We start from the raw sequence: 102,012 nt of genomic DNA on the forward strand, positions 1-102,012 counted from the left end.
AACAATTTTTCATTTTGCCTGGCTTTTTCGCTTTTTCGCTCAACTTTTTGGGAGTAAAAGAGGAAGGGTTGTTGCTATGGCAACCAAAAATTTAATAATATTTCAACAGGAATTACAAGTTACGGTTATTATAAGTCTCGCTTGCTATGTAGCAACAGCTCGAGTACGATGCACGATACAGTACCTACCTAAAGTTCCGGAATGGAAAGTTGGAAAAAGGGAGAAATGGAATGTACGGGTCCCCCTTTTTTTCATACTTTCCTCTTCTCCCTTTTCTTCCCTCGGGCCTATTCTCTGAAGATTCGGTCGCGAAAAAAGTAAACAACAGGGGAAAACATTTTTTTTTTAATACAAGGAATCCCAGCTAGCAGAGTATATTTCTCAAATATTGCTAATATATATTATATTCCTACAATTGAGATGTTGGTAAAATACTTTCTTAAAATATTTTTCCAATATATTTTTGCACCCAAATTTGTTGGTTCACAATAGTTTTTCAAGTTATTTTACTTCTATTGGTAAAATAACAAATTTACTACTTTTAAAATTTTGGCGAATGTTAGTTTTGTTATATTTAGATGTAATCTGGTTGTTGTGTTTAGGGTTGTAGTCCAGTGTGGAATATTTATTCATTTCCAACTTTTAATTAGAAATGATTCTATTTTTTAGAAGTGATAATTTGTTTTTGGCTGAGAATGGGTTTGAACCATAGTACATTGTGTCACCAATCTAGTGCTACAACCACTTCACCAACATCGGTATTGTAAACCAAGTCCCGTAATGGAGAAATATTGTTTTCCGAGAATGTTCTTCGGTCGATAACCCACATTTTGGTATAATATTAGATTAGTACTTTGCTGCGTCAAGGTGATGGCTGTTAAATTGTTTTGTTGTTTTCCCAATAAATGACTATTATCAAAGATGAATAAATCAATATAATATTTTGTTATTTTCCCAATAACGGACCATTAAAAAAGTAATAAATCCTTTTTTTATGAAAAAGCTATAGTCTTTTACATTTAGCATGCGTTCAAAATCCTGAATGTTTTATATCGTATTCAATTCTTTAGTTCTGCATACAATTACCTAAATGAACAAACCAATTGTCTTAGAATCCAGATCGTGCACAAGTCTCGAACAACTAACTTTCATACTTCGAATTTAAAACTCTATCTCCACGCTATCGTGATATAATTTTTCTTAAACGTTAAGGAGATGAAATGTTAAAACTGCTATTATTATCTATCCATATAGGTAATTCTATGGAGGTTGGTTCAAACCCACTTTCACAATCATAAATTCCTACACTGATGTAATTAAATCCATTTTGCTCACGCTGGGCTATAACCATGACAATGTGTAAGTATGCACTATCCACCCGGTCACGTCGGGACTTTATTAACATCTCCGTTGTTGGTGTAGTGGTTATAGCATTGGATTGATGATTCAAAGGATGGTGATTTAAACCCACTCTCGGTTAAAAAGCAAGCATATAAACAATCATTTAGGATTTTGAACGTGTGGTAAATGTATAAGACTATAGCTTTTTCATAGAAAACGATGTATTCCTTATTTAATGATCCGTTATTGGGAAAATAAAAGAAAAATATATTGATTTATTCCTTTTTGATAATAGTCATTTAATGGGAAAACAACAAAAAAATTTAACAGCCACCTTGTCGGAACAAAGTAATAATATAATATTATACCAATATGTGGGTTATCGATCGAAGAATATTGTCGGAAAAAAATATTTTACCAATAAAGACATGCTAGCTAGGGATGTGATCTGGAGACACAAATTGCTACACATTCTAACCAAGATACGTAGCAATTAACTGACATAAAAAAATATGTAAAAAATAACACACTGATTCACAAAATCCACTTTATATTGGGAAAACACACTTTCAAGTTCAACCAATATACAGACAACCAAAACAACCAACAACAATGGCGAACATCGAAACAAACCACGAGGTGAATAGCCTCTATATCGGTTATATCTTCTTAACGAATGTTCTCTTTAGAAAAATACGACTAATTGTGATAGAATGATTATTTAGCTATCGAATGAACCCAAGGGGGGATTTCTTCGGAGGTCTACCTCTTCTTTTTGTGATGATGGCTTATCACAATAAAGCGATTCGACACGAGAGGTGTGGCTACAAGGTGTATTTAGAGTCAGCTGACACCAGGTGGTAATGTAAGACAGAGACAGTCAGGGACAACCAAGACGACAACTGTAACACTACTACAAGCGTCTCAAAAGTGACCGTACAAGCGACTCCCAAAATGGAATGCCGGTTTATATACGAGGCAGCGGAAGATGGCTTGTCTGATAGTAGCCATGCCTGCTAAAGTAATTAGGAATACATATATGGTGAACGCATCAATAAGTATTAGAACTTGGTAATGGCTTTGCCATATATTGTTAATAAACATTACACCATCTTATCAGTAAAGATTTGATAAGTGACTGGTAGGTTACAATTGCTGTTAGCAAAAAGTTTGGATCAATATAGCTTAAATTTCTACTCTGACGTACAGTAAATGACGAAGATGAATGGCAAACCATGGTTACCATTTTAAGAGAGCTCGAAGAACAAAATCCGCAAAATATCCAAATTTCTGGGGAATACAATATAAAGGAAATGAGCGGTCGAAAAATGTTTCGCAGATTGTTCACGAGCCAAATGGGGAAGTTGACGGAATCTATTTCCAGACAGAATCGCAAAGAAAATTATACTCCAAGATAGGAACTATTTTAGATATGGAAGGGACTTACGGCACCAACAATGTGGGTTTCTCACTTTACCATTTGATGTGTGAAGATAATAATGGCGAAAGCCAGCCTGTCGCGCAATATTTCACCAAGACCGAAACAAAAGGTGCTCTCTCCGATTTCCTACGAATATTTACGGAGGTATTTACATTATATTATTTGACATGAAAACGTAAACTAATTATGAACAATACTTACAGACTAACGACGTGAGCATCACTAAAGTCACCATTACTGATAAGGACTGCTCTGAGATCGCACCTATGGAACAGTATTTTCCAAAAGCGGAAAACATTCTTTGCCATTTTCATATCATCAAATCTGTTGGCGATCGCCTGAACAAAAAGGTTGATGGATAGGACCTTACTCAACAATACAAGGATGAAATACGGGAGCATTTTTGCAACGCTCTGTATGCTGAGACGGAGGAAGCCTAAAATGCTGAAAACAATTTCTGCTAAAGCAAGGTAAATTAAAATTTCTTTAATATAACTGTTACCTATAATAGTCTATCAAAATAAGGCGAGGGAGAGGGAAGTCTTTCTTCGTACTTCCAGCTAAATTGGTTCAACATCGAATCAAAATGGACGAGCTTTGGGCGTCGCCACTTGCCAACTTTAGGAAACAATACAACCAATCGTTTAGAAAGGTATAATTCTAATTTAAAAGGATTATGAAAATAATTTAAAAAATCGTTTCTTTCACAAAAAGGTTCCATCTTACCATCAAGGTGATATTTCTAAAAACAAAGAGACTTGATCTAGTCATACGCCACCTTCTGGGCAACATAAAATTAAGGCTGACTGAGAGAAAATTGAAGCAGTGAATAAGGGAAATGCATTTTACGCACAAGAAAACGAACCCGCTCTTTGACAAATATAGAAAATCAATAACCCCTTTCGCCAGAAGCCTTGACAATGAACAAATTGAGCTAGTTCAAAAGAAGAAAATCTACAGCTACATCAAGGAAGATGATGTGTATAATATCCAATCAAGGAACTACGCTTACCGGATATCAACTGATTTGACGAAATGCTCATGCCAGTTCTTCTCAAACTATGGGCTACCCTGCCGCAACCTCTTATTTTTCTTCATTCAAGAGAATTAAAAAATTCCCACGCGAAGTTTCTCTCAACACTGGCTGGATGGCTGCTTAGAGGTTAATGGAAATATTTTCCTTGTAAATTAAAAATACTTATTCGTTAAATGTACAGGATGCGTACTGGTCCCTAAATGTCTCGCTCCGTCTACCATCAGCAAGGAACCGAAGAAAGTAAGGAAAGGTCCTGTAACGGCAAGAGAGCAGTACAACATGGCCCTGTCGCTGTTTAAAAAGATGGCTGATACCCTGAGTGGCCTGGCTTATTCCGATTTCCAAGAAAAACTTCAACTGTTTTTAGACGTTCATGATCTAATTAATAATAATAATAATAATAATGTATTTCACTTAATATAGCGCCTTTTCCATTAACATGATCAAAGGCGCTTCCTTTCCCGACGAGCACGTCGATCAATTACATCTCTAAATGCAACAGTTATTAAATGGGTCTTCAGGCGAGAGCGGAACTGGACTAGGGAAGACGCAGTACGGACATTCTGAGGAAGAGAATTCCAAAGCTGGGGAGCATACGTCTTGAAGGACCGGCAGCCATAAGTATTGGTACGGGACTTCATTGAAATTAGTCTATCACAGGCCAAGCGAGAGGAGACAGGTAGACGGAGGAGGGACGACAAGTAACGAGGAGCCAGACAGTGTAGACAACGATACGTGAGCAGAGCAATTTTGAAATCAATTCGAAATGCAATAGGGAGCCAATGGAGATCGAGGAGAATAGGAGAAATCGGGTCGCACTTTTTCGCGCCTTTGATGAGACGAGCCGCTGCATTCTGGACACGCTGGAGACGATCAAGTGATGACTTCGGCAGTCCCACTAGGAGAGAGTTGCAGTAGTCTAGTTGAGTGATGACAAAGGCATGAATAAGTTGAGCAAGTGCGGACTCGGTGAGGAATTTTCTTATTTGAGAAATTTTCCTCAAATGGTAGAAAGCCTTCTTGCAAGCCGAACAAACTTGAGCATCCATGGTGAGGTGCGAGTCAAGTATCACACCAAGACTTCTCACTGTAGAGACCGGTCGAATATCAGCGTCACCAACAGTCAGGAAATAAGGAGCAGGTTCAACACCCACATGCTTGGAGTACACCAACATGACTTCAGTCTTCGAGTCGTTGTATTTGATCAGGTTTTGCGCACCCCATCTCCTCGTTTCAGCTATGCAGGCAGATAGAGAAGAAAAAGCTCGCCGTTGATCAGCACCATCTTTGGAGATCCGAAATGATACATATTTCTGGTCGTCATCGGCATACTGAAGATCAGAGATACCATAGCTGGTAGATATCTCATGGATCGGGGTGGTGTATAGGATATACAGGACAGGACCGAGAACAGACCCTTGAGGAACACCAGAGGGGAGAAGAACAGCAGATGAAAATTGGCCTGACACACTGACAGATTGACGCCGATCCGAAAGGTAAGATTGAAACCATGCTAGCGTGGGGCCACAAATACCAAATTTAGCAGAAAGCCGAGCAATAAGGATCTGATGGTCAACAAGGTCAAAAGCAGCACTCTGATCAAGGAAGGCAACAACAGTAGCTACATCTTTTTCGTCAGCAGAAACAAGTAAATCATTACAGACTTTCAAAAGAGCAGTTTCAGTAGAGTGAAACGGCCTGTAGGCCGACTGCACGGGGACGAAGAGAGACTCAGATTCAGTTTCCAGATAATCATGAAGTTGTCTAACGACAACACGCTCAATAATTTTGGACAAAAAAGAAAGATTAGATACAGGCCGATAGTTGTTTAGGACATCAGGGTTCAGATTAGCTTCTTCAACAATGGTGTCACGACAGCAAGTTTCATATCATCAGGGAAGACACCCAGCGAGAGGGACAGATTCACTAGTTTAGTTATGGCTGTGACAAGAATTTCAGCAACCTTCTTCAACAGAAATGTCGGAATGGGATCCAGGGGCGAAGACTTAGTTGGGCAGCGAGTAATCAAAGAAAGAACATCAGCACTCGTTACTGGGGCAAACTTTGTGAAAGAACGAGAAGTCATTGGTTGTTCGGTTACCGAAGTCGATCCAAAGACGTCTAGGTTCGTCCTGATGTCATAAATTTTCTTCAGAAAAAAGTCACCAAATTTCTCAAGAGGAGCAGGTAGATCAGTATGCGATGGAAGGCGAAGAGCAGGCTTCATCAAAAGAAACGAGTCAACAATCTTGAATAACGACTTCTTTCCGGTTTGCTCAGTAATCTTGGAATTGAGAAAATCCACTTTCGCAGAAGATATAAGGGATCTCAATTTGCTCAGAGCATGATGCAAGATCTCCTTGTCAATAGTCAGACTTGTAGCTTTCCAACGTCTCTCCAGCCTCCTAACTTCTTTACGAGTAGAGGCAATTTCTTGATTATTCCAGGGGTTGTCAGGCCGAATAGTGAATCAATTAAGAAAGATCAGCCAATCAGATTAGCTACCACAGGTACTTCCATTAACTTCATTTGGTAAAAGTGAATCGATTAAAATTGTTCATTGATCACCTTACAACAGATGTATGCCCAGCTGAAGATCTTGTCGTCCAGTCAGGAGAATTTGATATCGACACCACAGTTTCTGAACCTGTAAAGAGTGACGCGGATGCATTCTGCCCTAAGTTTTCACCGCTTCCATGGAAAGCCCTTAGAATTTCTCATGCTCTAAAAAAAAGGACGACCAAAGGGGCAAGACAAAAGTCTTTTTAGCGCATTCCATAACAGGAGAGTAGGAGGGGCGGTGAAGAAGCGTGTACATGAAACGAACGCAAACAACGGAAGGCCTGAAAAAAGATTAAGAAAACACAACGTAATCAAACGTCTTTAATTTTTCTTATACTTATACAAACGAGTTGTTTTGTTACTCAAATCGCTTTAGATCGAAGGAATTATCAGCAAAGAAATGGAAAAAATGTTGATTTTAGCTGAGGAAGATGAACATACAGTCACGCTTGTTAATTTCTTGAGCAGGCAAATTGCTCTATGTGTTTTTATTTCAAATTGACGGAAGGTATACTGAGAATCAAACAACTCCCCCATTTTTTAATCCCTTTTTCACCTTTAAAGGAAAAGAATGAGAGAAAGAAAAGGTGAAAAAGGGATTAAAAGATGGGGAGTAGTTTGATTCTCAGTATACCTTCCGTCAATTTGAAATAAAAACACATAGAGCAATTTATAAATAAATAATAAATCAGTGAATTAATTTTTAATTTATTAAAATGAATGCACGTTTCTCTATACCAGGTAATCGTCCCAGCAACGGTGACCAGCGGTAAACCACGACGTGATCGTACACTCACTTCCAATTTAACTGGGCCAGGGAAAGCGCAAAACAACGCACCTGTGTTGGCCACAATGGTGTACAGCCTTTGTTGTTTGTAATCGAGAGGGAAGGGTTACATTTTTCTCAATGTAAGAAAAGAGAATTTTGGTTAAAGCCAACTTAGGTGCGTTGTTTTGCGCTTTCCCTGGCCCAGTTATTTTTGGAAGTGAGTGTACAAATCAATGTTTGCTTTTTACGGAGAATCCAGAACCCATCGACAGTCGGAACCTTCTAACGTCGGGCAATATGAACAATATCCAGCGGATTTTGAAAGATCAATTCCCAGACATTGGTCGTCTCTTCTGCTGCACTATCGGGGGAAGTTTGGAATTTCCGAAAGCCATCGGTGATAAGTGGATGCAGGTGGTTCTTGATTCAAACCACTGGGTTCTTGTTGCAAAAGGGTTCTTCGCTGATCACGTCACGGTTTATGACTTATTGCTCAACCATTTTGGAATCGATCCCATACACTCAGTTGTATGTCGAGTGTGCTGCTAACACCAGAAAATCAAATTTCGTACGTGGTAAAGAGCTGCCAGCAGCAGAATAATGGGTACGACTGTGTTGTTTTTGTCGCGGCATACGCAACCAGCCTGGCTAACGGATTTGATCCCAATACTCTCTTGTACGATCAAAGAAGTATGAGAAAACATCTACGCGAGTGTTCAGTTAACGAGCGATTCACGGTATTTTCATCTTCGAAAGGCTACCCAACTCGTGACCGTTACTCATCTGAGGCCGATGAAGAAATGACTCATCATATCGATGTCCACTGCTACTGTCGAAGAACTGAGCACCGTATTCCATGAAAAGAGTGGGACATGATTCCATGTGATACATGCGGAGAATGGTACACGCGGAAACCAATTTCAGTAACTTTTAAATTAAATAAAAAATAGTAAATCTACACCAAAAACATTTAAATTTGCAACACACGTTTATTGACGTATAAAGTTTGATAACATGTACTAAAAATAATAAAAAATTCAAAATTAGTCCCCCATTTCATATTTTCTTATTTTTAATTGAAAATTTATATGGAATCACAAGGTACGATTTTTAAATTATTTCATACACTTCCTTAAAAAATAAGTAGAAATAGTGCTCATTAAAAAAATTCCTAATGACTAATTGTTTGAGGTACACCCTCCTTTTTCGGCTAAAATGACCAAACTATTATAGAAATAACTAATAGAAACTTATAGAAATACGCACCTTGTTTCCCTATTTTAACCTTTTCCTATCATATTAAGCATGGTAGGGGAGACCGGGGCTATATGGGACACTTTTTTTCTTTACGCTGCGAATTTTTTAAATAGCAGAATTAAGTTGAAATAAAAATTTAGGAGTGATTCCCATGCATTTCTCGACATTAGGTTATTTTTTCATATTTTTTCGTTAAACTATGTAATAGTTATTTAATCAAATGTAAAGAGGAAAAAATTAAGGAAAAAAAAATTTTAGGGTTAAACGGAACAGAGCCAGGGGCAAAACGGAACACCATTTTTCTCTGCAACGGATAAATTAAATATATTGAAAGACGCACTAATGAAAAGGAAATTCATTTTTATTTCAGAATTAGTGTAATTTTATTCATTCTATTGAGTATAAGTGGAGATACAATGAAAAAAGTAAAGATGTTTTTTTTCGATCTTATTTGGTCGTTTACCTGGCAACAGATGGCTGTACCATTTAACCCAGACCCCAACAACATCAAATAAACTAAATTATCAAATACTTAGAAACAAATTTTTTCTAAAAAAAAATTACTATCTTAAACTAGAAAGAAAACCCTATCAAATAGCTATCTGGGTTTTATGGAAATATTTATAGAAGTGTATAAAAAAAATTGAAAACTAAACGTCCAAAATTTTTGTCCGATTCCCATTTTTTTGTTTTTACCAAAATACTCGCAAAATTAATCAGAAATTCAGGAAAAAAAGTTTAGAGGATAAAAAAAACATCATTTACAATACGCTGTATTTATTTCGGCATTTTAAAACAAATCGTACATATAAAAACTTCCCTGTACATTTTAGCCCCGTGTTCCCTATAGCCCCGGTCTCCACTACTAGTGAGTAGTACGGCGGTTGCAGTTACATGTACCTGAAGCTTAAAATAAAAATTACAACCTACGTAGGGGAGACCGGACCCATCTTGGAAACTGTACCACGTTAGACAGAGTCGGTAAAAATAGTTAAAATGATTTTAAAAATCCAATTTTTCTACAGTTTATTCTTTGTAGTAATCATTAACTGTTATAAGTTTCATGAAAATCTCATGGTTATTGTCTGAGATATTCAAGAAATAAAAAAAACCCTAAAAAATTCATGATGAAAACGAACAATAGCCCTGTTGACACGCGATAATTCTGCCCAATTTTGCAGCCAATCACAAACCGGCAGGAACCACAAAAATTCGAATTTTGACCGAATAATAAATATATAAAAATGAAAAAAAACACCAACAGACTTCAAAATTTGCCCAGGCACGTAGTTTAATACGGCGAATCGAATAAAAAATAAACGAAAACGAAAAGTTCCCCAGGTTACACGCGATAATTCCCCCCAATTTCAGCCAATCACAGAACGGCTGGAACCCGTGGGGGAACAATAAACAGTTTGGGACCCATAACCACGGCATAGCCTTCCATCTTTACTAAAGTAAATCTCTCAGGGATAAAAGTTGTAATTTTTTCCCTATCAGAAAAATTTTTCAGTTTGTTTGGGGTTTAACTACATTACCATCTACATTTCCTGATTTTTCATAACTTTTTATTTATCCTATCCCTATTTTTATAACCTGCCTAACATGGTACAGACGTCTTTCCAATATTACCCCGGTCTGGTAAAAAAAAAACCTAAAAATTTAAATCTCTATAAATTTTACAATTTTAAAGGTTGGTAACTCTGGGTGTATGGAAACTATTTCCGCGTGTTTTTTCAAAAAAATTCTTTCTTTCGCGTAAGGGGATGGGATATATGGGGGTAAAACCGGAACTGTCCAATATGGGTAGATCCGGTCTCCCCTATGTTGTTACCCTACTAAGTTTTTATGGTATTAGTAGTAAAATGCGATGTTAATTTCTATTGATTTATTTCTCTGTTGACTCAGATGAAATGATTTACCTAGGTTACAAGCGGTTTTTTTAGTTTGAGTGGTCCGAGTTCTCTTCTCATGTACTGCTGACGACGAAGAATAAGCAAAGAAAATTTCCGCGTTTCGGGGCAAGAAAGGGAAATTTTGCATGTAGTTCTATATTTGGCCGCTAGATGGCGATGCGGCGAATTTATTTTTTTTTTTACATTCTTTTATGTCACCCTTTCGGCGTGCCATATGCCATAATAGGCGGTGCCGCAGCCCAAGGGAAAATCTCTTATCGAATTGACTGACCAGTGACCTCCCCCTTAAATGGCTCTGCCTTTAGATATGAAGTGTTGTTTTTTGTTTGGTTTGGTTTGGTTTTTTTTTTTTTTCGAATGCAGGTATTAATAATTAAAGTACATCCCGTTTATCAAACTTTCTAAAAAAAACATAAATTACAGAAGGAAGAGATATTGAATATAACAGTTTGATAACATTTATGAGGCAAATGAAAGAAATAAATATTTGTTGAATTTTTCCATCTTCGCCATACCAGATCAGAATTTTAGTATAACCCTGTCAATACAAAGAAGTATGAAAATAAAATAATTTTTCAGATTTCTTCCTGTATATTCTTTACGCTTTCTTGGATTCAAATTCTTTTCAATTGTTGTCACATTTTGGGTAAAAAAATGAGCAATCGCCGAATTTCCCATTATCGTTGGCTTCGTGATAAGCTCTCATACTGTCATATGAAGGTTTAAAATCCAATTTTTCAGTAACAAATTTGTTACTTTTATAAATACCACTAAATAAGTAATAACCAAAATAACGTTAGGGAAATATATTTATCGTAATTAAATCAAATAATTACCTGAGCTCATTCGTAAGCTTTGCCAGATTTCTTTGACTTTCGTTTTTAATGTCATAGTTTTTTTCAAACAGTCGGCATATCAAACGTTTACGGCAATCATCGTCGTTCTTTTCTGCCCCAAGACGTCGGAAATGCTCATCCATTTCATGAAGAATTTGTACAATACGAGTCCAATTAAAATCCAGGTCACCTTCGCCGTCCGGAATGGAACGCTTCCCATAGTAAGATTGAACGCTAGTACCTATTACGCCAAATTACATAAGAAAATTATTTTCCCTCTTAAAATACCCCATAATTAAATTTATTAAAGAAGAAGTATAATTCTTTGCAAGGTCAACGATTTCATTTTTTAATGTCGTTTCGATCAGTTCTGATTTGAATTTGACCGACCGATTACATTACTTTCATTTGTTTAGGTATCATTTGATATTCGTTTTTGTACAAGAAGTCCCGTATGAACCATGTGCAATCACCACCAACCACACCTTCCACTGAGTGATCATTCGAGGTACTTTACTACTTTGAGTCCAAAAGCAAAACCGGTGAATAGTTTTCCATAAAATAATTTCTTCATATATAAACCAATAGGCGACTCTCAATCTCCTGTAAATACGAGTATCTACATATATTCATCAGCGTAGGTCTCCAACACCAAAATTAATAAACTGTTGGCTGAAATCTAGTGGCCAGTTATAGTCACAACACTTTCACATTCAATATTTTCTTTTTCTCTTTTTGCAATGAAGCGCAAAAAAATATAGCAAGTTATTTGCATCAGCATGTGAAAATGTCACCAAATTCTTACTGACAATTGTACATTACCTGTAAAAATAGCTGATGCTGTCATGTAAGCAAGTCCTAGAAGTGCAAGCAAAGCCAGAGAAATGCCTAGGATGATGACGAGTGCATATGAAGCCGATATGGTGGTTGTTGAGTTTATGTACGAGAGAAACAGACGAGCTGCGTTATGGGCGGTTTCACTTGATAAAATTTCTCCCAGATCAAGATTTCCGTTTTCTTCATTCATACCTTAGGAATCCACCGTGGAACATTATTTTAATTGAAAGAACGTAAATATATACATCGATATAAAATAGGCTATTATAGCTACATCACTTTGTGAAGTTACATGCGTCGCAGGAATTTAGGTTATAACTAATCGAATTAAATCGGAATAAAATGCTGACTTCAGGTAAAATAGGCCATAATTATAGTCCCCTATTATATACACTATATTGGTCGTCTTGTCCAAACATGAAACAACTGTCTAGAGCATAGTAATTCTGTAATCGTAATCAAAGAATGTCCGTCCAAAGTTCTCCAAACCCATAAAATTCCGGCATTCATATTCACAGAAAAGCATTGGAAAAAAAAAAACATTCACCTTCCCAACTCTACAATCCTGATGAATCATACCTATCACTTGAGAGTGACTATATACAGTTATGGATGCGTCGATATGTTTGATAAGTAAAGTAATCGGTCAGTTTCTGCGTCAACGGTATTTGAAAATTGTTATGTCGTCTAGTAAAAAGCACATGAAGAAGGCAAAAACCAATATTTGAGTAACCTGGAAAAACTGAGGAAGCTGCCAAGTAGGTGAGAGAGAATATGGCGAAGATAACAGCGGAAAGAATGAAAATAACAAGGAGGGCATTTGCGTGAGTTATTGTTGTCGATGTTCCTATTGTTAGATTCAAGAGGTTCCGGGCTGCATCATCAACAACTCGGCCTAGCTCAGACAGTTGTTCTTCCAGATTCAGCTCTTCATTATTTCCTATAATGACCGGGACACGTTTACGTGCAAAGTATAGAAGTGTATGGTGTTTATTGGTATAATACGTCACTATAGTCTCATCAGTCACTTGCTTGTATAGGGATAATAATATGGGAGGGGCGGGGGAGATTATTCAACCGATTCAGATTTGGTCTTAGGCCTACTTATTGTCGGAAGGAAGGAAATACCGGAAAAATTCTTAATTGATTAAAAGGTAATAAAAAAGTTTAATTACTGGGTGCAACAAATTTGCGCTAGTTCTAAAAATTATAATAATGTAACATAATCTCCCTATATTAAGCTTAATGTATGTCGATATCGAATTTCTTATGTTACTTTCCAATTAAATTTTTGATACAAAAAATTTTGCAATATTATGAAAATCGTGAAGTTGGCATACTTAACAACGGATCGATGAAGTTGTCGAAAGAGAATGCGTCAACTGAAAATGACATTCCAATTACGAACAATAGCGTACCCAAAGCCAAATTATTACGCATCATTTTGAAATTAGTTGATTTTCAGGAAAGACTATTAGTCAATTACGTCCTATACAGAAGCAAAGAAAAATCAGGGAAATAATCACCAAAAGAAAATTTGAATCAAGAAAATCAATTTTTAAAAATAGATTTTAAAAAATAATGTAGCACATTGGTACAATGAACCAACACTCGATCTACTACGCAATGAACCAATAAAAATGATGAATAAAAAATTTTACTTTTATCTTAATCGAACAGAAATGTAAAATTTATAGATGATGTATTAAATCAGTGCTCACCTTAAAGAATTGAGATGAAATTTGAAAATCCTATCGGATACAACGAGCACGATTTCAATGTGAACAGTAAGATATCTTAACGACGAAGCGACTGAAAAGGAACTGAAGTTGCGTGTCTCGTCCAGCAGCCTATGTACCCTCGATCGCCGACTCGAAAATACCGTAAGCCAACAGGGATGAGTCCAGCTGATGACTACATTAGTTAGCAATAAGCTACTTTTCGTAGGGTTTGCTTTGCATACACTACCACTGCTCACCGCGCAACTGTGCATCCGGTCTACCAGGAATATTCAAATCAAGGAAAATTGTGATTCAACAGCAGCTGATTTTCTTATTGTTTGCCATAAATTCGGTATGAAGCCTATTCGTCCGTTCGTCCGTGTTTGAAATTCTGGTGCGGTGAACTTTATTATGCATGCATAGATTCCAATTGTAAACTTGCCAGACACTAAATAACTGTAATTAAATTGTGGCATTGTGAAATACAAAGAAACGCGAAATATATCGGCGAAGCGAGTCGTGATAGACCAAAAGACAAGTCCAATTAATGCTGCAAAAGTCTTAGAATTCGGAGGAAGGAACACAACGTGTGTGCATATCCGTGGGGCCCAGTTTAACGCGCTTTCAGAGAGTCAGATGACTTGTCCTTGAACATTTTTTTTTCATTTGATGTCAATTTGAAGGCTACTAGTGAGATAAGGATGTCCATATCTTAAGCACTGAAAAATGTTTGTTTGTTTTGTTTGTTTGTTTTTTCCGTTTGGTCTCAGTGATTTCAGCACGGGCGATTATTGCTTTAGAAGTTAGTGAATTTTCCTTCGCAATTTTCACTCGATCGTGTCTAAATGAATGTGAATTAATTCCTCTCGTTTTCCTCAAAATTTTAACTATAAAATTGAAACTAATTTTAATTATAGCAATTTTAAAAACCATACACTTGCAATTTTTAAGAAATTGCTACTCTCCTGCAAAGGCTGATTGAATAGAAATGGGAGGAATGGATGGAGGATAGGCTAACCGGGCTAACTTAGCCGCACCGTGGTATTATTTCATACGCTACCAGGCAATCTATGTATTAATTGCCAATTCTCAGCCATAAAAATCTCGGAGGCAGACGAAAAAATGACCCTTCTAGTTATCATTAAGTCAGACTCGGTCAGACAGTTCTAGTAATTTTTGTAAAAATATACTTGAGTGTGAAGCAATTTTGTAACTGTAGTCATGTAGTGTACACGAAAATATATTTGTATCTATGAAGAGTACCGCCAAAAAATGCGCAGTGCGTAAGTGTTAGGTCTATATTACAGTTTCATTCTTTTCCCTTCAAACTTGTTTAAACAGCTTGTTCCGTTGATGAAATTCAAACCTCTGAAACTTGAAAGTAAAAAGCTCAGAAGTTTGTGCATCCTGGGTGGAAGCGGAACCATAAAACCCGCTGGCCATCTGTGTCTCCTGTTTTTGCTGGCTGGTGTATGGTATGTCTTAAATAGTTCTGCTAGCAGTATGTAGCATAAAGTATTTGCTTAATGAACATATCTGTGGGTGAATAACTGTGTATGTCCAACAAGCAGCTGTTATGAAAAGGAAGAAGAAGAAGAAAAAAGAGCTCATACAATATGAATGGCAGGAATCCGGTTGTAAAGCCTACCGTAACCTTCGGAAGTTTCCGACGCATAAGACAAGGCAGAAGTTGGGTCCATCACCTGAGCTAGACTATATAGTGTGCGTGGAAAGTATTTTTGCCGCCGATGCGTCTCCATGTTGGGATTTGTAACGAAACGTGATTTTGTTATGCTGGCTATACTATACTTTCTATCTCAGTTTCTATTACATCATGCCCAAATGCTCTGAGATGAGATGAGCTCATGTATTTTGGGCATTTTGGAACTAATTGCAAGAATCTTTGGTGCTCAGTAAATGGTAGTTTTTTTTTTTATTTTTCGTGGAAATTATTTTTGGTTCATTATATGATATGAAATCTCCAACAACAAAGGCAATAAAGAAATTTCGTCCAGCCAAAGGACGGTATAATCACACCGCTAAAAAATGAAAACGATATTTTTTTTATTATCCTGTTGATCCTGTTTTAGGAGACTAAATAAAATTTATTTATAAAGGCACAATTATCCAGCGCGAATTCCTCTGAACCTGTCGTTGTGAGTGACCGTTGTTCAACGAAATTAATTCGAAATTAATGTTGAAGGATAATTTTTTTTTCTTTTATAAGATCCGATAAAATCCCTCGTCTACATAATTTCAGCTTATATACAGCAAAAATTCAAGTGGCATACGTACATTAACATTATTTCCACACACAAAAATTAACCACACATAGAAGTAGAACTCGTTCGTGTTCTTGTATGCAATATATATCTACACTAATTAGTAATTACCTTTATTAATCTATAAGGGTATTAGGGCTAGATTATTTTTAGTTCTTTATTACTGCAAACGGATAACTTACCCACAATATGTAAACCAGTCTTGGTTTCCCAAATTTTTTCAAGAAAAAGTTTCAACTGACGGAAAACACAATGGATAATAAAGACGAAGAAACCTCAATCTATTATTCGGTTACGTTATTTACTGTTTTGTACAGTAGGTATACAAGCTGAGCTTGTTTGTGGTTGACGAGGAAAAATGGTGTCCTGCCACTCATTTAGACATTTTGTTCGCCTAGATATGAATAATTTTGGAGCAACATGCGACATATGGCATAACGGTGCAAAGCAATTATCGTGCGTGATCGCATCACGCCCGGTGAACACTGCAACAACTCTCTGCTCTTATTTTGTATGAAATATGCATCGATATACATCTTACATAATTGCACTCATATACAACATGCACAAACATCGATTGAATAAAGACGGAAAATATTTATTACGAATGTTAAATTGGAAAAAAAATTTTAATATTGAATCTGTGATCTTTATTTTCAGACCAACCCGGACTAACTTAATCAAAAGTAACAGCTTTTCTCGTTACTTGATTTATTTATTTTTTAGCGTGTTGCGTGTGTCGATCTTCAAAATTACGTGCGGTTTTTTTTTCCCCAAAATTAGGTGTTCGCTAGCCCTCACATGAAATTGTGTTCGTATTTAAAAGAAAACAGTTCAGCATTATTATTTATTTTCTAGGAGCGTAGTATATTTTTTCTTATAATCAGAATCTAAACTGAACTCTGCTGGATTAGAATCAAAGATATACAAGTATTATTATTACTGTATATATTTTACCAAAAATGTTTTTTATTATTTATTTATTTATTTTTTGTCCGTAGGAAACCAATAAAACAGTACAAAAAATACGCGGAAAAATCTACGACGACACTTTTCCTCATGACAATGATGGACCGTGTGTAGTCTAACTGATTTTCAAGCCCCGTGTCTTATTGATTGCTCAAAAGGAGGGGGGGGGGGACTTTTATGAAGCCTAGCCAATTTCTTCAAGTACTTTCTTATGATTTTCCTCCTTGTCTATCACAAGTACACTTCTTGTTGCAATTACACCAAACGCGATTGAATTACACCTAAATATCTTTACCTCTTACAGGATAATAAGCATTAAGGAAAAACGCCAAATCAAGGGCGTTAGCATGTACACGGAACTGCATGGACGAACATATAAAACCGTTCTAATAAAAAAAATAACAGAAAAGTTCTTTTTCTTATTCATTCAATTTTTTTGTATTCCCATGAATTTTGCGATTTCACTTGCTTTTATACACAGTAATCTTGCCAAGATAGAAATGTTTTCTATTATTATTACAGGCTAATTGGCAGTCGGGTAATCGACAACCAAAAAAAAAAGAAGTAAAAGGCGAAATCAACTCAACAGTCTATCTAAAGTCTTCTAATCAGAGATAAATAAGTAGGAAATTACAAACGAGTTCTAAAAAAAGGAATAAAATGGCATTCGGTCATAAATAAGTAATCAATGGGGCGGAGTTTTGAGTATTTCTCACTGAAATTTCTGAACTGTAGTACATCCTATGTTCTACCATTCCGCTTTGTTGAATCCGTCTTATTTCCCTCCTCTGTGCAGTTATGCAGTGTGCATTTTCGAATGTGTGCATATAAAACAAGTAAGGATGTTGACAATAAATTAGTTCTTTGCCGACCGTCGTCCAACGTACTTGATTTCCTAAGTTCTCGTTAGCATCTCAGTAGAATTCTGACTTTAACTCGTAACTCCAGTAATTAAAAAACATGGACCAAATTATTGAAATCGTTGACGCTTTTGCTCGCGGGAACACAATCGAAGCGCTGAGCGAAACGGGTCGCTTTCTCTACATCTACAATTCAACGACGCTTATCGCATCGGTAGGGGCTATAGTAGGATTGATCCTGCTTGGATCGCTGTTGTGGATCGCGATCACATCAGCAGCCAAAACTGAAAAGAGTTACGGCTACGGAAGTAGCAACTACCGTAAAATGCGTTCGACTGGTAAGTTGCTTTCACATAATTTTTTTGTTTTGATTTGATGTTCACCTTTAAAAGTCCATACCTCAAATCTTAGTAGAATAAACAGTTAAGGTTAAATAGTGTGAAATCACACACTCTATCTATAATATATGTACAATTTACATGCCTTTAATATACCATTAGTATATGCAAACTGGAATGATTGATGAATGGGCGATTGACTCTAATTATGTTGCAAACAGATGAGGAGAAAGCTCACACCTTCATGGAGCTCCTTGCTATGCTGGACGAAACTTTTCGAAAAATGCAGATTCATAATTTCGACTGCCAGAAGCGCGCTGTGTGTGAAGCACACCAACCACATAGCGACAAAAAATCCAATGAACCATTTGTCCGGCGTATCACCTACATCTTCGAGTAATTATACAAATTAATCAATTAAAAAAATCTTTAATATACCGTACTGTTGTAATATCTGTCGACGAGAGAAAGAGATTTTCTATTTTTATCGATAGTAGTCGAAATTTTTGCAGTGATATTTTGAGCGAATGTTAAGTGTTAATAAATACAAAACAATGATAATAAATAAGCTTGATTTGAAGTGTTCTGTCGATTAACGTATTTCCAAATTGCAGAAAGCTAGATGACAAAGCACTCGATGCTCTCGAGCCGGAATCTGCGGATTTCTTGTTAAAATATTTCGAAGCAGCGGAAAAAGGGAAAAGCAACGAAAATTGTTCTCAGTTGTACGCGACCTGTCCAAAGGTATTTATTCGAATCAGAATACTCTGCTACACTGCTACGTACTACTTAATGTTTTATTTATCATTATTAATTTCAGTTCAAAAATTTCAACCAACCCACCCAGAATTTAGTTTGAAAAATTTTTTACGCAATACTTGCGCCATCTGACGACAATTAGTTCTACAATATTCTTCATTTGTCTAATCTTTTTAATTTTTATCTATTTATTTGGAAAATTTGAAAATATTAATTATAATTAATTGATTTAAAAAAATAATAATATTGATTTCGTATGAATGACAGCTTAAAAATAATTCCAAATGTTATCTTTAAACCAAATTCGGCACAAGAAATGGGGGGGAGGGAATAAATTATTACCGGGACAAATAGAATTATGATCGATGTGCTTACCTGTCTAAAGCATATTTTTCCTTCCTTATGAACAAAAAACTATTATTATAAAACTGCAATTGATGATTTTTTCGCTTGTGTACATAAAAATTCGAAGTTGCTCATAAAAGCGCTCGTAGCTTATTTACACAGCAAATTTTTCTAACGACATTATTCTTCACCATAGATCTAAAATGATGCATTGAACTTTAAATTATTCTTTTTATTCATTTCAAATACATAAATTATTGAGCAGCAAATGTCTTTTTTTTCCGTGTTTCAGTGTATCCCGCACGATACATTTTCACGATAATTTCTGTTCACAATTTCACATTGATTTGATTTGGGCTTTTGGGGGACATATACACTAAAATGCGTTCCTAGTTCCTACATGAATGAAAAATAAAAAATGTCGATTACGTGCGTGCGTCGTGTATGTATGTCTGTCGTTGTGTATGATTATCAATTTTATTTCAACCGTTTTTCCATATCGGGCTTAGACCTTGCAGCGCACAATCGTGGAATGTTGTCATTGTTGGGTGAACGTAGCTAATAATCTAGTAATGCACTTAAATCTATAAATACACACACTTATCCAATACTAAAATTATTTTACTGCGATAACAAAAAACTGTACTAAATGTAGCTGATCCATTATATAGGAGTGCCTACGTGAGGAGAGGACTGACTGAGAAGTGGGGACTGGGGATAACTTTTTTCTTCGTATTTGATGGTTCTGGTACGGCAACTAAGCAAAATTCCATGACGTATCCGGTATTGCGTTGTTTTGATTTGGTTCCTGAATTGAACTGCATGCACGTACAAAAAAACACGACGGGAAAAACTTGCACAGTTCCCTACGTGTAACGTGTCTTAGAACGCCATCTGTCGTTTTATTTACGCTAGAGACCTTTCACTACTTTCTTAGTGAACATATTTTTGTTAAAGAGATCTTTTGTAACTTAACGATAAGTAAATTCAGTTCTCTATAGCCACTACCTTCTTAAAACCTGAGATCGTGATCGGCTTGTCAAATAAAATGATAAAACTCAATCTAAATCAGTTACACGCAAACTTTGACTCTTCAATGATAGGTGGCGCCATGCGTGTGCTCCAAGACAAAATTTACCAACTAAATTTCTGATACTAGAATCTCATGTTAAGTCAAGTTCAATTCACAATGTCAGAATGACGAAATTTCGTTAATAACAGCTGATTTAGATCATACAATCTCGTTGATTTGCGAGTTTGCATAGTGCATTTTTTTTTTGTTCATGGAGAACATTTGTACCTTGTTCCGCCGGAAAAATGGTCACTCTGACTAAGTTTTTAGTTATCGTGACATTTACTGTTGTGTTTGTATTGGGTTCAGCATTTATCTCCGGAGAAAAACAAAAAGATGTCGAAGAATTAGGAGACCTTGACAACTCTTTCCCAAGTGAAAAAGGCAGCTCCAAGGAGGGATCAGTTCCTCAAGAAGAAACAACTTCACACGAGCCACTACATCATGAAAATTCTGATCACTATTGGGATGATGTAACCGACTCTGATGAGGATCCTGACATTTTACTTCCTCACTATATTGAAAAAAATACCCTTATTAAAAATTCAACTAAGAAAAGGTATTTCACACATATTTGGATGCCCAAATACTTGAAAATCTCATAAAATCTTGTATTGGAAATGTCTAGCCCCCTGCTTTTAGTGAGTACCTTGGATGGTACTCTATCTGCCCTTGATGCATCTGATCAAGGCAATATATTGTGGAAAATTGAAACTGGGCCTGGTGGTCTTTTATCATCTAGTATATCCAAAGTGGAACTAAATAGTCATGGGAAGCTTGTAAGACTTATACCATCTCTAGATGGAGGATTGTATAAGTTTGATGGGGAAGGTATTGAGCCTATTCCAATCTCAGCTGATTCCCTACTGCATTCATCATATCATGCTGCAGATGATCTTCTTATCACTGGTATAATTAAAGCCAATTTTTTCACACAAGTTAATGAAAATTGATCACAAATTTTGCATTTCAGGTGGCAAAGAAGTCAGGACTTATGGTGTGGATGTACGTACTGGGCATGTCCAATATGTTTGCTCTACTGAAGGGTGCCATGTAGAACCTGCTGAAGCTGGAACTAGCAGTGAATTCTTAATTGTGAGAAGACACAGTCAAATTGTTCGTGCGATAGAACCACGCACTGGAACTGAGAGATGGAATTTTAGTGTTGGCAGACATGAAGCGTCTCTTCTTCACACCCATTCTGATTGTAAGTTTAGAATCAAATCTTAAGGAGTGGAAAGTTCTTTGTTTCATATCCATTTTATTAAAGCATTCTCAGAATGTAAGTCCAGTAATATAGAAACCCCAGAAAAACAAATGGAATGCTTTGTTAATCAATCAACAGAAAATGAGTACATAGAAGCAGATTCATCAACTGAAATTTTGACTCCATATCCCATGGAATTTAAAGTATTATGCCTAACAATTCAAATTTATTATTCTTTCTAAAAAAGTGTTTTGGTGTACATAGGTAGTCGTCCCAGATGGAGTTGTTTGCGCTATTAATCCTGAACGACCAGGACAAGTTTTATGGAAGTACAAGTTTGAAAGTCCTGTCGTACATGTGTGGAAATTAATAGGTGCATTTAAATATTTCACTGTAATAGAATCCAATTTTAAACATACGAATTTTATAGAAGGGAATTTAATGCCCCTGGACCTGTTTAATCCAAATTTTGTCCCAGCCCTCGAAAGTCAACCGGATATGTATGAGGATCCTAAGGCGGTTTCATCTCCACTACTCTATGTGGGAATTCACAATCATCAACTTTATGTTCAAGAAAGTGCTAGGATTGCAGATTTTACCGTTTCTGGTCAATCGAAGCAGGAAATTGGTGGAAATCCAAGCACTTCTTCAAGGTTGCAAATTTTTAAGTTTTCTTATAGAATTGTTACAAAAATTGCCTAATTTTTCGTTACAATGCTTTAAGACCATTTCGAATTCAATGGCAACCTTTATCCGCAAAAACGTCGTTAGTCGCGTATCAAGGGCGACCAGGTCGGTTTACTACTTCTACTGCTGCATCTACTGAGGATAAGAATGAAGCCACTACTGAAGAACATGTAGAAGAAAGCAGTGATCCAAAAGTTACCGCTATGATCGTTCGCCATCAGACAGATTATCCTTATGGTATGTATACAATAGTTACTATCGATTTGAGCTATTAATAATATTTTTTTATACAAATAGAACGAGGATTTTATTTATTTAAAGAGAATAAGTCACAGAAGAAGCCCCCAAAACCGATTAGTGCCGATAAAAATCCTGCCGACATCGAAGAAGAAGAAGAGTTATGGGAGGGTGGTAGGAATACCCCAGTTCACATAGTGATTGTATCATTGTGGTTTTGGTGGCGCGAAGTGGTATTTATCAGCCTGTTGACTGCTTTCATCTTTCATATGGTTATAACTAGACAGGTGAGAAAACCCCCTCTCCTCCAAATTCGATCCATTCATTCATAACTTCGTCTTTCTATTGTGTAGGTTGTTAACTTCTTACAGCAACGATGGGCAATTGAGCTTCATCGACATATCAGTTCCATAGTCCCTCCTTTGGCTCGTTTAACGGCACCAGAAACCGATGTGGGGCAAGAGAACTCTGCGCCGCTAAATACTCCTTCTATTGCTGCTGGAGAAGATTGCGATCAACCTATGAAATCGGTGGTTGTCCAACCAATGGAAAATCAGATTGCTGTTGCGAGTGGTCCTCCTGCATTCGTTTCGCGCTACTTGACAGATTTTGAACCCATTCAATGTCTTGGAAGAGGTGGATTTGGCCTAGTCTTCGAAGTTCGAAATCGGTTAGATGACTGTCATTATGCGGTTAAACGCATTCAGCTTCCAAACAGTGAGGAAGCCAGGGAGAAAGTGATGCGTGAAGTTAAGGTAAGCACGTTTTAAAAGCTATTTTATAATTTCTGGCAGAAACATACATCATATTCCATTATTATTAGGCCTTGGCGAAGCTCGACAATCCACATATTGTGAGATATTTCCATGCTTGGATTGAATGCCCACCTCCTGGTTGGCAGGAATTTCAAGATGCAGCTTGGATCGACAGCGAATCAATTACTGGACCTACTCCGTTCAACACAGGAGAGGACAGTTGCCTATCGAAAATGGAACCGTCCAACTCCGATGGTTTCACTGGTTCAAATGAAAAATCGACTGTTGATCAGTTTCCATTTTGCAATCAGATGAGTTCGTTTGATAATTCATTTTCGGTGCGGCGGAAGTCATTGACAAACGATTCTTTCGATATCGTTTTCGAAGATTCTAGTCGGAAAACTAAAAATTCTTGTAACGAAATTCGATTTGAAGATGAAACATCAGATAAATGTTCCAAAAGTACCAGTGCATGCGAGACAGACGGCAGTTGTGCAATAATCAGAAGACCATCGAGTCGCCATGTTGTAAAAAGAGTTCAAAGAAACGTGCCGAAAACTCCCAACTACACAAGATCGGACGCTAAAATGTTTCTCTTCATACAAATGCAACTTTGTCGTAAAGAAAGTTTACGTGAGTGGTTGAGAGCTCACGTATCACACCGCGATACTTATCAGACTATCCAGATGTTTAACGAAATCGTCCGAGCTGTCGAATACGTTCACCTACAGGTATCGAAATGATATATCAAATAACTTTTTTCTTAAATTATATTTATGTTTCGATACCCAGGGTCTAATTCATCGAGATCTCAAGCCTTCAAATATATTCTTTGCTCCTGATGGAGCGATTAAGATCGGTGATTTTGGCTTGGTAACTGCCATGGCTGAAGAGGCTTCCTATTCACCCATGTCTCCCGAACGAAATGTCGTTTGTGGTGGTGGATTTTCGCCATTTCAGCGCACTCACACTGACCAAGTTGGGACACAGCTGTACATGAGTCCTGAGCAAATTGAAGGGCAACCATACAATCACAAAGTAGATATATATTCGCTTGGTCTCATTTTGGTTGAATTGCTCTGGCCATTGTCCACTCAGATGGAACAGGTATAACTTTCAAACTGACCCCATAATTGTTCATACAAAATTAATTATCGATTTGAATATTTTTTTTCTAAACTCAGGTGACTGTGATCTCTCAGTTACGGAAACTCAAGTTCCCACAAGGATTTATCGAAAAATATCCGGAAGAGGTATGCCATAATTTGTTTTAATTATCTATTTTGAATAATATTACAGCTTTGTGTTTGTTTGTTCTTTATTTTAAATAACAGGCAGTTTTGTTAAATAAAATGCTATCTCGAAATCCGGATGAAAGGCCGACTACCTATGGTATTCGAGCTTCTACACCATTGAGAATCTACCAGGTAAATCTAGTCTTCCAGGAAACACATTTCAATTACTAACTACCTCTTACTCTTATTCTTTCAAGGATTCGACAGTAGAAATTCCAGAATATTTGCATTTCAGCTTACTACGTCCTCGCAGTACGACTCGGACTTCATCTGGCAGTAGCTCATAATTGGAAAATGTACGCTAATCCTTTATGGGGTTTTCAGTTGTGATACTGAAATATGTACATACATGTGTGCAAAGAATTTTCAGCATTTTCCTATACAGGAACTAAAAAAAAATGTATATTTAATTGTTTATTACTTTATTAAATGTACGAAGTTTGGGTGTGCCCAAAATTGGAAAATATCTTGATTATAATACAATTATTGACACAACGCATAAGTTCTTTAAGACTTCAAAACAAAAGATGTACTTTAAAAATACAAAAAAAAATGAAAATTCTTAGATGAACGCTTGGATAGGAATACAACTCTTAGAGAGCTTTTATTTGTTAACCGAAATTTTCTTAATTTCCTTCGGAAGGATAGCGCTCTTCTTATCGCCTGACGATGATTCAAAGAGTATTCATTTTTTTTCGTCGATTGGAAACTAAACCCTTCTTTGATTACGACGTTCCATTATTGGGGGAGAAGGGGGATTATTTTTGGATTCTTCTGCAATAATAATAATCCCTCGTTATTCATACTATCACTGAAGTATTTCGTCTACCTTTATTGATCCTCAAACGCGCAATTTCAGCCTCCACTTGAGCAATTTCAGAAGTGATGTTGGCTATTCTATCCATAGATTCCATCAGGTAGCTGTGGGCGTTTGTGAAAATTCCCTCAATGAACTGCTCACCAATCAACCTTATTCATTAAAAATATTTTCATGGATTCATGGAATAGCATTGAATTAAGAAAACAAATACCCTTGGTTGATAGTTTCTTCTTCAAAGCGTGATAGTAGACTGGGTTCAAATGTCGGTAACGATCTGTAAAGAGATTTGTTGGCGAGGTTGGACGACTTGGACCTCTGATTCCAATTTAAAATAGATCCAGTCAAAGACGACCACCTCCTAAAAATTAAAACTGTCATTAATCAATGAAAACCAATACAAAACTACAAACATAATCAAATTTAAAAGTATAACAAAAATAGATACCTCTTTGTTTTATCAAATTGAAAAAACTTCGCCTGGAATTCTCGTGTTATACTAGTTTCACTCGGATTGTCTTGAACTAAAACAAATAAAAACCTCTCTATGTGGTTTTGGCAGTACTCTATATTCAGCTTAGAGTGAAGAGCTGTTTCTCGAAAAGAGGGCTTGAATAATGAGTTCTTTCTTCCAGAAAACCATCCTATAATGACAGAGTCACCCTAATAATTATAGCCAAATTTAACACAGCACTTATTTTTAACAACACAAAAAAAATCTCTTGCCTGGTGTGGAATGTCTACATCATTTTCATGGGAAAACAGTTTTGAAGTTAGTAAACAAGGAAATATCCCTGTAACACCTAGATTTTAAAATGTGAATATCCATGTTAAGCCACCATAATAATGATTTTGAAAACATTTAAAGCCCAGTATGAAATATGTAGTGTTTTGTAGATAGGAAGTAATAATTGGAAATTCTTACGGATTATTGTTTCTGGTTCAACACTGCTTTCACTTGAATCAGAAATAATTTCAATGTGCTTTTCTTCAACTGTTCCAAAAAGAAATCCCTCCTGCAATGAAGCAACAAGGAAGCAATCAAGTAAAATAGTTCTGTTTTGTTTGGCTTTGGTGACACATTATTGGACATTATTTGCTGTGTCAGTCATTATTATTTGCCATTGCCTCTGACCAATCACTACTTACCTTCAATGATGAAGAAACGGAATAGTAAAGAAAGGAGAGAGCTGGACCTGTAATTTCTACAGAATACTTCATTCTTACAAATTGTGGCACTAGCGTGATGAGCTGAAAATATTTTTCGTGATCAGTTTGAAGTTTGAAGTTGTGGCAATAGCAGTCGACATTTGCCTACCAAACGAAATTCACAGCGCTGCCAAGTGCCAACATCGACAGATTTTGGTGGAATCCGAGCCGCTAAATTTAAAAAATACACAAGTCGGCGAAGAAAATTGATTTTCTAACCTTAGAAACATTGAATGTATGCAATCAATAACTTAAATAAATTGATTTGAGATACATGTTGAAAAATATTTGATTCGATTGCATAGTTTAGGATTTTTCTTTCCCTCCCTTCCAAGTTCAAATAGACTAAAAATAATGATATCTCGTTTATCGTTGAATTGATTCAGACTTGAACCAGGGCCCAGGGGTATGGAGAGATGTTTCTCCATAACAATTTCCAATCTATATAGTATGTGCAACCATGGTTTAATGGTTATGGCACGCAATGTAGTTAGTAATTAAGTCCCTTGTCTCCTCCGGTGGTTTCCGGGTTCTATTCCCCCTCCCTCCATGGTTCCCTTTCGTGCTTGCATAAAATAATCATGTATGTAAAACGGTACCGAACGAAATTTTTTTAAAAATTAAACTACTACTGTCCACAAACTTGATAAATTAAACAAATCTAGTTAAAAAATAAATTTAAAAAAAAAAACTGTCACGCCGTACGCCAGGCACTTTGAGCCTTTCATTCACCAGGCTAAAGCGTCGAACGGAAACACCACCTGCGTTCACTATAATATGAGATTGAACTTTAAATATTATCGTCATACTTTTCATTTTTAAATTTTTATTGAATTGGAAGTTTGGAACAGTATTTCCCTAGTCATATTCATCCTCGCTGAGTTGCCATGGTTGCTGTCCAACGAGAGAAAACATTAGACATCTAGCGGTAGAATTGCTAACTTCATACATTCATGTGATTTTCTAATGGATTGAATTGGAATAGTAAATTTGTAAATTCTAATGTATAATATGAAGCAGAATAACATTTCTGTAAAAGATTGTTTAATGATTTATTCGTCTTTAAAGTTAATTTCCATACCCATGCTTGAACCCTATACCTTCTTTAAAGCGACTTGATGTTCCACCAACTACGACGTTTTGAAAAAAAGGGTGGCGCGTGCGTAATCAATTAACATCGATCATGCGCGCAATTTTTCGGCAACGCGCCTTTCTGTCTCACTTCACCGCTCGCAAAAAATTGAAAAATTCTTGCTGCGCATTTGACTGATTTCACGCGCCAAAAAAACCATAAAGCGCAATACAATGTGCGCATTTACAAAAACCACAGTCATTCTTGGTGCTATTAGGTACTCCCACTCGAATCCATTCCAATCGAAAACCGCAACTCAGATTGTGTTACTAGGTAAAAAAAATGTAATAAATAAAATGATAAAATTGATATCCAAATCCAAATCTAATCCAAGTCAACACTTGACTTGACTCCTTGAATTAGTTCCTAGTAGTAGTTCGTATTAGTATTAATCGTCTTTGTACAACAGTAAAGCCCGCACCTGTCATCCAAAACTCAAATGGTAAATGATAAGCGCTATTAAAAAGGAAAGCGCATAGAGAGAAGGCCGGGTGTTGATGGGGAGGGGAGGGGAGTGAAAGCCGCACGTGCGCGCTGTCGAATGGACCATGAAATCTCAAAATAATCATGTATGGGGTGAGAGGGTAGATTCGTAACGTCCAATAAATTCCGCTTAACGGAGGGTCCTTCTCGTCTTGTTACTGTCATTCAATATACAGCGGTACTATGTACGGTTTACCATGGAAATAGGTATATACAGTATAGCTCGCTCAACCTATTTGCGGCTATGGCCTATTTGTTGCTTTTTTTGTAACTTTTGGCTACTCCAGTACGTAGGTCGTAGTCCAATATACCATTACGAATCTGCCCCTGCCCCTCTCAACCGTTAAATGATGGGTCTATTCTTATGGTGCTTGCGCAAAATACTTGTGTTAAGGGTATTACAAAATTATGATAACATTACCAACCGTATCCCAATTTTATTATACGTAACAGCCTACTTAATGTTCGTAGCCTATAAACGCACACATCTTTCTGAACGATTAATACAGAGGATACTCAAACCAATATTAAATGATTATGAGTGACATCAAATCACGAATGATTCCGACAACAATGTCCGCTGAGAAATAGTATTTTTTCCTGCTACTTAAATTAAGTTGATGTTACTTAAATTTTATAAGATATCTTATTCTTCCTTAATGTATTTTTGAAGTCATTTATTACATAGGACCTTCTAAATACAGGCCTAATTAAAATACAATACTTGACGAATAACAATGGAATTTTTATGTAAATGCCAATCTTGAAATGTTTTGAAACTTTACATTATTGCGCTTTCGATTGAATTATTACAGAATATATGTAGTAGGGACACGGCTATATATATATGCATAATAGCTTGTGTGAAAGGGGTTTTTTAAGGAAATATACGTGTAACTAAACCAGATTTTGCACGCTAGATTAAGTTTGGGTGCCGGATTACGTTAGCGGAAGTCTAGAACGAATGGGAATAAGAAACACATTTCTTGTTGCTTTTATTTTACCTTCTTTTATTATACGGAATTGTCATTGAGTAAATCTGGAAAAAAAAGTGTGAAAGAAAAGGAAACATAGAAAACTACATTTACCGCAAGCCAGCTTTTTTTGACATGCCAATGGACCCCGAAATCCGATCTAGGATGTTACTGAAATGAGCGTGAGAAATTAAGAAAGGAAATATGTCTTCAAGGGTTCTGGATAATAGAAAGAAGCTGAGATTTATATATATAATATATAAAGCACTCGTCTTTTGTTTCGCCTGTTTTGCCACACACCGCTACTCTTCCGTACACAGCAGTCAACCACTTCCTGAAGAGGTCACGTCATAGTAGAATACACACACACACACACACACTGATGTGGGGAGTAACATGTGCCGTATTCCCTCTTTCCTTTTCCCCCCTTTTTTATAATGTGTGATGGGAACTAAACTGATGTGGTAGTTGAACTTTTTTTATCGTTAAAAGTCTTTGAATTAAAAAAATTATCTAATCCACTTATCTATAAGAAAATCAGAAATCATTTGAGAATTCTTGCGCCAAATTTTTCGAATAGTTCGTTCCGCTATTTGTAATGCAGAGATAGACTGTCCGAGACTGCCGAGTAGAATATCACGTTTTGCTTTCTGCGTACATGAGCAAAATTGTACAAATGAAGTGGGTGACTATTCAATATTATATTTAGTTACTTATAATCAACAGTCTGGCGGGTGGACTTACGGAGAATCAATTCCGGTTCAACTGAAATCCTCACTGAATATATAGCGTAGGGCCAATCAATCAACGTCACATGACTAGCTTCAGTTTGACAACGTTAACTTTGTCGCAATTTAATTAAATCTGAAAATATCAGAACCCGTTATGCTAATAAAATATTAAAATTAAATGACCATGCATATATTTAACCTTTTTAATTAATCCTCATGCTTCAGACAACAATTACGCCTGGCGAATATACGCATACACATGAAGCAGGCGCGAGAGAGAGTTTCCGTAGAGCCTACTCTCACATCAAATGCCGTGTGATGTAACGCCCATCGAATTCTAATTGACACAGCCAAGCATGATGTGAAACTGACCGTCGTAATAACTACAGCCAACCAGGGCAGAGAGTAATGAAATTTCTAAACTAGCCTAGATATAGGCGCACACATTTCTGCACCGGGGCAAAGGCGAGTGGCGAACTATTTGCTCCCAAATGGACGGCGTAATTAAAACGTTTCAGCTCGACTGATTCTCTCTTGTTTGATCCTGGATCCTGGATTAAATATAGCCACACACTATATAGCCTAGTATATATCTCGCTGTCCTGTAAAGCTTTATGCCGTACACAGCCTATAATAATAGTTATAGTAATTATCTAGAAATTTAGTTCAATATACTTGATTTAAAACGCGTTTCATATTCATCCAAGAAGATGAAGGCGATGCTTCAATAATTTAGTATACGTTCTTTTAATAATGCAGTGAACAATTTCGTTAACTAGTATACAAAAGCCTCCGCGCCAAAACAAATTACTTATACGAATAGTCCAATTTTATACATATACGAACCGAGAGCTGACGGTTCGTGTATACTGTATGGACTGCCGTATAGAGGCGCATCTCTTTTTTGTCTAATAGCAAATAACGATGTTCATTGAGTTCTTCTTCTATACCGCCGAAGATATAGTATGATAGAGAGCGCGATGAGGGATATCCTTCCAGCTCAAGTCTTCCATCTTATTGGCTCCAATGGCATGCACGCCCTCGCATCTTTCCGAGGGAAAGGGCCGAACTCTTTCCAGTTAGCCCAATAACTTGCCCGACGTGCAGGCTTATCTCCTCCCCCTTTCGGCGGAGGATGGGGAAGAAGAAGGGCGGCGCCAAAATGGATAGCGCTTCTGCCACAGTCCACACAGTCTACACACACATATAAATGACCCACAGCCACTACTCAGCGTTCACTCGGCTACGAAGTTCTTCCAGCACAACTTAATCGTTCCGTGTGTTGTGTTCTTTTCCCACATTCCTTGATATTGACTCGATTGCATCAAGTTAACTGTTTGAAAATTTAAAAAAGAAAGCAGCGCGGGAATGTCGTCGTCCACCAGTTCACCGATTTCGCCATCCAGTTGGATTCAGCAACAGTCGCCGGTTGTTGTAGGTCCGTCGACAAACAAACGAGCCGCCGTCGAGCCGCTCAACTTGTGGCCGTCGACGTCCACCTGGGCCGCCTACAACTCGGCGCTGGCCTCCCTGTCGCTCGGCCAACTCAACGGCGAGTCTTCCGCCGGAGTCAAATACCCGTCACGCTGCTCGCCGCTCACGCCCACCACCCCGACGTATTCGCCGTCGTTCTCTCCGCAATCGACGGCCATCAACGGCTTTGGAATTCATCCGCTTCTTCAACCGGATTCGCCGCACTCAGTGACCGACACTTGTCCTGATTTCTCCACGGCTTTCCCGCTGGACTTTTGCACGACAAACACTGGCGATCGGTCGTCGTCGACTTCGTCCAACAGTAACAACAACACCAAACGCCAACTCCAGCACCAGCAGCAGCAGCCGGAAGCCCTTGCCAACAGTCAAAAGCGGAGTAAATCGTTCACCATCGACGCCATCCTCGGCCTGGAAGAATTCGCCGCTTCCTGTTTCGAATCGGCCGACTCTGTGAAATTCTTTTCATCACAAGGTAATAATCCGATGTATTATAATGTGCCTTAAATGACATAATCATGTTCATTTAGTTAAATCTATTAGTCGAGAAAATAATTCAGTTTAATCATTTATATTATTTCTATAATCAATTTGAACAGAACATCGTCGAAGCGAATCACCAGGTTGCCAACAAGCGCATCTGTCGGATTCACCGGAACTGTCCCCGCCCTCGTCGCTGATGACGATGCCATGCGCGTCGTCGTCGTCCCTAATATCGGCGCCATCGTCGTCGTCTTCTCCGCGGGCCAAGCGGGTGCGGACCATCTTCAGTGCCGAGCAATTAGAGCGATTGGAGGCCGAGTTCGCCCGCCAGCAGTACATGGTCGGTCCGGAGAGATTGGTATTGGCCGCCAGTCTCCGCCTGTCCGAATCGCAAGTCAAAGTCTGGTTCCAGAACCGGCGCATTAAGTGGCGCAAGCAGCATCTCGAGTCGCAGCAAATGAGACTCGTCACTTGGCGCCAGTTCGACGACAAATCCCAATCATCAGCCCAAGAGCAACTGGCACAGCAGCATCATCATCACATGAGAGCGGCCAATAACGGAGTCGACGACGATCATTCCGAATCATTTTCCGATTGAAATTGCTGGATGCAAATCATTCGTTCATTTTTTTGTTTGTTTGTTTTCGTTCTGTTTCGTCGTCTTGTTATACATTTGATGTAGATGTTATATCGAATTCCATTTTCACCTGTACATATATCTTCACCCGAGTTGATTCTCGAAAGAGAGCCAAAGTCTAACGTAATAAAATCCTATATCCGTTCGACTACATACAGAAACGTTATCGCGCCGTTTATTTCATTTTGGGGTTTTTTCAGACGGGCCCTCAGTTGCTGTCTGCGACTTTGCGACTACACAGAGTCAAAGTCTGGCTCCAGACGGAGAGACTAAAGGTAATTAGAAAGGTATTTTAAAAAGAAAGGAGGGCTACACAACTTGGCTGGGGTTTTTTCTTTTTATAAGTGTTTTTATTTTTTCTTCTTCTTTTTTTTTTGGGAGACTTTTGCCTGAAAGGCTCATATGAGCCAGACCATATTCCCAAACGTATATCAACTCGATGAACCGCATATATAGAGCCGCCAGTCATATTATAGTGTAAAGTCTGATGCCCTCTTATTTCTTGATAATATAGATAGACAGAGTACATATGCGTCGACTCGACTGTACAAATAGTTTTATTTGAGTTCGGTGTAGTGTCTATACTCTATAGAGAGTCGATCGGCCTCTATGGCGCAGAGGTTTTTTGTCGCACAAATGAAAAGAAACCAGATTGTTATGACTATTGAGTTAAGAGGGTTCATTGATTATACGCTGTAGTACACAGTACTAGAAGTGCAGCTCGGTTGGCTGTATAAGTTTAGAAACGTTGAAAAAGGAAGATTTCAAGAATGATAAAGATAGTCGGGCCTATATTGGGAGTTGGAAAGATAGGCGCCAATGCAATATATTCATATGGTCGCATACTCGCATATAGTTTTTAATTCATTTACCGGTTTATTAGTCTGAAATTCATCGACAATTTTATTCTTGAATGAAAACAAGTCTATTAAAAGGTTGAAATGAGTTCGCTTGCGTCATTTTAGGCGATGATTACAAAACATTTGAAAAAATCGCATAATAAGAAAAGTAAAGAATGAGTCAATATTAGTATCATTTTCAAAATAAAATTGTTAAGAGATGAACCAATGACTGGAATATTAGAATAGATTAGCTACAATCTAATTTTTCACACCGGAACCTGACTGTCGGAATGTTTTTTTCATTTTTAGTTGTCACACCAACTTTCGATGTATACAAGTGAATAGGTCAGACATTTAAAAAAAGGAAATTGGCTTTTTGTCTATTTGCAGATAGTCAACCTGCATACAGGCCTTTATTCAAGCGCTTAGCTATACATACCATTCAATACAAGCTTGGGTGTGCATTTTGTTACACATATTTTCAATAGCCTAGTAAAGCTCGGACAAAGTCATATTTAAAAAATCCGTTGTACAACCAAATAACTTTCGGAGAATGGAAAAGGTTACATTTGCATTCAAGGAATTCCAAATTATTTTGATAAATATAAATGGACCATATCTAATATCCGTATAAGTATGAACGTGTACCATAAGTTAGCCCCGCGTCATATAGTTTCTGATATTGTTGATCGGACAGTGATGAAGTCACACCCAACGATGATACAACTCGCTGCTGAAAATATATAATACGAGTTGAGACTAAGGGAAAGTAATAAGAAGAGAAAATGAGCGGATTTCTCGTTTATAGTCTAGAGTTGAGACAAATTAGCTGCTGCTGGCGCATTCGGCTCTTTGTCGAAAGGTTATTCTCCTGTAAAAGACCGCGCCTTCCATGTCTAGTTTGTCTGCTGTGCATATCGTTTCGGAAGGAACCTTTTAAACAAGAGAGAGTATAGAGGGACAATGATGAAACAAATTTTCTTTGAAGTTGCTGGCAAGTTATGAGCTGCTGCTGCTCGCTTCTGTAGCAGCAGCAGCAGCATCCAGCCGCATCCAGCAACTTCCGCCGTCGCTTATATTCCTCTCCCTTGCTGCTTGATAGATGAGATATCTGACGGCGCGACTTGACTCGGGCAGAATGCCGAGCTGCTGCTGCTGCTGCTGCTGCACTATAAGTGGCGGCCGCCAATAGAAACCAGTCATGCGTGTCGCTTTGTGTGTGGGTGCACCATCTCCCTGTATGCTGGCGCACGGTATTACACAGCAAATTGCCTCTTCATATTATTAAATATGCAGGTCGCCTCCTCTTTTCATTCTCTCATATCCACCCGCTGCATGATGCTCCATGCAGAATACCCCTCCAAAGGAAGAAGAAGGAAAAAAAAACCAATATGTGTGTATATGCGCGCACCAAGTGTGTGTAGAACATCAGTGAATGCTTGATAATAATAAATACACTGCCGCGCCAACGAAATGACGACGAGAGAGAGAGAGCTGGTGTATTATTTATGATCAACAAATTGCTGGTCACCTACTCAGCAGCAGCAGCAACATCATCACTCACGGGCGTTCTCTTCAGCAAATGAACCGTATTGCCATAATTGCTATTGTAGCTCTAACTTCTTGGTTATATCCTTTCTTGATTCTGTTATATCTAACTTACAAGGCATGAAACTGGAAATTCGAATAAGACAAAGCATTTCATTAAACTGCCAGTGCAGATTTCATTTTTGCAATATACCTAGGCTTTTAGAAAATTATCTATTAACTATTCTTTCGACTGACTCTGCCAATAAAAATTTGGCCAATAAATCGACCGTTCGAGATATTTTCTTATATGAACCACGATATTAAGAAATCGATGATTTGAATGAGATTTGGCTATTTGTGATGCAAAATTCAACAATTCCGGCCAGACGCTGTATCAAATTTAGACATAATATTCTGACTTCCGTGCTGTTTGTGTGTGTGCGTAAGGTATTATACTGTTCTCCTCCCGAATATGTTGCAGATCCACATATCTTTTAATTCCTGAAAGAAGTAGACCTAATATAGCAGAGTAGGCCTATACGGATGCTGCGTCCTATACATATATATAAAGCCACTTTAAGGCCAAGTTTTGTGTCCGATTCTCGAGCGTCCCATCAGGGTGGGCAATAACCTACAGCATTTCACTATTCAGTGTGTGTGTGTGTTGTGTGTGTTGATGTTCTTTTGTTCCGGTAGCTATGCCAGGAATTTTCTCATATGTTTATACACGCGCCGGGCGGCAACGACGAAAGGCTGAGCTTTATAACCCGCCTACACAAGAACTTTGGTAATAAAGGTATAGGGGTAACCTCAAAGATACATGGAGAGGAGGACGGAAGAATATAAAGCGAGAAGAGAGAATAAGGGGAGAGACGAGAGAGACGAGAGAGCTAGAGAGAGGGAAGCAAGCAGCAGCAGAGTTATTGGAAGGAGGGGGGAAGCCTGCTCGTTGTCGTTGATCGATCAACCTCGAATCCTCTCGAGCTACTTTCTCGTTAAACAACCACAATCGCCAACAGTCACCCAAATGTTGGCAATCTTATCTCTGATGCCGCGAGAGGCTGTATCAAGCTATAAATTTACAGCAGGATTTTACTTTAAAATTGCAAAAATATGTTTGGTATGTTTTAATTTATAAAATTCATTTTAATTTCTAAATTTCAAAATTGACTCGGACAGAATTGGTTCCTTTAAATAAGAAAATAAGGATAGGCTAATTAGGCTAACTATCTTATACTAAATTTACGATTTAAATTTTAAATTTTAAATATCTACTAGCCCATTCGTACCCAAACAACTTACATGAGAAAATTTTTATAATAATAAAAAATAAAAAATAAAAATGAAAGTGGACTAACGTTTTGAAAAAGAAACCGAACGGCTAAAAATGATAACACCTGCACTGCTTGTATATAGTATTGTGAATATTATTAGTGTAGGCTACTACAAATGGGAAATATTTTAAATGGTTCCGTTTCGCTCTCAGATATGATTTGTTATCAATATACCATGCGGTAGACCACTAGATAATCGTTCTCATGGTATTTAATCATGACTGAATAAGCGCGACCATCAATAAGTGCCATCCATCCTCACTCTACTATATCCATGAAGTATCCCGCCATACAATACAGACCCTGCAGCTGTACAAGTCCCAGCGTCATATAGTTGCTGGAACCATGAAGCTTACACCATCGACAATACCAGCTATATATAGAAGATTTAGATCATTTTAGCTTAAGTAGTGTTTTCCACAGAATTACATTGGCCGAGTAGTAGGCTATCCTCGTTTTGATTTAGATCTCTCACGCTGGGTTACATATATCTTTCTCTTCCGCCGGCTTCGAGATGCACTCGACATATTATGGGGAAATCGACAATCGGCGCGCTATATCTCTGCTGCGCTGTCTATAACAGTCACAAGAGTGGATCTGTGATGTTATTGAAAGAAACTCGGTGAAGATCCAGCTCGAGCAAATACTATAATATCTCTAACGGTAGGCGATTCTTGATGGGAGAAGGGGTGCCGGTGCCCAGCTCCAGCACACACACACAAGCTACAGGCGGTGTCTAACAAAAGAATGTTCGTATTATCTGTAGCTATCTAGATATATTTGTTTATCGTAAGGACAGCGCTTACAAATACCAAAGTATTTGATATTATATCCAGTAGTCCTTGTCCTTATATTCGCTTCTTTCTTGTGCTCTCATTGTTCCTCCTCGCCTCTATAGCTCCCCCCTTCGATTCCGTTGTTGGAGCGTGAAATCGGCGCGCGCACTCACACACGCACAATTGCCCTTGCTGAGCTGCTCGCTAGCGAAAAAAATAGACCGCCAACCTTGTAACGCAAATACCTCATGCCTTTTCAGCAACTCACTATGATTAAGAGTCTTTTTACAAGATGGGAGAGACTTATACACAAGTGAGGCATTTGTCGATGAGAGCGGCTATATTCAAGCGGAGATGATGAGTCGGTATCCTACTATATAGAGTAGCCAGCTATAAGAGATATAAAGGATAACATCCGAAATTCTGCGGCAAATCAAAAAGAGAACTTATCTATTTCACTCAAGAATAAAACTATGTTGATGTAAACTAGGCTAGATATCGTTGCTGTTTGAAATTTCAATCTTTTTGAAATGGGGCTTTCGGCAAATGGTTTTTCGTGAAGAATTTCTCGGCCCATATCGAACGCATGAATTATGCACGGAAGACTGAAGAAGAAAAAAAATGCTTGGCCACCAAAAAAAGAGAGAGAGAAAAGACCCTCAGCAGACATAGACTGATGTATATTAACTAATGAAGGCTATAACAAATTCATTTATGGGATTGAATGAAATATATTTTCATGCTGCTGCTGTGAAGGTTGGCCAGGCCATACAATTTTTATTCGAGAAGCGAAGCCCAACAGTCAATCGTCAATGGGGTTCCCTGAGCACACAAAATAAAAATGGCCAAGAGAAAGCAGCATATATATTGGACGCGGGCATATTTCGGAAGGTCTGATTTGTTTTTTTTATTTTTCACTGCTGCTGCTGCTGCTGCTGCTATAGCCATCTTTTTACGAATGACGACGGTATCCCACCGAGGCTCTATACGGCATCGAAGAAAACCGATTCGATGCCAGCCAGCCGATTTGATTATTCATGAACGGAAAAAAAGAAAAAAAAATGTGGAAACGGAATGCTGCCGATGCTGACTCTTCTTGTGTGTCTATTCATTTATAGCGCATATACAGATAGGAGCGCAGTCTATACAATGTAAGCAAGGAAATATGCCCCTCTGTGTCTATATAGCCTCGTCCGCTGAAAGCTGGTCAGTCGTATTTAAGCCTGTGTGCACCCTTTGATCTTGTATCCCTGCTGGGTCATTTCTCCATGACGTCCTCTCTCTCTCTCTCTCCCTTCCTTCTTAATCCTAATATAATGCCTCACTGTGAGCTATGTGCATTTGAGAAAAGAAAAGAAAAAAAAGTAAAAAGGCATTACACCGAATATGTTACAACAGCAAAGAATCTGAACAAGGGGAATTTCCTCCATTACCTTTATGAGATTAAGGTCATTATGCCGCTTTTTTTGGCTATTCAGCTCAGAAATAAAACATTTAAAGAATTTGTCGATATATAAAAAATGTATCATATAAAAAAACTGTTCGTATAAATAACATAAATAGGATTGCTCATTGCTGCATCAAACAATATCTGTACGACTATATCGATATAATAATTTTTGATGAAGATTATTATGATCTATACAACATTTAAAAAAATTGAGTTAGAGAATCGCCCATATAATTTTAACCATTCTGGTTGAATAAACCAACAACCAGCACCAAGTTTAAACGCAAGCAGTCATCACATACAAACTCGCTATATAGCCTACGCTCGTACAAACGGGGTACATACGTGCGTATAGATATATGTGGTATCATCACTCTTCGCTGATTGAAATCATTGTAGCGGATTTGATGGCGAACTGTCAACAAAAAAGCCAAAAGAGATTTGAGCGAGCCAGTCGCCCTAATATTGATGATACATGGAGGAGCTATACGAGCTATACTACATACGGTGCAGCACGGCATATATGGTAGATTTGAATCTTTGGAGCGACTCAAAATGAAAGCACTTTTGTGGTGGGGAAACGGAGAACCGTAAAAGTCGCGACATGGAGGAGTCACCCACACAGCAGAGGATGGATGGGAGCTAGTATATAGGCCTATACAGTCGAATCTAATGGTCAAAACAAAGGGGAGTTCCTGATTTGATTTTGGCGCTGGTTCGCCAATTTAGCGGGGTGAAGTCGAGGCTGATATGGGAGAAGGCATAGGCAGCTATACAACGGGTGCTTAAGCATCTATACGTATATACATATATATATATACCTTATAGAATAGATATAGGTAGCCGGGTAAGTGCATTAGAAGGCTGTCAACAGGTGGGAATTGTGGCAGACTAGTGGCGCACGCTTAATGAACACGTGGCTAGACGATGTAAATGGAAAAGTCTAGGTAACTGCGCGAGGCCCTCCAACTTGGAACCACCACCACGGGAAGAGCGGCGACAGCAGGTATATATTCAATCTGATGTGCGCATAGGCTATATAGGGAGGTGTATATTTCTAGCTCTTGGCTCTCGACTATATTGACAGAGAGTTTCTCTATATATAGCCCTATATAGACCTATATGTGTATATGTTTATACATACGTTGTAAGTAGGAGAGATGTAGTAGTGCCACAGAGACAGGTTTTGACTTTGGCCTCTGAGCTTGAAAACGATCCTTACCTTGCTGCTGTGGCGCCTATGCTGCCTTTTCGTCAAAATATATACCTGAGTCTCCCTGACTTGTTAATTCTCTTTCATATTAAGAAACAATCTTTTAATGTCTCATTTTTTCTTTATTCAGAATGTCAATCGTCTAATCTCAGCAGTGCCAACGAGTTGCACTCGCCCATTTTCCCAATGTGCATGCCCACTTCTTTTTATTAATACTGTTGATAGATATTGGCATTGTGTTTAGAATCCACAATTGATGACCCTTTAATTCTTTAAACCAAAAAAGGCTAGACATTATTTGCGAAATGTATAATGATTATAAATTAAGGAACAAACGGCATAGCACATAAGCGTAAAAATTTAAAAAAAAAAGAAACACGATATCGTTGTATTTTCTAGGAGCACGAACGGCTCTTTATTATTGACACCGCGCCCATATATATACCATCAGCACTGCATAGACAGAGGCTGCTGGGCTATATGTAACTGCTGTAAATCAAGTCAAACACAATCGAAATGGCCAAGTTGTGCAATATATATCTATGTCTGTGCTGGTAGCCTTGTTTATACATTTATCACAAAGCGCTCACAGTATATATTAATAGATGAGGTATAGTCGGTGGCTCGATGATATAGCAGCAGCGGGGGGTCTACAGATTCTCATCGTTATTTACGTTGTGGAATGACGGAGAGAAAGATTGCGTTCTGGCTTCCAAAAAAACAGTAGATACGATGGGAACCAGGAGGAGAAACGGAAGCGCTATCGAATTAAAAAGAAACAAAAAAAAAAAACTCTGGCGGCAAGATTACTTACTCACTATAAGGTTACCCTATATTCTATTATACGTATAATAATAATAGCTAAAAGAAGAAAAGCCTTTGGTCTGGTTTTTATTGAAATAAAAAAAAATGCGGTGAAATTAAATGACTCTGGTAAAAAAAAATAAGATTATGGACGAATAATCCCGCGAATAATAATATAAGGCTTTTCAAATCTACTGTAGTTGTCAAAAAATAATTTCGCTGATGTGTGAAGCACTTTTCACTTTTAAATGCAATTTGTATATATTATAATAGACAAAGTAATAGATTATATAAGCGAATTTGGGCCAAACGTTTGTTGAAATTTAATTCCAAAGTATCAGTAAATTCAGTAAATTTTATCTATAGGCCATTGATCGAATCGAATTATTAATCGTGTTCAACTTTCATAAATCAAAACGCAACAAAAGTAGAATAGTTGGGAAAGGAGTATATAAGCGGAGAAGGTCATTTCGGGGAGATCACAATGATATAGTGAGGCAGTTCCACTTGAAAGAAAGATGATGATAATTATATATACAGATCAAAACCCAAGGGGTTGCGGCCGTATGGACTGGCGCTGAGTCCAACCAGTGGGCGGTCGTTGGTCGAGCGCGCACCCTTGAAAGGAGACGAAAGCAAGAAGGCCAGAATCATCGATTGGTTAAGGAGGGATCACGTATCATTAGTTTTTCTCCTTTTCATTACGTGAACTCAAAAGCCCAGCATGATGGAATCCTTATCGATATGCGTATATAACTATGTATAATATTCGAGTGTTTGCTACATACTTGCTACCTTTTTCTATTTAATGAGATGCTTTCTAGTTTCTATAATGTATATGCATAATAAAACCTAAACAAATGTAAAAACGAAAAACAAAAAGATTAATGGTGAAAGTTAAAAGTAAGATCTGGGTTGTGATGCGTTCACTTTGTTAGCCTATTTTAGTTAGAGTTTATACGAGTCATCAGCAGCAACAAATTCTCAATAAATAAAATTGCTAATAGCCTGATATAGTACGTCATTTAAAATTATGAACAATGAAACGAAAAAAAAAATGTCAATTGTTGAAGCATGGGAAATACATACAATTTGAGTTAGGTATAACTTATAAGTCATAAATTCGTAATGAACATGTATACTTGTATAGGCTATCTCTGGCAGTTCTTATTAGCCACGGTATGTTGCATGGAGAATGAACACGGTAACTTCACTAAGATGAAAATGTTCGATAACAGTTCACTTCGTCTCGACGACGATATGCACTGACACGGTGGTCTCCTCTCGTTATTTCTTGTATCTCGGAATCAGATCAGGTTTAGGGTTTATTCCACCAGACTTATTCTGGTGGGCTCTGACCGTCTGACGTCACGCCAATACCCCGCGCCTCTCCACCAACTCCATGATTTGTTTCCCCTTTTCGAGCTCTTTAATGGGTACTGAGAGGCGCCACGTAGACGAACCGTTTGTGGTGTCCGTGTATAGTGATTTTTTTTTCTTAAATTCAGTTAGACTGAGAGCTATAGGTCTTGGAGCTCGCCAACTTGGCGTTACAGCAAAACTCATTGCTTTTTGAATTTATTTTGAACAAATTGAATTTATTTTGAAACATGTCGAATGAAAGATACCTTAATTCCAGTACAGCAAAGGAGAATAGAAGAAGGGGAAAGACAAATCGGAATTACGCCATAAGTAAGTTTGGATCTCATGATAACTAGCATCGATTTTTCACAGAAAACGGGATAATCTCGCATTAGTTTCGGTAGTCTTATGATATTTTATAAGATATTTTATAATCCTCAATAGGGAATTCTAACACAAATTCGATTGAACAGCCGATTTTTTAACAAGAAATGCAATTTGAAATCCCATTAATCCTATCCGATCTAGGTCTATACTATTCAACATGTATACCAATAGTCTACTTAACTACTTGGTCGGTTTTGAACAATACTCTCCACTATTAGCGTAATTTTTCTACCTATCCGCCTTTTGCCTTTTTCACAACGAAACCAAGAGGTTGTGCATCTAGCGGTCAACATTTGTAACTATTTGAAAAACTTATACATGCATGAAAAATTGTCAACTACCTGCGTTAGCAAGGTACCCGAAGGGATGTTTTTAATTTTTTTTCCATAAAAAAAAAATCAATAACACTTTAGCGCGCAAGAAGGGCCTGATTTTGGAATTATTACACAGACAGAGAGTTAAACGCAAGTAGATTTAGATTATCAGGAGGTAATTTACAAAAATAAGTTAATTGTCGGGTACCTGGGCATAATACCCTGGTGAGACGGACAGGTGTGTCACAGCGGACGGAAGCGACCACTGAAGTGGCAGAACTCGTCAGTGGTAAGACAATCTGTGTAGCAGTATAGAAGCAGTGGAGCTGGATGAGCGTGGGTCGCGAAGATGAGGATGGAGCAGAAAGTTAGTGGAAGTCACCACTGTCATGGACGAAAGCCAGCTTGGCCGGAGGTCAAGCAATACTTCCAGTATTCCACATTCTAAACACATATGAATTTCATTGGTGTATCACACAACCTGTTAAGTAATTCCTACACAAAGAACAGAAAAATAGTTTTACCGTTGGAGTGAGGCATCTATTGCGAATCCTTTGCGCATTTAAAATTGTTGATGTCGTCCGGATATGCGTTTTGTCTCTGACTGTCTCATCTTTAGAAATACTGCGGACTGAATTTGAATTCTCCATCAAATAAACCTTAAATGAAAATATGATGTCAAAATACTTAAACACTTTTCTTCAATTATCCAATAGAAGACTATCAGGGAATATTTGACTGATTTAGTATATCTAGCATAAATTTTTGGTCAGTTAGCTTAGCTAGACAGTCTTTGCCTTTGTTCGTGACTAGTGAATGAGTCTTTTTTTAGTTAAAAAGAAAAAAAAAAACATTACAGAATAAGCTTATGAACACATTTAAATGTTCTGTATGTTTAAGTACCCCGAATCTTAATTTTACAGCTTACACTCTTAAAAGTCAATAAACAAAAATATTTTTACATACCGCCAAGTTCTTCTCGTAGTTCTTCCACCATACACCATGATTCTTCCTTGATTTCTATGTTGTTCGTAACTTCGTCTAGTGGTTTTCATGACACTTCGATGCTTCAATCTTGAATGACATTTTGCTGATACACATTGCCAGGTTTAGATGAAAGATGCTGCTCTCACACACACACACAATTTTTGCAGCAAGTTGAAAAGTTGGAAATTTGGTTTTTATATTTCACATCGCGCGTTTGTCACTTCTACAGCTCACAGCTCGGTTCACTAATCAACGATGAAATTGGCGGTTTTTTAATGTCACTGTCAGGTTGGAGAAGCGAATCTTAATCATTCGGTTGAGCCTTGTGATTTTCTGCTGCACCAGAAGGCAAGGAGAGAGGAAGATTTTGAGTGATTGGCATTGCTGGTGGATAAACAGATGGCGAGTGAATTGCCGAATTTTCCATGGTCGAAATATCGACGGCAATTGGATTTACATTAGGGGCTACACTTAAATAACTGGAATTATGATGAGGGTTATGTGCTGGGTAACCCGGTAACCTGGAGGTGGAAGCAGGTAAAATGGATTCACTTGCGGTTGTTCTATTAGGTGATCTTGCCCTTGACCCCTCGAGCGACGGAATTTTGTTTGCCTTTCTTGCATGGATTCACAGAGGCATCCTCACTCCTCAGCATCACCGCGAAGATTCTTTATCAATTGATGTGCGGCTTTGGCTCGACGCTCTTGTTCATCGTCTGAATAGTCCAAACACCCTTCCGGTGGCTCTTGATCATTACCCCATGACGCGTCGCTTCCTTCCACGAAGGCAGTATGATGATTGATGAGTCTGCGAGGCAAAATATACTTCCATATTCCATTCCAACCTGAATGCCTTGTTCAGTAATGTGCATGCTGCAAAGAATTAAATCTAACCTGCAAAAGTATTTGAATCATTAATTTGCATATAAATTTAGATGAAAAATAAATGTGACTCACCATGTACAAATCAGTTTCCTGACCTGACTGTCAAATACATCGAAGACCTGCCCCAAAAATGTTTTGCCATGATCTTAGAATTTAAATCTATTGCTGGACACCCTTTCTTGGCTGAAACAATCACCAAAGGGTCAATTATTTGATTCACAACCCCCATTGGTATGCATTCTTCTTCTGGAACAGAGATGATTAAGTCCTCAAGAGTGCCAAGTCAAGGATTTTCGAATTGATATTAGGTGGCACAACTCCCTGTCGGATGTTTCAACATTATTTTCATTATCTTCAACGCTGAAATTCAAATCAAATCCAACTGGAATAGTTAGAACACTTTCATCACTATTAGATTCACTTTCTGAATCGCAAAACAGAATCTTGCCTGAAAGTAACATAAAAAATAGTAGATCAATAACTTGTTTGCGTCCATCCATTTCAACATCCAGCAATACCCCCTTCTGGATCTACATCTATATGTTACACTGTTAAAACTATACTTAGAAAATATATGCATGAATTCTTATTACATGCTGGTATGAAGGGAATGAGATTGATTTTCCAAGCTAGATGGTAGGCCTGTAGCAGCCTAGAATCAAAGGATTTACAACTTTCTTTTCATTCGTATAGACAATCTCCATAGTGGAAACATTGAGCAACATGTGATGAACCAATCTAAAAAAATTAAAAGTGGATATTTTATGATCCTATGACGACCCGTTTTCCAAAACAAATGTAATTGCTCGAAATTATTTGACACTAAAAAATTGAATATAACTGTACACCACACAATGGACTGTAATGTACTGTAAGTGTAATGGTCGTTTCGTTTCAAAATCGAAGTCAAAGTCGATGTCACTACGCGGTCATTCCCCTGGTAGCACGCCTCTATCTATAGGATGTACGTCGCCCATCTTTTGCAGCCGAGTGAGATGTCTTAACCCGACGTCCATAGGATTGCCTATGTCTATACTAATGTCGCGCTGTAAGACATCCAAATGGGTACGGCTTACAGCCGTCTTCAGAAGACTTAAATTTAAGCAAAAAGAAAAAAAGAAACGTTTCTCGATGGGCGCGAAACCACGTTCTTTGGAGTGGTACTCCAGTGCTCTACCCACTACACCACTCTATATTACTTTTAACTGTGTTTTGTTCAACGGCTTTAAATTAATACTAGCAGTTAAAATTATGAAAATGTAAAGTCCTTGTCTTCCTCATCTATCCTGTGGACAGATAATTTGGACATCTCACAGACGTCATGTTACGTCTGTCTGTTAAGCGTCTAATTTCTAGACACAAATGGATGTCCGTGATCGTATGAGAAACGTAGATCTATAGGACGTCTATACGAAGATAGCATAAGGCCGTAGTAAATTGAGTATCCATGTGATATCCAATTTAGGTTGCAGATAGATCAGATTTGATTTAGACATTAAGACATCTATATGATAGACGATGGATGTAAGTGTGCTACCAGGGTCTATTTTATTTACACTTTCATCATTCCAAAATAGAAGTGGCGCTTTTTACGTTTACACGCATCCTCCAACATTGGCCCTCTTTTTTGTATTTTGGCTTGATCAGCCATCTAGTGGGCAATCGAGTACTATACCCACCCATACCAGCAAAAAAAAAACGTGAATAGAAACCCTTCGGGTAACTTTACATTCGTATGAAGTAGTAATCGGGGTTGAAAATAGTAATTGGGTTGAGAGGTTTTCGTAGGGAATAGAAAATGTGGGTACACATGCATACATAAAATAAAATAAAAAGTAAGATGTAGTCTATCAAACAATACTTAATAGAGAAACAAATGGTACACAATTTAACCGACTTAAAAAAACAAAACAAAAAAAAAAAAAAACAAAACAAAAAAGGAATCTAACAAGGATGGCGTGACGTCGCGATTCATAAACTTATATTCTCGTATATTCTAGCCATTACTCCATTAGTAGTGGAGTAAAGTTATGCCAAAAGGCTATGTTAACCTAGAACAAATTGCAAGAATTGATTTTTTTAATGAACTTTATTACTATCAAGGTAATAAATACTTGTTCAAAACCCCCCGAAGAAATAATTATATTTACCATTAAAAATATTGAATTTAAATAAAAAATTTCATTTAACTATTAATAAAATACCGAATTTAAAATATTTAAAATGAAAAAAAAATCATGAAATGATACCTTGTGATAGGCTACATCATATCACCAAATATGAATGTTTTCTGTCGAACGGTATTCTAGTTGTATAATTTAGAAGTTGTTACATTTTTAAAAATTTTACACAGTGCCGCCAAAAAGGTTTAACACGGTCTCTTATGCCCGATAGTCCCTAAGTAAAGTGACGATAACTTATAAACTATAGGATCTAAATTTTTCTATTGTTATTAAAATATAAAAAACATCCTAGCGTATAAGAATCGATCGTTGAATTATGGTGTTAATAGGACTTTTTCTTTAGTTATTCATACTTAAACTTAGTCTATCATTTTGTTTTATTAAAAGTAAGTTTACAACAATTCCCACCACGAGCGTTGTCATCGTTTTCCTGTCAAGTAAGTTTTGTCATGTCTGTTGTATTATTTGGTACCAAATAATAGAAATACACAGATATTCCATTGATAAGTAAAGCGAAATTTCTGTTTAATAATTCTTGACAGGAAAGCACATTACAAAAAAACAACAGACATGACAAAACTTATTGATAGTTGGCTATCAACCTAAGTGAACAGGAAAAAGAAGTCAGTATAGAAGTTGATGAAATGTCACTAGATCCATAAATGAAGAAAATCAGGCAAATGGAACAGAATAGTCGGGCAAATTAAACAGTGGTGGTGTTCTAGTAATTCAAGATGGAAAACCTATTTTAGCCAACCGTCTATTGGCCTTTAACATGACATCTTTCAAATGTCCTGTTTCTTACTTTTTTGTACGGCAACTAACGGCTAAGGCTATTTTTAAGCTAACCGAATTTGTTCTTGAAGGTATGGAAAAATACGGATTTAATGTTTCGAGGATTGTTGCCTTGTTGGCGACAACGCTTCTATCCACGTAAAGATGTTTCAAATGTGGAGTCCTGATGGCAATCTCGCCCCATTCATTAACATCTTTTCGATGAGGACTGATTGTTATTTTTCAGTTTTGACCACACACATACAGTCGCGGCTGAAAGTTTCTATACGTGTAGCTCCAAAACCCGCCTTTTTAATGTGTATTGGCGGATGATGTCAACCTATGATAGAGGTTGAGCTACCTTATTTGTTAGATTTCTCCTTTTCTTATCCCTAAATAATACGCCCCTCTTTACTTAACTCTTCCCCTTAACATCAATAACTATTTTACCGCGATGCGGCAGACGGTTCCGCAACCCTTTAAGCTTAGACGTGGCTGTTAAAATAAGTTTAAAAAATTGATTTGACTCTTTGGAATATGGATATTAACGTGCAGTCTCCTCGTTTGACTGAATCCGAAAAAGGGATTCTTGTAGGATATCATTTAAGTGGTTACAATGTAACCGAAATTTCTCAAATCCTCCGTCGGACAAGAGCGACAATTTACAAGTGGATAAAAAGATATCAAGATGAAGGATATGAAGGGTTGAAAGTAAGAAGACGAAGTGGTAGGCCACGTGAAACCGACGAAGACTGCGACCAAAGAATGATTGCAGCTGGTAATAATTATTTTATTTTATTAATAGCCGTCATTCTCACGTAATTTATCCCACTAGCCATACTGAGTCCATTTGATTCGGCGGAAGAGATCAGGGAAACAGCGGAGGCGGTTAATATTGCCATTCGAACGGTGAGAAGCCGTTTATTAGAGGCCGGTCTACGAGCGAGGACACCAAGTGTCAAGAATTTTCTTAAAGAAATGCATCGCGCTAATCGAATCAAGTTTGCTAGAGAACACATTCACTACAATCTTGATTTTTGGCGCAAAATAATCTGGTCGGATGAAAAAACCTTCCTCTCTTCTGGGCGTCCTCCGCAATACGTTAGACGTATGGACGGAACCCGGAACGATTCCGCCAATCTCGCTCGGAACTTGTGGTCAACAAGAAAATCCCTGAATGTATGGGGGTGCGTGACGTACGACGGCCCAGGAGTTATGCACAAGATTGAAGGAAAACTGAATAGCCACCAATATCTTGACATCTTGAGAACACAAATGCGGCCTTTTGCGGAAGAAAACTTTCCGCTGCCGGAAGTAGCCAACGGAGTCACCCAAGAATTCCGTTTTTTCCAGCATGACGGGTATTAAATCCTATTATTAATTAAGCTAATTCATTCATTAATTTTTGTTAATTAAGGTACCCTAGTCATAACGCAAGAATTGTTCAAGACTGGCTAAGAGGAGAAGCTCTCCAACAATACCGGATCAAGACTCTTTGGTGGCCGGCGTATAGTCCGGATTTAAATCCGATTGAGAACTTTTGGGGATACATGGTCCGCAATATGGGTCAAATGGAGGCGAACAACGCTGACGACGTGTTTGACTGGGTCAATCAATTGTGGGAAATGATGGCCGAAAATCATGCCTATTGGCGAAGTTTAATAGAATCGATGCCCACTAGATTGGCAAGAGTTTTAGAATTAAACGGTGATATGACAGAATATTGATGATCAATACAATTTGTCTATCTACCTTATTTTCTATTCATTTAGTGTTAGGTATAAAATGGTTGCGGAACCGTCTGCCCCATCGCGGTAAAATAGTTATTGATGTTAAGGGGAAGAGTTAAGTAAAGAGGGGCGTATTATTTAGGGATAAGAAAAGGAGAAATCTAACAAATAAGGTAGCTCAACCTCTATCATAGGTTGACACCATCCGCCAATACACATTAAAAAGGCGGGTTTTGAAGCTACACGTATAGAAACTTTCAGCCGCGACTGTATATTGAAAAACATACGCAATTGACAGGCAGATTGGGTATTTGACATATGTGGTCAATCCTTTTTTTTAATTAGTAAGAAGAGTTCAAGTAATTCAAAAAAAAAATTCCCCTTCTTCCGTCTCTATCGCAGTCTTACTAGGATTACTACTTACACTAGGAAATTTTCGAGGTTTAACTGCTTAACACCCTAATAGTTTAATAGCTCAAATATCAAAACTGTTTAGATATTTGAGCTTTTAAGTTCTTAAACTTTCTGAAAGTTTAAGCTCCAGCCAATAGAAATAGTTGAGAGGTGTGCCTTGTTTCTATATTTTTAATTGAGTAGTACCACCTTAAGACTTGCTACATTTGTTATTTGATTGCTGGTCTGAATTTGTCTGAGTAGTTTTTAATCGAGAGCTGGCTTTTTAAATATTTTATTAATAAAAATGTCAGGAACAAGTAATGGCATCACTAAAATGTGAATTCTATCCCCCAAAAATCCCAATCCCAAAACAAACCCACTAGATTCTCTCCTGGAAAGAACAATGGAAACGGCCCATCAAAATCAGGTCCTAGTTATGCAGTTAAGAAAAGGTTATTTTAAATACGATTTACTTCATATTATAAAAACTAATGTTTATTTTGTGTTATTCTAGGGTTTCAACATATTCATGGAGTGACGAAACAATTGAATTACTCATCCAGGGTGTTTCAAAGTACCCAGTGCTATTTGACATTACTCGTGCTGATTACAAAGATGTTACTGTGCATGCCAAGGCAAATGATGCTGTTGCCAAAGGATTGCCTAATAATTATAGTACGTATTCAAACTCTTATATATATTGTAGAATACCTAGCATGTTCCACTTTAAAAAAAATTTGCTGCTGCTGATGTCAAAGCAAAATGAGACTATTTGAGAAAACTTTGGTTGAACGAGAGAAGAAAACTTAATAATGAAGATCCATCTGGTACTGGTTTTGATGACTCAAAAATAAACAGACGCAAACCACTTTCCTTTTATGAAGCTATGCAGTTCATTGCTCCATTTATTCGATCAAGAGTGTATGTGTTAATAGAATATTCATACTTGTCAATGAATGTTTATACTTTAAGATAGAAAAGCAAGTTTATCAGCTCCACGCGAAGGGATAGTCGTAAGCCAGTTGAAAACTGTCTTAAATGACAAATTCAGTGCCTATTGTTAAGTCGGACTTATTCATAATTCACACTTTTCTTTACAGACTTTTTGGTCTTAAAACGGGATTTTTCTGTCACAGCTAAATATCCTTGCAAGTTATTTATGTTTAGTTTGCTCAAGTCATATTTTCCTATTTTTACACATAAAGTTCAATGATTGAATTTTAAAAATAACCATCTTTTAGTTTAATTACTGCAAAACATAAATGCAAATCTGCTTGTTGCGTCATGGTTGGGACATCACAGATTGCCTCATCACGGGGATGCTATGGACATCTGGTGGTGATTTATTTTGACCTAAAGTAAAAAAGTTGTAGTCGCAACCGCCAGATGTCACTAGTCATTAAGCTGTTATTTTAGCAGTTTTTCATCAATTACAGGAGAACTAATTAAGTAAATGAAATTATTTTTGTTCTGGTCGCACCGCATATTTTTTGTGTAATTTTTAAGACCAAAAAGTCCGAAATCTGTCGTGAAACACCCGAGTTATGGAGCGGGACATGACTGATCTGCGTACGCGATTATTAGCTTCGCCCTTCAGGCTCGCAATTAGTAGCCGTCATAGCAGCATGGAAAAAAATAGCATAAAAACAAAAATAGCAGCATGTCTTTCACGAAAAATGTATTTTTTCTTCAACAACGTTAATAAAGCAAGTAAAATGGCTGTGATTCCGGCGACACATTTACTTTTCCAATCGTATACTGACATTTAAAAATTGTAGTCATCCATTTTGAATTTTTGACAATAAGTACCGCCTTCTTTTGTCAGTAAAAAGATTTTGTTCTTGGGCTAAGTGTAAGTTGTAAAATTAAGAATTTGGTTTAATTTTTTAAGAAATTAAGAAACTAAGAACTTAAGAAAAAATAAAAAAAAAAATCATTTTTGAACGAAATCACGGTTTCTTTATTTTTCAGGTGAGTAGCTCTGCTTGTGGAGAGCAATGCTACAACGTTGGCATTTGTAAACGCTGCTGGGAATAAAAGCCTTTCCATGTACATTCATTTCCCCAAGAGTTAAGGTGAACCTCACCAAAGTGATAAATTTGCCTGTGATTTTTTAATGTCCTTCAGGTTGAACTACGTCTGGTTACGAGTTTTTCTTTTCTTAATTTCGTTATATTGCAGCATCTATTGAAACAAGTTAACTGTCTTCCTGTCAATCCAAATCTTCTTATTCTCGAGAACCAAATCAGCCACATTAGCTATCCCCTACTTGAATTTTGCAAGAAAAGTGGTCCCTGGTAGCACGCCTCTATCTATAGGATATACGTCGCCCATCTTTTCAGCCGAGTGAGATATCTTAACCCGACGTCCATAGGATTGCCTATGTCTATACTAATGTCGCGCTGACATCCAAATGGGTACGGCTTACAGCCGTCTTCAAAATACTTAAATTTAAGCAAAAAGAAAAAAAAAAGAAACGTTCCTCGATGGGCCCGAAACCACCGTCTTTGGATTAGTACTCCAGTGCTCTACCCACATCACCACAACCTATTACTTTTCAACTGTATTTGGTTCAACGTCTCTAAATTAATATTAGCAGTTAAAATTCTGAAAATTTAAAGTCCTTGTCGTCCTCATCTATCCTGTGTACAGATAATTTGGACATCTCACAGACGTCATATTACGTCTGTCTGTTAAGCGTCTGATTCCTAGTACACATGGATGTCCGTGATCGTATGAGAAACGTACATCTATAGTACATCTATGCGAAGATAGCATAAGGCCGTAGTAAATAGAGTATCCATGTGATATCCAATTTAAGTTGTAGCTAGATAAGATTTGATTTAGACATTAAGACATCTATATGATAGACGATGGAAGTGAGTGTGCTACCAGGGGTATAGTTGAAAATTCTTCACGTTGCCACCTCACACATCTCATGTGACTTAGACCCTCGCCAATTTTTATTTCGTTTTATTGAATCAGATGTGAAGCAAGAACATTGTCAGTGGATGCGAATTAATTGAGTTCAGAGAATTTCCATATACGACGTGGCTTAGTTAACAGAAGGACGAGAGGAGATTCCGTTCCAGAAATATCAAATCAGTATTTTCTACCCGCGGGATTTATCCATATAACCGACATGCAATCCCAGAGCACATGTTTGCACCTTCTTCTGTTACTACCTTGCCTGCTGGTATAGGAAATTTAATTAAAAATTTAATTTGATAATCGTTTATCTCCTTAGTTGCACCAGGGAATGAAACAGAAAGAACAAATGCACCGTCTCAGCGCTTGTGCCAAAAATCGATTCTGAACAATATGTTTTAGCCGATATAGTAAATCATCGTCTCAATCAGCAAGGTATTTTTATAAAATATAGATTTTTAATCTACATATTAAGACTTTAAATACAATTAAATTTCAGCTGTAGCGGACATCAATAAGTCAAGAACATGGTATGTTACATTATCTTGACAGTTAATAGTCGGAAGTTGCAATTAACTCCAATGTTGGCTTCCTCCCCTCTACTAAGATCTGCTTTTTCGTCCATACTACTTACTCAAATGCCTTTAAACGAACTGCCTCGTCAAAGCTTCACACCGGAAGAAGTTTTACCTCATCAACATCAAGAAGGGTACCAAGGAACAAGAACAGAGGTTCTTCTCGTTGATTGACAAATTTGACCGAAATTGCTATGTTTAAAGAGGCGCACAGCGCAAAAATGTTTAAAGAAAACAATCGGATTGTGAAGGAATTGAAGACTAATTGAGAGGTGTACTAAAATAAACTTAAATTACCAACACCCAGTAAAACAGGGTGTTGGTAATCTGCAAGACAAGTCTGCATGACGGTAATCTGCATGAATTTACTGCATGAACAGGGCTGTCATGCGCACCTACGGGCAAGATAAACTGCATGACTACTTCCGCATGACACCAAATAAAAATTTTGCAAATTATAACGCGCGCACACTGCCATGGCAACGCCCAAACGGAGAAAAAAAAGAACGAAAATCTTATTCATGCAAGAAATTCAACCAAAGAAAAATTGAAGAATAGTACCGGATGCCCCATACATTTTTACAGAGAGGAATTGGCTGATTTAAAAGAACAAGCTGTACAGCTATCTCGCGATGTAGAACAAGTTAGAAATTTCAAAAAAACAAACAAAAGCGTAAAATTGCACTCATTCAGGATAAAAACTACAATCTCCAGGAAATCGATGATGACACCAAGTTCATTAAGGAGATTATAACATACCCTGATGTTGCAATTTACATTTTCCATCCTTAGCTTTGGGAACTGTTCAAGGGATTGCTGAACCGAAAAGATTTACCTTTCCTTAGTTTGTCGGTGGATACCACTTTTGAAATGACTGATGGGTATGAAATGCGTACTGTCTAAAATTTATGTGTCTAAATGGGGGGGGGGGGGTAATCTGCATGAATGCTTTTCGATTTTTCAATTTTTGAGTTAGCGTATGTATGGCGTAATGAATGAATGTGTAAATCTATTCCATAATTATTTTTAATTTTAATTTTGTTTTTTTTTTATTAGCAGGCTTTGACTGCAATTACTACAGTGACGGCATTTCTACGTTCTCAATCAGAATCAATGTCCCACCGTCCAAGTCGGCTTTATTGGATTCAGCTAAGGGCAGGGTGCGAAAAAGAAAAGAAATCCAAAGGAAATTATGAAAATGTTGATCCTGTCAAGAACTACTCCCTGACGCTAAGAGCTGTTTCAATTCACGAAGAAAAAGTTTTAGAAAAATGCACAATTGAGCTTAGCACAGCACAGCACTAGATGTTTGGGAAGTATTTTTGGTTTTTCTTCAACATGAATGCATCCTATTACATATGATGAGTTTTCTTTTATAATTATTGAAAAATGTAGTATTCTACACTGATTCAACACCAAAAATACCATTGTATGTTATAGGAAAGGTCTCCACCACGATTTGGAAATATTTCAGGCTAGATGTTTGGGAAGTATTTTTTTTTTAAATATATTTATAGTTTCACTTATTCAAAGAGTTTTATTCTTACAGGATATGTAAATTTATTTCCAATACACCATTTAAAGTTAATTTAATAAATGAATTCATAAAAACATTCATGATGTTTATGAAATAGAAACATGAAGAAACTCTTCCAGGAGCTGCGCAGTAGCTGCACTTAACTGCACAGCACAAAACAGCACAGCACAGCACAGCACAGCACAAAAATGTATTGTTTGACTTCCTAATGGGTGTCGTTAGCTAATCAGCATGACTTTGTGGCGCAATCAGATAGCGCGTTCGGCTGCTATCATAGATTCCCCTCTGGTGTTTATGGACTTCTTCCCTCTGCCAGTGCAGCGAGCCAGTGCAGCGAGCAAGTGCAGCGAGCAAGTGCAGAAAAGAGTTTTAATGCCAAACCAGTAGGGAAAATGTATTTAGGTCCAAATGATGTGGTCAGGATGGCCGAACGGTCTAAGGTGCCAGACTCAAGGACATATTCCTTGCTTCAATAAGAGAATTTGCAGTATTCTGGTCTTCAATGAAGGCGTGGGTTCAAATCCCACTCCTGACAAACATATCGTTATCTGAATTCACATGATCATCGCATTGCAACTTAATTAGAGAGGTTGCTTTGATACAGTGATATAGATTGCTTAATGTACCACTATACAAGGTCACCAAGTGGTAAAACTGGTCGATTTTCTGTAATTTAAAAACATGTGACAATACGAAAATGATGACGCTCACTTGCATCAAGAGATGGTGGTATATTGGTTAGCATAGTTGCCTTCCAAGCAATGGACCGAGTTCGGTTCTCGGCTATCGCAATTTAGCTATTATTGCTAGTTCTTAGCAGACTAGTCAACCTACGGAATTAAAGTCAATTTTCAAAAATGATACTTTTTAGGTAAAAATATAGTTGTTCATTTCTTTTTCGTTCACGCATGAATAATTGACAAGATAACTCCTTATAAGTTATATCTTGCATTAGCGTTGAAGAAAAATCAAAAATAGTGCTTTGACGAGCTGGGAAACACCACTTCAATGAATTTGAATTTGATATATTTACTGTATCTCTTATTCAAAGCAATTTATTCTTACAGCATGTGTAAATCAATGTTTAATACACCATTTAAAGTTAATTGAATAAATGAACTCATAAAAAAATCCATGATGTTTATGAAATAGAAACAAGAAGAAATTTTTCCAGGCACAGCACAGCACAGCACAGGTGCACAAAAATGTATTGTTTGCCTTCCTAATGGGTGTCGTTAGCCAATCAGCATGCCTCTATGGCGCAATTGGCTAGCGCGTTACCGTCTGTCACCGCCCGCAGCCAAAACCTCACCCCAGCCATAAATGAAATACAGTCTCTTTCGTCAATCCTCCTTCATTCAAAAAATTCTCCCCAGATGTCACTTTCTAATCCATAAATATTCAATCTCAAATTCTCAACAGATTTCTCCTTATCTTTATACAACATCGTCCTCTCATTACAATAATTATTATTTCTTGGATCCCCCCCCCCAGATGTCATATTGTTGAATTTCATATTTTTCACCAAAATCATTTGTCCTCTTTCAATTCCGTCTCGAAATGTTTTTTTTTCTTCTTTGTAATGTTTCTCCTTGGCCACAGCAAGTCTCTTATGTCTCAAAGCTCGCAAATGCCCCAAGTATCTGTAAAGCAATTTAAATTATAATTGTGACAATAAATCGTTTAATATAAAATAAAACCGGAAGGCTGGTGGTTTGATCCCACCCAGAGGCGCATGGTGATTGAAATCTATTGCTCTATTTTAAACTCTTCCTCTCATGTCTTTATACCCGACTAAAGATTGCATTGTAGAGTGCACAATCAAGATATGGCTTCTTTAGCTGATGACTGTTGAATCTACTGAACATTTGCAGCGTAGGGTGCACACCCATCATGTTCATTTTCTCTGTGGAATTACTGTTCCAGGTTCAGGTGTAATCTATCATAGATTCCCTTCTGCTGGTGTTTCTGGGCTTCTTCCCTATCCAGCGCAAGTCATTTCCCACATTTCTAAAACCAAAGGGCAATGTCGATTGGCTAAAGAAGAAAGTCCCTTAAGGGTTATAGCACCTGCATATTAAGTCTACTGTGCACAAAGAAAATTTTAGAAAAATACATTGCATCATCAAAAAAACATTTGTCTAGCAGAGCGTAGTTTCGATCTACGGACCCCTGGGTTATGGGCCCAGCACGCTTCCGCTGCGCCACTCTGCTTGAATCTACTCTTTCAAAAATAGAAACTCATTCCAAAAAATGTGTACTTCTGCTGATCATTGGCGATTCCAATTTTCATAATTATCACCTAAGATTTTAACCCACACGATTGACATGGTTTTGTAATAATGTAACTTTTGATTAGATTCCTACAAAACTACTCATTTTCAGAAATATTTCTGAGTTCTTACCAAACTAGTACTGCTTCGACCGGGAATCGAACCCGGGCCGCCCACGTGGCAAGCGAGCATTCTACCACTGAACCATCGATGCGACATTAAACAAATTTACTGTGCACAGAGAAATTTTTATAAAATACATTGCATCATCAAAAAAACATTTGTCTAGCAGAGCGTAGTTTCGATCTACGGACCTCTGTGTTATGGGCCCAGCACGCTTCCGCTGCGCCACTCTGCTTGAATCTACTAATTCAAAAATAGAAACTCATTCAAAAAAATGTGTACTTCTGTTGATCATTGGCGATTCCAATTTTCATAATTCTCGCCTAAGATGTTAACCAACACGATTGACATGGTTTTGTATTAAAGTTACTTTTTATTAGATTCCTTAGTGACTCACGATCTATTTGTTGATTTATTTTTAATAATATCTACAAATTCGAAATCTGTTCAATTTACTCATTTGAAGAAATATTTCTGAGTTTTTTCCCATATAGTACACCTTAGACCGGGAATCGAACCCGGGCCGCCCACGTGGCAAGCGAGCATTCTACCACTGAACCATCGATGCGACATTGCTCAAGTCTACTGTGCACAGAGAAAATTTTAGAAAATACATTGCATCATCAAAAAAACATTTGTCTAGCAGAGCGTAGTTTCGATCTACGGACCTCTGGGTTATGGGCCCAGCACGCTTCCGCTGCGCCACTCTGCTTAGATCAATTCTTTCAAAAATAGAAACTCATTCAAAAAAATGTGTTCTTCTGTTGATCATTGGCGATTCAAATTTTCATAATTATCGCCTAAGATGTTAACCAACACGATTGACATGGTTTTGTATTAAAGTTACTTTTTATTAGATTCCTTAGTGACTCACGATCTATTTGTTGATTTATTTTTAATAATATCTACAAATTCGAAATCTGTTCAATTTACTCATTTGAAGAAATATTTCTGAGTTTTTTCCCATATAGTACACCTTAGACCGGGAATCGAACCCGGACCGCCCACGTGGCAAGCGAGCATTCTACCACTGAACCATCGATGCGACATTGATCAAGTCTACTGTGCACAGAGAAAATTTTAGAAAATACATTGCATCATCAAAAAAACATTTGTCTAGCAGAGCGTAGTTTCGATCTACGGACCTCTGGGTTATGGGCCCAGCACACTTCCGCTGCGCCACTCTGCTTGGATATTCTCTTTCAAAAATAGAAACTCATTCCAAAAAATGTGTACTTCTGTTGTTCATTGGCGATTCCAATTTTCATAATTATCATCTAAGATTTTAACCCACACGATTGACATCGTTTTGTAATAATGTAACTTTTGATTAGATTCCTACAAAACTACTCATTTGAAGAAATATTTCTGAGGTCTTACCAAACTAGTACTGCATCGACCGGGAATCAAACCCGGGCCGCCCACGTGGCAAGCGAGCATTCTACCACTGAACCATCGATGCGACATTATGCAAATTTACTGTGCACAGAGAAATTTTTAGAAAATACATTGCATCATCAAAAAAACCATTTGTCTAGCAGAGCGTAGTTTCGATCTACGGACCTCTGGGTTATGGGCCCAGCACGCTTCCGCTGCGCCACTCTGCTTGGATCTACTATTTCAAAAATAGAAACTCATTCAAAAAAATGTGCACTTCTGTTGATCATTGGCGATTCCAATTTTCATAATTATCATCTAAGATTTTAACCCACACGATTGACATGGTTTTGTAATAATGTAACTTTTGATTAGATTCCTACAAAACTACTCATTTGAAGAAATATTTCTGGGGTCTTACCAAACTAGTACTGCTTAGACCGGGAATCGAACCCGGACCGCCTACGTGGCAAGCGAGCATTCTACCACTGAACCATCGATGCGACATTGCCCAAGTCTACTGTGCATAGAGAATTTTTTAAAAAATACATTGCATCATCAAAAAAACATTTGTCTAGCAGAGCGTAGTTTCGATCTACGGACCTCTGGGTTATGGGCCCAGCACGCTTCCGCTGCGCCACTCTGCTTAGATCAATTCTTTCAAAAATAGAAACTCATTCAAAAAAATGTGTTCTTCTGTTGATCATTGGCGATTCCAATTTTCATAATTCTCGCCTAAGATGTTAACCAACACGATTGACATGGTTTTGTATTAAAGTTACTTTTTATTAGATTCCTTAGTGACTCACGATCTATTTGTTGATTTATTTTTAATAATATCTACAAATTCGAAATCTGTTCAATTTACTCATTTGAAGAAATATTTCTGAGTTTTTACCCATATAGTACTGCATAGACCGGGAATCGAAACCGGGCCGCCCACGTGGCAAGCGAGCATTCTACCACTGAACCATCGATACGATATTGCTCAAGTCTACTGTCCACAGAGAAAATTTTAGAAAATACATTGCATCATCAAAAAAACATTTGTCTAGCAGAGCGTAGTTTCGATCTACGGACCTCTGGGTTATGGGCCCAGCACGCTTCCGCTGCGCCACTCTGCTTGGATCTAATATTTCAAAAATAGAAACTCATTCAAAAAAATGTGTACTTCTGTTGTTCATTGGCGATTCCAATTTTCATAATTATCATCTAAGATTTTAACCCACACGATCGACATCGTTTTGTAATAATGTAACTTTTGATTAGATTCCTACAAAACTACTCATTTGAAGAAATATTTCTGAGGTCTTACCAAACTAGTACTGCATCGACCGGGAATCAAACCCGGGCCGCCCATTTGGCAAGCGAGCATTCTACCACTGAACCATCGATGCGACATTATGCAAATTTACTGTGCACAGAGAAATTTTTAGAAAATACATTGCATCATCAAAAAAACATTTGTCTAGCAGAGCGTAGTTTCGATCTACGGACCTCTGGGTTATGGGCCCAGCACGCTTCCGCCGCGCCACTCTGCTTGGATCTACTATTTCAAAAATAGAAACTCATTAAAAAAAATGTGTACTTCTGTTGATCATTGGCGATTCCAATTTTCATAATTATCATCTAAGATTTTAACCCACACGATTGACATGGTTTTGTAATAATGTAACTTTTGATTAGATTCCTACAAAACTACTCATTTGAAGAAATATTTCTGAGGTCTTACCAAACTAGTACTGCATCGACCGGGAATCAAACCCGGGCCGCCCACGTGGCAAGCGAGCATTCTACCACTGAACCATCGATGCGACATTGTGCAAATTTACTGTGCACAGAGAAATTTTTAGAAAATACATTGCATCATCAAAAAAACCATTTGTCTAGCAGAGCGTAGTTTCGATCTACGGACATCTGGGTTATGGGCCCAGCACGCTTCCGCTGCGCCACTCTGCTTGGATCTACTATTTCAAAAATAGAAACTCATTCAAAAAAATGTGCACTTCTGTTGATCATTGGCGATTCCAATTTTCATAATTATCATCTAAGATTTTAACCCACACGATTGACATGGTTTTGTAATAATGTGATCACTTTTCTATGAAGTGAATGGTTGTAACCATATAGTCTTATATAAGACTATCTGGCAACAGTGTTTCCAACACTGTAGCAGACAACTATTCACAAGCAAGTCCCGGCCGGGGAAACACGTGAAATTGTGTTACAGTCCTTCAATTTAGTGAAAATCAACATACTTGGATTAACTTGACATTGAATTCGAAGAAAAAGTGCTACTATGGCGAAACCCTTTTTCCCAAAGGACTGGGAAACCCTCACGGCAGAAGATTTGGCCACTGCCAGAGCTAGATTGGCGGGATTCATCGAGGCCGTTCCGGATCGTGAAAAAGTTCTCCGTGAGGTAATAAGATTTTTAAATGCAAATCGTTCACCTGGAAGAATTGTATGTCACTGACGGGATATGATAGGCTGCATGTAACCAGTCATGAGCCAATTAAAATTTATTACAAATTTAGCCAACAACGACGACACGACGACGTGATATTTCATATTGCATGTCCCAGTCATGAGTATTGCATTGTCGTTTGTTTGGCTGCTGTATCTTTTACCTTTATTTTCAGCAACTAAGTTCAATTTAACCAACGCCGGATAGGCAAGTGGCGTCAAATAAATTCAAATTTTTTAATGTAGATCGAGAAAAGCATTACCTTTCCGCCGGTGCTTTAATAAGCCAACATGGGCCCGTTGCCGAAAAATGTCAGAACCTAACGTGCTTAACGAACGTTATGTCTGAGAAAATCGAATAATTTGCGGTTATGATTCCACTTATCCTTTCACTAATTGTGCTGCATGTAATAGACATGAGCCAAGACTCAACCGCATGTATTCAGCCATGGGTTGCAGTAATTGTAGATTACTTTGACGATGTTTTCCATCGATTCTTTTTTAACCTGTGAGCTGCATGTAATCAGACATGAGCCAGGACCAACCGCATGTATTCAGCCATGGGTTACAGTAATTGACAGATACTTCGACGTTGTTTTCAACCGATCTTTTTAAACTAAAGCTGCATGTAACCAGACATGAGCCGGGAATTAAACGCATGTACACAGCCATGGTTTGAGAGAATTACACCAACAGTCGGACTGCATGTAACCAGACATGAGCCAAGAGAGAAACACCACCGATCCAATCTCTGAGAAACGTTTCTATCCGATCATAGGATACAGCCAAGATCTTTAGTCATAAGATGCTTGTTTACTGTAAATATGGAATTCTCCAATGACAACAACTGTTATTTGTTTGTCTATTACAGCAACTGGAAGCTACACAAAAGGCCCTGCTGCCTCTTCAAAATGGAATCCTTACATCAATAGCCTTGATTAATACAATGCCCGCCGGCGTCACGAAACAAGCAGCCATGAATACTCTTGCCGAGTTCCGAAAATCGGATGAATCCATGCGAGATCGCCTCTTTGTACTACAAGTGTGGCGCAAATACGATCAAGAAACTGCCGACAAGCTTGCACGACGAAAGGCTGGTGAGTTCCTGGACCCGGAACTGGCAAAGGTGTTGGAAGAGCGGGAGAAGAAGATGGACCGCGAGAAACGTGAACGTGAGAGAGAAAAAGAGAGACACGGCAGCCGATGAAAACGCTACAAAGGTGGCGCATCCTACCACGGCGACTACTCTTTAAGCCGATCGGATCATGGACCCTACCAATCTACCGGACGTGGTGGCCATGGACACGGTGGTGGTGGCTATGGACACGGAGGTCGAGGTGGGAACACGAGAGACGGAAAACGACCAGACAAGTCGGAATTCAAATGTCATCTCTGCGGGCAACCGGGAAATTTTTTCAAACAATGTCCAAAGCAACACAAGTAAACATTCCGCTGTCTACTACTAATGAGTCAATAAACAATAAATGTGTTGTACAGGAGACTTATACGGAATTTTTTATTATTTGTGTTCAACTACTGCAGTGAACTGGTAGACACTGGTGCCTCTGACACTGGACGGCATGTTGCTGAGGCAGACAGCCCGAGGCCAGACGAGAGTTTTGCTCAACAAAAGAGCACTCCTGTGATAGAGTTCTATCCTGGTTCAATCCATTCAGAAGATGTCAGGGCTTTCTGGCAGAATGACCTACAGGCCAGTGAATGGGTTATGGACGTATTAACCCAGGGATATGTAATCCCTTTCGTTGAATCACCTCCAGCTTACGAGGAGGCCAACAACAAATCGGCTATGCAAGATATGCCTTTTGTTATTCAAGCGGTCGCTGAACTTCAAAAACGTGGAGTTATTGAGTTCAGAGACAAGAAGCCGCTCTGCGTATCTCCTTTAACGGTATCAAAGAAATTCGGCCGAGACGGTATAACCAAAAACAGACTCTGTTGGGACGGGTCCAGATGTGTCAACTTGTATGTAAAGGAACAAAAAGTTGTGCTCTCCCATCTTCGGAGGTCGTTGGAGATAACAAGAGAAGGGGACTTCCAAGTGACGTACGATCTCAAGGCGGCCTACCATCACGTCCAGATTCACCCGTCACAAACAAAGTATTTAGGTGCTGCCATACCAAAACCAGACGGTGGTAAACAGTATTTTGTCTTCTTATACCTTCCCTTTGGACTGTCCTCAGCTGTACACTGTCTGACAAAGCTCTTCAAACCTGTGAACGCCTATATTCACGAAAAGGGGATTCGACATTCAATTTATCTGGACGACGGCAGGATCGTCGCAGAAACAAAGTGCAAAGCAGAAGATCAACGTACGTTCGTCTACAAAGTTCTAAAATCTTCGGGATGGATACTGGAAGTCGAAAAATCCGACAAAGACGGAGATGCTAACCAGTCCAAGGAATACCTCGGATTCATTATCGACACTGCCAGCATGACAGTCCGTCTTCAGGAAGCCAAGAAACAACGCATACTACAACAAGTTTCGGAGACGATCTCACACGGATCGAAATCGTTTCCAGCCAAAGAATTAGCCGGAACTATCGGGAAAATAGTAGCAACGGAACCGGCACTAGGGCCGATAGTTGTAATAGCAGCCAGGGCTTCTTACGCAGTTTTAGAGGAGGCCACACAACGGAGAGGATGGAATTCGTCGTTGGTGATGAGTAAAGAAGCTCAAGACGGCTTACAATTCTTCGTCGACAATTGCTCAGAATTTGACAATTCCCCCATTCGATCGGCGGCTACTGAAATTTCTGTCCTGTCCATCATCGGACCGCCCAGTTCATTCATGAAATCTAGTTTCGTCGCTAATCATGTGCGCACAAACGAAGAAAAAATCTGGGCCAGCGACGCGTCCGGATATGCAACCTGTGCCTACTCAATTAAAGGAGATCACCTTTATTTCCGTGGAATTTTAAACGAAGACGAAAGAATGTTGTCTTCCGGTCACCGAGAACTACTGGCTGTCGCAAAAACAATGGAATATTATGAACAAACAGGCACGTTCACCACCAAGGCCACCAACATCTATTGGCTCACTGACAGCCAAAACTTGGTGACTTTTTTGACAAAAGGATCGGGAAAACGTCACATCCAAAAGGATGTTTTTCAAATAATGATTCGTTGCAAGAGACTTAACACCAGAATTATCCCAATCCATCTACTACGAGACGACCCCCGAATTAAGATAGCAGACGATGGTTCAAAGACGACTGATACGGACAATTGGCAAGTCGATGACCAAACTTTCCAAAGGAACAGGACAAGATTTAAATTCACCATCGATCTATTCGCTTCCGACCGTAACTCAAAATGCCAACGTTTCTATTCCAATTTCTTTTGCCCTGGTACGTCAGGCATTGACGCTTTTTCCCATTCGTGGGATGACGAAGTGGCTTGGATCTGTCCACCAATACAGGAGATCATCAGAATTGTTAGACGATTAAAGACTTCAAGAACTACTGGAATTTTGTTCGTACCGAAATGGAAAACGGCGGATTACTGGGTGGAAATCTTTAACAATGAAGGCAGACTTCTGTGGCCTTTTAACTACATGAAAACCTGTAGGCCTTTCATCATTCAAGGAACTTACAATCCACATTCTCCATTTGCAGGGAAAACCAAATTTGAATTTCTTCAACTTTGTTTTGACTCACGTCTGTAGGACCAAACAATGTTTCGATTAAATAAATGACGAAATGGCGAATGTGACAAAGACTGCCAGTTACATTAATTATTATTTGTACAACTCAAACTTTCTTTTGCAACAACTCCGACATAGAGAGACGACTTGGGATGGAGAGATCAACATATTTGGCGGGCATTGCATCGGAACGCCACCCTCCCAGACGTTTCAGCTGTTTGTCAGTAGCTCCATGAGCTGCTGCTGTAGTCGCTCCACCTCTCTTTCCAGAATGCTCACCGTAGAGTTTCTCGTCGTAACCCAACAAGTTCATCAACTTCTTCAGGTCAGTCAAAGCCCCACTGTACGGTACAGATTTGGCAGGATTTGGGGAATTTTTGGCAGTACACAAAGGAACGAGATAACCATCGTAGGAAAGGCCAAGGAATCGGAAATAGTTCAACGTAAGCTGAACACGACAGCGTTTAACGTCTGGATTTGAGGCTACTACACGCTCACCACCCTCGGTATACTGGTCGTTCTTCCCACCTTTGAATAAAATCCTCAGATGGGGCGAAGGGTCCGTGACGTAGTTGACGTCTTTTCTACAAAGCTTGACGATGTCGCTAAACCTTCCGAGAGTGTGATACTCCATCGAGATCCTCCATACTGTTCTCCAGAGAACAACAGACGCCCGCAGTCCGTCTCTTCCATGTTGAGTTTGGTAGAGGTGGGCATACATCTTGTCCAGAATTTCTTCAGTAATTGGCAATTTGGCAGCACGAGTCTGTGGATGTTCATTACGAAACCCACGAAACAAAGTGGATATTGTTTCATGAGTTGTCGGCGACGGCAGCATACGAATCCGATGCTCATTAGCAATGGCAGCACTCAGCATAACAACCTTGGAATAGGACTGGTCCCGCATCATCACGAGGGATAGACAAGCGGCCAAATGCTCATGACCAACCCCAAACTCTGGTACTTGGTTTCGGCAGCAAAATTCACGCCAGATTCCGTACACGCGGTCGTACTATGGGATCGAAGGGAAGCATGTTTTCACTGGCATATCACTGCAAGTAATGAACGAAGGAATACCTGCTGCTTTTTTGAGCTTCGTACGGATTTCGACAGATAATGCTGAGCGGCTTCAAGACCAAAAGACAACTCGGATTTCTGACCCTGGGCAGTTGACACGGTATCTAGACTTTGGCTCTCCATTTTTATACTACAGATTTGGACAGTACCGCTCACGAAATAACAGCAGCCGATGGTACTTTAAGACCGACGTTGCCTCGTATATGTTTTTTATCCTCATGTAGGCATCATACCAAATCGATTGCCTCAATTTAGTTCCATTGCTTGCCACTTTTATTTAAGAGGGTTACAGGTACTAATCACCTGGTATCTGGAATGAAGTGTTAGGGGTTTGTATGACCCAACCGCTTGCTTGGAACCTAATTATTTGATAGAGTATACAGTAGTATACAGTAAGGTACAGTAGTGAACGTAAGAGAAAAGTGTACTTTTCAAACGTGTTAACATTGAAAAGTAACTTTTGATTAGATTCCTACAAAACTACTCATTTGAAGAAATATTTCTGATGTCTTACCAAACTAGTACTGCATCGACCGGGAATCGAACCCGGGCCGCCCACGTGGCAAGCGAGCATTCTACCACTGAACCATCGATGCGACATTGCTCAAGTCTACTGTGCACAGAGAAGATTTTAGAAAATACATTGCATCATTAAAAAAACATTTGTCTAGCAGAGCGTAGTTTCGATCTACGGACCTCTGGGTTATGGGCCCAGCACGCTTCCGCTGCGCCACTCTGCTTGAATATACTCTTTCAAAAATAGAAACTCATTCCAAAAAATGTGTACTTCTGTTGTTCATTGGCGATTCCAATTTTCATAATTATCATCTAAGATTTTAACCCACACGATTGACATGGTTTTGTAATAATGTAACTTTTGATTGATTCCTACAAAACTACTCATTTGAAGAAATATTTCTGAGGTCCTACCAAACTAGTACTGCATCGACCGGGAATCGAACCCGGGCCGCCCATGTGGCAAGCGAGCATTCTACCACTGAACCATCGATGCGACATTATGCAAATTTACTGTGCACAGAGAAATTTTTAGAAAATACATTGCATCATCAAAAAAACATTTGTCTAGCAGAGCGTAGTTTCGATCTATGGACCTCTGGGTTATGGGCCCAGCACGCTTCCGCTGCGCCACTCTGCTTGAATATACTCTTTCAAAAATAGAAACTCATTCCAAAAAATGTGTACTTCTGTTGTTCATTGGCGATTCCAATTTTCATAATTATCATCTAAGATTTTAACCCACACGATTGACATGGTTTTGTAATAATGTAACTTTTGATTGATTCCTACAAAACTACTCATTTGAAGAAATATTTCTGAGGTCCTACCAAACTAGTACTGCATCGACCGGGAATCGAACCCGGGCCGCCCATGTGGCAAGCGAGCATTCTACCACTGAACCATCGATGCGACATTATGCAAATTTACTGTGCACAGAGAAATTTTTAGAAAATACATTGCATCATCAAAAAAACATTTGTCTAGCAGAGCGTAGTTTCGATCTATGGACCTCTGGGTTATGGGCCCAGCACGCTTCCGCTGCGCCACTCTGCTTGGATCTACTATTTCAAAAATAGAAACTCATTCAAAAAAATATGTACTTCTGTTGATCATTGGCGATTCCAATTTTCATAATTCTCGCCTAAGATGTTAACCAACACGATTGACATGGTTTTGTATTAAAGTTACTTTTGATTAGATTCCTTAGTGACTCACGATCTATTTGTTGATTTATTTTTAATAATATCTAAAAATTCGAAATCTGTTCAATTTACTCATTTGAAGAAATATTTCTGAGTTTTTACAACTTACGCTGCATAGACCGGGAATTGAACCCGGGCCGACTACGTGGCAAGCGAGCATTCTACCACTGAACCATCGATGCGACATTGCTCAAATCTACTGTGCACAGAGAAAATTTTAGAAAATACATTGCATCATCAAAAAAACATTTGTCTAGCAGAGCGTAGTTTCGATCTACGGACCTCTGGGTTATGGGCCCAGCACGCTTCCGCTGCGCCACTCTGCTTGGATCTACTATTTCAAAAATAGAAACTCATTCCAAAAAATGTGTACTTCTGTTGATCATTGGCGATTCCAATTTTCATAATTATCATCTAAGATTTTAACCCACAAGATTGAAATGATTTTGTAATAATGTAACTTTTGATTAGATTCCTACAATACTACTCATTTGCAGAAATATTTCTGAGTTCTTACCAAACTAGTACTGCTTAGACCGGGAATCGAACCCGGGCTGCCCACTTGGCAAGCGAGCATTCTACCACTGAATCATCGATGCGACATTATGCAAATTTACTGTGCACAAAGAAATTTTTAGAAAATACATTGCATCATCAAAAAAACATTTGTCTAGCAGAGCGTAGTTTCGATCTACGGACCTCTGGGTTATGGGCCCAGCACGCTTCCGCTGCGCCACTCTGCTTGGATCTACTATTTCAAAAATAGAAACTCATTCAAAAAAATATGTACTTCTGTTGATCATTGGCGATTCCAATTTTCATAATTCTCGCCTAAGATGTTAACCAACACGATTGACATAGTTTTGTATTAAAGTTACTTTTGATAAGATTCCTTAGTGACTCACGATCTATTTGTTGATTTATTTTTAATAATATCTACAAATTCGAAATCTGTTCAATTTACTCATTTATATATTTCTGAGTTTTTACCCATATAGTACTGCATAGACCGGGAATCGAACCCGGACCGCCCACGTGGCAAGCGAGCATTCTACCACTGAACCATCGATGCGACATTGCTCAAGTCTACTGTGCACAGAGAAAATTTTAGAAAATACATTGCATCATCAAAAAAACATTTGTCTAGCAGAGCGTAGTTTCAATCGACGGACCTCAGGATTATGGGCACAGCACGCTTCCGCTGCGCCACTCTGCTTGAATCTACTCTTTCAAAAAAAGAAACTCATTCCAAAAAATGTGTTCTTCTGTTGATCATTGGCGATTCCAATTTTCATAATTATCGCCTAAGATGTTAACCAACACGATTGACATGGTTTTGTATTAAAGTTATTTTTGATTAGATTCCTAAGTGACTCACGATCTATTTGTTGATTTATTTGAATAATATCTACAAATTCGAAATCTGATCAATTTACTCATTTGCAGAAATATTTCTGAGTTTTTACCCATATAGTACTGCATAGACCAAAAGGCTGTGTCTGAAACTTTTTCATGTAACAGACAAAGCCATGTCTTAGGTTTTCCTTATTTTTATTACATTGCCTCCTTATATTTGTTATACATTTATTTTATTCCTTTTCAATTCACAGCATAAACGTCCAAACGTTTATATTCCCTTTCATAATTTTCTAAAAAATTTTCTGTTTCAATGGTATGGGTTACATAAAACATTTCAGACACAGCCTTATCTTAAGTCGCAGAGCATATGTTGCGGGTTGCACATTTTGAATTTTTTTTTCTTTTTATCTTAGCATTTCTTTAAAAAACTTAAACCTTAGCGTAAAGCAATTATCAAGTTTACTTTAAAAAAAAACATTTTTTGAAAATTCTTCCCATTTTCATTGTTGGAGCTTGGATACGTTGCTTAAAAAGTCGGTAAATTTTTAATGTGTAGATATTCACACATGGCCTCCGGCGGTAAATTTGCAGGGTAGAGGTTGTGTTATATTGACTCCGGCGGTAAATTTGCAGGATAGAGGATATTAACGTTTTGCCTCCGGCGGTAAATTAGTAGTAGAATTTTTCACGCATTGCTTCCAGCTGTTTTTTTTCAATATGTATATTCTTTAATTTTACTGTTTAGTTTTGTGTAAAAAAAATTTTTTTCGCGAAATTTTGACTTGTCTGAGTCATGGCTAACAAAAGCATCCGTAAAAAAAAAATTTATCCTTATAAAAAGTAAGTCTATCACTGGAATTCAACCATGAATCTCTTTATTACTAAGCCAGTGCTATAACCATTATGCTTTTTCAGATTAAAATATAGCCATTTAAAAAATATATATATTGTTTTGCGTCAACGCCGTGTTTTTTGCGTGAAAAATTTTCTATCACGATATATCGTCGGTACCGCACATTGGCTGCACGTATCCTTCCCCTGACACGCCGTTATTCCCGATCAACGATGTAAGCGGGAGTGGGCTTGATCCACCATACTTGACATCTTAAAGCCAGAGCCATAGCCACTACACCGTCAGCTGCTTTGATTGTGTAACCTTTGCTAGATTCAATTGGCCTCCGGCGGTAAATTTGTAGGGTAGAGATGTTCACGCATTGCCTGACATAGTATATTCACGCTTGGCCTCCGGCGGTAAATTTCTAGGGTAGAGAAATCCCGCACGGCCTCCGGCGGTAAATTCGCAGGGTAGAGCGGCATAGCCTCCGGTGGTACCCTTGTAAGATAGATGTGATGACGTATTGCCTCCGGTGGTAAGCTCGACCAATTACAGCGTGCGCTCACACCTACAGACAAACAAACAGACAGATACACAAACAAACTCCTCCCCAATTTAGCCCTTTGCGCTTTATAGACAAGGGACTATACTATATATAGCGCTACTAAGCGAAAGGTAAACGCGAAGATTACATATGTGCGATATATTTTATATCCAGCCAGATTTATTTTAGATATATTTTATTTATGAGAAAATTTATGAATGCTGAAAGTTTTTTTAGATATACATATATTCGTTTTAGATCTAGCGCTATATATTAAGCGCGCATGGCGCTAAAAAATAAATTTAAATTATCTTTCGCGCGATGATCTAAATTACGCGCAATTAATTCCATCATATTATAAAAGAGCGATATAAGCGCTAAAATAATTATTTAGCGCTACATATCATACAAACATAACGCGCATCGCAATCAAGTCAATTGCTCTAATAATTTATTTGTACTTAACTTGCGAACGAAGCGCTAAATTGGTAAAATTTACGAAACGCACAAGCGCTGAAATAAATAGTTTGCACTAATAAACGCGCATCGTATCAAATATTATTAAATGGGCGCGACAAGGAAAACGATTGCGGTGACTTGTCGGACGAGTACCGAACGCTTGTCCGTTATTTTAGTGCTTATCACGGATCCGGCCATCCATTATTTTAGCGCTAAGTGCCGCCCGTCCGCTCAGTGAACAAAAAAAAACAAAGTCAAATATTTCGCGCTAGATCAATATTGCTATCTAAGCGAGCATGGCGCTAATAACGATACATTTTTCCTTAACTTTTGAGGGATGCGATAAATTAATCGCAATCAAGTTTAATATAGTATAATTTATGAAACGAAGATAAACCGCTATAATAAATCTTTAGCTCGAAAAATCACGAAGTCAAATAGGCTAATTCGTGCTAGATCTAGTGCTATGTAAGCGCGAATTGTGCTAATGTTTTTTTGATTAACTTCCGCACGTTGCGCTAAATTTTTTCTAATTTATTTAATCCTATTATTTATGAAACGCGCAAGCACTGAAATAAATATTTAACGCTGCTTACCGCGCATCATATTCAAGTAGGCTAAATTGAACTGTCGCACTTCTGGCAAATTTCCGGCTGAAATAAATTGCGCCGAATTTTGAGCATCACACGTTACTTTATCGCTAAGCGTCGCCTGTCCGCTTTTTCAGAAGCTCGCTCCATGAAAATAATTACGTTAAATAATTCGCGCTAGATTTCTCGCTAATAAGCGTGCATGACGCTTATGATTTAATTAAGATTAACTTACGCGCAATTTGCTATTTCTTGTTAATTATTATTCTTCGCCATGAATTGTATCATAATATTAAAGAAAAAATTCAATTCTATTTAAAAAATTAATTCATATAGCTACTTAACGCGCATCGAATTAAAGTAAATACAACGGAAGCACATCCCGCAAAGTTTGGGCTGACATTTATTGCAGTAATATTTCGCCGTTTAATTCCGGGCTTGTAGTACTGCCCCTTTGCGACTACATGAACCACATGTGTGTCGTTGCAAGCAAGCGGTAGTCTCACTAGTCGGGCCAGCACGGAATTTAAGGGTAAAATATGAGCGGGATTAATTTCAGTCGATAATTTATAAGAAGTGCATCCGTTTAAATAAATTTAGTGTGATGCGCGTTAATTAGCGCAAAATATTATTTTTAGCACTTGCTCGTTTCTTAAATTTTATGATGATATTTATCGTGCGCTATTTAGCTTATTGCAAGCAAGTTATCCAGATCATTAGTGCAATGCGCGCTTATGAGCTAGATCTAGCACGATATTTTTGAATTAATTATTTGCGCGGAGTGAGCCGCCTAAAACAGTATAGACAGGTGGTTCTTCGCTCAGAAACAGACATTAGCGCTAAAACAGTCAAATAATTCGTGCTAGATCTAGCGCTATGTCGCCTGTCTGCTATTTCAGGCTGCTGGCAAAGCGGAAATAACAGCATACACTTTTAAACGCATAGTAGGCTACTAATAATTTACTTGCGCTTTACTATAGCACGCGATGCCGGATGCGCTATAATTTATCGAAAATTCATTTCGTCAGATTTATTACGAAACGCGAAAGCGATTAAATAAATATGTTATTGCGCTACCTAACGCGCATCGCACTAAAATTTATTAAACAGGCGAGGCAAGGAACACGATTGTGGCGACAGCGGTCAGACGAGTAGCACACGCACCCGTCCGTTATTTAAGCGTAATCGTCGCCCATCCCGTTCTTGGCGGCTCGCTGCACGAAAAATAACGAAGTCAATTATTTCGAGCAAGAATTAGGGCTATCTTTATAAGCGCTCATGGCGCTAATGATTTATTTATGCTTAACTTTCGAGGGATGCGCTAGACGTAGCGCTATCAAGTTCATTATATAATTTACGAAACCCGGATATCCCGGTAAAAAAATATTTAGCGCGAAATATAGATTAGTCAAATATTTCGCGCTAGATCTAGACTGGATCTAGCGCGATGTAAGCTCGCATTGCGCTTGTCATTTACTTGTGATAAACTTGTGCACGATAAGCGAAATTTAGCGCGGTTTTTTTCATTATTTTATTAGCGAAACGCGCAAGCGCTAATTTAAATATTTAGCGCTACTTTAGGCTAACGAACATCGCATTTAAGTAAATTCAACAAGCGCACTTCTCGCAAATTTTGGTTTTAAATAATATTTTTTTTAAATTTATTGAGTAGCGAAGTCTCTCGGCCGTAAAGAAAAGCCGTCAACGACGGGTAGCCGATCAACCGGGACAGATCGACCGTCGTGAAACCCATCATCGGACTAATCTGTGTACGTGTCGTCGCCAGCAAGTGAATTTTATGGTTAAAATATTAGCGGGATAAATTTCATATGAAAATTTATGAGAAGGGTGCTCGTTTAGTGTGATGCGCGTTAAGTAGCGCACGCAATTATTTTAATCGTGCGTAAGTTATTTAGAAGAAAAAAATTAGCGCAATGCGCGCTTAGTAGCGCTATAGATCTAGCGCGATATTATTAAATTAATTATTTGTTTAGAGCGAGCCGCCCAAAACAGTAGACAGGCGGTACTTAGTGCTAAAATGGTGAACCGGCCCGCAATAATCGCTAAAAATAGACATGCGCGTGACTGTACATTTCTATACAGGACAATAGATCAAATTTCAGGCGCTCTTGTAGCCTATGTGTATGCGTCTGCAAGATGCGCAAAATTTAGCGCCATTAATTTCAAGCCAAAATTTACGAGAAGTGCGCCCGTTCATTTTACTTAAATGCGATGTGCGTTAAGTAGCGCAAAGCGTTTCGTAAATTATATGTGAAATGTATTGCACAGAATTTAGCGCATCGCGCGTGAGTTTATCTCAATTAAATCATTTTCGACAAGCGCGCTTACATAGCGCTAGATCTAGCACGAAATATTTGACTTATCGATTTTTCGCTGAAAATATTTATTTTAGCTGGTTCTCCTCGTTTCGTAAATGCTATCAATGAACTTAATAGCGCAATTCACAAAAGTTAAACAAAATTCAATCATTATCGCCATGCACGCTTAGATTAGCGCTAGATCTAGCACAAAATATTCAACGAAACTGTTTATTGCTGTGCGAGCCGCTTAAAACAGATGACGGATTTCGCTTTGCGCTAAAATAACGGACGGGCCCGCAATAAGCACTAAAATAATGAACGATCGTGCGCTACTCGTCTGCCCCGTGACCGCAATCGTATTCGTTGTCGCGTTCGTTTAATTAAATCGTGCGTGAATATCCTATGTCAGGCAATGCGTGAACATCTCTACCCACCAAATTTACCGCCGGAGGCCAATTGAATCTAGCAAAGGTTACATAATCACAGCAGCTGACGGTGTAGTGGCTATGGCTCTGGCTTTAAGATGTCAAGTATGGTGGATCAAGCCCACTCCCGCCTACCTCGTTTATCGGGAATAACGGCGTGTCAGGGGATGGATACGTGCAGCCAAGGTGCGGTACCGACGATTTATCGAGATAGAAAATTTTTCACGCAAAAAACACGGCGTTGACGCAAAACAATATATATTTTTTAACAAGCAATCCACCACTCAACCGCACCAAATCCATGGACCCCACTTTTTTTTCCCATTCCGCTATGGGACTAAGAAATCTGAAATAATTCAGGCATATTCAGTTTTTTAGTCCGGATTCACCTGTTTTTGCAGAATTTAAATATTCCCTGCCGTTTGGGAGATATTTAATGTTAAAGTTTGAGTTTTTTCAAATTTTAACAATTTTAGGGGGTCTTTGGCATCGCTTTTTGGGTAAATGCTAACCTTAAAAAAAAACAAATTCAACCAAAAGTTTGCTTGGCCATCCCTTAATACCAATCCAAAAGGAATTTACATTCCGAATTAGATTGACCGAGTTATTCCCAATCTAGTAAAGTGTAATTTTGACCAGTTTCCCACCCGACCTAGTCGCCATTTTTTATTACTCTCCCTCGCGTTCCTAGCGTCCATAGCGGAATGGGAAAAAAAGTGGGGTCCATGGATTTGGTGCGGTTGAGTGGTGGATTGCTTGTTAAATGGCTATATTTTAATCTGAAATAGCATAAAGGTTATAGCACTGGCTTAGTAATAAAGAGATTCATGGTTGAATTCCAGTGATAGACTTACTTTTTATAAGGATAATTTTTTTTTACGGATGATTTTGTTAGCCATGACTCAGACAAGTCAAAATTTCGCGAAAAAATTTTTTTTTTACACAAAACTAAACAGTAAAATTAAAGAATATACATATTGAAAAAAAAACAGCCGGAAGCTATGCGTGAAAAATTCAACTACTAATTTACTGCCGGAGGCAAATGGTTAATATCCTCTACCCTGCAAATTTACCGCCGGAGTCAATATAACACAACCTCTACCCTGCAAATTTACCGCCGGAGGCCATGTGTGAATATCTACACATTAAAAATTTACCGACTTTTTAAGCAACGTATCCAAGCTCCAACAATGAAAATGGGAAGAATTTTCAAAAAATATTTTTTTTCAAATCTTGAAGTAAACTTGATAATTGCTTTACGCTAAGGTTTAAGTTTTTTAAAGAAATGCTAAGATAAAAAGATAAAAAATTCTCAAAATGTGCAACCCGCAACATATGCTCTGCGACTTAAGATAAGGCTGTGTCTGAAATTTTTTATGTAACCCATACCATTGAAACAGAAATTTTTTTAGAAAATTATGAAAGGGAATATAAACGTTTGGACATTTATGCTGTGAATTGAAAAGGGATAAAATAAATGTATAACAAATATAAGGAGGCAATGTAATAAAAATAAGGAAAACCTAAGACATGGCTTTGTCTGTTACATGAAAAGTTTCAGACACAGCCTTGTCTTAAGTCGGAGAGGACATGTTGCGATTGACATGGTTTTGTATTAAAGTTACTTATTATTAGATTCCTTTGTGATTCACGATCTATTTGTTGATTTATTTTTAATAATATCTACAAATTTGAAATCTGACCAATTTACTCATTTGCAGAAATATTTCTGAGTTTTTACCCACATAGTACTGCATAGACCGGGAATCGAACCCGGGCCGCCCACGTGGCAAGCGAGCATTCTACCACTGAACCACCGATGCGACATTGCCAAAATCTACTGTACACAGAGAAATTTTTAGAAAATACATTGCATCATCAAACAAACATTTGTCTAGCAGAGCGTAGTTTCGATCTATGGACCTCTGGGTTATGGGCCCAGCATGCTTCCGCTGCGCCACTCTGCTACTCTTCAAAAATAGAAACTCATTCAAAAAAATGTGTACTTCTGTTGATCATTGGCGATTCCAATTTTCATAATTATCGCCTAAGATGTTAACCAACACGATTGACATGGTTTTGTATTAAAGTTACTTTTGATTAGATTCCTTAGTGACTCACGATCTATTTGTTGATTTATTTTTAATAATATCTACAAAGTCGAAATCTGGTCTATTTACTCATTTGCAGAAATATTTCTGAGTTTTTACCCATATAGTACTGCATAGACCGGGAATCAAACCCGGGCCGCCCACGTGACAAGCGAGCATTCTACCACTGAACCATCGATGCGATATTGCTCAAGTCTTCTGTGCACAGAGAAAATTTTAGAAAATACATTGCATCATGAAAAAAAACATTTGTCTAGCAGAGCGTAGTTTCGATCTACGGAACTCTGGGTTATGGGTCCAACGAGCTTCAACAGCGCCACTCTGCTTGGATCTACTCTTTCAAAAATAGAAACTCATTCAAAAAAATGTGTACTTCTGTTGATCATTGGAAATTCCAATTTTCATAATTCTCGCCTAAGATGTTAACCAACACGATTGACATGGTTTTGTATTAAAGTTATACTTTTGATTAGATTCCTTAGTGACTCACGATCTATTTGTTGATTTATTTTTAATAATAAATATACAAATTCGATATCTGATCAATTCCCTGGTAGCACACTTACATCCATCGTCTATCATATAGATGTCTTAATGTCTAAATCAAATCTGATCTATCTGCAACCTAAATTGGATATCACATAGATACTCAATTTACTACGGCCTTATGCTATCTTCGTATAGATGTCCTATAGATCTACGTTTCTCATACGATCACGGACATCCATTTGTGTCTAGAAATTAGACGCTTAACAGACAGACGTAACATGACGTCTGTGAGATGTCCAAATTATCTGTCCACAGGATAGCTTAGGAAGACAAGGACTTTACATTTTCATAATTTTAACTGCTAGTATTAATTTAAAGCCGTTGAACAAAACACAGTTGAAAAGTAATATAGAGTGGTGTAGTGGGTAGAGCACTGGAGTACCACTCCAAAGAACGTGGTTTCGCGCCCATCGAGAAACGTTTCTTTTTTTTCTTTTTGCTTAAATTTAAGTCTTTTGAAGACGGCTGTAAGCCGTACCCATTTAGATGTCTTACAGCGCGACATTAGTATAGACATAGGCAATCCTATGGACGTCGGGTTAAGACATCTCACTCGGCTGCAAAAGATGGGCGACGTACATCCTATAGATAGAGGCGTGCTACCAGGGTTTACTCATTTGAAGAAATATTTCTGAGTTTATACCCACATACTACTGCATAGACCGGGAATCGTACCCGGGACGCCCACGTGGCAAGCGAGCATTCTACCACTGAACCATCGGTGCGACATTGCTCAAGTCTACTGTGCACAGAGAAAATTTTAGAAAATACATTGCATCATCAAAAAAAAAATTTGTCTAGCAGAGCGTAGTTTCGATCTACGGACCTCTGGGTTATGGGCCCAGCACGCTTCCGCTGCGCCACTCTGCTTGGATCTACCATTTCAAAAATAGAAACTCATTCAAAAAAATGTGTACTTCTGTTGATCATTGGCGATTCCAATTTTCATAATTATCATCTAAGATTTTAACCCACACGATTGACATGGTTTTGTTATAATGTAACTTTTGATTAGATTCCTACAAAACTACTCATTTGAAGAAATATTTCTGAGGTCTTACCAAACTAGTACTGCATCGACCGGGAATCGAACCCGGGCCGCCCACGTGGCAAGCGAGCATTCTACCACTGAACCATCGATGCGACATTATGCAAATTTACTGTGCACAGAGAAATTTTTAGAAAATACATTGCATCATCAAAAAAACATTTGTCTAGCAGAGCGTAGTTTCGATCTAGGGACCTCTGGGTTATGGGCCCAGCACGCTTCCGCTGCGCCACTCTGCTTGGGTCTACTATTTCAAAAATAGAAACTCATTCAAAAAAATATGTACTTCTGTTGATCATTGGTGATTCCAATTTTCATAATTCTCGCCTAAGATGTTAACCAACACGATTGACATGGTTTTGTATTAAAGTTAATTTTTATTAGATTCCTTAGTGACTCACGATCTATTTGTTGATTTATTTTTAATAATATCTACAAATTCGAAATCTGTTCAATTTACTCATTTGAAGAAATATTTCTGAGTTTTTTCTCATGTAGTACTGCATAGACCGGGAATCGAACCCGGGCCGCCCACGTGGCAAGCGAGCATTCTACCACTGAACCATCGATGCGACATTGCTCAAGTCTACTGTGCACAGAGAAAATTTTAGAAAATACATTGCATCATCAAAAAAACATTTGTCTAGCAGAGCGTAGTTTCGATCTACGGACCTCTGGGTTATGGGCCCAGCACACTTCCGCTGCGCCACTCTGCTTGGATCTACTATTTCAAAAATAGAAACTCATTCCAAAAAATGTGTACTTCTGTTGTTCATTGGCGATTCCAATTTTCATAATTATCATCTAAGATTTTAACCCACACGATTGACATGGTTTTGTAATAATGTAACTTTTGATTAGATTCCTACAAAACTACTCATTTGAAGAATTTGAAGAAATATTTCTGAGGTCTTACCAAACTAGTACTGCATCGACCGGGAATCGAACCCGGGCCGCCCATTTGGCAAGCGAGCATTCTACCACTGAACCATCGATGCGACATTATAAAAATTTACTGTGCACAGAGAAATTTTTAGAAAATACATTGCATCATCAAAAAAACATTTGTCTAGCAGAGCGTAGTCTCGATCTACGGACCTCTGGGTTATGGGCCCAGCACGCTTCCGCTGCGCCACTCTGCTTGGAACTACTATTTCAAAAATAGAAACTCATTCAAAAAAATATGTACTTCTGTTGATCATTGGTGATTACAATTTTCATAATTCTCGCCTAAGATGTTAACCAACACGATTGACATGGTTTTGTATTAAAGTTACTTTTTATTAGATTCCTTAGTGACTCACGATCTATTTGTTGATTTATTTTTAATAATATCTACAAATTCGAAATCTGTTCAATTTACTCATTTGAAGAAATATTTCTGAGTTTTTTCTCATATAGTACTGCATAGACCGGGAATCGAACCCGGGCCGCCCACGTGGCAAGCGAGCATTCTACCACTGAACCATCGATGCGACATTGCTCAAGTCTACTGTGCACAGAGAAAATTTTAGAAAATACATTGCATCATCAAAAAAACATTTGTCTAGCAGAGCGTAGTTTCGATCTACGGACCTCTGGGTTATGGGCCCAGCACACTTCCGCTGCGCCACTCTGCTTGGATCTACTATTTCAAAAATAGAAACTCATTCCAAAAAATGTGTACTTCTGTTGTTCATTGGCGATTCCAATTTTCATAATTATCATCTAAGATTTTAACCCACACGATTGACATGGTTTTGTAATAATGTAACTTTTGATTAGATTCCTACAAAACTACTCATTTGAAGAATTTGAAGAAATATTTCTGAGGTCTTACCAAACTAGTACTGCATCGACCGGGAATCGAACCCGGGCCGCCCACGTGGCAAGCGAGCATTCTACCACTGAACCATCGATGCGACACTATGCAAATTTACTGTGCACAGAGAAATTTTTAGAAAATACATTGCATCATCAAAAAAACATTTGTCTAGCAGAGCGTAGTTTCGATCTACGGACCTCTGGGTTATGGGCCCAGCACGCTTCCGCTGCGCCACTCTGCTTGGATCTACTATTTCAAAAATAGAAACTCATTCAAAAAAATATGTACTTCTGTTGATCATTGGTGATTCCAATTTTCATAATTCTCGCCTAAGATGTTAACCAACACGATTGACATGGTTTTGTATTAAAGTTACTTTTTATTAGATTCCTTAGTGACTCACGATCTATTTGTTGATTTATTTTTAATAATATCTACAAATTCGAAATCTGTTCAATTTACTCATTTGAAGAAATATTTCTGAGTTTTTTCTCATATAGTACTGCATAGACCGGGAATCGAACCCGGGCCGCCCACGTGGCAAGCGAGCATTCTACCACTGAACCATCGATGCGACATTGCTCAAGTCTACTGTGCACAGAGAAATTTTAGAAAATACATTGCATCATCAAAAAAACATTTGTCTAGCAGAGCGTAGTTTCGATCTACGGACCTCTGTGTTATGGTCCCAGCACACTTCCGCTGCGCCACTCTGCTTGGATCTACTATTTCAAAAATAGAAACTCATTCCAAAAAATGTGTACTTCTGTTGTTCATTGGCGATTCCAATTTTCATAATTATCATCTAAGATTTTAACCCACACGATTGACATTGTTTTGTAATAATGTAACTTTTGATTAGATTCCTACAAAACTACTCATTTGAAGAATTTGAAGAAATATTTCTGAGGTCTTACCAAACTAGTACTGCATAGACCGGGAATCGAACCCGGGCCGCCCACGTGGCAAGCGAGCATTCTACCACTGAACCATCGATGCGACATTGCTCAAATCTACTGTGCACAGAGAAAATTTTAGAAAATACATTGCATCATCAAAAACACATTTGTCTAGCAGAGCGTAGTTTCGATCTACGGACCTCTGGGTTATGGGCCCAGCACTCTTCCGCTGCGCCACTCTGCTTGGATCTACTATTTCAAAAATAGAAACTTATTCCAAAAAATGTGTACTTCTGTTGATCATTGGCGATTCCAATTTTCATAATTATCATCTAAGATTTTAACCCACAAGATTGAAATGATTTTGTAATAATGTAACTTTTGATTAGATTCCTACAATACTACTCATTTGCAGAAATATTTCTGAGTTCTTACCAAAATAGTACTGCTTAGACCGGGAATCGAACCCGGGCTGCCCACGTGGCAAGCGAGCATTCTACCACTGAACCATCAATGCGACATTGCCCAAGTCTACTGTGCATAGATAATTTTTTAAAGAATACATTGCATCATCAAAAACACATTTGTCTAGCAGAGCGTAGTTTCGATCTACGGACCTCTGGGTTATGGGCCCAGCACGCTTCCGCTGCGCCACTCTGCTTAGATCAATTCTTTCAAAAATAGAAACTCATTCAAAAAAATGTGTTCTCCTGTTGATCATTGGCGATTCCAATTTTCATAATTATCGCCTAAGATGTTTACCAACACGATTGACATGGTTTTGTATTAAAGTTACTTTTTATTAGATTCCTTAGTGACTCACGATCTATTTGTTGATTTATTTTTAATAATATCTACAAATTCGAAATCTGTTCAATTTACTCATTTGAAGAAATATTTCTGAGTTTTTACCCATATAGTACTGCATAGACCGGGAATCGAACCCGGGCCGCCCACGTGGCAAGCGAGCATTCTACCACTGAACCATCGATACGACATTGCTCAAGTCTACTGTGCACAGAGAAAATTTTAGAAAATACATTGCATCATCAAAAAAACATTTGTCTAGCAGAGCGTAGTTTCGATCTACGGACATCTGGGTTATGGGCCCAGCACACTTCCGCTGCGCCACTCTGCTTGGATCTACTCTTTCAAAAATAGAAACTCATTCCAAAAAATGTGTACTTCTGTTGTTCATTGGCGATTCCAATTTTCATAATTATCATCTAAGATTTTAACCCACACGATTGACATGGTTTTGTAATAATGTGATCACTTTTCTATGAAGTGAATGGTTGTAACCATATAGTCTTATATAAGACTATCTGGCAACAGTGTTTCCAACACTGTAGCAGACAACTATTCACAAGCAAGTCCCGGCCGGGGAAACACGTGAAATTGTGTTACAGTCCTTCAATTTAGTGAAAATCAACATACTTGGATTAACTTGACATTGAATTCGAAGAAAAAGTGCTACTATGGCGAAACCCTTTTTCCCAAAGGACTGGGAAACCCTCACGGCAGAAGATTTGGTCACTGCCAGAGCTAGATTGGCGGGATTCATCGAGGCCGTTCCGGATCGTGAAAAAGTTCTCCGTGAGGTAATAAGATTTTTAAATGCAAATCGTTCACCTGGAAGAATTGTATGTCACTGACGGGATATGATAGGCTGCATGTAACCAGTCATGAGCCAATTAAAATTTATTACAAATTTAGCCAACAACGACGACACGACGACGTGATATTTCATATTGCATGTCCCAGTCATGAGTATTGCATTGTCGTTTGTTTGGCTGCTGTATCTTTTACCTTTATTTTCAGCAACTAAGTTCAATTTAACCAACGCCGGATAGGCAAGTGGCGTCAAATAAATTCAAATTTTTTAATGTAGATCGAGAAAAGCATTACCTTTCCGCCGGTGCTTTAATTAGCCAACATGGGCCCGTTGCCGAAAAATGTCAGAACCTAACGTGCTTAACGAACGTTATGTCTGAGAAAATCGAATAATTTGCGGTTATGATTCCACTTATCCTTTCACGAGCCGGGAATTAAACGCATGTACACAGCCATGGTTTGAGAGAATTACACCAACAGTCGGACTGCATGTAACCAGACATGAGCCAAGAGAGAAACACCACCGATCCAATCTCTGAGAAACGTTTCTATCCGATCATAGGATACAGCCAAGATCTTTAGTCATAAGATGCTTGTTTACTGTAAATATGGAATTCTCCAATGACAACAACTGTTATTTGTTTGTCTATTACAGCAACTGGAAGCTACACAAAAGGCCCTGCTGCCTCTTCAAAATGGAATCCTTACATCAATAGCCTTGATTAATACAATGCCCGCCGGCGTCACGAAACAAGCAGCCATGAATACTCTTGCCGAGTTCCGAAAATCGGATGAATCCATGCGAGATCGCCTCTTTGTACTACAAGTGTGGCGCAAATACGATCAAGAAACTGCCGACAAGCTTGCACGACGAAAGGCTGGTGAGTTCCTGGACCCGGAACTGGCAAAGGTGTTGGAAGAGCGGGAGAAGAAGATGGACCGCGAGAAACGTGAACGTGAGAGAGAAAAAGAGAGACACGGCAGCCGATCAAAACGCTACAAAGGTGGCGCATCCTACCACGGCGACTACTCTTTAAGCCGATCGGATCATGGACCCTACCAATCTACCGGACGTGGTGGCCATGGACACGGTGGTGGTGGCTATGGACACGGAGGTCGAGGTGGGAACACGAGAGACGGAAAACGACCAGACAAGTCGGAATTCAAATTTCATCTCTGCGGGCAACCGGGAAATTTTTTCAAACAATGTCCAAAGCAACACAAGTAAACATTCCGCTGTCTACTACTAATGAGTCAATAAACAATAAATGTGTTGTACAGGAGACTTATACGGAATTTTTTATTATTTGTGTTCAACTACTGCAGTGAACTGGTAGACACTGGTGCCTCTGACACTGGACGGCATGTTGCTGAGGCAGACAGCCCGAGGCCAGACGAGAGTTTTGCTCAACAAAAGAGCACTCCTGTGATAGAGTTCTATCCTGGTTCAATCCATTCAGAAGATGTCAGGGCTTTCTGGCAGAATGACCTACAGGCCGGTGAATGGGTTATGGACGTATTAACCCAGGGATATGTAATCCCTTTCGTTGAATCACCTCCAGCTTACGAGGAGGCCAACAACAAATCGGCTATGCAAGATATGCCTTTTGTTATTCAAGCGGTCGCTGAACTTCAAAAACGTGGAGTTATTGAGTTCAGAGACAAGAAGCCGCTCTGCGTATCTCCTTTAACGGTATCAAAGAAATTCGGCCGAGACGGTATAACCAAAAACAGACTCTGTTGGGACGGGTCCAGATGTGTCAACTTGTATGTAAAGGAACAAAAAGTTGTGCTCTCCCATCTTCGGAGGTCGTTGGAGATAACAAGAGAAGGGGACTTCCAAGTGACGTACGATCTCAAGGCGGCCTACCATCACGTCCAGATTCACCCGTCACAAACAAAGTATTTAGGTGCTGCCATACCAAAACCAGACGGTGGTAAACAGTATTTTGTCTTCTTATACCTTCCCTTTGGACTGTCCTCAGCTGTACACTGTCTGACAAAGCTCTTCAAACCTGTGAACGCCTATATTCACGAAAAGGGGATTCGACATTCAATTTATCTGGACGACGGCAGGATCGTCGCAGAAACAAAGTGCAAAGCAGAAGATCAACGTACGTTCGTCTACAAAGTTCTAAAATCTTCGGGATGGATACTGGAAGTCGAAAAATCCGACAAAGACGGAGATGCTAACCAGTCCAAGGAATACCTCGGATTCATTATCGACACTGCCAGCATGACAGTCCGTCTTCAGGAAGCCAAGAAACAACGCATACTACAACAAGTTTCGGAGACGATCTCACACGGATCGAAATCGTTTCCAGCCAAAGAATTAGCCGGAACTATCGGGAAAATAGTAGCAACGGAACCGGCACAAGGGCCGATAGTTGTAATAGCAGCCAGGGCTTCTTACGCAGTTTTAGAGGAGGCCACACAACGGAGAGGATGGAATTCGTCGTTGGTGATGAGTAAAGAAGCTCAAGACGGCTTACAATTCTTCGTCGACAATTGCTCAGAATTTGACAATTCCCCCATTCGATCGGCGGCTACTGAAATTTCTGTCCTGTCCATCATCGGACCGCCCAGTTCATTCATGAAATCTAGTTTCGTCGCTAATCATGTGCGCACAAACGAAGAAAAAATCTGGGCCAGCGACGCGTCCGGATATGCAACCTGTGCCTACTCAATTAAAGGAGATCACCTTTATTTCCGTGGAATTTTAAACGAAGACGAAAGAATGTTGTCTTCCGGTCACCGAGAACTACTGGCTGTCGCAAAAACAATGGAATATTATGAACAAACAGGCACGTTCACCACCAAGGCCACCAACATCTATTGGCTCACTGACAGCCAAAACTTGGTGACTTTTTTGACAAAAGGATCGGGAAAACGTCACATCCAAAAGGATGTTTTTCAAATAATGATTCGTTGCAAGAGACTTAACACCAGAATTATCCCAATCCATCTACTACGAGACGACCCCCGAATTAAGATAGCAGACGATGGTTCAAAGACGACTGATACGGACAATTGGCAAGTCGATGACCAAACTTTCCAAAGGAACAGGACAAGATTTAAATTCACCATCGATCTATTCGCTTCCGACCGTAACTCAAAATGCCAACGTTTCTATTCCAATTTCTTTTGCCCTGGTACGTCAGGCATTGACGCTTTTTCCCATTCGTGGGATGACGAAGTGGCTTGGATCTGTCCACCAATACAGGAGATCATCAGAATTGTTAGACGATTAAAGACTTCAAGAACTACTGGAATTTTGTTCGTACCGAAATGAAAAACGGCGGATTACTGGGTGGAAATCTTTAACAATGAAGGCAGACTTCTGTGGCCTTTTAACTACATGGAAACCTGTAGGCCTTTCATCATTCAAGGAACTTACAATCCACATTCTCCATTTGCAGGGAAAACCAAATTTGAATTTCTTCAACTTTGTTTTGACTCACGTCTGTAGGACCAAACAATGTTTCGATTAAATAAATGACGAAATGGCGAATGTGACAAAGACTGCCAGTTACATTAATTATTATTTGTACAACTCAAACTTTCTTTTGCAACAACTCCGACATAGAGAGACGACTTGGGATGGAGAGATCAACATATTTGGCGGGCATTGCATCGGAACGCCACCCTCCCAGACGTTTCAGCTGTTTGTCAGTAGCTCCATGAGCTGCTGCTGTAGTCGCTCCACCTCTCTTTCCAGAATGCTCACCGTAGAGTTTCTCGTCGTAACCCAACAAGTTCATCAACTTCTTCAGGTCAGTCAAAGCCCCACTGTACGGTACAGATTTGGCAGGATTTGGGGAATTTTTGGCAGTACACAAAGGAACGAGATAACCATCGTAGGAAAGGCCAAGGAATCGGAAATAGTTCAACGTAAGCTGAACACGACAGCGTTTAACGTCTTGTTAAAATAAATAAGATATAATGCACTGAGTGTATATTGTCGATGACACAAGGGGTACACAAAGCAACATTTGAGACACACATACGAAACACAGAGCACATACAGCGTTACCACACTCCACGAGATCACGGACAAGAAGAAGGAAAAAGGAAGCCCCCCCTTTTCTAAGATGACTCCCACCCACGTTGCCAGACTTAAAGAAAAGCCTAGCGTCGTCACTTGCTCAAAGGAGGGGAAGGGGGTAAAGCGGGTTTGCCAAATGGACAGCCGTTTCTAATACCCTCTCTCAAACCCGTACCTCCTCAATTCTTCTCGTATGGTCCTACCCCGATGCGTTCACGTAACTCTTGGAACCTTGGCGCTGGCAAAGCCTTCGTGAAGATGTCGGCCAGTTGGTCTTTGGAGCTAACGAATTCGACGGCGATCTTGTTGTTTTCTTGCAGCTGTCTTACAAAGTGGTATCTCACGTCGATGTGTTTTGATCGCCTCGGATGGACCGGATTTTTGACCAGACAAATAGCACTTTGATTGTCGCAATACATCTTAACGGGATTTGGTGGTACCTCGTCGCCTGAAGACTTTTCCATTGGGACCGGAGACGAGTTTAGGCCGTTAGCCAGCGCGTTGAGCCAAAGAGCTGTCTTCGCTCCATCAGATAAGGACACATATTCCGACTCGGTAGTTGAGATAGAAACACATTCTTGTCTCCTGCACGACCATGCGACTGGCCCTCCCTTGTAGAAAGCGATGCATCCTGAGATGGATTTTCGGTCGTCTACATCACTGGCGTAGTCGGCGTCGGTATAGACTACGGCTCCTTCATCCTTCCGTCCACCCAGCCATATACCGAAGTCGAGCGTACCTTTCAGATAAGCGAATATACGTTTGACTGCGTTCCAGTGCGCCGGCTGTGGGTTTTCGCAAAATTTTGACACTTGTCCGACGCCGTAAGCAATGTCCGGTCTAGTGGTAGATGAGAGATAGAGCAGGAATCCAACTGCCGCACGGTAGGGGATTAAAGACATGTCCACTTTCCCCTCGTTGCGTGGCACCATCGAACTAGAAAGGTGAACGCTGGATTCGGCTGGGGTCAGCTTGGGATGGCTATCCGTCATGCCGAACTGTTCCAGTGCCTTGAGTATCGAGTGCTGCTGCGAGAGAAATACTTGGCTATTTTCCCTGTCGTACTCGATGTTCATACCAACGAATCTGGTCGGGGGGAGACATCTTACTTCAAATTCGTTACCTGACAAAAGAGGTAGGAAATTTGATTTGTGAGTAATGGGAAAAAAAAGGGTTATAACTTATTAGTTACCGATCCAAGTAGCGAAGCGTTGACACTCCTCATCAGCACTGCTAGAAAACCATCCGTCATCTACCCAGATGAAGAGATATGACACGATGCTGTTGTTTACCAGGATAAACACGCACATATCTGCGTCCAGTGCCTTAAAACCATATCTGAGTAGGGCGGCGATGAAGGTCTTGCACCAAAGACGGGGAGCCTGCTTTATGCCGTAGACTGCTTTCAAAAGCTTACACACGTGGTCTTCTTTTCCAGACACCACGAATCCTTCGGGTTGGGTCATGAAGATTGGTTTGTCAACATCCGCGTTCAGGAACGCTGTGGCCACGTCGAATTGAAATGATTTGTATCCGAGCGAAGCGGTGAGTGATAGAACAGATCGAATTGAGTCAAGGCGTGGCACAGGTGCGTACGTTTCTTCGTAGTCGACGCCGTACTGCTGGTGACATCCAACAACTGTTAATCTTCCTTTAAAGCGTGGGGCCACGAAATCTGGTTGCAGTGGGTCTCCATAGCCCGGCTTATATTTCCCAACCCATTTGTGAGGCAGTATAGCGCACTCAGTTGGTACTTGGGATTTTGGGATGAGCACCCACGATTTGTTCTTGATCTGAGAGTCATACTCTGCCTTGAAAGCGGGTAACCACTGTTCCGCATATCTTGATTCCACCGCTTGTTTGTAGGTTTGTGGTTCATCAACTTCTAGTTCGAAAAATGAAGAGCGCTTAGGGGCTGGATCAGTGGATGCTGCATTTCCGTATGATTCCATATATTCGACGTATCGATCCGTATATCTTGGCACGCGGCCGGATCTTGTGGGTCTATGAAATATATATAGAAGGTGGTGAGCGCCAGTAATTTTTTTCGAAACAGCGATTAGTTTTTACCTTCGATAATTGTGTGAATCGTGACTCGATATCGGTGGGGCGTCAATGTTGGGGACTTCATCCACTTCTAGATTCTTGTTGGCGTCATCAGGAGTCGCAACGTGAACAGGTTCCGCATCCGCAACGTCGAGGACTTCCATACCCTCTTCATTTCTGCCGCCAGGAGCCCGTTCAATCTCCTCCTCTAAGGCCTCGACTTGTGAAGCTTCTTCGACTGATGCATCTTGATTATCGGGAGTGTCTTGGCTTTCATCTACACCTTCGATTAGTTGAGTCTGGTGGAAAAAAAATGGATATATATATAAAATATATATAAACATATATACACATACACATATACACATATACATATATACACATATATAAATATATATACACAAAAAATAGATTTTGTTCGTTTATGTATGGCTACTAGTATAAGCAAGATACCTGATTAAGTACTTCTACTAATAGTTGCATTGGTTCCAATGGGCTATTGTCATTTACAGCTGTGAGTGGGTGATCTCCAATCAGGATTGTTTCATCGAAGGTGACATCACGGGAAACGATTATTTTCCTCTCAACAGGGTTCCAAAGTCGCCAGGCCTTTTGATTTTCACCGTAGCCGACCATCCAACATGCTTCGCCTTTAGGATCTAGTTTCTTGCGTAGCTGGTCGGGAACGTGCGCGTATGCGCGGCAGCCGAGAACCCTTAGGTGGGCAACCGATGGTTTCTTGCCGAATAATTTCTCGAACGGAGTGACTTCTGTGTGGCTGGTGAGAGTCCGGTTGAATATGTAAACGATAGCCAGAAAAAATTCGCCCCAGAGTTCTCTGACTTCATTTCTGATGTTGCACGGAAGTTGGTTGCTGTTGTCGTTAGTGTACAGGCCACTTCTCACGGCCTCTACAACTGTACGCATCGTTCTCTCGGAACGAGAGTTTTGTTGTGGAGTGTACCTAGCAGTAGTTTGATGAATAAGGCCAGTACGTTTTTTGTATTCGCTAAAGTTTCCGCCGAGGATGTCGGTTCCTTGGTCCGTCCTGAGTATTTTTATTGGCCTTCCGGTTTGGGTTTTCATCATTTCTGCGAATTCCATGAAATGCGTGCCAGCTTCATTTTTCGTCTTCATGAGTTTGGCTACTGTATAACTGCTGTTGTCGTCTTTGAAGATGACGAAGAATCGATGGCCTTCAGGAGTTGGCACGTGTAATGGACCCCCGACATCGGAGTGGATCAAGTCGCCGATATTTTCCGCGCGGCCGCATCCGGTTGGGAACTTGCTACGGTGGAGTTTTCCAAAGATGCAACCTTCGCATATGAGTGGTTTTTTGACGTCGTTGAGGTGCAGGCCGTATACTGCTTTAGATTTGTTGATCTTTAAAATATCTTGACAGTTGAGATGGCCGAATCTTCTATGCCAAAGTTCGAGGGACGCCTTGGTACTTCCATTACCAACACCGTAGAGCGCTGTTGAAGATTCTTCGTTCAATTCCGTTGGGTTTTTGGTCGTAGCGCATAATCTGTAGAGGGAGTTTTCGACACGGGAGCCAGTCATGAATTTTTCGTTAGTTTCCTTATTAGCGAAAAAGACCTGTTGGTAAGGAAATATTTATATACATAAATCTCGAGTCATGACTGCAAATTTTTACGAGTTGTATCATACCTGTGTATCAGTGAACTCAACATTGACGTTACAGTCGGTGGCTGCTCCAATTGAAAAAAGATTAATTCCAAGACCGGGAACATATAACACGTCGTGGAATGTTCCTTCAAGCTTCGCACCATCTACTTCTGTAATGACGTCGATGTTTCCTATACCAAGGGCTTGTAGTTCAACACCACCAATTCCATTGATTTTCCATGTTCCGGGTGGAATTATTTTGAAAGTGGTGAAGAAGGACCGTTGATCAGTCATGTGATTAGTTGCGCCCGAATCAGCGTTCCAGACCTTGTGTTCCCGTGCAACCAGACACAATGACGAAGAGATACAGCCAAAACCTCTTTTCTTGTTGAAATTTTCTTGTCTCGCCTGACCACGTTCTTCTTCTCTTTTTGTTGGACACTGATAAGCTTTGTGTCCGTTTCCATTGCAGTTGAAGCAGACGACTGAGCCGGCATGTTGGCTGCTTTGCTGCTGATCGTTTTGTTGTTGTCCATCTTTTCGTGCGTATGAGTGGTTGTGCGGATTGGAGCTGCCACCACCTCTACCTCCTCTTCCTCCTCTGCCTCTGCCACGTCCTCGCCATTCACCCGTAAAGTAGGGGCCTCGTCCGCGGCCACGGAATCCCCCTTGCGCGTGTGCTGCGTTGTCGAAACTTTGCCCTGGGGATGTCTTTGCAGCACTCTCCCCGGCGAAAGCGGCTGCCTTAGGCGTGTGGAACGCAAAGAAGGCCGCATCGGTCGGATCCATCGCGCCGTTGTTGGCCGCTCTGCTGATGGCTTCTTCGTTTACCAGTCTTGGTGTTAGGTTTGCTATTGTTTGCTCGTTCCTTGGTAGATTGTCCCAAGCCGAACGGAATGAGCGAAAACTGGGGGGCAGTGTTTGGATAATTTTCACAACGAGTTGTTGTTCAGTGACAGGTGATTCCAAGTTTCTCAGCTCTTCTGCCAAGTTTGTGTAAACTGCCACATGATCCAGCACTCTGTGCTCTGTGAACGGTAATCATATGTGAGTTAACAAGATTCTTTAGTTTTATGAACTGTAGAGTTAGTATACCAGGATTGTATTTGTAGTTGAAAAATTTCTCTAGCAGTAGATTGCCGTTGATAGGAGCAGCGTTGGCGTATTGCAGTATCAGACGCTCCCACATTTCCGCGGAGGACGCGCATCCTTCGATGAGAGTTTGCTGTGGCCCCTCAACGTTGCAGAATATTATAATTCTCGCCTCTGCATCCTTCATGTCCCAAGCGTCTATCAGATTTTGGTTCGCGACCTCCTGGTTCTCATTGAGGTTCTGTCAATAATTGAACATAACGTTAATTAACTGGCGTGCGTAATATGCCGCGTCTGCGTAGATGAGCTCTCAATGAACAGCATAATCATGTGTGAGTTCTCAATAGAACAAACGGTGGTACTCTGTCGTGTCGTGGTACGCGCATAAAATATGTATACATACATATATTTATATATAAATATATATTTATATTTTGTTTTAATCAAACGATCGTGACTTTCACCACTCGTTAGATGCGAGTGTGGCGTGTGTGAGGCCTGAGTGACGTGAACGATAATTTGTCCCAAGAAAATGCGTTTACCCGACTTACAACGACATAAAATTTCTTCACAATTCATGCTATAATGGCAGTATAGTGTTTCTATTTCAGACAGAGGCTATATAGTAAGAGGATTAATTCGGACTGCTTTAGCCGGCTGAAAACAAAGTCAAGCTTACAGGTATCATGTGAATTGCCTATCTGATAGAAACACTATTTACGACTGCAAACTTGAACAATAAGCCAAGCATTTAATGTTTTTCCATCATCAGGTAGTGTCATGTTTCTATACCAACACGTGGCTGCAAAGAAGCAAGTCTGGCCCCACAGTTACTGTAAAACGTTTCATAATTTAAAAAAATGGTCATTGACTTCATTCTGAGCAGCCGTTGGATAGAAACATCACTTACAACTACTCGTCAAATCTTTTTTTTTCAATGTCCAGGAAATAGCTTAGTCTTTTGCCATCATTACAATTTTCGACTCTCTCATTTTCTTTTGTAAAGAAGAAATTCTCAAAATTCAAGCTTTGTTCTTTGTCTCGCAAGACGTCTACATAGAAAGACAATAATTACCGGTTCGGGTCGAGGTTCAAGTCTCGTGACGACGTTGAGAACACGTGCTCGTTGCAGCAGCAGTGTACACCCATATCTAAACGAGGTCCATTTTTCCGGACCGCTTAACTTCGTTATTCTGTTGACTTCTCTCGAGGCTTCGTGATTCATTCTTGTCAATTAATTGGCGTGTTCTGGGCCCATAACCTGTTAAAATAAATAAGATATAATGCACTGAGTGTATATTGTCGATGACACAAGGGGTACACAAAGCAACATTTGAGACACACATACGAAACACAGAGCACATACAGCGTTACCACACTCCACGAGATCACGGACAAGAAGAAGGAAAAAGGAAGCCCCCCCTTTTCTAAGATGACTCCCACCCACGTTGCCAGACTTAAAGAAAAGCCTAGCGTCGTCACTTGCTCAAAGGAGGGGAAGGGGGTAAAGCGGGTTTGCCAAATGGACAGCCGTTTCTAATACGTCTGGATTTGAGGCTACTACACGCTCACCACCCTCGGTATACTGGTCGTTCTTCCCACCTTTGAATAAAATCCTCAGATGGGGCGAAGGGTCCGTGACGTAGTTGACGTCTTTTCTACAAAGCTTGACGATGTCGCTAAACCTTCCGAGAGTGTGATACTCCATCGAGATCCTCCATACTGTTCTCCAGAGAACAACAGACGCCCGCAGTCCGTCTCTTCCATGTTGAGTTTGGTAGAGGTGGGCATACATCTTGTCCAGAATTTCTTCAGTAATTGGCAATTTGGCAGCACGAGTCTGTGGATGTTCATTACGAAACCCACGAAACAAAGTGGATATTGTTTCATGAGTTGTCGGCGACGGCAGCATACGAATCCGATGCTCATTAGCAATGGCAGCACTCAGCATAACAACCTTGGAATAGGACTGGTCCCGCATCATCACGAGGGATAGACAAGCGGCCAAATGCTCATGACCAACCCCAAACTCTGGTACTTGGTTTCGGCAGCAAAAATCACGCCAGATTCCGTACACGCGGTCGTACTATGGGATCGAAAGGAAGCATGTTTTCACTGGCATATCACTGCAAGTAATGAACGAAGGAATACCTGCTGCTTTGTTGAGCTTCGTACGGATTTCGACAGATAATGCTGAGCGGCTTCAAGACCAAAAGACAACTCGGATTTCTGACCCTGGGCAGTTGACACGGTATCTAGACTTTGGCTCTCCATTTTCTATACTACAGATTTGGACAGTACCGCTCACGAAATAACAGCAGCCGATGGTACTTTAAGACCGACGTTGCCTCGTATACGTTTTTTATCCTCATATAGGCATCATACCAAATCGATTGCCTCAATTTAGTTCCATTGCTTGCCACTTTTATTTCAGAGGGTTACAGGTACCCAGCTAGCATGTCTTTATTGGTAAAATATTTTTTTCCGACAATATTCTTCGATCGATAACCCACATATTGGTATAATATTATATTATTACTTTGTTGCGACAAGGTGGCTGTAAAATTTTTTTTTTATTTTACCAATAAATGACTATTATCAAAGATGAATAAATTAATATTTTTTTTTATTTTCCCAATAACGGATCATTAAATAATGATTACATCGTTTTCTATGATAAAGCTATAGTCTTTTACATTTACCACACGTTCAAAATCCTAAATGATTGGTTAGCTGCTGCCTTTATTGACGAGAGTGGGTTTGAACCATCATACTTTGAGTCATTAATCCAATGCTATAACCACTACACCAGTAACGGAGATAAAAATAAAGTCCCGATGGGACCAGATGGATAGTGCATACTTACACATTGTCATGGTTATAGCCCAGCGTGAGCAAAATCGATTTAATTACATCAGTGTAGGAATTTATGATTATTGAGACTATTTGTTTCATAAGTCATTTGTTTGCTGAAAGTGGGTTTGAACCAACCTCCATAGAATTACCTATATGGATATATAATAATAGCAGTTTTAACATTTCATCTCCTTAACGTTTAAGATAAATTATGCCACGTTAGCGTGAAGGTAGAGTTTTAAATTCGAAGTACGTAAGTTAGTTGTTCGAGACTTGTGCAAGATATGGTTTTAAGACAATTGGATTGTTCAGTTAGGCAATTGTATGCAGAACTAACGAATTGAATACGATATAAAACATTTAGGATTTTGAACGCATGTTAAATGTAAAAGACTATAGCTTTTTCATAAAAAAAGGATTTATTATTTTTTTAATGGTCCGTTATTGAGAAAATAACAAAAAGTAATATTGATTTATTCATGTTTCATAATATCCATTCATTGGGAAAACAACAAAACAATTTAACAGCCACCTTGACGCAGAAAAGTAATAATCTAATATTATACCAATATGTGGGTTATCGACTGAAGAATCTTCTCGGAAAACAATATTTTACCATTACGGGACTAGACTTATCCATTTTTTGGCCGTAGGGACATCCTTGGCGAGATCCTCTGCATCTGTCTATTGCCTGTCGGGACAAACCCCTATAGGGAATCCCCTCTTTACCCTTGTTTACGTGGCTTCTAGAAGTTAAAAACTTTTATTGCATCAAGTCGAAAAATATTTGTAATACCGCTGTTGGTGTAGTGGTTATAGCATTGGATTGGTGACTCAAGGTGTGATTGTTCAAACCCACTCAAGGCCAAAATTAAGAACTTGTATAATAACAAGTTGAAGATGAATAAATATTCCGCGCTGGACTATATAACCATAAACACAACAACCAGATTTCCATCAAAATTTTAAAAGTAGTAAAACTGTTATTTCACCAATAAAAGTGAAATAAGTAAAACAAGTTGAAAAAATATTGTGAGCCAACAAATTTGGGTGCAAAAATATATTGGAAAAATATTGAAAAAAATTATTTTACCAACATCTCAATTGTAGGAATATAATATTTTAGCAATATTTGGGAAATATACTCTGCTAGCTGGGTACTAATCACCTGGTATCTGGAATGAAGTGTTAGGGGTTTGTATGACCCAACCGCTTGCTTGGAACCTAATTATTTGATAGAGTATACAGTAGTATACAGTAAGGTACAGTAGTGAACGTAAGAGAAAAGTGTACTTTTCAAACGTGTTAACATTGAAAAGTGATCACTTTTCTATGAAGTGAATGGTTGTAACCATATAGTCTTATATAAGACTATCTGGCAACAGTGTTTCCAACACTGTAGCAGACAACTATTCACAAGCAAGTCCCGGCCGGGGAAACACGTGAAATTGTCCCACCCACCCACCCTCAGGAGTGCTACGCACTGAGTGTTGGAACCAGAGGGTTACAGAACCAATTCAGAGGGTTACAGGTACTAATCACCTGGTATCTGGAATGAAGTGTTAGGGGTTTGTATGACCCAACCGCTTGCTTGGAACCTAATTATTTGATAGAGTATACAGTAGTATACAGTAAGGTACAGTAGTGAACGTAAGAGAAAAGTGTACTTTTCAAACGTGTTAACATTGAAAAGTAACTTTTGATTAGATTCCTACAAAACTACTCATTTGAAGAAATATTTCTGAGGTCTTACCAAACTAGTACTGCATCGACCGGGAATCGAACCCGGGCCGCCCACGTGGCAAGCGAGCATTCTACCACTGAACCATCGATGCGACATTGCTCAAGTCTACTGTGCACAGAGAACATTTTAGAAAATACATTGCATCATCAAAAAAACATTTGTCTAGCAGAGCGTAGTTTCGATCTACGGACCTCTGGGTTATGGGCCCAGCACGCTTCCGCTGCGCCACTCTGCTTAGATCAATTCTTTCAAAAATAGAAACTCATTCAAAAAAATGTGTTCTTCTGTTGATCATTGGCGATTCCAATTTTCATAATTATCGCCTAAGATGTTAACCAACACCATTGACATGGTTTTGTATTAAAGTTACTTTTGATTATATTCCTTAGTGACTCACGATCTATTTGTTGATTTATTTTTAATAATATCTACAAATTCGAAATCTGTTCAATTTACTCATTTGAAGAAATATTTCTGAGTTTTTACCCATATAGTACTGCATAGACCGGGAATCGAACCCGGGCCGCCCACGTGACAAGCGAGCATTCTACCACTGAACCATCGATGCGACATTGCTCAAGTCTACTGTGCACAGAGAAAATTTTAGAAAATACATTGCATCATCAAAAAAACATTTGTCTAGCAGAGCGTAGTTTCGATCTACGGACCTCTGGGTTATGGGCCCAGCACACTTCCGCTGCGCCACTCTGCTTGGATCTACTATTTCAAAAATAGAAACTCATTCCAAAAAATGTGTACTTCTGTTGTTCATTGGCGATTCCAATTTTCATAATTATCATCTAAGATTTTAACCCACACGATTGACATGGTTTTGTAATAATGTAACTTTTGATTAGATTCCTACAAAACTACTCCTTTGAAGAAATATTTCTGAGGTCTTACCAAACTAGTACTGCATCGACCGGGAATCGAACACGGGCCGCCCACGTGGCAAGCGAGCATTCTACCACTGAACCATCGATGCGACATTGCTCAAGTCTACTGTGCACAGAGAAAATTTTAGAAAATACATTGCATCATCAAAAAAACATTTGTCTAGCAGAGCGTAGTTTCGATCTACGGACCTCTGGGTTATGGGCCCAGCACGCTTCCGCTGCGCCACTCTGCTTAAATCAATTCTTTCAAAAATAGAAACTCATTCAAAAAAATGTGTTCTTCTGTTGATCATTGGCGATTCCAATTTTCATAATTATCGCCTAAGATGTTAACCAACACGATTGACATGGTTTTGTATTAAAGTTACTTTTGATTATATTCCTTAGTGACTCACGATCTATTTGTTGATTTATTTTTAATAATATCTACAAATTCGAAATCTGTTCAATTTACTCATTTGAAGAAATATTTCTGAGTTTTTACCCATATAGTACTGCATAGACCGGGAATCGAACCCGGGCCGCCCACGTGGCAAGCGAGCATTCTACCACTGAACCATCGATGCGACATTGCTCAAGTCTACTGTGCACAGAGAAAATTTTAGAAAATACATTGCATCATCAAAAAAACATTTGTCTAGCAGAGCGTAGTTTCGATCTACGGACCTCTGGGTTATGGGCCCAGCACACTTCCGCTGCGCCACTCTGCTTGGATCTACTCTTTCAAAAATAGAAACTCATTCCAAAAAATGTGTACTTCTGTTGTTCATTGGCGATTCCAATTTTCATAATTATCATCTAAGATTTTAACCCACACGATTGACATGGTTTTGTAATAATGTAACTTTTGATTAGATTCCTACAAAACTACTCATTTGAAGAAATATTTCTGAGGTCTTACCAAACTAGTACTGCAACGACCGGGAATCGAACCCGGGCCGCCCACGAGGCAAGCGAGCATTCTACCACTGAACCATCGATGCGACATTATGCAAATTTACTGTGCACAGAGAAATTTTTAGAAAATACATTGCATCATCAAAAAAACATTTGTCTAGCAGAGCGTAGTTTCGATCTACGGACCTCTGGGTTATGGGCCCAGCACGCTTCCGCTGCGCCACTCTGCTTGGATCTACTATTTCAAAAATAGAAACTCATTCAAAAAAATATGTACTTCTGTTGATCATTGGCGATTCCAATTTTCATAATTCTCGCCTAAGATGTTAACCAACACGATTAACATGGTTTTGTATTAAAGTTACTTTTGATTAGATTCCTTAGTGACTCACGATCTATTTGTTGATTTATTTTTAATAATATCTACAAAATCGAAATCTGTTCAATTTACTCATTTGAAGAAATATTTCTGAGTTTTTACCCATATAGTACTGCATAGACCGGGAATTGAACCCGGGCCGCCTACGTGGCAAGCGAGCATTCTACCACTGAACCATCGATGCGACATTGCTCAAATCTACTGTGCACAGAGAAAATTTTAGAAAATACATTGCATCATCAAAAAAACATTTGTCTAGCAGAGCGTAGTTTCGATCTACGGACCTCTGGGTTATGGGCCCAGCACGCTTCCGCTGCGCCACTCTGCTTGGATCTACTATTTTAAAAATAGAAACTCATTCCAAAAAATGTGTACTTCTGTTGATCATTGGCGATTCCAATTTTCATAATTATCATCTAAGATTTTAACCCACAAGATTGAAATGATTTTGTAATAATGTAACTTTTGATTAGATTCCTACAATACTACTCATTTGCAGAAATATTTCTGAGTTCTTACCAAACTAGTACTGCTTAGACCGGGAATCAAACCCGGGCTGCCCACTTGGCAAGCGATCATTCTACCACAGAACCATTAATGCGACATTGCCCAAGTCTACTGTGCATAGAGAATTTTTTAAAAAATACATTGCATCATAAAAAAAAACATTTGTCTAGCAGAGCGTAGTTTCGATCTACGGACCTCTGGGTTATGGGCCCAGCACGTTTCCGCTGCGCCACTCTACTTAGATCAATTCTTTCAAAAATAGAAACTCATTCAAAAAAATGTGTTCTTCTGTTGATCATTGGCGATTCCAATTTTCATAATTCTCGCCTAAGATGTTAACCAACACGATTGACATGGTTTTGTATTAAAGTTTTAAAGTTACTTTTTATTAGATCCCTTAGTGACTCACGATCTATTTGTTGATTTATTTTTAATAATATCTACAAATTCGAAATCTGTTCAATTTACTCATTTGAAGAAATATTTCTGAGTTTTTACACATATAGTACTGCATAGACCGGGAATCGAACCCGGGCCGCCCACGTGGAAAGCGAGCATTCTACCACTGAACCATCGATGCGATATTGCTCGAGTCTACTGTGCACAGAGAAAATTTTAGAAAATACATTGCATCATCAAAAAAACATTTGTCTAGCAGAGCGTAGTTTCGATCTACGGACCTCTGGGTTATGGGCCCAGCACGCTTCCGCTGCGCCACTCTGCTTGGATATACTCTTTCAAAAATAGAAACTCATTCCAAAAAATGTGTACTTCTGTTGTTCATTGGCGATTCCAATTTTCATAATTATCATCTAAGATTTTAACCCACACGATTGACATGGATTTGTAATAATGTAACTTTTGAATAGATTCCTACAAAACTACTCATTTGAAGAAATATTTCTGAGGTCTTACCAAACTAGTACTGCATCGACCGGGAATCGAACCCGGGCCGCCCACGTGGCAAGCGAGCATTCTACCACTGAACCATCGATGCGACATTATGCAAATTTACTGTGCACAGAGAGTTTTTTAGAAAATACATTGCATCATCAAAAAAACATTTGTCTAGCAGAGCGTAGTTTCGATCTACGGACCTCTGGGTTATGAGCCCAGCACGCTTCCGCTGCGCCACTCTGCTTGGATCTACTATTTCAAAAATAGAAACTCATTAAAAAAATATGTACTTCTGTTGATCATTGGCGATTCCAATTTTCATAATTCTCGCCTAAGATGTTAACCAACACGATTGACATGGTTTTGTATTAAAGTTACTTTTGATTAGATTCCTTAGTGACTCACGATCTATTTGTTGATTTATTTTTAATAATATCTACAAATTCGAAATCTGTTCAATTTACTCATTTGCAGAAATATTTCTGATTTTTTACCCATATAGTACTGCATAGACCGGGAATCGAACCCGGGCCGCCTACGTGGCAAGCGAGCATTCTACCACTGAACCATCGATGCGACATTGCTCAAGTCTACTGTGCACAGAGAAAATTTTAGAAAATACATTGCATCATCAAAAAAACATTGGTCTAGCAGAGCGTAGTTTCGATCTACGGACCTCTGGGTTATGGGCCCAGCATGCTTCTGCTGCGCCACTCTGCTTGTATCTACTCTTTCAAAAATAGAAACTCATTCCAAAAAATGTGTACTTCTGTTGATCATTGGCGATTCCAATTTTCATAATTATCATCTAAGATTTTAACCCACACGATTGACATCATTTTCTAATAATGTAACTTTTGATTAGATTCCTACAAAACTACTCATTTGCAGAAATATTTCTGAGTTCCTACCAAACTAGTACTGCATCGATCGGGAATCGAACCCGGGCTGCCCACTTGGCAAGCGAGCATTCTACCACTGCACCATCAATGCGACAATGCCTAAGTCTACTGTGCATAGAGAGATTTTTAGAAAATACATTGCATCATCAAAAAAACATTTGTCTAGCAGAGCGTTGTTTCAATCGACGGACCTCAGGATTATGGGCACAGCACGCTTCCGCTGCGCCACTCTGCTTGAATCTACTCTTTCAAAAAAAGAAACTCATTCCAAAAAATGTGTTCTTCTGTTGATCATTGGCGATTCCAATTTTCATAATTATCGCCTAAGATGTTAACCAACACGATTGACATGGTTTTGTATTAAAGTTATTTTTGATTAGATTCCTTAGTGACTCACGATCTATTTGTTGATTTATTTGAATAATATCTACAAATTAGAAATCTGATCAATTTACTCATTTGCAGAAATATTTCTGAGTTTTTACCCATACAGTACTGCATAGACCAAAAGGCTGTGTCTGAAACTTTTTCATGTAACAGACAAAGCCATGTCTTAGGTTTTCCTTATTTTTATTACATTGCCTCCTTATATTTGTTATACATTTATTTTATTCCTTTTCAAATCACAGCATAAACGTCCAAACGTTTATATTCCCTTTCATAATTTTCTAAAAAAATTTCTGTTTCAATGGTATGGGTTACATAAAACATTTCAGACACAGCCTTATCTTAAGTCGCAGAGCATATGTTGCGGGTTGCACATTTTGAATTTTTTTTCTTTTTATCTTAGCATTTCTTTAAAAAACTTAAACCTTAGCGTAAAGCAATTATCAAGTTTACTTAAAAAAACACATTTTTTGAAAATTCTTCCCATTTTCATTGTTGGAGCTTGGATACGTTGCTTAAAAAGTCGGTAAATTTTTAATGTGTAGATATTCACACATGGCCTCCGGCGGTAAATTTGCAGGGTAGAGGTTGTGTTATATTGACTCCGGCGGTAAATTTGCAGGATAGAGGATATTAACGTTTTGCCTCCGGCGGTAAATTAGTAGTAGAATTTTTCACGCATTGCTTCCAGCTGTTTTTTTTCAATATGTATATTCTTTAATTTTACTGTTTAGTTTTGTGTAAAAAAAATTTTTTTCGCGAAATTTTGACTTGTCTGAGTCATGGCTAACAAAAGCATCCGTAAAAAAAAAATTTATCCTTATAAAAAGTAAGTCTATCACTGGAATTCAACCATGAATCTCTTTATTACTAAGCCAGTGCTATAACCATTATGCTTTTTCAGATTAAAATATAGCCATTTAAAAAATATATATATTGTTTTGCGTCAACGCCGTGTTTTTTGCGTGAAAAATTTTCTATCACGATATATCGTCGGTACCGCACATTGGCTGCACGTATCCTTCCCCTGACACGCCGTTATTCCCGATCAACGATGTAAGCGGGAGTGGGCTTGATCCACCATACTTGACATCTTAAAGCCAGAGCCATAGCCACTACACCGTCAGCTGCTGTGATTATGTAACCTTTGCTAGATTCAATTGGCCTCCGGCGGTAAATTTGTAGGGTAGAGATGTTCACGCATTGCCTGACATAGTATATTCACGCTTGGCCTCCGGCGGTAAATTTCTAGGGTAGAGAAATCCCGCACGGCCTCCGGCGGTAAATTCGCAGGGTAGAGCGGCATAGCCTCCGGTGGTACCCTTGTAAGATAGATGTGATGACGTATTGCCTCCGGTGGTAAGCTCGACCAATTACAGCGTGCGCTCACACCTACAGACAAACAAACAGACAGATACACAAACAAACTCCTCCCCAATTTAGCCCTTTGCGCTTTATAGACAAGGGACTATACTATATATAGCGCTACTAAGCGAAAGGTAAACGCGAAGATTACATATGTGCGATATATTTTATATCCAGCCAGATTTATTTTAGATATATTTTATTTATGAGAAAATTTATGAATGCTGAAAGTTTTTTTAGATATACATATATTAGTTTTAGATCTAGCGCTATATATTAAGCGCGCATGGCGCTAAAAAATAAATTTAAATTATCTTTCGCGCGATGATCTAAATTACGCGCAATTAATTCATCATATTATAAAAGAGCGATATAAGCGCTAAAATAATTATTTAGCGCTACATATCATACAAACATAACGCGCATCGCAATCAAGTCAATTGCTCTAATAATTTATTTTAGTCTGGGAGCTGGGTGACCAAAAAATGATTTTTGTTTAGCAAAAGGTTTGAGGCTAAAATGTGGTTAGGGGGGGTATGACACACACGAAAAGCCACGTCTGTCGACTGGCGGCCGGGGCGTTCAAGCGGGACGCGATCCCGAAATCGGCGTGAACGGTAAAAAA

General features: G+C 38.8%; 5 protein-coding genes, 4 long non-coding RNA genes and 16 other non-coding genes across 29 annotated transcripts; 4 read left to right on the top strand and 21 right to left on the bottom strand.

The window, feature by feature from the left end:
- Positions 1–2,794: 2,794 nt before the first annotated feature.
- On the bottom strand, positions 2,795–3,963 carry LOC124197658. The gene is made up of 4 exons (XR_006876301.1): positions 3,509–3,963; positions 3,285–3,442; positions 2,984–3,226; positions 2,795–2,908 (listed from the first exon to the last, which is right to left on the bottom strand). It is a non-coding gene; the product is annotated as an uncharacterized LOC124197658 (long non-coding RNA).
- Positions 3,964–10,695: 6,732 nt separating this feature from the next.
- LOC124198850 lies at positions 10,696–14,879 on the bottom strand. 2 transcript variants are annotated; one of them, XM_046594902.1, is made up of 7 exons: positions 13,717–14,879; positions 13,336–13,484; positions 12,729–12,935; positions 11,981–12,187; positions 11,159–11,399; positions 10,925–11,092; positions 10,696–10,860 (listed from the first exon to the last, which is right to left on the bottom strand). In XM_046594902.1, the coding sequence occupies exons 2-6, from the start codon at positions 13,436–13,438 to the stop codon at positions 10,948–10,950; spliced, it is 903 nt and encodes a 300-aa protein (XP_046450858.1). In that variant the 5' UTR covers positions 13,439–13,484; positions 13,717–14,879; the 3' UTR covers positions 10,696–10,860; positions 10,925–10,947. The 2 variants fall into 2 exon arrangements, with proteins under 2 accessions (XP_046450858.1, XP_046450859.1); XM_046594903.1 differs by lacking the exon at positions 12,729–12,935 and having other exon boundaries at positions 13,717–14,598.
- Positions 14,880–17,478: 2,599 nt separating this feature from the next.
- LOC124198853 lies at positions 17,479–20,121 on the bottom strand. The gene is made up of 2 exons (XR_006876742.1): positions 19,699–20,121; positions 17,479–18,555 (listed from the first exon to the last, which is right to left on the bottom strand). It is a non-coding gene; the product is annotated as an uncharacterized LOC124198853 (long non-coding RNA).
- LOC124198852 lies at positions 17,928–19,533 on the top strand. The gene is made up of 4 exons (XM_046594906.1): positions 17,928–18,165; positions 18,387–18,561; positions 18,780–18,909; positions 18,986–19,533. Exons 1-4 carry the CDS (start codon positions 17,928–17,930, stop codon positions 19,022–19,024), a joined length of 582 nt encoding a protein of 193 aa, XP_046450862.1. The 3' UTR covers positions 19,025–19,533.
- Positions 20,122–20,426: 305 nt separating the features above from the next.
- LOC124198849 (eukaryotic translation initiation factor 2-alpha kinase-like) lies at positions 20,427–25,017 on the top strand. Of its 2 annotated transcripts, none has more exons than XM_046594900.1 (14): positions 20,427–20,900; positions 20,970–21,250; positions 21,315–21,548; positions 21,612–21,751; positions 21,813–21,921; positions 21,979–22,201; positions 22,264–22,472; positions 22,533–22,759; positions 22,826–23,227; positions 23,296–23,958; positions 24,020–24,334; positions 24,412–24,480; positions 24,562–24,654; positions 24,720–25,017. In XM_046594900.1, exons 1-14 carry the CDS (start codon positions 20,587–20,589, stop codon positions 24,807–24,809), a joined length of 3,369 nt encoding a protein of 1,122 aa, XP_046450856.1. In that variant the 5' UTR covers positions 20,427–20,586; the 3' UTR covers positions 24,810–25,017. The 2 variants fall into 2 exon arrangements, with proteins under 2 accessions (XP_046450856.1, XP_046450857.1); XM_046594901.1 differs by having other exon boundaries at positions 22,273–22,472.
- LOC124198851 lies at positions 24,924–26,661 on the bottom strand. Of its 2 annotated transcripts, none has more exons than XM_046594905.1 (7): positions 26,489–26,661; positions 26,265–26,355; positions 26,066–26,142; positions 25,788–26,002; positions 25,554–25,700; positions 25,352–25,491; positions 24,924–25,293 (listed from the first exon to the last, which is right to left on the bottom strand). In XM_046594905.1, exons 1-7 carry the CDS (start codon positions 26,558–26,560, stop codon positions 25,232–25,234), a joined length of 804 nt encoding a protein of 267 aa, XP_046450861.1. In that variant the 5' UTR covers positions 26,561–26,661; the 3' UTR covers positions 24,924–25,231. The 2 variants fall into 2 exon arrangements, with proteins under 2 accessions (XP_046450861.1, XP_046450860.1); XM_046594904.1 differs by having other exon boundaries at positions 24,924–25,296.
- A 4,430-nt stretch (positions 26,662–31,091) lies between these two features.
- LOC124196676 (barH-like 2 homeobox protein) lies at positions 31,092–32,634 on the top strand. The gene is made up of 2 exons (XM_046591833.1): positions 31,092–31,834; positions 31,959–32,634. Exons 1-2 carry the CDS (start codon positions 31,237–31,239, stop codon positions 32,438–32,440), a joined length of 1,080 nt encoding a protein of 359 aa, XP_046447789.1. The 5' UTR covers positions 31,092–31,236; the 3' UTR covers positions 32,441–32,634.
- A 9,965-nt stretch (positions 32,635–42,599) lies between these two features.
- LOC124197384 lies at positions 42,600–44,733 on the bottom strand. The gene is made up of 4 exons (XR_006876120.1): positions 44,436–44,733; positions 43,458–44,372; positions 43,016–43,150; positions 42,600–42,935 (listed from the first exon to the last, which is right to left on the bottom strand). It is a non-coding gene; the product is annotated as an uncharacterized LOC124197384 (long non-coding RNA).
- Positions 44,734–49,669: 4,936 nt separating this feature from the next.
- On the top strand, positions 49,670–54,537 carry LOC124197853. Of its 2 annotated transcripts, XR_006876364.1 has the most exons (6): positions 49,670–49,898; positions 49,961–50,121; positions 51,418–52,642; positions 52,703–52,809; positions 52,874–52,904; positions 52,982–54,537. It is a non-coding gene; the product is annotated as an uncharacterized LOC124197853 (long non-coding RNA). The 2 variants fall into 2 exon arrangements; XR_006876363.1 differs by having other exon boundaries at positions 52,874–54,537.
- A 2,985-nt stretch (positions 54,538–57,522) lies between these two features.
- Positions 57,523–57,594, bottom strand: Trnam-cau. The gene has a single exon. It is a non-coding gene; the product is annotated as a tRNA-Met (tRNA).
- An 823-nt stretch (positions 57,595–58,417) lies between these two features.
- Positions 58,418–58,489, bottom strand: Trnam-cau. The gene has a single exon. It is a non-coding gene; the product is annotated as a tRNA-Met (tRNA).
- Positions 58,490–58,834: 345 nt separating this feature from the next.
- On the bottom strand, positions 58,835–58,906 carry Trnam-cau. Its single transcript has one exon. It is a non-coding gene; the product is annotated as a tRNA-Met (tRNA).
- Positions 58,907–59,311: 405 nt separating this feature from the next.
- On the bottom strand, positions 59,312–59,383 carry Trnam-cau. Its single transcript has one exon. It is a non-coding gene; the product is annotated as a tRNA-Met (tRNA).
- Positions 59,384–66,134: 6,751 nt separating this feature from the next.
- Positions 66,135–66,206, bottom strand: Trnam-cau. The gene has a single exon. It is a non-coding gene; the product is annotated as a tRNA-Met (tRNA).
- Positions 66,207–67,441: 1,235 nt separating this feature from the next.
- On the bottom strand, positions 67,442–67,513 carry Trnam-cau. The gene has a single exon. It is a non-coding gene; the product is annotated as a tRNA-Met (tRNA).
- A 345-nt stretch (positions 67,514–67,858) lies between these two features.
- On the bottom strand, positions 67,859–67,930 carry Trnam-cau. The gene has a single exon. It is a non-coding gene; the product is annotated as a tRNA-Met (tRNA).
- A 9,248-nt stretch (positions 67,931–77,178) lies between these two features.
- Positions 77,179–77,250, bottom strand: Trnam-cau. The gene has a single exon. It is a non-coding gene; the product is annotated as a tRNA-Met (tRNA).
- A 2,151-nt stretch (positions 77,251–79,401) lies between these two features.
- Positions 79,402–79,473, bottom strand: Trnam-cau. The gene has a single exon. It is a non-coding gene; the product is annotated as a tRNA-Met (tRNA).
- A 1,247-nt stretch (positions 79,474–80,720) lies between these two features.
- Positions 80,721–80,792, bottom strand: Trnam-cau. The gene has a single exon. It is a non-coding gene; the product is annotated as a tRNA-Met (tRNA).
- A 14,528-nt stretch (positions 80,793–95,320) lies between these two features.
- Positions 95,321–95,392, bottom strand: Trnam-cau. The gene has a single exon. It is a non-coding gene; the product is annotated as a tRNA-Met (tRNA).
- Positions 95,393–96,214: 822 nt separating this feature from the next.
- Positions 96,215–96,286, bottom strand: Trnam-cau. Its single transcript has one exon. It is a non-coding gene; the product is annotated as a tRNA-Met (tRNA).
- An 822-nt stretch (positions 96,287–97,108) lies between these two features.
- Trnam-cau lies at positions 97,109–97,180 on the bottom strand. Its single transcript has one exon. It is a non-coding gene; the product is annotated as a tRNA-Met (tRNA).
- A 405-nt stretch (positions 97,181–97,585) lies between these two features.
- Trnam-cau lies at positions 97,586–97,657 on the bottom strand. The gene has a single exon. It is a non-coding gene; the product is annotated as a tRNA-Met (tRNA).
- An 831-nt stretch (positions 97,658–98,488) lies between these two features.
- On the bottom strand, positions 98,489–98,560 carry Trnam-cau. Its single transcript has one exon. It is a non-coding gene; the product is annotated as a tRNA-Met (tRNA).
- Positions 98,561–98,905: 345 nt separating this feature from the next.
- Trnam-cau lies at positions 98,906–98,977 on the bottom strand. The gene has a single exon. It is a non-coding gene; the product is annotated as a tRNA-Met (tRNA).
- Between the last annotated feature and the right edge of the window lie 3,035 nt (positions 98,978–102,012).

This window comes from Daphnia pulex, chromosome 7 (assembly GCF_021134715.1).
Source record: "Daphnia pulex isolate KAP4 chromosome 7, ASM2113471v1".
Taxonomy (NCBI): domain Eukaryota; kingdom Metazoa; phylum Arthropoda; class Branchiopoda; order Diplostraca; family Daphniidae; genus Daphnia; species Daphnia pulex.

Bases quoted from the DNA above. Each gene is read 5' to 3' on its own strand.
- LOC124198850 (XM_046594902.1), bottom strand. From the start codon at position 13,438: ATGATGCGTAATAATTTGGCTTTGGGTACGCTATTGTTCGTAATTGGA. The intron at 12,936-13,335 runs GTATGCCAACTT...CGGTCATTATAG, and splicing joins CTTCATCGATCCGTTGTTAA to GAAATAATGAAGAGCTGAAT. The intron at 12,188-12,728 runs GTTACTCAAATA...TGGATTCCTAAG, and splicing joins AGCTTCCTCAGTTTTTCCAG to GTATGAATGAAGAAAACGGA.
- LOC124198852 (XM_046594906.1), top strand. From the start codon at position 17,928: ATGGACCAAATTATTGAAATCGTTGACGCTTTTGCTCGCGGGAACACA. The intron at 18,166-18,386 runs GTAAGTTGCTTT...TGTTGCAAACAG, and splicing joins CCGTAAAATGCGTTCGACTG to ATGAGGAGAAAGCTCACACC. The intron at 18,562-18,779 runs GTAATTATACAA...TCCAAATTGCAG, and splicing joins CGTATCACCTACATCTTCGA to AAAGCTAGATGACAAAGCAC.
- LOC124198849 (XM_046594900.1), top strand. From the start codon at position 20,587: ATGGTCACTCTGACTAAGTTTTTAGTTATCGTGACATTTACTGTTGTG. The intron at 21,549-21,611 runs GTAAGTTTAGAA...ATTTTATTAAAG, and splicing joins TCTTCACACCCATTCTGATT to CATTCTCAGAATGTAAGTCC. The intron at 24,655-24,719 runs GTAAATCTAGTC...TATTCTTTCAAG, and splicing joins CACCATTGAGAATCTACCAG to GATTCGACAGTAGAAATTCC.
- LOC124198851 (XM_046594904.1), bottom strand. From the start codon at position 26,560: ATGAAGTATTCTGTAGAAATTACAGGTCCAGCTCTCTCCTTTCTTTAC. The intron at 26,356-26,488 runs GTAAGTAGTGAT...GCTTCATTGCAG, and splicing joins CCGTTTCTTCATCATTGAAG to GAGGGATTTCTTTTTGGAAC. The intron at 26,003-26,065 runs GCAAGAGATTTT...TATAATTATTAG, and splicing joins ATGTAGACATTCCACACCAG to GGTGACTCTGTCATTATAGG.
- LOC124196676 (XM_046591833.1), top strand. From the start codon at position 31,237: ATGTCGTCGTCCACCAGTTCACCGATTTCGCCATCCAGTTGGATTCAG. The intron at 31,835-31,958 runs GTAATAATCCGA...CAATTTGAACAG, and splicing joins GAAATTCTTTTCATCACAAG to AACATCGTCGAAGCGAATCA.